Source organism: Manacus candei, unplaced genomic scaffold (genome assembly GCF_025592945.1).
Source record: "Manacus candei isolate 608988 ecotype Guabito, Panama unplaced genomic scaffold, ASM2559294v1 h1tg000047l, whole genome shotgun sequence".
Classification (NCBI taxonomy): Eukaryota; Metazoa; Chordata; class Aves; order Passeriformes; family Pipridae; genus Manacus; species Manacus candei.
Window position 1 is genome coordinate 9621184 of NW_026138095.1, and position 131709 is coordinate 9752892.

Below are 131709 nucleotides of genomic sequence, written 5' to 3' on the forward strand. Positions count from 1 at the left end.
GCAATACTGGGCCAGGTGGACATCAGTGAATAACTGATCTTTTAGTGCACTGGTTATTCTACAAAAAGCCCTACAAAAGCTCCGTGGGTTCAACTGTATTCCCAGAACTCAAACATTTCTGTTTAGAAAAGGAATGTAATGTGCTCTAAAAGCTACGTGAAGGATGGGGAATCTCCCATTTCCCTGCAGCAGGTCAGGAACGTGGGAGATGAGGTTCAGTTCCCACGACTGCCTGGTTACAATCTGAACCCTTTTCTCCCACAGAAGGACTCCAACAAGCAGACCATTATAGTGCATGCTCAGGCAAGCTCCATCCCATCATGGCACCAGTTCCACTTAGTGCAAAGTATTTACCTGGTCTCTGAGACAAGGGGCAAAAGGATGTGACTGATCCTGTGGGTCTCTAGTTCTGAACTGTCCTAGGAGGAGATTACACAGTCCAGGTGTCCCCCTGGCACACAGGACACCTGAGCTGGGGCTGCCCACATCCCTTGTGAGCAGTCCAAACCCTTGAGATGCTGGTAAACCAGCTCTCTGTTTCCCACACTCCTTTGAAGCCAGATTTGCATTTAACTTGCTTTTGTTACAGTGCCTAAAATGAGCCCTTTTTTCTTTTTTTCCAAGAGGGAGCTGAACGGAGCATTGCACAGCCACACAGTTTTGGTGGATTGGCTCAGGAGAGCAAGCTCTAAACTCAGGCTTTAGTTACCTCTGGCCAAGAGGTGCATTTCCAGTGCTGTGAGCTGCCTGTAGCCATATGGGCATGTGGAGCTCTGGGCTCCAGGACTAGAAAGAAGTGAGGTCCCCCTTGCATGTGAATGGGTCAAACATTCAGTTTTTTCCTCCAAAAGAATCACAGAATGGTTTGGATTGGAAAGGACCTTAAAGACCTTCTCATTCCAACCTCCTTGCCATGGGCAGGGACACCTCCCACTAGCCCAGGTTCCTCCAAGCCCCGTCCAACCTGGCCTTGGACACTTCCAGAGATCCAGGGGCAGCCACAGCTTCTCTGGGCAACCTGTGCCAGGGCCTCCCCACCCTCATAGGAAATAATTCCTCCCTAATAGCTTATCCAAATTCTCCTCTTTTAGTTTAAAACTGTTCCCCCTTGCCCTATCAGTAAAGCACAAGTGACATCCGATCTGCAAACACAGATGACTTTAATAAAAAGAGAGGCTCCTGCCAGTAATACCACTCTTGTTTCTGCAGCTCGTTGCAACATCTTAGGATAAAAATAAATATATTTATTTGCAGCTGAGCTTATAGAGGGCTGCTTTATGTAGGAACAGCCTCAGTCTTGCAGGCCAGTTATGGCACAGTCGGTGTGTTGTAAACGCCAGGGCAGTGGGTTAACAGCTCTGCCCATAAAACCAACTCAAAGCCTTTCCCTGTTGCTGTGCTTTTAATTTCCCCATTCAGAGGCTGGGGAGAGCAAAGGCAACCTGCATATGGAAACTTTTAATTAAACTACTAATATAGACTCGAGTCATTTCTGGTGGAGCTTTAAGTAGTCTGTGGGAGAAGTGCTGAGTTGTGGGAGAGGAAGGCAGCGTTTGTCTCCAGCCCTGGAATTTGTCCATTCATCAGTCGTCCCAGGAGTTGAAGCTGATCCAATTGCATGTCAACAACATTGGCCATGCCTCATTAGAAATCAGTTGTAAAAAGTTTTTTAAAAGAGCATTAATTCATCTTGTTTCTTTTTTTCCCCCCTCCTTTGCTGTGGATTTTCGTCACCCGTAGTGAGAATTTTAGGGGAAATTGTTTTGGAATGGCTATTTTCCAGGGCGGACAATTTCTTTTTTTCTCTGGTAGAAATTTGGGCCAGTCTTTTTAAAAATGAGTATCTAAAGTCAGGCTTCCAAACTGACAGTCTGATTTGCAAGTTGAACAACGAAAGGACATCAAAGGAGCTCAGCTGGTCGGAATATCACCCACTTCCCGAGGTGCATCGCCATGAACTCTGGAGTTCCCTGCTTTTATAGCTCCAGCTCAGCCTCAGTGATGCAATAAACCCCTGATAAATGGCTCCAGCCAGATTTCCTGAATTTTCTTTGTGACACTGACTCCACTGCAGAGACAGTGTATCAGGTTACTGCTTAGGGTCGGTGCTGGTTTACTTTATCTTCCTTACACAGGTATAAGTGGATCCACCAACCCTAAGGAAATAAAAGGGTGCATTTGCAGGGCAATCTTTCACACACCTTCTCATCTCTGTGCAAATGACCATGATGGGCTTTATGCTGGTGGCTTTTCTCCACTGAAGCTCCACTTAACTAAGCAAAAAGGGCTTCTAATTTACTCTATGGGGATCAGACCCAGCCTTAATTCACTGGCATTTTATACTCCTGTTAGTTGCTCATGTTCATCCAAGGGCACCTGAGTCCTCCTTGTACATGAGGAGGCCAGAACCAGACACTCCCCAAGTCAGGGGGCTGGGAGTTCCTGCGAGCAGCAGTTGGCTTTCCCAGCACTTTTCGATGTTCTGAATGTATATTCCTCATACTGGGATGCAATGGAAGCTTTCCTGATGCCTTGTGTGGAAGTGGGAGCCATCCTCACCCCAGCCTGGGGAGAGGAGGGAGCAGTCCCTCTCTGCCACACAGCATGGGAGTTTTCCAGGCAGCAGGCAGGACCCCTTATCTATCTCCCATAGACACAACACCACAAAAAAATCTCTTTCACAAAGACATGGAAGAAATCAAATGTCACCCAGAGCATACATCCCAGAGCTGGCTCCTGGCCGTAGGCACTCACGTGGGACGTGCCGTGCGAGACTGTGAGTGCTGCTGAGGCACTTCCCTACAGCTGGGAGAAAGTGAACCATTATTTACCATTCTTTGTTCCTGTTTACATTCAAAAACCAGAGGGAATTATTTTGTTAAATGAGTAGTTGCTGCTCCTCAAAGAAAATATTTAAGTTTCTATAGCAAGTGTGTGCTCCTTACACACCCAGCCCGTCTGGTCACACCCCCACGTGTTTGAACCCATTTTCACTCAGCTAAGAAACAACCTTCTGTTCCTTCTGGAGCAGGTATTAATATTCTCTGGCTCTGTCTTACAGCTTATCTTTGCACAGCAAAGAGGAATTCAGCAACTATCAGTTTGCTACTGGGATTTCTGAGCAGCCACGGGACACCTTGGCCTAATAGAAGGTCATCGCACTGAAAGGCAATTTGTTTAGGAAGGAACAAAATAATTCAGCAGGATGGGGAGTGGATTCAGGAGAGAAATCTAAAACTTTAGCAACCTGAAGCTTCCCTGGCATTTCAGAAATTCGCAGTGCAGAAACAAAAGGCTGGGTCTGATGTGAGAGGCAGGGCTGGCAGAGGGGAGCAGAGGTGGGCACGAGGGCTCTGCCAGCCCCTCTGTGACCTGGGCAACTCACCCAAGGAGGATTAACAAAAGCAATGCCATGAACTTGGCTCTGTGTGGGAGCTCAGCCATTAGAGGTGATTTTGAACTCCCCCACGAGACTCTTCTTGCCTTACCTCCACTGGTATAATGGGAAAAAAGATATTTCCCTTCTGGCTCATCTGAGGCTGTAAATGCTTTGGGACAGGCACTGTCTCCTGCTGTGCCTGTGCCACCCACATCAGATCTGGGCCACCACCGGGTCCATCAGGACCGAACTAAATTACAGGAAGGCTAATTAATACTAAATGACTGCAACAGTTACAATACTGTGATACAGGAGGAGAGAATTAGGTTTCAGACAGGTAGTTTGGGGAGTCTGGTGAGCACAGTGTGCTGGGAAGGACAAACTTTTCAAGGGAAGGGGTGAGTGATGGTCCAGGAGAAAGTAGGACAGATGCAGAGCTGCTGTCTGTTAGCCCAAATCCTGCAAGGGGAGGGGGATACACCTCTTTGTGCCAGTCTGTTCCCAGCCCAAATCCTGCAAGGGGAGGGGGATACACCTCTTTGTGCCAGTCTGTTCCCATCCTTAGGGATGTTTTTACATGGAAAGAGGAAAATATGACGACCAAGGAGTGGCAAAACAGGGAGACTGTGGGGAAGTCGGAAGGAGCACGAAGTTTTCCAGCAGGAAGGAGGATGCCTTGCCAAGCAGGGGAGGCTTTCAGGGAGATGGCAAGGGCAGCTGGATGAGTGACTGCTCCCGGAGGCATCGGGAAGGCTTTTAGACATCTATCATGGGGACACAAGAGGCAAGAGGGAAAGTAGCTCCATCAATAAATAAGGAGGAAGATTAAATTAATGGGGGCTCTGAAATGGCTGAGCAGCTGAACTCCCTTCTTAAAAACCAGTCGTTAACAAGAAAAATAAGGGAAAGCAGTGCTGTGTGGACTCTGACTGATGTGAGCAGCCCCTGCAAAACCTCACTGAGGTGGAGGAAACTTGTCCTCTGTGCTCAGGCTCCTATGTGTGGTGCCTGAAGTTAATTAGTGTGAACACTCCGTTCTCTGTGCCCTTGCTCCCCGTCTGTAAAGGGGCGATAACAGCACTTCCCTCTTCCCTTGGTTTTATCTGCTTGATTTTACTTATCTATGGCCTGGGCTGCATCTTACGCTGTATTTATGAAGCACTCAGTGCCATGTGATCCTGATCTTGGCTAGAGAGCTTAATTCAGGTAGTTTGTAGTGAGATGGACAAAAAAGCCCTGGCCAAAATCAGGACGTTCCCTCCCTGACATGGCCCACAGACACCAAAGCTGGATTTGTGGTGCATTTCACGAGTGCTGAACTGTATTTTAAAACACTGTCATGAAATAGGCTGAAATAAGTTCAGAGGGTTTTTTTTTTTTTTTATTTAGGAAGGGAAAGTTTATGATAAAAAGCTGAATTTATGGCGTAGTTCTGAAAGGAACATTTACGAGGATTTAAAAAACTCAGAAAGCTTCCTTAATGCCGTAGTAATGAAGGTGCCTTAAGGGATTTAAACTATGCAGTAGCCAAATTCAGGTCAGATAAAGTTGCTGTTAATGATGCAACTCCTTCAAGTTTCCCCATGTAACAAAATTAGGCTTGAACTTCACTCATTTTTGAAGAACTAAGAAAGAATTGGTTGGAAAATACCAGAGACAAACTGCTTGGACTGCACGGAAAATTACAAAGGTCTCCTGAAGGTGAACGTGTGACCAAAAAGACCTGGGCAACCACCACATATAAATAAGTCATGTTGGCCTGTTTTGAAAACAAACAGTGCCTTGACAACCCAATGCAGGACTGGCTAATGAGTGGTGATGGCCAGACCAGTTTTACTCAGTCTCCCTATTTGCTACAAATAAGTGGAAAATAGCTTTTCCTTTACAAAAATCTTTCTCTCTGTTGCTCCAGCTCTTACCTGGGTGATGTCCCTCTGTGAAGTGTGGCTGTCCCCTCCCTGTTTCTCTCTCAGAGGTCCAGATAGGGCAGCTTGGTGATTATTAGTTCTTAAAACCAGGGTAGTTATAAATGGTCTAATGGGCAGAGCACTGAGGGGTTTTCATGGTATTTTATGTGAATCTGAGCCCTCTCTGTGACAGGGCTGATGACACTGAACTGAGAGCTCTGAGACTCATGTGCTACACAGAGGTTGCTTTTCTTGTTACACAGTCACCAATCTCTCCACACCATCAGGTACCACATCATGATGTGGTCACACCCAAAATCAGTTCTGGTTTCAGCAGGTTTGTCTCATTCCAGTTTTAATGGACACTAAACATATTTGCACCCAAGCTTCATTTTGATTCAAATGACCAACAAAACTCTGATTGGTTTTTTTTTACCTCTTTTCCTTTTTATTTTTTTTCCTCTCTTACATTTAGAAGGGAGGGAGGAGACTTCTGAGGCATCTTCAGTAGCTTCCTGTGCTGCTGTGCAGTTCTCCTCAACCCAAACATTGTGTTTCACATTTCATGTAGCTCAGCACAGTGGCTGCAAACCAATACTCTGAAAACTTTGTGATCCACCAAGCTGATGAGGTCGGGTCCATCAACTCCCTCCCTCCAGAATGTGCATAATGAGTTACTCTGAGAAAGCAGCTCTCAAGGAGCAATTTTTGCAGGCTTTACTTTGTTTCAGTGACCCACAAAGCTACCAACCCCTTGTTCAGACGGGGATTTGGTGAGTCCCAGGAACTGGACATCCCTTATTGCTTGTCACAGCACAAAACACAGCTCTTTGCACCTTAAAAGAAATTTTAATTATGGATTGATAGACCAGGCAGGGAATAAATGTCAGCCTCTCTCAGTGAATCAAAGCATTCAGCTGCACTCGCTGTCTTAGGTTGCTTTCCACCAGGCTGGGCCAAGCAAAGCCACTGCTAATCAGCTGAGAGAACTGCAAATGTTTTGAAATACTGTGGATTGGGAAAAGCCCATGATTTGGGCAGACATGAAATATTGTGTGCAGATATAAATAAATATTGTTCCCAGCTCAGCCTCTGGCTCGTCTCCAACATGCCACAAATTCATCAAAACCTGAATGGGGCAGTGTGTTAACAAGTGCCTGACAGACTATGAAAACTGCCCCGGGGGGTGCACATGCTGTACTTGACCAGCTCTCCTTGTTTGCCAAAATTAACCCTTGGAATATGGCAGCCCTGAGCAGAGCCAGCCCCCGGAAAACGAGGCAGGATTTGCTGTGAGCTCGGGCTCGTCGCTTCGGCGGCGTGCGGGAGATGGAGGGTGGGGGTGAGTTACATTGAGCTTCTCTCAATATCGATGTGAGAGCTGCCAGAGCGAAATAAAGAGCCCTGGGTGGAAGAGAGCTCTCACCCTGATCAGAACAGCCCACCTTGTTATCTGCAGAGCAGCAGGGACAGATCTGCGATAGCTAAAACTTGACTTTTAAAACCCGTGTTCTGAATTACTGAGGATCTCAAAATGGCTTATCTGTAGGCTGCCTCTTTCATCTCTTGCTATTTTTAATAGCCCATTATGAATCATTTTGATATGTTCATAAATGTTATCCTTTCTCCACGTTCTTTGCTGTGGTTGTCAGCTGCCGAGTCTAATACAGGCATGGTTAGTTGGGCTGGGATGTGAGAGTTGCAAAAAATGATGGTTGGGCTGCATGATTTATAACAACCCTGACTGCCCTAAACGTACACAAATGAGGAGAAGGTGTATTCTGCTTTTCTATAATCAAGACATCTTCAGCATGCTTTCTTTTAGGACGAGGGAGGTGCTCAGGTCCTGGTTTGTCTCTCAGGTAGATGTTCCCCATGGGCTCCAGCTGGAGTCAACAGCACCCCCACACCTGTTCTGGGACAGGCAGGAACCCAAACAGGCAGCCTCTGAATAACTTGCCTGGTACATAAGCCCCCTCCCCTGTTGAGGGGTTTCTGCACAGTCTGCCAACATCTCCATGAGACATTCTTCCATGGGGGCTCAAAGCCAACAAGGAAGATTTCCAGCACCACTCTCCTCCCTGGAGCAGGGCCACTCAACCTGTACCCTGCAGCCTTCCCCCATGTGTTATTCCAACCACAGGCTCTCCCTTTCCTGAGGATCTGATGGGAACAGTCTGCAGGCAGATGAATTGTCCTGACCTTGACAGCCTTCTCCTGGTATCAGCTTGCTTAGGGCCTTGGATCTGCAGCCTGTGGGCCACAAACAGCTTGTAGAGTTTGCAGTCGATAGGGCACATATGGTATTTCTCTAAAAAAAGAGACTTGCTGTGTCTTGGATGTATTTTGTGACGTACAGATCGACTGAAAACAAAAGCAAGGCATTGATTTCCTTTGCCCATGTAGCATCCCAGGCTGCAAGGTGCTGGGGAAGGACACAGATTATTGCCAAGAGCACTAGGACTGAGGGGCCTCTCCTGCACCTCCAGTTGCTGACTCTGATGTGTTTCTCTTATGTGACATTTTTTTCCTCGGAAACTAAATTGATTCTCTCACAAATCAGAAAATAGAAAACATTCCTCCCTTCGCAGCGAGAGGAAACACTGGAGTTTCTCACTCTTCTCCCACGAGAGACTCATCTAGCTTAACACCCAGGAGCAGGAGGGAAGCCAGACACCCTCCATGTCCCATCTCCCACCTCCCATTTGGGAAGGCTGTGCTCACTGGTGAGGTAGGTGTAAAGAAATCATTGCAAGGAAGTGCTGCTTCCTAAGGCTTAACCAGGCAGCAACTAACCAGCCAGGAAGGGAAGGCATAAGGGGAATAAGATGATGAGTGGTTACAACCTCAATTATGTTCCACAGCTGAAATGCAAATCTTCCCCTCACACCATGCCCTCATACCCTGCTTGGGCACAGGCACTGATTCACAGGAGAAGTGCCAGTGTCTGAGTCACCAGGACCACTTCTTGCAGTGCTGTGGGTTTTCCCCAGGTATCAACCCAAGTAATAACATGAACAAATTTTGCTTCACTGCTGCAAACCTTGCTTAACTCTTTTCTTACCTGGTGAGAGGCTGGCAGCCCCAGGGGGTAAGGAGAAGCTTGCCCACCTGCCATGTGCTGCAGGGCAGTGTGGGGATAAAGCCTGAGCAGCCCTTGCCTGCAGCACTCCCTGTGTCACCAGTGCCACTGTCCCCTCCTTCTGTGAGCCCTTCAGTCTCACACTGCTGAGAAGCTGCAGGGCTACATTAACTGCACCAGGATCTTCCATCATTGCACTCAGGCCTTTCTGAGGTGAGGATGAGGTGGGCAGAGGAGCAGAAGAAATCCTGCATGGCCATGGGGCAGCTGGGCTTTCCCTAAGAGCAAAGCTGCTCCACAGGGTCACAAAACAAAACAGTGCCCTTTCAGCATGGAAAATGGGCATTAAAGCTCTCCCTAATCTGACTTTGGGTGTTTTGCTCAGAGCTGTAACAGAAATAATTTATGAAATCCCCACATCAATTATATAATGGCATAATTGCAAAGCTCAGGAGTGTTGTTACCCTTGCAAGTCAGTGATTTGCACCTATGTGTCTGGTGCTGCTATGACAGCAGAAGGGGTTTTTTGCTGAATTCAAGAAACCCTGGTGCTGAACAACTGTCCAAACAACCTGGTGCTAAGGGGCTTGTGATGCTTCTTACATAAAGGCTCGGAATAGTACAGAGCAGGAGGAAGTAACAGGGACCAGGAAATGTGCTGGAAAGCTGTGAAGTCTGTGAGACAAATAACTGAGGGTGCTGAGGAAGCTGAGCTGATGTTCCAGGCACGGCTGGCACAGGAGAGGACACGTCTCACACACCCCAAGTGGAGCAGGAACAGGGTTGCCAGCGGGGCTGCAGTCACAGCTGTCACTGGGGTGGCTGAACAGCTCCTCTTCCCTCACCTCAATGACAAGTGGACAGTTAATTAGGGACGTGTGAGTGTTACCAGTGGATCTGGTTCCATTTGCATTTAAGCCAACAGAAGCATTTATTGATTGTCTTCAGTAAGAGAGGGTTTGGGGTTTAGGTTTCAGGATGAAGTGTATGGATGTGCAGAAACTGGACAAGAGCAAATGGCCTCAAGTTGCACCAGGGGAGGTTTAGATTGGATATCAGGAGAAAATTCTTCACTGAAAGGGTGGTCAAGCATTATAATAGGCTGCCCAAGGAAGGGGTGAAATCACTCTCCCTGAAGTGTTCAGAAATCCAGGGTAGGGTTGTGTGGCTTTCTCACACACTTTGGGCAGTAATTCAGACACTGCAAATTGTCCTTTCCTGACTGGGGTCAAGACCTGCACTGGTGGGAAGGCTTAGAGAGCTGGCAAAGGTGCCTTAGGACAACCATGGTCTTCCACCATTGGGTAAGGAGGAGCAGGCTCCAGTGGGCAGAAGGACAGGATTCACAGCCACTGTCATGGATCATTTCTCAGAGCCATGCTCCTCTTACAGTGTCCGTCTCCATTCCCAGCCCTCCAGGCTCACAACATCCCTGAAAGCCTGGTTGGGATGGCAACAAACATGGAGAAAAACTTCACACAAGCAGCTGCAGGGGACAGAGGCTGTGCTGAGATACAGGGGACAAAATCTGTTTGCTCCCTCTTTATTTCATTTTGGAGAAAGGGTAGGAGAAAGAAGCTATGAAGATTTGTGAAGAGTCACCCATGAAAGAAAGTATAAGTGAAGGAACTCCATCAGTGGAAGTAGAAGTGAAAGAGCAGTGCCATACTTGGACACACCAAAGGAAAAGCAGGGAGATGCCTGCTGAAGATTAATGGGGGCCTGATGGATCTACTCAGTCCAAAATTTACATTCAAGGATCGGAGACAAAGTCATTCAAATGAGGGCAGCACAGAGTAAGAATTGCTTCCAGGAGCTGGAGCCCACAACAACTGAATCAGGACTGTTTGGGCATCATTTGAAGGGAGGAGGAAGCTGAAGCTGTTTCCTGGAGCTTGGCACAGGAGACTTCATCATGCTCAGTCAGTCCCTGCAGAGGGATGGGAGACAGGGACTGAGCAGGTGGGTCCTGCAGGTGCTGCTGCTGCCAAATTCTGCTCAACTGGGCAAAAACACCACCAAGGGAGAAGAAAAATGAGGCAGAAGAGCACTCCTGCCAACCTGGGTGCTGCAGGGGGGTTACACCTCACCAGAGCAGGGTGGTGGGCTGATGGGGACAGCAAGAGGTGGCCTGAGGGTGGGCGGACAAGAGTGATGGGGCAGAGGGAGGAGAGGAAGGAAGGGCCATCCTGTAGGACTCAGCACCCACACATGGCTCCCACTGAGAGCTGGGGTGGGCAAACCCAGCTGTGCTGGGGCATCCTGGGCTGTGGGGCTTGAGGAGCCTTGGTGCCTCAATCCCCTCTGTCACTGCTGGGGGACATCTCAGAGCTGTAGGCAAAGGAGTGAGCAGGGGGTTATAGCAACACACAGCTTTGCACCTGGTGTGAGAAGCTGCAGGCACTGCTGGGCTTTGTCCACTAATGGCCATGTCTGTGGAGAAGACAAGCTGGCTACCAGCCTTTCCCAGGATCAGGCTGGAGGGCACTTCCCCAAAACAGTTAATGTGTGTGCACCAAGCACTTCCTGAGCAGTTGCTGAGTACAGGAGATCAGTTATGCAAGCTGTTTCTTCAGTTTTAATCTGATTTCCTCCCTCTGCTCTTAATAAATCTTATTTTTATTAGATCTTCTGAGTCCTAAGCAGCTTGGGAATTTCACATAGATTTTTCCAGGAAAAGAAAGACCTCTGAAAGGAGGCATGAAAAAAAATACAGAAAGGGGCTCTGGAGATATTCAGGCAGCATTTCTCAGCTGAAAGAGCACAGGACACAGGTCCTTTTCTTCAGAAAGTAATTTTAAGGGCAAAGGGCTGCTGGAAATAGCTATTGTTGATTCTGGCTGAGAACTTTAAGGGATATGAAGTATCCCTGCTTGTCAGAACAGCAATGCTAGTGAGAGTTAAAGAGGGATTGCTGATGTGATGGGGAACTGCAGGTTAAGGAGTTCCTTGGTGGATCTGTGTGTCTGTTTGCTGCTACCCTAAAGCAGGTTTTGCCATTTATTAGGGGTGATTCCCCTCATGCTGCCTTCAGTAAGGTTCATCCCCAGTCACCTGGCTGTTTATTCCCCATCACCTACATGTTTGCACCAGATTTTACATCAACTCCAAATCTGATCACAGCTGAATTTACACCAGACCTCTGCAAAGCTCTACCTAAGGAAAGGCTGGAAGTTTTTAACTTGAAGTGAGAGATTACAGTTCACAGTCCATTGCAGGTGGTGAACAAGCAACACAGGGTTTGCCAAAAAATGGCATCCCCCAGGGTCAGCATGAGGGCACCTTGGACAGCTGGGAAGAGGCAGCAGTTTCTAACTTCTGCTGATTTCCTATGGTATATTTGAACTCCACTTCGGGAAAGGAATCAGTCTGGCACAGCACTTCAGAAAGGCTACTGAACCCTGATCTACCAGGAATACTATTTCATTTATTCTTGGAGGCTTTAGCTGCTCCAAAACACTGGAATCGGGATGGTGGAAAGGGTTTGGGAGTTTTGATGTGGGATTTTTTTTACCTGTTACTTTCCACTCAGTTATTTGCTGAGGACAAGTATTTAAACCATGGAATAAGCATGTTTCAGGTACCAGTAGATTTTGCTCCTGGTTGTAAAATGTTTTTTATATAAGACTAAACTTATAGATATAGAATCTCAGACTCACAGAAGGGCCTAGGTTGGAAGGGACCTTAAGGATCATCTTGTTCCACCCCCTTGCCATGGGCAGGGACACCTTCCACTAGCCCAGGTTGCTCCAAGCCCCATCCAACCTGGCCTTGGACACTTCCTATGCTTCAATCTTGCATTAATATACAGCTTGTGCCTCACAATGCTGAAAATCCCAGAAAACCCCAAATCCATGGCACTACAAGTGACTCAAAGAAGTACTTAACTGGTCATCAGGATCACTGGGAGTTTCTCAGCCACTGAAGCTGGGACAAGCCCTGACTCAAGGAGATGTAGCTGAGGTGTTGAGCAGAGATCTTTGGCTCAGTACAGAGGCCTTAAGCAGTTAATCAACTTTCTACCATCACAGTCTGGCCTGGCCTTTAATACTTTCTTAGATCTTTTTATCTGTTATTTCTCTGTTTCTGTTATGTCCCAGTGCCCTGCACATTGGACACTATTTCTTCCTTTACATCCTGGGCCCTCAAAAAGCAAACAGAGTTGGGCTCTAGCTGACCAATTGCTCCAAGCTCCAGCTTCCCCCATGGTGTACTACTAAACTACACCCCAGCCACTGTTCTGAAATGATCTGCAAAGGTTACCACAATAACAGCAGGATGCCATCTTATTTATTTTTCTCTTGGCTTTTAAAGTTCCCTATCTGAAAGTACATCAAGTCTCTGTGGAGCTCTAACATCAATGCCATATTCTATGAAGCAAGGAAAATATAATATTTTTACAGTCGGTCTTTAAATCATTTTCTGACAACAAATCAATCTTACAAGAAGCCTTGTTGGTGTTATGAGTAAGAGAAGGAGAGATTTTGAGATTAAAGTAGAATAATAGTTTGCTGTCTCCACAAATTTATCCTTTCGTGTATCAAACCATTGCATTCCGCTGCTGAGCTCTAATTAAGCCCCACCAATCAGATTTATGATAGTGCTAATAGGAAAAAGGATCGTATAACGCTGTTAATATGTGCTCTATAATTAACATTAATGGCAGTCGTGTGGTTAAATGCCCCTCGCATCACCCTGAGAGCAGACCTGTAGGGGCAGGGTTTATAACCAAGGGAAGCACCACAGATACTGAGGAACTGCCCCTCTTGGCAGTCAGCAAAAAGTTAGAGATGCTGCAGGAATTGTTCTGCCCCACAATGGTGACCTGGTGACAGGAGATGAGTGTCCTGCAACCCCACAGCCCCCCACGTGGTCCTGTGACGTTGGTACCAGGGCTTTTATGAGCTCGATGGTGGCAGCTGAGCAGGGAAGGTGCTGGGAGCTCCCTGGGAGGGCTGGGCTCCCCTTCCATCATCTGTAATCCCTGGTGCTTCCCAGAGGATCTGGTGGTGCCAGCTCCTGTGGAACCAGCGCTGTGCAGAGCCGAACCTTCAGGAATGAGATCCAAAGCTCCTGGAGCCCTTCTAGGCTGAAATACAGCTTTGACATTTGGACACTTGTGTCCACTAAAAATCCTAAGATTACTTTTTTTCTCTCTAGGAGCAGTTCTAGTGGCTAAACCCAAACGGGTACGTGACATTCCGTGCTCCTTAAATCATCATTATTGTTTCAAGAGGAGGTATTGCTCTGTCTCGAGGCCCATGGATAACATTCTCCTTGATTAGAAAAGTAGTATTATACCCCCTCTCTCCAGGGGTGCAATTTATTGCCCAAGTGAAAGGCAATGAAAATCATTAAACCTTAAATCTCAGCCCTGACACAGAACACTCGACTCCCTCAACCTTTTCCTCTCTGACCCAAACTGCCCTAAAACCAACCATCAATTCCAGCCCTCTATGCAACCATTGTGTGTGTTTGCTGTGTGATGTTTGTTTTATTTTTGCAGGTGTAAATTTGAGGGCAAATCTGGGGAAGTTACAAAAAGTAGAGACACAAACAGGAACTGTGAAGTGATATATGCTCAGTGGTGAGAACTCCGAGTAAAACAGGATATTAACTGTAAGAAATGTGAAGTCCTAATTTCTCCCCAGCTCCCCAAATAGAAGGAGAGTGGAAATAAATGCTTCAAAGTAGGATATTCTTGGTGAATTAGAGTGAGTGTTTTCATTTTATCTTCCTAATAATGATTTAAGATGACTTTTGCATGAATTTAAGCACTATAAAGAAATGAAAGCCTGGGAGGAAGATGGTTCTGAGGAAGATTTCCATGATAAAATATGGAGAATGAATTTCAAAAGCATTTAAGTGACTTATAGCCTACATCTCCTGAACTTAAACTCTTAAGAGAAAACATTTTAAAGATGCCTGGGGGTGCAATTATGCTTTACAGCTGGAGCAGACCTAACCATTCCCTTCCCTTTTTGTTCAGACTCCAGTCCAAGGCCCTTCCTCTGTGCCCTACTCCAGCTTCCAACCTGTCAGCCCCTGTGCAGGGCGAGTACAAACAGTTTAACCAGCAAAATTAGCAATTTGTCCTCTGCAGATCAGCAATTTGAGTCAGTTTAGCACAGGATCCAGAACCCCCAGAACGTGTCTGAGGGCAGGATGAGGTGACAGCTGGGTCAGTTCTTCAGCATGACCCCCCTGCAATGTGTATTTTCAACCAAGGAGTATAGAAATCAAACTTTCGTCTTCCAAAATTACTTTACTAACCAAATACAGATTTGATTTGATTTTTTTTTTACCAAGTGTTTGGCTATTTAAAGCTCGGATCCTTTTGGGAACGAGACTCCATAGAATGAATTTATTTTTTCTTAGCCCTCTCTTGGCTTTTTTACAAGCATGTCTCGATGCCCCCACGCACTTCTGGTCACCCTCTCGCTGTGTCACGGACACCACATCCATCTGTGTGGGGACACCAAGTCCTGCCTGGGGCTGTTCCCTGGGGATGAGCCCAGGGATGCAGCAGAGGGAACTGTCTCAGTGCCTGGCAGAGGCCCTGAGGATGCTCCAAGCAGGGCTCCAGGTGTTTCCTCATTGCAAAGGTGTCCGAGGTCTCCTGTCTGGACCCAGTTCCCACCCGAATGCTGTCACCTGTCCCTGTATCCCAAATCCAACCCCCAGGGTCACTGATTGGTTCACTGGGTGGGAAGCTACTCTGGGACTTGCTCTGCAGGACCAACCTCACCCACATCCCCCCCAAAGAACTGCTGTTCTTTGCCATAACAACTTGTTATAATAAAAGTCCTGAATTCAGTTTACTTTTGGAAACTTTTTGTTTTACATTGTCTACGTTTTCACTGTTTGTTCCTCCATGGAAAAACTGTGCTGACCACAAAGAGTGTAGAATGGTCATTTACATTTTCATCTCAGTGGTGATGAGACATCTCACGTTTTGGACTTGGCACAACTGGTTTTGTTGCATATCCATAATTTTCTTCTTCATTATGTGCAGTGCTGTGTCCAGTTCTGGGCAAGAGAGACAAGGGAGAGAGTCCAGAGGAGCCCATAAAGGTGATGAGGTGTCAGGAGCATTTTTGATGAGGAGAGACTGCAGGAGCTGGGCTTGGTTAATCTGGAGAAGACGGAGAGGGGATCCCATCAATCCATACAAATATCTCCAAGGGGTGTCAGAGGACGGTGTCAGACTTTCCAGTGCTGCTCAGTGACAGGAGCAATGGCCATAAATTAAAACGCAGGAAGCTCCACCTCAACACGAGGAAGAACTGCTCTCCATGGAGGTGGCAGAGCCCTGGAACAGCTGCCCGGGGAGGGTGTGGAGTCTCCTCTCTGGACACATTCCAGCCCCACCTGGACGTGTTCCTGTGTCACCTGCTCCAGGTGACCCTGCCTGGGCAGGGGGCTGGACTGGGGGATCCCCAGGGGCCCCTCCCGACCCAAACAATCCCGCGATTATTTAAAAACAAACAAACAAAACCCCCAAAGTAAAACCAGGGCATTTATTTCGCGCCGGAAAAAGAGCCGGATGAGACGAAAGGAGCATGTCTTTGGCTACTCTGCCGTGCCACTTTCACGTGGGAGTTTCAAATTTAGGTGTATAAAACTCTCTGTAGCCCAGGGGCACGGCCGCCCCTGACAGCAGGGACAGCCCCGGGACAGCCGATCCTCAGGGCAGGGACAGCCCCGGGACAGCCGATCCTCACGGTAAGGACAGCTCCGGGATAGCCGCCCCTCACGGTAAGGACAGCCCCGGGACAGCCGCCCCTCACGGTAAGGACAGCCCCGTCCCAGCCCCGTCCCAGCCCCGGTCCGGCCCCGCAATGGCCGCTCCGCCTCCTCCGCCGCTGACCCGGAAGGAGTCTGGAGGTCACGCGGCAAGATGGCGGCGCCCAGGCGCTGAGGGGGAGGCGGCGGAGCAGCCGCGGCCATGAGCGCCGCCCGCCCGCCCCGGGCGCTCGCAGGTACCGCGGGGATGGCGGTGGGGGGCCGGTGGAGCGGGCAGGCCTGGGGACACCCTGGGGCTGCTCTGGAAAGCGGTACCCGGAGCCTGCGTGTCCCTGTGTGTGCCGTGCGTGGGGCATCCATGTGTGACCTTCTGTGTGGGGATACCTGTGTGTGTTCTGTATGGAGCATCCGTGTGTGACCTTCTGTATGGGGATACCTCTGTATGTCCTGTACGGAGGATCTGTGTGTGTTCTTCTGTATGGGGATGCCTGTGTGTATCCTGTATGGAGCATCCATGTGTGCCCTTCTGTATGGGAATACCTGTGTGTATCCTGTATGGGGCATCCATGTGTGCCCTTCTGTATGAGGATACTTGTGTGTATCCTGTATGGAGATCCTGTGTGTGTCCTTCTGTATGGGAATACCTGTGTGTATCCTGTATGGGGGATGTGTGTGTGTCCTTTTGTAATAGGGGTACTTGTGTATGTTCTTCTGTATGAGGATACTTGTGTGTGTGTCCTGTATGGAGATCCCTGTGTAAGCTCTTCTGTATGGGGATAGCTGTGTGTGTCCTGTATGGGGGATCCATGTGTCCTTCTGTAGGGGGGATCCTTGTGTGTGTCTCTCTGTATATGGGATCCCTGTGTGTATCCCTTTGTATAGGGGATCCTTGTGTGCCCTTCTGTATGGAGGATCCTTGTGTATGTCCTGTATGGAGATCCCTGTGTGTGTCCTTCTGTATGGGGGATCCCTGTGCACGTTCCTCTATGGGGGATCCCTGTGTGTGTCCTGTATGGAGGTCCCTGTGGGTATCCCTGTGGGTATCCCTCTGTTTGAGGGATCCCTGTGTATGTCCTGTATGGGGGTCCCTGTTTGTATCCCTCTATATAGGAGATCCTTGTGTGTGTCCTTCAATATAGGGATCTTTGTATGTGTCCTGTATAGGGGTCCCTTGTGTGTGTATCTCTCTTTATGGGGAATCTCTGTGTGTGTCCTTATGTATGGGGGATGCTTGTGTGTGTCCTTCTTTATGGGGAGTCTTTATGTGTGTCCCTCTATGGGGGATCCCTGTGTGTGTCCCTCTTTATGGGGGATCCCTGTGTATATGGGGGAATCTCTGTATACGTCCCTACATATGGAGGATTCCTGAGTGCCACACTGGACTCTATCCTCTATGTGCTGTCCCATGGCAGCTTCTTCCTCTCAGTGCTGCTTTGCCAAGATAATTTTGTCAGTAGTATATAGAGATAGTAGTGGAATAATGCTGCTATTCTACAGTCCTACAGCCCCAAGGCTGACAGAGCTCGAGGAGTGTTGGGACAATGCTCTCAGGCACATGATGGGATTCTTGGGGATGTCCTTTGCAGGGCCAGGAGTTGGGCTCTGTTATCCTTGTGGGTGCTTTCCAATTCCATGTATTCTGTGACTGTGAAAATGCATCTCAGGGAGCTGAGAGATTTGGAAGAAAACACAAAACGACATTAGGGCATGCTTACAGTTTGGTTTGGGGCCTGTTGTGAGAAGAAGGACATTGAGGAGCTGGAGTGGGTTCAGAGAAGGGAACAGCGCTGGGGAAGGGGCTGGAGCAGCAGGAGTAGCTGAGGGAGCTGGGGGGGCTCAGCCTGGAGAAAAGGAGGCTCAGGGGGGACCTTCTGGCTCTCTCCAACTCCCTGACAGGAGGGGGGAGCCAGGTGGGGGTCAGGCTCTGCTCCCAGGTACAGGATGAGAGGAAACAGCCTCAAGCTGTTCCAGAGGAGATTTACATTGGATATTAGGGAGGATGACTTCAAGGAAGGGTGGGCAGGTACTGGCAACAGGCTGCCCAGGGCAGTGGTGGAATCACCGTCCCTGGAAGAGTTCAGAAAACGTGTGAATGTGGTGCTTAGGGACATGGGCTCGTGATGGTTGGACTTATGATCTTAGAAGTCTTTTCCCTCCCTAATGATTCCATGATTCTCCACTTTCAAGTCTTTACCCTGCAGCAGCAAAAGTTTCTCCCCTCCTGACATACTCTGAGTCCCATTTGTTGGGGTGTCCTGTGTCACAGCTGAGAGCAGACACTGAATTAGGAGCAAACTCAGTGGCAGAGGATAAATGTGAATCTAATGTTATCTTTTTTCCTTTTCTCCTTTAAATAGGACTGTTTGTGTGGCGTCTGAAGGGCGCTGGCACAGGGCACATCCCGTGCCCGTTCCTGCACCTCTGCCGGGCAGCCAGCGACAGGTTGATTACATTTCAGTACTTTAACTTTCTCAAACGAATGGTAAGTCAGGGAGGGGATTTATCCCGTGTTTCTCATTCATCCCAGGTCAAAATGGGGATTAGTTGATAAAAGCAGTATTTTTCTTACCAACCCAACTCAGGTGATTCCAAGCGTCTCATTTTCTCACTGAATGGGATTTAAGGGCTTGGTATCTAAAATCCCTGAGGCTGGACAGTTCCTTGTGCTACAGAGTCTCCTCTGCTTGACACGAATCTTCCTGTGCCTTTGCAGCAGGACACTCATCTCCTGCCGAAAAACATGAACTACAATTGTTTTTAAACTGTTATTTATAGAAATGCTAATAAGAAGGTCACATCTTGGCCAGCAGTCCTACAAGTGGTAGATGGAACTCACTTGTGGAGGAGGTGTGTTGTGAGTTAATCAGTTAATTTAAATCAAAACTCCTGAGCTTGTTAAGTTAATGGGTTTCATTTACAGTGTGCTGTTAGTTTTAGGTATTAAAAAAAGCTGTAATTATCATTCAGACCTTTGAAATTGCATCTTCTCCTTTGACCAGTTGCATCACATGTAAGTGGATGGTAGTAAAAGACTTATTTTTTTCTTCCCTGAGTTGTGTTCTCTTTGTTGCACTTTAGAGCTTCATCTATGACATGTGGGTAAGACTTAAGTCTTACAGTGACTGCTTTGCCTGTAAGGAGCTTGTACAGCTGTGAATCAATAAATGGGGATCTTTCCAGGCTTCTGGGGTTACCACCACTTCTCAAACACTTATTTGTGCTGCTGATTTGATCTGTATTCACATCACTCATTCAGAGTTTCATATCCCTCTTACTCATTATAATTAATGTGCACTCTAAACCAGGATTAGTTGAAAGCTCTGTCTTTTTATGCCTCTTGTGCTTGAAATATAGAGAATATTTTGGGGAAGAAAATGGAAAGGAGAAGCTAAATGGTATTTTTCTTATTCTGTATGTATTCTGAGACCTTTAAATGAGAGGAAACAACTGTCTCCTAACTTTATGTTCAAAGTATGTTCATTTGAACTCCTGTTGAAATTTGCTGTCTAGTTAATTAACATAAAGCTTGGCATAAGTAGTAATAGAGTAATGTGGGAGATGATTTTATACCATGGCAGGTAGATGGTATTTTCTGGCACTTTTCTGATTTCTTTTTCATCTCTTAAAGATGCAAAAATCAAGTGCCTGTATGGGAGACTGGAATTGTTATGGGCACTTGTGTATCTCCCTATTTAAAGGTGAATTTTGTTTGATCAGAGGTTGGATCTGATGATCTTGGAGGTCTTTTCCAACCTTAATGATTCTATGAATTGACCAGTTGTAAATCAAATGGTATTACCTGGTGGTTTTGAATATGAACAAAGGGTTTGCTATTGAAGCTGGGGGGGGTAAGTAAATTTAACCAGAAGCAATTATCCAAGTTTAAGTAAACATTATTGATGCAGTTGTGAGTTGTAAATCTGCTTTTGTGATATTGTGACCAACTTCAGAAGCCTTTTTGCTTACGAAGTAAGTGTTTGAAATTCAGGCTCGCATCATGGGAAATAATTCTCTTAAAAATGAGAATATTCCAGCAATAATATTGGTGGTGTTAACAGTGTGAAATGGGTGGAAATATCTTCTTACCTATTCATTTGAATATCTGCCACTGTATTTAGTATGTAACCCAGCACAACAGAGACCTCAGCCAACGAGCCAAACCCAAGTCGGACCCGGTTGTGACTCCTTTTCACGAGCTTCAGCAGCTGGATCAGGACAAAAAGGTCATCCACAAGATTAGCCCCGTTTCACCTGCTCATCAGCCTTGGCCTGAGCCATCAGGGAGACATGAGCTGAGAGAAGTGAAGTCACCTGCAGAAACTGAGGCCACAGCAGTGAGAGCAGAGCCCAGAGAGGACAGACAGTGGAAGGAGATGAAGCTGCGGCTGGATGAGCTGCCAGGAATTTTGGCACGCCTGTCCAAAATCAAGCTCACAGGTATCACTGGTCTTTTTGTATCACTTCTGTGCATCCTGTGTGATAACAGAGTTCTTAAGCACGTTACTGGTACAGTGTGGCTTATCCTGTGATAATTCCCACCTTCCTGATACAAAATTCCATCTAATGTGTGCTGGGAAAATTGTTTTGTGGAAGCATTTGGTAGTTTCCCCATTAAATTTTAAAGATAATGAGGAGGAGCTTGCATCCTGTGTCAGCTAGCTTTTGGGAGTCATAAACAAGCAGGTATTGGTACAAAAACTACAGTGAAACTAGGTCAGGAAGTGAATTTACAAATATTGTGTTCAGTGTTTAAAGTTGTCTTATTTAAGTTTACCAATATTCCATCTTATTTACATACCTTTCACTTTCGTACTGCTTGTTGTGAGATGAGTATTAAAAGTCCCAACGAAAGATAATCCAAATAGTTTCCTGTATTGCAAAGAAAAATGTTTGAGTCTGACAAATTGAATTTTATAAAATAAGATATAATTTACTTTTCAATCAGTACTAGTGTTGTCTCTTCCAACCAGCAGTTTGTTCAGCAGTTGCTTTGCTGCCTTAACTACATTTTGCCTTGTTCTGGTAGTAATATTTAACAACTATAAATTACTCCTTTGCCAATAGGTAGTGCTATATGTACTTTTATTTCTAAGGGCACTCTGATGATCTGATCATCTTGTCTACATCAATTCAAGAGCAGAAATGTAATTTCCTGAGTTCTTACCTTGCTGCCCTTTCCAGTGCGTGGAATAAATTCCTGATAACAAGACTGTTCTTTGCCATAACAATTTGTGAATTCAGTTCACTTTTTAAAACTTTTTGTCTTGCAATATATAAGTTTTCATTGTTTGTTGCTCTGTGGAAAAATTGTGCTGACCACATGGAGCGTATAATGGTCATTTACATTTTCATCTCAGCGTTGATGAGACATCTCATGGTTTGGACTTGGCACAACTGATCTCGTTTGTACATCTCAATTTTCTTCCTCATTGTTTTTAGAAAACCTCAGGGCATTTATTTTGTGCTGGTAAAGAGGTTGTTGAGATGAAAGCATGTCTCTGATAATTTAGCATGTCACTTTTATATATTAGCCTTGGTAAATTCAAATTTGGGTGTACAAAGCTCTCACTAGCACATTCAGCAGTTATCAGGCTTATTTGCAACAGCTTTGTGGCACATCCAGCCTCACTTATTGCCTCATCTTTCTTTCTACATTATACAGGGCTTGCCTTTTTCTCCCCCACACTGTTCAGTTTTAGTAATACTTTGTTTCTGTAGGGCTCACCATGGATAGCTTGTAAGAGCTGTATGAACAATTAGCTCTTCTGGCATATTTTCAGTGAGGTGATTTTATTTAAGTGGTTCTTATGTGAACTTGAAGGCTGTGCCAGCTACTGGGGTAGAACTAAATTAAAAATTCTCACTAGATCCAGAAATGAAAAGTTAAAATGCCACGATTAAGGGACCAGAGAGAAAGAAAATGAACTGTCGTTTTAAGCACTTGATGTGTTTGTTCTTATGTTTGCTGACATTCCTGACAGGAATGCTCAGTGTGACCACATCCTGATGTTGCTGGTGCTCCTCAAAACAGGAGTTTGAACAACTGCAGCAAGATGCCAGAATGTATTTACTGGGAGAAAGTAATTTCATGTGATGCTTTTTTGTGTGGCCTCAGCGTTGCTGCAGAACTCTTCAGCAGTTTCCAGTAGGCTCTATTAAATGCAAAAAGCAATTCTGACAGGCAAGCACCTCTCTGGATTTAAAATAGGCTGTAGGAGGCAAAGGTTAATGAATTTCATTCCCTTCAGGACTGTTGTTTTGAGATGTAAACTTAACTGCTCATTTCTGAACAGCTGTAGAATTTTTAATCTGACTTCCAGGGCTGCAGGGGAAGGGGCTGTGTCTTTAGCCTCTCTCTGCTGGCACTGGAAGAGTTCTTGAGCCAGGGGAAGTGTGGTGAACTTTGTACCTGTGGAGCAGGTATAGAGAGAGACAGAAAACCACCTCAACCACTTTTCTCATTTTGATCTCTGTGTATTTGGTGTGGAGATTTTTTGGATGTGGAAAGGGTAAAAGAATAAGTTGGATGAAGAGGGGTTTGTAGGAGGGGAGTTCATTTGATGGCCTTTATTGATCGTGGGGTAGCACAGGAAAGGAGCAGAAATAATACTGGGTGTAGTGTAGCAAGGAAACAGGATTAGCTTTTCTTCCAACATTTAGACAAATTATATATTCTGTAAAGAATATGGTGGAGTCATTCTTTGATTGTATTTTTTTTAAACAAGAATAAATTCTCTGAGGTCAGTTTTTAACTTACAAATGACACACAACTGAGTTCCTTTCACCCATGAAGTTCTGATAGATCTCATATCCTGTGTGGTTTTTTTGGCAGACTCTTTATTTATACTTTTTGGAGTATGAAATAACAAAAAAACAAACTCTGCATTATGCTAAAATGGGACTTCCTTATGCCCTGTTCTTTTCCCGCTGCTGAAGGAAGGGGATTGTTTGTTTGTATTCTGAACTGTACTTCACCTTTGAAAGGAAATGAGTTTAGCTATTTCCATACCCTCCTGCTTCATGTAAACTGCAGCTCTTGTGACTCTGCCATTAGAAGCTCTGCCTTAAAAACAGGAGTAGATTTTTGTTTATATTCTTTTGCCATAGAAAACAATTAGGGAACTTTTAATTACTTGTCTCATAATCTGCCTTTTTGGGTTCAGTTTCCATCCATTCCTATCTCTGTGGTGTTCTGTGTTGGCTGCTCTCTCAACAGCTGTATCCTACCATCCAAGCACTTGGAAAGCTAATGCATCTGTCTGATAGGTTTTCAGAATTATAAATGTCATTGTTTTCAACTTGATCCTAAAGTTGATGTGTTATGTAACCTAAAATAGGAGAGAGACACAAGGTATGGGAATAGGAGGAAATTCTAGTGATTTTTAATGCACACACATGAAGAATTTCAGGTTGTCTCATCTTCTTTACTTAAATCTAAACTTGAAGTTAATGTTTCCTCTAGGGATTACAGATAAAAAACTCAGATGAGCTGTATGCAAACACACAGGAAAATCCCAATTCGGTTTTTAATTTGGGGGAACTGTGATGAAGGCATGGTATGAAAAAGGATGAGTGTTCCAGGTTGCCCAGGGAAACTGTGGCTGCCCCATCCCTGGAAGTGTCCAAGGCCAGGTTGGACAGGGCTTGGAGCAACCTGGGACAGTGGAAGGTGTCCCTGCCCATGGCAGGGGGTGGAACTGGATGGGCTTGAAGGTTCCTTTCCAACCCAAACCACTCCATGTTTCTATGATGTACAGCACCTGATGTGTTCAAGGAAAGACTGGACATGGCACTCAGGGCTCTGGTCTGGTTAACAAGGTGTTGTTCAGTCAAAGGTTGGATTTGATGGTCTCAGAGATCTTTTCCAACCTGATTGAATCTGTGATTCTGTAGCACCTATCTGAGCAGTGGATCAACATGGGTGGACAAATATGATAATTTATGAGCATCTTCAGTTTTGAAAACTGAACTAGAACATTTTTTTTTTTATGTGTCCTCTTATAAGAAAATAACCCTGTCTCTTCTACTAGAAAACAGCTGGAATTAATTGGCTGTATTGCTTCTGTCTGGATTTGTGTCTGTGCAATAGTGATGCTTTAGCACAAAAGTGCTGAACTGGAAATCAGAAGCCTGGGATATTTGATACTGTTTTAAGATGTGACTGTGCACATCCTACTTCATCTCTTGGCTGTTGTGTCTTGGTGACACAGTGACAGAGATCCAGCTTTGCATAGCCTTGAGTGTTACCAAACAACAAATAAGGGGCCTGTGTTGTGTTTATAGGTTAAAACTCTGGTAACGTTTTTTTTTTTTTTTCACTCTAGTGAAAAATCCATTTGCTTTAGTGGAGTTTCCAGTATGTTCCCACTTTATTCTGGAATAATAGCATTTATTATGGCGTTTATTCTTTAAATGGTAACTTCAGTATAACCAGAAACTTTGACAAAGATGTATTGGTAGATATTGTTCCAACTATTACTAGTGCACGTTTATTCTCAGTTCTAAATATATTTCATATACTTGTCAAAGTAGTTCTCATTTTGTGATTAATATGCCAGTAACTATTATCCCATCAAAGAAACAAAAGCTGAGTAGTGGTAGCTGTCTGGCAATTTATTTTCCACGCTACCAGAAAAACTAATGAAATAAAAATAAACCCTTATTACAGTTTATTTTTAGCAGATCAATTTAAAATTGTTGGATGGATGTTTGTAATACTGCACTTGAATTTTATATGATATAATGCAAAGGTTATGTGCATCAAAGCTTTGATATGCCCTAACAAACCTGAGTTTATAAAGGACACGTTGGTCAGGTGTGTAGCACAAATATTGGTGCTACACTTGGCTTTCCAGAAACCAAAGTGTGAAAACTCTGGAAGGAAAATTCCATCATTTTGGAAAGCTACTTTCCTTCAAGGACTGTATAAACACTTGCAGTAAAGGAGTGAAATTGTTTCCTAAATTAAAGGAGAAATGCATTTGCTTTTGTCCTTCCGTGTGTGCTGATATATCACCAGTATAGGAGTAGAAGGGAATTCTAAAGCAGAATTGATTTGCTTTGGCTCTCTATGGTTTTATTTTGGCTTGGCTGCTTTTTAATAGGAGGTAGGCAAAATATGGCAAAGTGATTCACATGCTGTAAATACAAATACAGGGATTTATAAAAGCAGATCACATTGTGATGGAGTGGAAAAGGAATGTAAAGAACACACTAGGCTTTTTGACTGTATTTTTATGTTAGAAACATTATAATTCACTCTTTGTCACCAATCCATTAGCATTTTCTTTTTCATTTACATTGAAACGGGAGACAAATGTCCCCTGTTCATTTTTGTTAAAGCTGAAAATGTTTAAAGGGCTGAAAATTAGGTTTAGGCTGAGATCATAAGTTTAAGTCTTGGCTTCTTTTTGAAGAGTGAATATAATGCCAACTCTCATCAAGCCTTGAAAGGATCGATTCCATCTATTATGCAATAAGGTGAAGTTAATTTGGCCCCTAAAGCACTAAACTAACAGGGATTAAAAAACAAACAGAGTCAATGACCTCATTCCCTTGATGTGATCTCAATTAAATATACTTTTCCTCCACGAGGGAAGTTGAAGAGTAAATTATTGCTTCCACAGTTAAAGAAAATAAACTTCCCAATCCAAAGGGAGCATTTTCCTATTTACTGCTGATGTGTTGCACTGGAATATCTGGGCAATGAGGGAAGCAGGGAATGCCTGGTGTGCAAACCCTGCCCAGACAACAGAAAATACCTGCTTTAATGGGATAGGGGAGAGGATGTGCTGCAACCTTTCTAAATGAGCTCCTGATAAGTCAAACTGAAATGACTGGCTGAAATTAATCTGGAGAAATCAATGGGGACTTTAATTAGTGCTGTAGCTGTACAGTATTCGAATTTCTTTGGGGTCAGGGTAGTGCTAATGTTACACTGACTGTTTGCCAATCCGCTCCACCTTTCTTCTCCAGTAAATGAGCTGGTGTTTTCCCATAATAAATTGGTGTAAAGTGCTCTCTAAGATAAGTTTTAATTAAATTCTTGTCTGGAAATGAGTGTGTGATTTATTATGCAAAAAACCCGAATGTAATCACTCTTGGAAATGCAAACGCCACCGTTCACTGTCATTTTCAGGGCGTTTTTTAACTCCTCAGTTGTACCAATGCAGTTCATGTTCTCCTGTGCACTCTGCTAAGAAGTTTGGAAGCTAAGGTGGTGTGGTATTTATAGAATAAATGGGTCCAGTCTTTCAGAACCACCTTCATGTCTGTTTGTCTGGTGGGCCAGCAGAACCTGTGGTTATTTCAGAGCTGCTCAGAGGGTAAAGCTCTGTCACAGATCCTCTGTATTTTAGAAGTAGCCTGGGACTCCATAACAAGGCTAAAGAATTAATGCTTATAATTATATTATGTATGTTCTTATAATAATATTCAGTCACCAAGGGATTTTAATGCTTAGAGAAAAGTTTTGATGAGCAGCAAGTTTTCTTCCCTGTGTTTTTAGTATTAAATCCTAAGGTTCTTAGGCAGGCACAGCTCTTAAAATGAGCACTTTGCATCCTTGCTGGCAGGTCGCTGCCATGACATTTAGTTTTTCATCTCAAGTAACACTGCTTAATAGATAATCCAGGTATTTTCAGTCAGCAAAGGTTATTTATTTGTATTTAACTTCAGACAGATGGTAGACTTTGTAGGACTCAGGAAGATGAGAACATTTTGATACTTTGATTTGAGCTGGCTGAGTTCTGGAACATGCAGTTACATGCAGAATATAATTTAAATACTTTCTCTTTAATAGCTATTAATTTCAGATTGTAAGGCTCAAGGTCATGAGGAAGATATTCCATAAGTGTGCTGACTTTTATAGTATAAGAAATTTGCCATGTCATATTATTTCTTGCCAAAAGTGAAGTTTGTGAGACCTGTTATTTGGCAAATTACAATATTAGAATTGAGAGTTAGGTAACTTTCATTTTAGGGATGTAATTTGCAGTACTGTACTAAAGTTATAATTTTGGATGACAAAACTGAAATGGATTTTTGTGAATGCACTCAAATTTTGAGACCTTTAAGTGCCATTGGGTCTATGAGATGATGTGATTGTGCCTTCAGCCCAAAATGGGCAAGTCAAGTGGGAGCAGAGATGATGCAGTGAAATTACTGTAGCTACATGCCCTGAGTCTCCTTTTAGCTCTGCACTGCTTAAATCCCTGCTATAATTTGATATAAAACATCATTTGGGGATTTTTCTTACTATTTTTCTTCCCCATTAGGCTTTGCAGTGACGTGTGAGTTACTGGAACAAATCATGTCCTGTACATGTTGAGTGGGGCAATTTGGTCCTGGGGCAAATCCATAAAACAGGGAATGAAGAAACATAAATGAGGCTCATCTGACACTTGTCTTTTTGGTTACCCTCACCTTTCCCTGTTTCAGCTGACACTTTGCAAAGGTTAAGGACTCATCCCACAGGTGTTGCTGTTTAAGTTCTTTTCTATCTCTTTTTCCACCTTTTCTTTACCTACCAAACCTTAGATTTCAGGACATTCTTTTATTATTCAAAAGAATTGATAAGTAACTAAGGTTGAGACTGAAAATAATACATAATCTGGAGGGCAATCAACTGGCAGGAGCTCAGGTGTTGAACAAAGTGTATTTTCTGGTGGGTTCCCTGGTGGGCTTGATTGCCCAGCCAGCAAAGCTCAGCCTACTCAGATTGAAAAACTTGATTTCATCAGGATAGCACATCCTGTGGAATGTTTACTGAGAATATTCTGTGGAGCTTTTTTCTTCTCACCTCTTCTACTAATGCACTGATGTTTCTGGGTTTCTTGTTTCATCCCTGACAGTTCTTCTGATTTTCGACTTCTCTATGTGGAGTATTAATATTAATTGTACTCAGTTCCTGGAGCTACTGTGAGCCATAAAAGTGGCAAAAACTTAATCTGCACGTGGGTTCCTAAAGTTTGAAAGCCTTATTTATAGTGTTGTGCACAAAGGAGGTGGTTTCTGGTATTCTCTGACCTGTGCTCTCACTGTGTTGCAGCTCTGGTCGTCAGCACCGCGTCCGCTGGCTTTGCCATGGCCCCAGTCCCTTTTGACCTGCCCTGTTTCCTGCTGGCCTCCCTTGGAACTGGCCTGGCATCCTGTGCTGCCAACTCCATCAACCAGGTCAGTCCATCCTCATCTGTACAGCAAACTGGTGTCCTCCTGGCTCCTGAAATGCTGACTGGATGGCTGGGAGTGCTGTGCCTTCAGCTGCCGTGGGAGCTCGGGGCTGCTAAAACTGACACCACAAAAGGAGTGTGTGCCTGGGAATTCAAGGGGAGTTGCTAGGCATGGTGTGTTTACACAGAATGAAGTTGATGAGGTTTTAAGCCTCCCAATAATAATGTTTATCTTGGTAATACCGAGCCTGGATCATTGAAAATGACAGAGGAAGAACTGGGTAATTGGAGTGTAAGAATGGCCAGCGGGGCTCCAGCCTCACGGGCCTGGTTCTTGGGATGTGTTGTTGCATGACCTTGTTGGATCTGTGTAAAGAGTGGCTCAGAGCACCTCTCTAAATGTCAGTAGTGGGACTTTGGTGGGGTTTTGCCCAGGCTGGAGTCAGGGTATCTCCTGCACATCTGCAGAGGTACTGAAAATCTCTGTCCTGTGGAGGTTGTTCCATGATGATGTTCCGGGTGCCTCAACTTCCCTGCATGTGTCAACATGCCTGTGGAGCTTGATGCTGATCTCAGCTCTCCTGCACTCCAGCTGTGAAGCAAAGTTGCAGTTGGGCTCTTCCTCCATCCCAAAGGAAAGCTCAACCAGTGAAGAGGTAACAGCACTTGTGTTGAACAGAGTTACAAAGCGCAGTAGCCACAGTCACTCTCAGTTGTATAAATATGGCCTGGAAAAAGAAGCAGCAGTAGCAGTGATGGGACTTCATGTTTTCAGCAATCACTTGTGAGTCCTGAGACCCCAGTAATGGAAGTTTCCTGGTTGACTCAACTTGTTTGATTTGGGCTCTGATGTTTACACCTTGGAACACCTCAGTTGTAGGCACTCAGTGTGATTTTTGGGCTTGCACCCATCAGCATACTTCTTGTTCAGCCTGAAGTAAGTCCTGTTTGTTGTTTTTACAGGTTTTACTGTTTGTTTTCACTGAGCTTAAAACTGGGGCAGGCAGCTAACTTTGTGTCTGTTTTCTCTGCAAAATTGGAAGGATGCTGCATGGTTTTTACTTGCTTGGAAATATTTATGTAGCCTGCCTAACTTGAAAACACCTAGGTAGCCTTAAAAAATAATTTTAAGTAAGTCACACTATTTTCTGAGGAATACATTTGGTTATCATTACATATTTTTCACACAAAGGCTGGGTAGAAAAGCTGTCATAAATAAGGTGAAGCTTTCTTGGGTTTTGATACAATTTTAAAGGTGTGCTTTTTACCTCACTTTTTTGCTTTACTGCTTTTTTAATATTAAAAAACCCATTTGTGAGTTATCCTTTGAAATATTTACTGTCGCACTTACTTCACCTTTGATATGCATACTACTGGACTGAGAGAATCAATTATTGCTTATTTAGATTTTCCTGTGCAACTTGTCCTGAGATTTTGATAGATTTTCCTAGAGGTGACATTCACAAACAAATAACTGGTTTTCTTTGTTTCAGCATCCACGTGTTGCTCAGTATATTTTGTCCCAAAAGCTGCAATTTTTTAAATTCCCGCAAGCCACTTTTTAAAATATTGAATTACTTGGGAGGACCAGGAATCCTGTGGTGTAATATGCAGCTGGACACTTCTGAGCCTTGTTGGGATAGGAAGGGCAAGTCAGGAGTGCAGTAACTTTGTGCTTGGGCTCGTAATTCACTAATTATTCACTACAAGTTACTCCAGCCTCACAAAGCGTCTTTCTCAATCTCAGCTGAACACTTTGAATTTGCACATTTGCTCATGTTGAGCCACTGTGGCTGTGTAGAGAGACCTTCAAGGCAACTGCTCCAAGTAAAGAAAATAAAGGAGCAGAGTTGGTAACGAAGCAGAAGGAAGGAGCTCTGCTCTATGACCTTGTTTATCAATGGGTCCTTTCAGTCACTGAGTGTCCCTCTGCCGGTGTTGCCGTGTCTGAACCGGCTGGGAATTTAATTTTCCATAAATACTTTAAGCTGGGGTATCCGTCTCGACCTTTGGGAAGGAGCACATTTGACTTGGAACTTCCTTTATTGCTACTTTGCTCTGTCCATTGCTCCCCATACGCATCCCCTTCTCTGGCAGCTCATGACTCATGTTTCCCTCGGTGCTCCTTGCGATCCCTTAAGGACCTTTTTATATGATAACCGTCTTCCCACTTCCCACAGTGCCATAAATCTGTACATCTTTAAGGGCAGCTCATCTTTCCCACTCCTCGTTTCCCTGATAAATCTGTGTGCACGATTTACAGTCCCCAAATATGTCGTGGGAAGGTGAAGTGTCGATTGTGTAAGATTCTTGCCCGTGATTTAGGACAGGATGTGAGGAGCCTGGTCCTGTGAAAATGTAATAAGGATTCTGTAACACTCGTGGAAGTATTGATACAAACTTTTAACTGTTCACATTCTGTGATTTGGGCTTTTTTTAATCCTTTTTTCCTTTTCTCAATCACTTGAGTTTAGCAATCTGGTAGGAGCTGAGAGGGTTTTACCCCAAGTGAATTAAGCTGAATTAACTATTTAAGTTGACTTAATTAATGAGAGTGAGCCAGGCCTGTGCTAAGTAATGCACAGAGACCAAAGCATTGGGTTGGTTTTTTTTCTTTTATAAAATTCATCTGAAATAATCTTCGAATTGTCACTTTCTCCTTGATTTCAGATGGTTGTATGTCATACTTTAAACCTATTTTTTCCTGACTGCAAGAGCCAGAAAGTTACAAAAATGTGCCCAAGTCGAGGTTCTTGCCTCACTTTCACTGTCTTTAACAAGAAAGCAATAGAAAAACCTGATGTAAACTGACAACTTTGTATTTTTTAATTGTTTATGGAAGTACAATCTGGATATTTATCAGCCAAAGGTGTGTGTTTACAAACAAGTTTCACAACCCACAAATTCTAAATTTGCAAATAGAAGGAGTGTATTTTCATGGCGATTCTGTCAACTTGAATAATGATTTTTAAGAAGCTGGTGACTTACTGTTTTTGTGACTTGAGAGTGAAAAGGTTGTGTTGGAAAATACCCTGGAAGATACGGACAAGAGGTACAAAGGGGAAACGCGGTGCCCGTTGTACAGCAAGGTCCTCCTGGAAACATTTGTGTAGGAAACGTCAAGAGAAGAATCTCGGAATAATTTATGTCAGACAGTAGTTTGAGAGGAGCAGACTCTGCCAGGCTGGTGGGAGATGCTGTGAGTTCTGGGGATGTGGCTGAATACCGGCGGGTTTCCCTGCGCAGCGCGTTGGGCCCGCGGGCTGCGCGGGAGGAAACCCCCGCGGGAAGGTGCCGGGGAACAGATAGGGTTTTATTTGCCTTGTCCTCCAGCAGCAGTTCTGCCTCTGCCTCACCCCTGGCTATCACAATACTTCAGGGCTGTAGCTCACACCTCATCCAGCATCGCCGTGGCTCCCACAGCCGGGGCTCCCTGGTTCTCTTCCACATCACCCGACACCGCGTTATGTCCTCCGGCCCTTCGGAATTGTACTACAACATGTCACCACTTCTCAGTCCCACCTGCTAAAACTGCTTGCCTCTTTTTTTCTTTTTTTTTTTTCCTTTTCTTCCCTCTTTTTCTAATGGCATTCTTTCTTTTTTTTTTTTTTTATTCCATCCTTGAAGTAACTTAAAATTATTCCGGACAGGTGTTTTTTATTGGTGTTCTGCCTTTTGAAAATAACCAATATTTTACAGTGGGGTTTAATTAAAAAAAAAAACAGGCACTTAATGCATTTACCAAGGAATAGGTTGAGACACATTTTGTCTCTACCATTCCTAAGCTAGCCAAAACCTCCAGAAAATCTCATTAGAAGGGCTCAGCCTTATTAATTGCAGTTGTGGTAAGGAAATAGAAATATGTTCTGGGGTTTCATCTTATAAACACTGCACGATAATTTTTAATAGAACAAACAATTATTCCTAGTCTATCACTTTTATACTGTCTGTATTCCTAACTCTTTCAGGCTTGTGTATTGGTATGGATACCCAATAAGTGTTGTTCCTTACAAGTCACAAGACAGAATAACCAAAACTTGGTTTTCTGATTGGGGAAGACCAATTTTGTAACTTGTTTTTTCCCCTACTCCAGGCTGTCATGGAAATAGAGCGGGAGAAAATTATATTACGTTAGTTGATAATCTTTTGCTTTTTCGTAGCTCTGGTTTTTGATGATCTTTGAAAGCTGACTCAAGTTTCAAGGAGTGGAGCCTTACATTTATATTAGGGAGAAAACATGTCATTTTTGAAACTTCTAAGATAGTCAGCTCTGATTTATGGAGAAGGAGATAAAACATGAAGAGATGTTTACAACACAATACACGGCATTAAAATGTTCAAGGAATCACATGCACGTTTTATATGTCAAGTACATTCCTCTGTAACTGCAGCATGGTTAAAAAGTGGGAGAGAGCTCCAAAGATGAAAGCAGGATGTTTAAAATGGTTTGAATTTAGTAACCGAGAGATAAAATGATGTGCTTGAGTTTGACTGATGGTACCTTGAAAAGGAAACAGGCTGGGCCGAGTGTCTTAGCTGAAGTCAGAGAGCTGAAAATGAGGAGTACAGTAAATATGTGAGGCAGCATGAGGGAACAAATGTAAGTTAACATCCCTGTCCCTTCAGGGTCTGAGCTGATGGCTGCGTTTTGCTCTTAATGTCATCCTGTCTTGACAGGGGTGATCCCTTAGAAATGTGGCTGTAATGGGTGGGAGGGATGGGTTTGGTGTTAAAATAATGGAGTGAAATTCAGGGTCTCAGTTCAGTTGCCAGCCTATGGGCCCTGTGTGTGATCTTTGATATTAAGACAAACTGTGAAGGTCATTTGGATGCTGCAGTGATGGGCACCAGGCTGAATGAAGTCAAAATAGAGCAGCCTTTTCTCCAGTTTTTAATCCACTCACTGGATTATCCTCATTGAAAAAAAATTCTTCATTATATCTTGTCTAAATCTCTCGTCTTTGACTTTAAAACCATCAGCCCTTGTCCTGTCACAACAGGCACTGATAAAAAAGCCTTTTCTCATCTTCTGAGTCTTCTTTAAGTATTGAAAAGCTTCAGTAAGGTCTCCCCAGAGCCTTCTCTTCTCCAAGGTGACCACCCCCAGCTCTCCCAGCCTGTCTCCAGAGCTGAGGGGCTCCAGCCTTTGGAGCACCTCCATGGCCTCCTCTGGATCTGCTCCAGCAGCTCCATGTCCTTCTGATGTTGGTGACCCCAGGGCTGGAGGCAGCTCTGCCCGTGGGGTCTCACCTGAGCAGGACAGAGGGGGAGAATCCTCCCCTCTCCTGCTGCCCACAAAAACCCCTGTTGTAAGAACTCTGGTATAAGGATTGAAGCAATAGGAAAAAATAACCACCCCAAGGGTTAAACTAATGCAGAGACACTGGTGGTTAGTGATAGATTGAAGAAGTGGAAAAATAAAATAGCAGGAGCCTGGCAGCCCCTCAGCCCCCTTTCTCTTTATTCCCAGTAAAGAAATTCAACACAAAAGAGAACAGTTCTTTTTATATTTGCCCAAACCAAGTGTGTTCTTGGTGTTATCTCACTGTGCTTAAACTTGTCCTACCAAATAAGTGTTTTATTGAATGTCTGAAGGCATGGAGTGGGAACTTTTTATTCTGATGCTTAACATTTATTAATATGCTCTGCTCTGAGCTGGAGGAGCTGACCTCTGTCAGATCATCCAGCCCACCTCTACTCGGTGCAGGAGCTTTTTCCCAAGTAATCTCTTCAAAGTTCTGTCTCATCCACTTTTGAAAGCTCTGAAAACTTATTTTTTTGCTCCTTCCCCTCCCAGATAACTGCACTGCCGTGTTGGAACCAGAGAACTGGCTTTAAACGCCAACAAAATTCTCTCCATCCAGCCTATTTAAAAAATGAGATACTCGAATGATTAAAGTGATTTAGAAAGAGCCTAAAATGACTTTCCAAGGTCTTGGCTTTCCAGCTCCAAATATTTCATGCCTGGCTCATAGCACCTCTCCCCTCCTGCCTCCGGAGTGATCCCGCTGGCGGGCGGGGAATGGGAGCTCGTCAATCAGCCGCACTCCCGGTTGCTCATTTGGGATTCACACCTGATGCATCTCTGTCTGCCTCTGAAGTCCCTTTGTTTTGACTGAGCCCGGTGCCTGCAGCAGCCGGCCTGGCCTTTCATCTGCCCCCCCCAGCGATCAAACGACTGTCAGGAGGGGTTATTAAAACCTGGTGCCGGGCTCGGGACTGGCGGTGGCGGAGGCAGCCCGGGATGGAAATTACAGTGGATAATAAATACAAGAGAAGTCTATCCTGGGCTCCAAAGTGTGCTGATATATGTGCTTTGATATTTTAACTGCTAGGCAGCCTTCATTAGTTGTCGTTGGAGATCATAACTTAGGGCTCTGACAGATGATCCATAATTGCAGCAGTTGGATCAAGTTAGTGTGGTGAGATCCTTGATGCCGAGTGGGAATGGCTCGGCTCGGGAGGATGGATCTCATGAGCTGTGAAAATGCTGGGCACTAACAAGAACCAACTTCGGAAGGGACGATAAATTTCAAACGCAGAGATTGTCTTTGCAAAGCATAAATGGTTTGACCTACAACAGAAACTTGATAAAGGAGTTTGGGAAAACATTATAAATTAATGCAGGTCGTTGTTGGAAGAATTTCCTCTTTGCTCATGTGTGTCTTGTGTGAGTGTGGTACTTGAAGGGTCTTTGAAAGAAAGTGGATGGTTTTCCATAGCTCTGAGGGACCCCAGTCACCAAAGTGTGATGTTCAGCAAAATTAAGTATAATGACACCTTTTTTACTACTTTGCCTCCCTCTGTGGCTCTCATTAATAGCATAAAGCTTCAGATTTTAGGGGAGTTCAAATCAAAATGTTTTGATTTGATTCTTTCTCTTCTATTACATCTCATATCAAAATCCAACAAAAACATAAATAGGGGATAAAAAAATGTATTTAATTGTGCCTCTTCTTTCTGGCTCATCATGCTTCCTGATTTATAAAGGAATTTTTTCTGTGGCAGCACAAAGTCGGTCCCATTGTTAACAGGCAGTTGGTGGTGGGTGCTCATTTTTTTCTCCCTGGTTACATTTTCTGGTGAGCAGCTGATGTCCCAAATGAACACCAGAAAGGGGGTGGTAAAGGGGAGTTTTTGGTGTGGGGGCTGCAGGAAAGGAACCAGCCCTGTGTTCCTCTGTTTTCTTTCTCTCCAGCTCAAACTGTCCTTTCATCCGAGCAGGCACTGGTGATGGACATGGGCTGGGGGTGAAGACACAGGAAATTCCTGTTGTTATTCTGAAACACCAGTGTGATGGACAGGAGCTTTTGGGTGGTAACTGCAGAAACCCCTTCTGTGCACACAGAGATCCTCCAAGTGATGCATTTGGATGCAACAGTTTGGTCCCCTTAGCACCACACTCACGGGTTCCCTGGAAATACTGGGGGGCAAGCGAGGTAGGGGGAAAAGAAAGGAGTCATTTACCAAATGATGGATTGTCAGGAATACTTCAGTGGTGTGGGGTTCCCTTTAGATCCAATGCCAGATTTCCCCCGGAAGCCCTGATCACAGGCAGAACAAAGGAATTTCAAAGGACTGAAATGATGGAATGTGGGGAGAGGACTAGACAAAAGGGAAAACCTAGTGCTTAATAAGATTTATCTGGCCTTTTGATCCATAGGGGTATTGGCTTTCTAAGCTTAGAGAAGGAAAAGTGAAAATAACCACTTGATATTTTTTTGTCAGTCTTTAAATACGTGTTTTGACATTTCCAAATAGCTGAGAATTTCTCCAGCAATGCAAGTATTAAATTCTAACCTTATTAGATAAGTAGTGAAATGTCATTTGCCTTTTGTAATTTAAATGGTGCCATATTCATCCTGTTTATTGCCTTGAGTTAGACTCCTGACAGTTGCAGAAACAGCAATCCAGGACCTTGTGTACTGTGCAGTACAAAAAAAGAGCAAGAACGTGGTGAAGTACAACTCACAAGGGTGAAGGGAAATTATTTCCTGGTTCCCTGAAACCCTCTACCAATACCATTTCTTTAGGGAATAACTCATTGAAACACAAACCCGGAGCATTCCTAGATTCCCTTTCCTTTTGAATTATTTTAGGGTTCTCTTCAAATTTCCATTGTTAAAAAGTACTGCATAACTGCCACGAGTCCAGATTCTACTCTGTCTTCATTTTGGAAAGGATTTATGTGCAGTAAAATGGAGTAAAAGTCCTCTTGCTTGAATTTTGCATGACTGCTGTGCTGCTGAGACAAAGTTTTGTTCTGCTTTGACTTTGTTACACACTCTGCTCATCAACAACTGTGACTGTGAAGGCTGGGAGAGAGCTGCAGCAAAGATTGGTGGGAGCAAGTAGGACTGGAGCAAGCACTGGAATGTTCTTGTTTGTATGGGCTGCAAGGTGTTCATTTATCTTGTGTGGCTTTTGACTTGTTTTTTCCCAAACTGCAAGATTTTACAGGAAAGTCCAGTGCAAAGTGGATTCTTCTGAGCTGATGTGGCACAGCTCAGGGGTGGGGTTGAGGCAGGCAGGTGTCCCATGAGAATCATCTCTGTTGTAGCCGAGTAGGGAGAAGGAAGAGTCATGTCTGGGTTATAGGGAATGGGATGGGGAGGGTCTTTGGCACACCTTTTCCTAGGAAAGGGTGGAGGAGTGGTTGGTATGGATGTTCCCACTGGAAGTGGAAAGGACCATCCTTGTGCAGTTGCTGGGACTGCTGCCACTGTGAGGTTGGAGAGGTGAAACTCTTGTTTTCTGGGGACTTTTCATGTGAGGAAGCTCAGGAGGACCTTTTAGGTTTCTGTAGGAGCCTGGTGTATCCAGATGCATCTGTGGTGCACATTTGGTGAATGTCTCTGTAGCCCATGCAATAATTAATACTGGAAAGTCTGATGACAGTGTAGTAAGAAGTGCTTAATTCTTTCAATTCTTCTTTCCTTTGTCACATGAATCCCTTTCTATTATCTTTAAATAGAATTTCACTGTCCTGGTAGTTTGGCACAGATATCACAGTGACATAATTGTTTTGATTTTTCCTTCAAACTCCATAAATAGTTTGTTGGAAAAGCACTTCTAGGATTGTCAGGGTAGGAGGTCACGGGGAACATGACAAGGCACTCTCTGACAGAAGGGATGCACCAATGGCTGGGTTTGGTTCCAGTTTGGAAAACTCCCTGTTGTATACAATAGTTGTCTGCTCCTCTGGCATTTAAAGATGAACTTTTTGAAGTCATTGTAACAGGTCTGAAGTAGAGTCTGCAGGTCACAGCAGATACAGGTAACAGAGGGTCCTTCCCTTCATATCTGTGGTGGTAGCACAGAATTTTATAATTTAATATCTGTATTGCAAGAGTGTCTTGGGAGTCTGGTGTTTTTTCCAGCGTAAGAAGGTAATGATGTGTGTCCAGCAGAGTTTGCAGTCTGGGAAGTTACAGAGTGTGAAAGTATGTGGGTTTGCCTCTAAAAACCAAAACACTTCTCTGAGTCACTTTGCTTTTTCAGGGGAGCATAGAGAGAAGATTGAAAACCGAGCTGATTAGTGTGTGGAAATCAAAGAAGGTAGTTATTGTCGTGAGAGATGTAGTCTTGAATGGAAACAAGCTGCATTAAGCATGTAAAAACTCAAGGACCATCCATCTTCTTTCTGGACGTGACTTAACTGAACCTTGGAAGTGCTGCAGGAAGTATTAAGATTTGTCAAAGCTTGTGAGTGTTGGTTCAGCTCCTGAGCCGCGTCAGCTGAGAGCCGGCTGAAAATCAACCCGCGTCACATCCCCGAAGAAACAAGAACCTCATTGAGGCTTGATTTATGCTGATTAATATTCTTACTCATAGAATGCTTCTTAATTTTTCCCTGTATTACTGCTCACGGGTTGGGGTGGATGTTGCTCCAGGCACTGGCAAGGTATGTTGATTCTTGGAAACGTGCCTACGCTGCGCAAGGGGTTTCCAGTTCGTGATCTGCCTAATTTATGGCAGGATGAGCACACATGGCATGTACAACACCCTTGTTGCCAACTCTTGGGGCATTTGTCAGTTGTCCTAAAAAGATCTCTCTACCCACAGTTGCTGACTGCCGGATTTTTTTTGTTTGAAAATTCTTCATGCCTTAAGTACGTGGGCATCTGACACATTCCTTGGGAATGTGTAGATTATATGTACATATATTGCTCCACAGTTTCTTGGATTCTGGTGGGAAACAGCCCGTCCAAATTACACCAAAAAATTCAGCAGTATCCCCAGTGGGATTATAACAGTGGTATGAATAGAAAGCTGTAGTAAATTCTTTTAGACAATTTTTATTTGTAGTGTCGAATAGCCATTTACCACTAAGTGACTTTTTAAGAGGATTCTAAGCATAAGCTGTTTAATGAACGAGTAAACCACAGCTCTGGGCAGTAATCCATTTCTTCTGGCTTTTATGGGATCTGCATGGAAACCGAAGGAGGAGGTTAGTTTTCAATACCAAAATCATTAGGTGCATCATCCAGATTAAAAAGCTCAAGACATGCTGGAAGTATCATTAAACTAAGACAAGAAATAAAATGGGACACGTGGATGGAGATGTAAGAGTTATAGCAGCTTAATAATATAAGCTTTGACTTTAAACCAAACGTGTCTGCAAATCTCTGAGGTTTGGTATTCTCAGGTCACTAAAGGCTAACTCTGCCTGGATCTGTATAGATTATGTAAATTTTTGAAGTAAACCAGACTTCTAGAAGATGAAAATCTGTCCCTATAATTCTCCTTTTAAGACTTCTTTCTTATTACAGTCGAGATTTATGTTGATGCTCCTAACAGAGACATGACAATCCCTTGTAACTTCAGAGAGTACCATAAAGGTGCTGGCATTTGAGAGCAGGCTGGATAGTTCAGCTTCAAACTCATTTTTATGTTCTGAAATCAGATACTTTTAAAAATAATAATCTTTTACAAGCTGCATTAAGACTTAGAATGCCTTGTGTTTATTAAAGGGCATTAAAAGCAAAATATTATCTTTGAAGGGCATCCATTATAAAAGTGTTTGTCTGAAATGCCTTAGGCAGCAAGGATTGGGAGTAGAAAATAAAGCTGCAGTGAAGGGAGGGCTCTGCTGTGTTTCCCTTGCTGCTTGTGCTGGTTACATCTGGATTCCCAAAGTCTTCCTCCTGTCCTTCTCGGATACTTCCCAGCAGTGGGAGCTCCTTCTGCTCAGCTGAGTTTTCCTCACGCCAAGCAAAGTTCCCGTTGGTTTGAGGATAAGTAGCAGAGCCCTGTCTGGAAGGGGCAAATGCAAATTATCAGCTGGCAGAGCTCCAGCCCTAATGGGGAGATGCTGAACTCCAATCTGTGTGTTGAGCTCACATTCCTCATCCTTGATTAAAGTCTTGGGGGCGAGGACCACTCCTCGGAGTGGAAATCATTCGTGCCTCCCCTGTAAGATGACGGTTGACTTCAACTCCCTCCTGATCTGGATGTTTCTGAAGTTTCTTTTGAAGTGGGGCCAAGAGGTGATGCAGAGGCTCATGAGCAGTGCAGGTTTTGTAGGGAGAGTTAAAGTATTTTACTGGAATTACTGCGACAGTCAGAGAAAATGGATAACCTGTGAAGGACAAACTTCCTTCAAGTCGTTGTACAGATGTGGTCCCACAGCTCTGGTCATATCTAGGACTAGTCTTCTTGGAGTCTAAGAGCTATTTTTGTGCTGGGATTGTGTAAGAATAAATCAGTGGTATTAATACAGTGCCATAATTAGAATAGCATTAAGTAGGTGACAGGCAGAGTGTGATGAAGGTCTGTAAAAACACAACTGGCAGGGAGAAGACATTTAGGAGATGGTTATTTAATGTCTCTTGAAAACAAGAATGAGAGCTATTAGCAAAAGGCAAGTTAGAAATGAACAAAAGAGGGTGGTCAGGCACTGAACAGGCTCCCCAGGGCAGTGGTCACGGCCCAAGGCTGACAGAGGTCAAGGAGGGTTTGGACATTGCTCTCAGGAACAGGGTGGGATTGTTGGGGTGTCTGTGCAGGGCCAGGAGTTGGACTGATGATCCTTGTGGGTCTCTTCAAGCTCAGGATATTCTAAATGCTTTTTTTTTTAATCCAGAAGTCCAGCCTTTGGATTCACTTGACTCCCCAAAGCTGCTTTGCTTTGGCTGCTGCCACTGTAACCTTTTGTGCTCAGAGAGCTGTAACCTTTCTTTTCAAGTCTGGATTTTGCTGCAAGTGCTTGGGTGGTTTTCTTGTCTCTTCTGTTGCGGGTTGTGCAACCTCTGTGGGGTTTTTTGTGGTTAAAAAGAGAGGTAGGAAAGGCTGATTTTAAGTATTAGTCCCAAAGAGAGAAATAAAAGGAAGAGCCAAGTGCTTAAATGCTTTGGAATGAAACATATTTATCACAAATCGCTCTTTGCATTGCTGTAGAATGGGAAGAATTGTTGCTTGGGGATGCTCTTGAAGGATCTGCCCTTTTCAGTGGGATCTAGAGCAGAACAGTGAGTAGAAATGGTTGGTTACACCTAAAACTAGGCTTTCTCCCTGTTTTCTGTTTAATTCTCTGTTACTGCTGAGAGGATCAGATTTAAGCTGTGCTTCAGGCATTCACAATAGAAGCTTCCCCCCTTCCTGCCTTGCCACTCCTTCCAAGAAGATCTCTCCATAGGGGCCAAAACTGCAGGATATTTCCTTAAGCCACTCTCTGCACGGATCAGTGTCTGTTCTGGTGCTGCTCTGGTGACACAGATTCCGTGTGTAACTGTGACTACCCATAACTTCCAAAGAAAGCCCTCAAAGGAGTTACCCCTTGACTTTTGCTGGCTTCAGATTTGCAGCTCTGGTGCAGAAGACGTTTTCCTCTGTGTCTCCAGACGCTGGGGGTGTGTTGGATACAAACCCTTGGGTGTGTTTTTTTCCAGTGCCTGGGGGTTGTTTGTGATCGTTCCTTGTGCAGGCGACAGTCACTGGGTCTCAGAAAGTGGCAGTAATTGTGATAATGTAACATAGAGCTCCTCTTTGTGAAATTCAAGTCTTTTTAGCATCACCACCTTCAAAGACAATAAAAATTCCAGTCTGCATTTATCTATTCCCCTGTGAGGAGTTACTGCGGTGTATATTGTATCATTCCATGTGAAATTCTTCTGCTTAATAGTCTCATTTATACACAGTTGTCTGAGGTCAGTTTTCCATTTTGCAGTTGTCAAACAGCTGTCAAATTAAGAGACCAGATCCAAAAGTTCATTTACATTTTATGCCATTCTTTGGGTGCCTGTTTCATATCTTAATATAACTAATGATTTATCTACATATCTTAGTCTTCTTTCTGCACTTGTTTTTCACAGATGTTCACATCCTCCTATCCTCTTCAAGAGCAGCCCTGAAAATAAAGCTCGTGTAACTTTTTATTTGTTGAGGCTTTTCATTATACAGCCAAAGGAGGACGGTTCTGTATTTTCAGTGCAGGCAATGAAAGTGAAAACAGTTTGAATTCTGTCTCATGTTAATGATAATTTGAAATTTGAACTGGGAAACAGAATAATAAAAAAAAGTTTTAAATATGCTGCTAGAAATTACAAAAGAGATAATCTGCATTTCATTCATTTATCATTGGTTTTGGTCAATAATTAGCCCAGCTCTTGATTTCCCCCTTTAACTTTAGATTTCTTGTTCTTCAATAAACCAAAATAAAAAGAGCTTTGTTCACAAATCATCTTTGTAGTAAAATGTATTCATTTTTCATCCTGGGGAATATCAAAGGCTATCACATGAGTGAGAACACAGAGACTAAATTGGATACTATTTGTGGTTTTGTAGGATGATGATTCTTACGTCGCTGAGTTCCAAGCATAAATTTATATGTGGAAGATTTAGGGGTTGTTTTCTTATTTTTTTCCACTGGTGTAATGATCAAAGGAATATCTCCATACATGCCATTGATGTCTTACTACAAAGTACTTAAATAGCCCGAGGTAGCCATCTACTTTATAAAAATTCCTTAAAGACAGGTAGGACCCTTGGGTGTTAAACATATCCTTTTGAGCTCGGTGTGTTTTCAGGGGAGGAAGGCAAGAGAGATTCTATTACAGGCCTGAGCAGTTCTCTGTAGAGCTGAGCTTTAAAGGGCTCTTTAAAAAGTTGCCTTAAATTATGGTCACTGGGGGAAGTTTGTCTGGGATAGGCAGAGAACGTTCCTGTGCCGTTTCAGCGTCATTCCCAGACCCGAGCACTGTAACTTGGTTAACTCTTTCCAGCTTTGGGGGGAAATGTTCTGCTCCACACAGATGTATTTGTAGCCACTTTACATTCTGGAAAGAGGCAGTTTCGAGCCCGTTGATGGTCCTTTGTGCCAGTTGCTTCAAGCCCCTGTGCTTGGCTAAGGAAAGGGAAACAATATCCGTGCTATTTGCTGCATTTCATAGGCATTTCATAGGCAATTATTAGTCTTTTCAGTTGATGGGATCCGCATTGGGATTGTAATAAAACACAAGTCAATGTGAAATTGGATGCAGACTAGGAGAGCAGATAAAACCAAGTGAAAATTAATGACAGATGTAAAAGTTATTGGTAATAACGTAGTCATCTTTTTACAATCTTTTTCCAAACTATATTTTTATTTCAGCAGATGTCACTTGAAATCTTCAGAGTAAATCATCTCTTTGATTTCAATTATGATCTTCAATACAGAAAGTAGCTTAATTATGATGGGTTCTGACTTATTTATGAACAGGTTTTTCCATTTGAGGGCAGCACACAGATCCCAGGCTGCTGAGTTGTTCGGAATGGCAGGATGCAGAGTGCTCCAATAACTATCCATAAGTCTATTTTTATGGCTTCAGATGCCACTAGCATTAAATCCAGAGTCCACAGAGCATCCCTGAAGCTGGAGATCTGTCACTGTCACAGGTGGGACGTGGGGAACAGTGGAGTTGGTTTGCTTAACGTTCTCTAAGTAAAATTTGGGAAAACTCAACTGTTCAGTGCTTGTTCAGTGCTGAGCATAAACAGCACTTCTATAGGTAACTGCAAAAAGCCTTCCCCTCTTGTTTTAAATCATAAGCAGGCTTTGTTTTCTTAGTTTCTCCCATGCCAGATCAGGCCAAAGGGCTTTCTGATCAAGGATTCTCTCTCCATCAGGAATCATGGATGCCCCTCCTGTCTCAGACCTGGTGGGTCTCCTCATTAGTCTCTTCCTGGCCCTGTTGGCAGCACTGGGAGGAGGATGCTGGATGTGGGAGGTCCCAGGAGTTGAGACTTTCTTCTCTGGCTGGGCAGTACTGACCAGCTCCCTGGGTGCCTGCAGGGATGGTGGGCACTCCTGGAGAAGTCTGGTCAGTGCCTCCAGCTCTTCCCCCCTCCTGCACTCTTGAGGCTCCCTCTCCTTTTCATCATCCCTTGAGCTTTCCCCACCACACTGTTTGCAGTGGAGATGGAAAAGGCTCTTTTCCTTTAGAAGGTGAAAATCTGTAACAAAGTTATATGGTAGTAGATTCTTAACCTTCAAAACATCACAGACATGAGAGGATATGTTTTCAGAAGACTTTCCAGCAGGTTTTGTGTCAGGGGCTCCTTGAAATAATGATGATGTCTTTGTATCTGTGAAAACTTTTCCCACAGATTTGTCCAATTTCCCTTTTTAGCACTGGGAGAGGCCATGACCCCTCACCTCCCTGTTGGTTCCCTGTGTCATTTATGGCATTTTTCATATTCTTCCTCTCTTGCCCTTTTCCAGGCTGAGGAAAGCTGTTCCATCTTGGTTCTACTACATGGAACCTGTTCCATACCTGTGATTGTCTCTGTCTTTACTTGGTTTATGAGCTTCTCTTTGGGAAAGGAGGACTCAAACTACAATCCCAGAGGGTGGAGACAGGGCTACAGGAGGGAACAGAAGGGATTTGTACAGTGGCAGTGTATGTGCAGGGCAGCATCCCTCCCTCAACAGGCACGTCCCTGCATACACATGTACTCTTAGTGAGTGCAACTGAGAACAGCAAATTTCATTAATCAAGTCCTTAAGATAATTAAAATTTAATAAGACCTCTTGGGACAGCAATCAATCACAGCAATCAACTATCTGTGGTATGGTGCCTCTAGCTTTTGTTTTTATTTTCTTTTCTTGCTAAGATAATTTCTGAATAGTGACTGACTTTTCCATAGACTCATCTATTCTTACCCTCTGATGTCCTTTCTCCAGGAAAATGGAATTCATTGGCTTCTTTTCCACACTGACATTTCTCCACACATACCAGCCTCTGCCTCTCATTTGATATCCACTCACCTGGTATTTTAAGGTACTTCTGCAATTCTTCACTATCAGCTTCCACATTTAAAGCTCTGAACAGCCTGATAGGGAAGCCAAGTGTTCTGTCCATCTGAGCACATCCCTTTCTTGGGTGAGATAACACCTGGAGATCTCATTATTGGGAAGTACATGAACCATCTTTCCCAAATGGAATTACCCTGCTTTGAGGTGTTATAGAGGGAGGGTCACTACAGCCACCACTGTCTCCTGTTCATGTTAGGAAGAAGACGTAGCATCCTTTGAAGGGATGCCATGGGTGTGTTGCTCAGGAGGGGATTGCTGACAGTGCCCATCAGCCTGGTACAGGTGGTACTGGTGACCCAGTGAGACCCCTCAGCCCAGGACAGAAAGGTGACCTTGGTAAGACCCCTGTTTTCAGCCCTTCCTGTTGGTTTGCTTCCGTGAGTCTGAGCTAAACAGGTTGGCAATTCCATTTGGAGGGCCTGGAATTTCTTATGTATTGCAAAGACATTTAGGAATGTTGTTCGAATCTGTAGTTCATGCAATTAGTAACCATATATTTGAAGTTAGACATGAGTTACACACTTGGATACCCCACATTCTCAGTGTGGTGGTGTCAGATCTATACAGGCTGAGCATGTGCAGTTTGTGCTGAGCTTAAGCAGAGCCAGCTGGGAGGTGTGAGCCCAAGTCTGCTGCAGAAGACAGGATGACTTTGGGCAGCCTCACCTGACGAGAGTGCTCTGTGCTTTTGCTGCTCAAGTGGCTGCAGGGTTTGTTTTGACACCTGGCAATATCAGTATATTCTTTCTAAACCACTGTTGTGAAGTCAGGGGAGGGAGGTTCAGCAGGTTTCAGTGTGGTGATTTCAAGGTTAACCCATCACTGGAGGGATCCAACACCTGCTCCATGTGGCTGGCTCGAAGGATGGCTCGCTTCTGCTGGTGAAATCAGGCTTTCTCCCAAGTCACTGCAGTCTTTTCCTTTGTCCTCAGTGCCCATTCCAGGATGGTTTTTATTTGCTGGAGGAAATGCACATGTTTTCAGCTGCCTCCCAGAGTGTTGCTGCGCTCACCCCGTGTTTCTCACCCATGTGTTGACTTTTCCATGAGGCTCAAAGAGAAAGTGCCTCCTCCCCTGCCCAACTGTGCTGAGCAGTTGCATCTGTTTCAGATCTGAAGGATCACTGGTGTGCTCACAAACTTGTCCCTTTTTTTCTTCCCCCCAAACTATATAATTTGTTCCAATCCAATGCTTTTGATTTTTTTTTCTATCTGCTATTCTGTACTAACCTGGAAGCAAAGAGAATTTTAGAAACGTGTCCTAGCTACCTGTACTGATGTGCCCCCAATATATTGTTTACCATATTTGTGTTCACAGTACCCTTTTATCTCTTTATTTGCCCCAGACAGGCCCAAAACTGAAGCTGAATCAGTGTCAGACTAGTGTGTGAACCAACAGACCGGGTAGAAAAATTCTGTATCTATTGGTGACCAGCTGACAGAGCAAAATTAACAAAAGCATCAAAAAAGTTTAGACATGTTAGATGGACTGGCTTTATTTGTTATGGTTAATTACTGAAATTAAAGCTATTAGAAAGGCAGGAATATTTTCTCTCATGATTCATATGGTTTGGCCCTGAAAATTCAGAACACAAACTGGATGCTGATAAATTATTTTTAGCACAGGTCATAAAATTAACAGTACAATTTATATAAAAAGGTATAAATTAGAGTATTTAAATGTTATTTTTATGGCACGTTAGGTGGAATTATTTTAATGTAAATGGTTTATTTCAAGGAAACTGTGAAATTGATAAATAAATCTACTCTGTTCCAGTGCTAAACATGTGAAATGTAATCTTCTCGAGTCTTACATCCACAGATCCGTGTCCTTGTGTTTGCAGTAGGATGTAGGTGCTACTAATGTGTGGAACAGGTGCACGTAATTTAGCTGTAGAACCAGTCAAAATACCTTTAATCAGTTTATGTTAAGTCAAACCATATGGGTCCATGGCTGGTTTTCTCCTGCTCTCCCCTCGGTGCCTTTGTGGCTCAGCGTCCTGCAGGACCCAGCAGTGGGATGGAGGGAGGACTTGGTTGCTGAAATGTTAATCTTTGTGCTCCAAAGTAACAGCTGCAGGTACTGGAAGTGCACAGTGATTTGTTTCAACTTTTCTGCTCTTACATACGAGTTAGTTTGGGTTGTGAGCAGTGCCCTGAGGAGCACAGACAGAAACTGGAGTGTTCCTGGGACTGGAGAGCTGTTAGAGACACTTCAGCATCAGCCTGTGTGAGAAACATAGCCAAGGCTTGAACACAGAGAGAACTGGTCTGATCCATTGCTTTCAACACCGAGTTTGTGATATTTTAAAGCAGATGGAGTGAAAGCAAAGCATAAATATCCCAGAAGATGGGAACGCTCCCCGTACGGGCCCTTCCTGCAGTGGAGGAGTGTAGCAACTAGAGAACAGCTTCTCTGCTGTCCAGGGCATGGAAATGTTTTTATGTGGGTAAAAGGCAAGTTGCTTTCTCGTTCTGGAGTATCAGTTTTGCCAAAGGCCTCTTGAACTGGGACAGAAACAGATTTGCTGGTGGACCGGAGCAGAGTGAGCATCTGACAACACTGAGCATCTCCTGAGCAGTAAGTGCCTTTGGCTTGTCTTCTCGTAAAAGGTGGATTTCTTCTTTAAGTTGTTGGCAAGGATTTAATTTTTCAGGCGCTGTGTTTTGGCCTGTATGTCCCCTGTTAGCTGGTGGTGCTGGGGGAGAGGTTTTCCACGGGATTGTGTGTCTGGGTGGTCCTCCCAAAGCCGTACCCAACGTCCCACGGCGGATCTTGTCAGCGCGGGGCCCAGCGCCGCAGATTTATCTCGTACCACAGCACCAGGGCCAGGGAGCTGCTCAGGGACCCTGCCCACAATTAATAAAACTAACTTCTGAAGCTGTCTTTTCCTTTCCTTTTATTAAAACAATTGGGAATGTCAGGTTTTTCTCCCTTTGAAGTTTAATTTCAAGTTCATCAGCGGTGCCAGTGGCCTACATTTCTGCAGATCACAGCTTCGAGAATCAGATGATAAATTTACTCCTGAGACGTTTGTAGAATTTGTTTTCTGGAAAGCTAACCTTAATTAACATTTAGCTTCATCTTTAGAGTCTCCTCAGCAATTAATTTCAAGCAAATGCATACAAATAAAAAGTTCCTTTGGCAGATATTTAAAATAGCCATGGTAGTAAGTACACCATTAAATACAAAAATACAGTTAAAATAATTTTCAAGGCAGTTTTTATGCATTTTTTGTAGCCTTTTACTTAAAGTAAATATCTCCAAGCCATTCATTTAATGACTCATTCTTTCTTCTGCTAATAGAGTCTAAAAAACAAATGTTGGCTAGTGCTATTAAACTACTTTTAAGAAAACTTAACTTGGGAAGCTAGAGAAAATATATTAGATGGCACACTTAGGCAGAGTCAGAGAGACCAAAACCACGAGATAATTTCAATTAAAAAATTACAGGAAAATAGTTTTAGTGGCTGGTAATAGTAAAAAAAAAAAAAAAAAGGAGCCAACTGAGCAGCAAACAAGGCAGAGCTGTGCGAGAGGGAGTGTGTACGGGAGCGCTGGCATTTCTTTTGTGAAAAGATTTCATCTTTGTTCTCTGCCCTCTGAGAAGACTTCAGCTCGAATGTTCTGGCTAGCAGAAGACATCGGCTGTGCTTTCAGCTCCCGGGCCCCGTCAGCACTGCCGCCGGGCAGACAGCAGCACTAATCACGTTAAGCCCCGGGCTCCCAGCGCCGGGCCGATGCAGAATTCCCGCATTGTTTGCGGGGTGCGGGGCCGGGGCGCGGGGCAGGGTGTGCCCAGCCCGGAGCTCCCTAAATCTTGTTGGTTACACCTCGAGCAGGAGCCAAGGCGTCAGACAGCCCCCATTGAAGGGTTTGCCTCGCCGGGGCAGTAAATGCTAATTCGGTGTCAATTAGAAAAATGCCAGTGACGGGCACTGCAGTTAATCAGTGGTGCTTCTGTTGATTCGTGGCTGGGAGGGGGGTTCCTGCTCCACATATTTTGTGCATCTCTCACCACTTTGCTTTTTTAATTTTAAGCAAGTTGAGTGCGTTTTGCTGTTCCGTGTCCATTTCAGATGCTGCCCCAAGTTTACTTTGTGCAATACGTCCTTCAGTCACCCGCTGCGGTAAATCGTTGAACACCTTCTCCTTAAACTTCAGTACAACTCTTGTATTTGAGCATTTGCATGAAATTTTATGAAATTAAAATTTAATATTATGGGATTGAGTGTCAGAAATGTGTGGCAAACTCTGCTAGGTGAACGTGAGTGTACTTTACTGATAAATTTACTCCAATGAAAAGCGAATCCTGCTTTAAAACTGCATCCCCACCTTAACTTTCAAAGCGTGCAAAATGTATCTCACAGATACGTGTGGTGCAGTCTGGCTTTTTGATTTTCTTTTTCTTTTTCTTTTTTTTTTTTACATTCCTGTGAAAACATTGTTTCTCCAAGTTAGCCATGTGTTAACCTCAGAAATGTTAGTTTTATGGGTAGTGTTGCCCTCATAAAACAAAAATGAATGGATAACACTTTAAAGTAGTCTGCAGAGGAAAAGGAGTTTGAAATAACATTCTGCTCTGACTTTCTTGACTAATTTAAACTACTGTTATATTTTTGGTTAAAGGTTAATGTTCCTTTAATTGGCCTTTTAATCGGACATCTGTGTTTGGTTGGGGGGGGATCGCATCGAACAACATGCCCTTAACGTTCCCGTTTCTCCCTGGAAATCCTGAGGGATTCTCTGGCCTTTCTGCAGTGTGCTATCTGAACTAATTGCCTCCATGCCTGGAACAGCTTTCTGCCAACAAATAGGATAATATTTTAGAAACTAGGTAAATTCTAGCACTGACTTTTCGATCCTTTGAATGGCAGCGTGTCTGAGCTTTCAGGTGCTCTTTGGAGTTGGTTTGGGGAGGGAGAATATAAAAAAACCAGCTTTAATTAGCAAAATAAGATTTTAATTAAATAGTGAAGGCATGTATTTGATTGTATCATGTGGAAGGTCTGAGAAAATGATTGATTTTTTGATGTTTGAAGTCTATGCCTTGTGCAGTGCTCCGTTCTCTTGCATGGGGTGGTGTGTTCATTATATTCATATTTGTTTTAGCCAAGACCTGCTTGGAGAGAAATCAGTGGCAGATTTACTCTGCCTTTAACAGGAGTAGGATTGATCCTGCAGAGCTAAATATGAATATTGTTATATGCTACTAGAAAACAGGAGGGCAGCAGACCTCAAAAGGAGACATCTCATAGTGAAAGCATATTTAATTCATCCACCCATTGGCACTGCTGCAAACATGGGAATGGCTTTGATTTTATAATTGGAGTAATCAAAAGTGCGAGGAGACAGTCAACTTAATTTGATTTTTTCCCTTTTTTTTTTTTAAATCTCTGAATACTGATGTGCTTGGTGCATAGCCAATTTTGGTTTCCCGTTGAGAAGCGTGTACTGCATTTTCCATTTGATTGTGTAGGTCTTTCTTACATTAGTAGGGGACAGGGAAATGTTGGAAAAGAAAGGCACCATGTTAGCAGGGAGCCTCAGTAATTTTGTAATGCCTGAAATAACTTCTAACTGACTTAATGCTATTTATCTGTTACGGAATAATAATCTCTCTGTAACATAATTAAAACATGAATTAAATCATTGCTTGTCCAAGAAGATGGAAAACTTGAGAAAACGGCGTGGTAATTGCTAGAAATAGACCTTTTAGTTACAAAAAAAGCATTTTGTGGTGCCTGTATTTTTATGCCTGGTAAACACCCAGGGCTTTCTGGTTTTACAAACCTGAACGGTTCTGCTTTGTCTCACAGATTTACGATTTGCTTTGTGCATAAGCCCTGCGTTTCTTATTGGAATAACGATACATTTATTTTAGGCAATATGGGGCCCTGTAAAATAAACAGTTTTTCTTTAGTGCAGTAAATAATAACAGGGGAAAGACACAAATGCAAGACCCGCTCAAATGCTCTCACAGTTTCCCTTCGCAGTACCACAGACACACATCTGTGGGTTTGTGTGGGTTTGTGCCCACTGTGAGAAGTTCCCTTTGCGCTGTGGAACGACACAGGGCCGTGATTTCATCCTCCATGTGTTTTGTGTCCACGGCACCGTGGCCCTGACAGTGGCTGGAAATCCCACTCCACGTTAGTTTATTACCAGTCCACTACTGTGCAGTGTCTGATTTTTCTCCAGTGCCAGAACAACCTCCGGGAAGCCACATGAAAGTTCGGTTCCCCTTCCCACGAGTGTTCTTAATTTATTCCGAAGTCACATTTCTAGCAGTGGGCTGAGGCTCGGGCGCTGTGTGTGGTTTTGGGATTACAGCAGCAAACCACAAAGACAAAAAGCTGCCGGCCCAGATCCCGCAGTTCCTGGATGAAGAGCTCACTGGCTTCCCCCGTTTTCTGCTGTGGAGAACTTTAAAAGGATTCTGTCAAAATAACTTAGGATCACAGCCTAGGTCGTGGAGTGTGGTGGAGGGAGAAATGATTTCCTGAATAGTTTGGAAATCTTGGTTAAATAACTGTTGCACGTTGCTGGGGTGTGTTTTTTCCTTTTCCCTGCTCTGTAGGTCTGCAGAGGTTTGTGGAGGTGCCCACTGGAGCTGAGGGGTGCATGTTGTGCTTGCACGGGCTGGATCGGGGCTGGAGCTTGTTTCAAACTGAGAGAACAAAGTTGGATCCCAGATCCCAAATCCAGAATGGGAAAAGTCAGTGCTTCTGGCAGTGGGATCCCTGTTTGCAATAAAAGACCCAAATGCCTCCTACACACACTGCCAGAAATGCTCTGCCGAGTATCTCACATCTGGGTGTTTGCAATACATTTTAAAACTAAACATTTATTTCAAGATTATTCTTATGAAATTATCAGTTGCTGGTTCAGGGAAAGCCTAATTTTAGTGTTTTCATCCTGTGCTGTGGGAAATCCTCTGGTTGCTGGAACAGATAGTGTGACTTTATTGTTCCAGCAGTAAGTAGAACTTGCTACCTGGACAGGAGAAGTTGACACAACACATATTCAGAAAATTCATATGAAGTTTTATTTTTTTTTTAATTATTGAATTAATTTTTTTACAAATAAATAATTTTAGAAGTGCTTTTTTCATGTACACAGTGAGTGTGGCAGAGCTGTACTTAGCAGATGAACATTGTTTTTCTCTTGCCTGCTGTCCCACAAAGCCCATGCTGGGGGAAGCTGCCCCATCCAACCCTCTGAATTTGTCCTCTCCCATCCCAGGTGTCTCTTGCTGAGCTTGCAGCAGGGCAGCCAGCAGCGTTGGGATGAGTTCAGGGATCTTTTCCTCCAGCAATGTGAGATGTTGAATCCATTCCTGTGTATTTTTCTTTGGCAACCCTTGCTCCTTTTGTGGCCTCGCCGGCGGGTGTCTGAGCAAACCAACCTTTCAGGTGCTTTGATATCTCTCGTTGATTTAAACCTCCAAGACTGAAAATCATGAGCTGGCTGGGTTTGAATCCCCAAACCTGTTGCCTTGCAGGGCTGATGCCTGCATCCCACACTTCCAGCAGGGCTGAGGGCCTGGCAGCACAGGGAATGTGTGCTCGGGGAGCCCGGGGAGCGCAGGATGAGGGGGAACGTGAGCAAGGCACGGTGCTGTGGGCAATTATCTGGGCTGTTGGGTGGTGTCAGCTTTTAATTCAAGTTAACAGGGTTCCTGCATGACACTTGCAAAGTTATATTTAGACCACACTGGCGTATATTGCTTGCAGGACTTTATTTTTCTATTTTTAATTTATAGAAGTGCTCATCTTCACATATGGTAACATTTTCTCATTTTCCAGTAATATAGCAGTTTTGACTGTTATATTATACAGGATATTATGGATTACATATCAGTCTGTACTTTTCATAAGAGCCAGGATCTCTGCACTGACTCTGACTATTTTGAATGGTTAATTTGAACAATCTTAGTGTGTGTTTTTGAGGCTGCTGGGAGGGACAGATTACAGCAAACCCTTAAATCAGAGGTAGCTCCATGCAGAATGAAGTGCATGGCTTCAAATTAACAACATTAATTTTCTACTTCAGAAGAGAAAGTTCCTTCATCTGTGCTCTAACTCATTTATAAAGTTCATTTTCTATGTGAGAGATAGTATTGTAATGCATAAAAGATGCACCAGAGTATTTGTCATGGAGACTGCTGTGGTTTTGCTTCACTGGGTGCTCACTGGAACAGGACTGAATTTCAGATGAGAGCTGGGTGCTCACTCACATTTCCTTACAACAGCCATGGTGCAGGATTAAAAACAGACCACCTTGTTTATATCCTTAGATCAACTCTGTTTATTACACCCTTACGAGTTTTAATTTACTAACATTTAGGAATCCAATCATTTAATCACAGGGGAGGAATTCTGAAAGTGGTTTAAAGGGGATTTTAAGCTTGGGACGGGGTGTGTCTGTGTAAATACTCGTGTGTGTGTTGTTAGGAGTCCGTACACGTGCGGTACCAGCCCGGGTTTGGGTGAGCTCACCTTCACCTGCCCACTGAAGGACCAGAATGCTGAGGCTGTTCATCCTCTTCCCTTCATGCCAGCTCTTCCAAGGAATGAGCTGGACTGGGAAGATGAGTCCATTTGGGAAAATATTTTAGACTTCAGGGCTCTGCAGGCAGAGCCAGCCGTGTGTGAAGGGCAGTGGTGGCAGGAGTTGAGGTCCTTCACTCCCGGAGCCCGTCCCGACTTCTCCCGTGTTGTGCCAACGTGAGCTCTGCCCACCCACAGGCACAATATTAAACAGCTTGGGGGTTATTGCAAACTTTTCCAAACAACCTGGCAGTTTCGTGAGCCTGGTTCTGCACTGAAACCCAGAATGGCCAAGGATGATTCGGGAGAAAAATCTTCAGAAAACTTTGCAGTTCTAAGTAGCTTTTACTATATTTTTGCGTCTTCCCTTTCTTTTCACACCCTTTCACACCGTGGCTTGTTGCCTCTGGGCTGGGGACAGTGAAGCCTCTTTGTCTGCTTTGGTGTAATTTCCAGTGAGAAAATCAAGCTGTTTTATGGGAAAACTCTGCGGAGAGGGTGTGTAGGGAATGGTGAAGTTAATGTTTATTTAGTTTGCATTTAATAATTGCTTTAAGAATGAATTTGCTTCAGATTTTAAAGAACTTTATAAACTAAACTCACACGTTCTTGGCAAAGAGGCAATTATCTAGATTGTGTTCCTCATCATAGTGTTTTTTTTCCCTTGGTGGTTTTTTTTTCCTCATTTGGGAAGAATTATTTGTTAAGGATGAAATTCCATTTAAGCTGACAAATGTTCCTAAGAATTAACTTAAAAAATGTGTGAATGTAAGTATAGTTCTTTAAAGAGGATGGCATTATAGTGTTTTTAATGAATGTAAAAGTTGCATTCTATTACTTAGAATGCTGCATGGAGACTTCAGGCTCTGACATCTTTAAAATAAACAGAAATGACATTTAATCAACCTCAGCTCTATTTCATGTAAACATTTATCTGGAAAATGGGGTTTGTTCTTCTGTGGCCACTGGCTGGGAGATGTTGCCATCCCTGCAGTCTCTGCCAAAGGTTTATGAGAATTAAGATTTGAACATGAGGTGTCCTGCTTTGAGCAGGTCTTGTTTTTCCCCTTGATCGAGCGGCGTGTCGAGATCAGTTAAGCAGAACTGCTGCTGAGCTGAGCTTTTAGCACACTGGCTTAGTGTGGGATGCTGGTCTTCCTCCAGCCAGGAGCCTTTAACATACTCGGTCTGTGGTCCATTAAAAATTGGGGATGGAAATCCTGCTGGGCCTCAGGTAGCTTGGAGAGCATCTCCTTGGGGCTGCCCCATCATGTGTGTGCAGGGAAGCGTGAGCTGAGGGGTTCTGAGAGGGGGGGCTGTTCAAGAAGTGGTTTTGGCTCTCCAGCAGTGGAGATGAAAAGCCAATTCCTCTCCCAGACACGATTTCCAAGTGCAGTGGGGCTCTGCAGGGAGCCTGGGCTTGCTTTGTGTTCACCTCTGCAAAAGTTCACCTGTGCTGCACCCAGGAGGAGATTGGGCTTGTGGAACCTCTTAGTGCTGTACTACAGGTGGGTTTAAAAAGCCCAACAAACTTAAAGCTCTGAGAACCAGCACTGAAAATAATCACAGGAAATTTCCCAGGGGAAAGTATGTTCTTAGTGGCAATTTGGTGGCTGAAGTAACTTTGGATTCCTGGAGTGTAAAGTGTGTAGTGCTGAGGGACCTGCTCTGCTCTGCAGAGGGAGGAAGAGGGGCTTTTTTATCATTCAGGTGGAAAAGGTATGTCTAAAATGCAGAGACACACATTCACCAGCTACCAGCATCTCATCATTCACAAGTTTAACCCTATAGCTGCCACTGGGATAAAAGAGAAGAGTTTGAATTGCAGAGCTGCAGTGGCTGCCCTGGTTTGTCAGCCAAAAATGGGTTTGTCATGGCTGGAGTAACACCTGAATCTCTGTGCAATTTTAGGTGTGAGTATTTCAATCACAGCTAATCTGCTTTTGTGCTTCAATTACTCTCCTTGGAAGCTCCTGTTGGAGCAACAAGGAATTTTTATCTTCATTCCTGGAGTAATACATCGATGACATTAAATGGAGGCATTTGAGTGATTCAGCTACTCAACAATATTTTTTAATCACTGAAATCTGGATTTTTGCAATCAATCCTCTTATCCTTGCTTTCTGTTGGATTGATGTAGCTGTTACTTTGGGGACTGGAATCAGAGGAGTTATCTTTTGGGTAGACAAGTGATTGATTTCAGGCATTAGACATTCACCGAGACATTATAAACATTTGCCTTTTCCTACTTCTGCTTCGAATGACCTAAAGCCTTTCCCAAAAAGGTTAGTTGCTTCAAAAAGCTACCAAAAACATCTTTATGCTTTCTCTGACATAATATTTTCCAAAGGGGGGGTGGCTGGGCAGTTGGCTGTGTGGAGTAACCTTTCCTCCTCACCATATGTGCACAACTCTCATTATACTCGTAGGAGAGAACTACATGTGCATGGAGGAGAAAAATAGGTCCCGTGTGTCAGAGCTGTCAGGAATTTTTTCTTCCACTACATTGCTTTGCTTTCTTTCTACCTACAGGAACTTTGCAGTTTTTGCACCTTGTTATCCGCTGCCTGTCAAATGTCACATTTTCTAATTCCTTATTCTCAGAGCTGCCGTGAAGGTTTCGGGAGGGTTTCTCAGCGCTCTGTGTGTGTGTGTTGCTCTGAAAAACCTGCAGCACAACACAGAATTTCAGCTTTAGGAGGAGAGAGAGAAGTCAGGAACACAGCAAATACAATGTTGTTTTTATAAATTGTTCTTTTTTTTTTTTTATCTGGAATGACACACCTTTCTGGTGCCCGCTCAACACTGAACGTGCACAGTGCAGCTTCTCTCCCCTCTCCTCTTTGTTTAAAAATGTGACACACAAAAATCTAAGCTATAAATAAAAATCATCTCTCCAAGAGTGTTTTAAAAGCTATTTAAATCATTCGTATAAATAAAAAGCAAGCTGGTGTTTATTCAGCATCTTTGCCCTCCGAAGAACGTTGGTGTCTTTTCAGAGAATCGTGCATTTATGGAGGCAAGTAGAGATAAGTTTCAAGAAAATATTTGGTTTAGTCAGGATCTAGATTCAATAGGAAAAATGAAGCTTGACAGAAGAAGAGAAATATATTCCTGTGGGTGGAGGTCCAGTAAGAGCATTTTGTCACACACAATGTTTTAAATATTTTTTACAATAAACGTGGATTAGTTTTTTAAAATAAGTGTGAATTGTGGAAAGCAAAACTTTCCCTCTACTGTCACTTTTCTCCCTTTTGCTTAAAACTCTTATTATTCTCTCTGACAACCTTTCATATTTTTCTCTCTTGCTTTCTTTGCTTTCTCTCGCTTTTCTTTGGAGTAGATAAAATAGGATTGGTTAAGACAATACATAGTGTCTCTAACTGTTGGTGTTGCTTGAGTGAGTTCGTTAACTATGGTTGTAATGTTGTTCCTGCTCTGGTGACCTCCTTAGACAAAAATGCAGTAGTTGCTTTTAAAAGTACTTTATCTGTTTTTGCTGGTTTGACTTCAGAATTTTGGGAAACTGGTGATGGATGTGTCACCCATTGCTGCAATTGCCTGTGGAGAGCTGAAACACCATATTTTTAGTTAAATCCACTATGTGACTTACAGAAGAATTGATCTCATTTGGGATGGGAAATACAAGGAAAAAAATCAGTCCTTAGTTGTGTTATCCAAGGTTTGGACTTGACTGGGGACGAGGCATAAGCTGTTGTTTACTAAATGCCTGCTGTGTTTCGAGCTCTGCATTAGTATGACTTAATCCTGCTTTTTATGCCTGTTTTAATAATAAGCTTTTACACTGACCACCACTGAGCCTCAAAATCCTTCCCAAAACGTGGCTGTAATTTTGTTGGGGAGGGCAGTGAAGGTCCTGCCTGTGCTGGTGGGACTGTGGTGGCAGGACCTGCCCATCCGTGTGCTGCTGGCAGTGCTGGTGGCCATTTTCATCAGTAAATAGTTGCTAAATGAACGGAATAAATTAAATTCTGCCCTTTTTTAAGGAATCCATGGCAGCACAGCTTGGTGTTGTATGAACAACCAGAATTCTTGGGCAAGGTGAAGTTCCTGGGGCTGTAGGCAGGGCGAGGAGCACCCCTGGATGGTGAGATGGCTTCAGACCGTGGAGCCAACAGAAAAATCAATACCATTTCTGGCCCTTAATCATCATTTGCAAAGGTGAGAGAGGTGCCCCCATGTAATAGTGCTAATTGCTGCAGAGAGAACCTGCAGTAACGTTTTGCAAGAAAAGCTGGATTGAGAGGGAAGTCAATCTAACAGGAGGCTTTATGGAAACACAGCAATTTCATACATATAAAATTCTTTTTTTTTTTTAGCACAGTAGTGTTGTGAGACTGTGTCTTTTCAGTGCTGAGGGCTTGGTGGAGGGTAACCCTGCCTACAGAAAACAGCTCTGCCTCGTACAGGTCCAGCTCCACCTCTGTAATGTCTTTAAACCACTGCTGGATCCCGTGGAATTCTGCTGGTTTTTATCTAGAAGTTAAATCCGTGTGTTACACTCACATCTGCTCTTATATATGAGATTTCCTTTAGGTTTTACAACCCATCATTTATCCCGATGCTTTACGGACACCTCGAAAACCCAAACGTATTTTCTCACGTTTGAGGCCCAAAAAATTTTATAAGAAACTAGAGAATTAAAATAATGGCTTATGCTGCTTTTGCAGTGTGGCTAGTGTGAAATGATTTCTATTAGTTCTCACTAACATGAAGCTTAAAAACTATAGTTTCTGTATCTCAGAGCGAAAAAAACTTCAGCAGCGCCTTTCCCGTCATCTGGTTTTCTACTTCTCCCCTCTCTATCCAGGCATGGCTAAAGAAATTCCAGGAGGAAAGCATGGATGTGAAGGGGCATGAACATGTTTGCCTACATCAGGGATATCTGTAAAATTTATAATCTTGAAAAATCAATGCAATTCAACCCAGAAATATTATCAGATTACAAGGAAAATGATTTTACTGAGGGAGGGGGAGTTGCTGCTGCTGTGTCTTCTAATCAGTGATTGAAAACTGTGAACAAAGTGTAATTTTAAGATTTGGGTTCTTGCAGTGTACAAAGCCCTTGAAATTAAGAGGTTTTGTTGCCTGCAGTGGAATTGTTTGTCATGCAGCTTTAGATGAGTTAAATCAATAGCAAAAATCCTATATTGCAGCGTAATTTAATTAGAATTGTAAATAATTTGGTCGAAATTATAATTCATTATCAGTTCATTAACGTGTGTGCTTGTATGAAAAATGCCTTTAACTAAAGAATCTTTAAATAAACCAAACCCTTTCTGTCGAGAAAGAGCTCTGGGAATTCCATTAACTAACAGGAGAATTTTGTTCTGTATCTTCTCTGTCAGCAACTTGCAGCGCTTCTCAAAAATATGTGAAAATCTACTGTTCCTGTTAACATCTGCCACTTAACGTTTCACATGTTCTGCTGTGTTATAAATAATTTATTCTATGGGTACATTTTTATTTCCCCCTAACGATTGTGTGCAGGGGATCACGCAGGGAAGGTGCTGCGTGGTGCAGAGGTGGAGGGGGTTTGGGTTTCCAGGGGTTGTAATAGTGTTGTAGGGCATAAATCCCAATCCAAGCTGAACCCGTAGTGATCTTTTAATTTGCTTTTGAAGTGATATTTTAATTGACTCCTGTTAGCTTTGAATTCTCTTATGAAAGACCATATATTATTGATAACTCTTTGTTCCACGTCGTTTCATTGGCAGTCTGTAGCTGTTTCCAGTTGACTAAGAGAAAGAGCTGCCTAATGTGGAAGCTGCTGTGGTTTTCCCATATTATTTCTTGCAATGGCCAGTTTTTTCTTCGAGGTGTTCCATGTTTAACCTTATTGCTCTTCAGTTTGAAACCAAGGCTTAAAATTATTGCGGCTCCGACAAATGAAAAATTTCATTCATCCTTTTCCCTCGCCTCGTAAAACTATTTAAGGAACCACAAAGACTTGGCCGGGGACTCCGAAATGATAAAATTCATTGCAAGATTAGAGAATTTATATCCAAATCTACATGTTGATTTTTAAATACTCCTAAATTAGATCCATCTTTTTGTATATACAAAGAGAAACCCCCTTCCCCGCCGAAGCCTGGGCTGTAAATCACTTGCCGTCCGTCTGGCCAACACCTGATCGCACATGCCATCACCAGGAAGGTTTCAGCACTGTTCTTTATTATTTAATGATTGAAATACTTTTTTTTTTTTACCTGCTCCCAAGGGCCAGAAGATTTATAATCCTTTGGGGGCCCGTGGAGCTGCAATATTTCCTTTCACAGTCGCTCCTACTCCGATTGCGAGCGGTACTTGCAGGGTAACTAATATTGTTTCCTCCTCCTACACTTTCCTTTTCCTGAAGTCATCAGATAACCGTTTGTTTGCTCTTATGTGCTCTTGCAAGAGCTCTAAAATTCCAGTTTCTTGACTGACCAGATTCCCTTTCAGATTTCACATGGTTCTGGTTTGGAGGGAATGCCGGCGGGGATTTGTTTTCGAGATCGTGCTCCCTCTTTATCCTCAAATCTTTGTTTCCTGTGCCTTCCTCTTTTGCAAAGGGCGTGTAGGAAAAAGCTGGCTACAGTATCCTTAAAAAACATCATGGAATTAAAAAAATAATTGCTAGGAAATTGGCCTTATATATGAGATTTTTTTTTTACTGTCTTGCATGCAATATTAGAAATTTATGAGGCTTTCTTTCCCTGGAGTTGAAAACTGGGAATCTGATGAGCACAATAACAGTTGTATTTTATTATTGTCTTTAATGATATAACTACAGAGCTTTGCATTAAGTAATCTTCAGCATTTGAAATAAATAATAGTGCTTTTCTCTATATATAGTGTCTGCAGATAATATGCTAGAAATATTTACAGCAGCTTCTGGACACGGTCATCAAATATTTTAGCAATCCCCTGAAAATTCCTGTTGCTTAACATGATGTGCTCTTTCCGTTTTTGTAAAGTCTTTCAAAATGAGAAAGAGAAAAAAAGAAAATGGAAAAAATGTGAAGAAAAGTAATATAATGTTCAACTTGGGGATTATCTCTGGGAGTGAGGCGTCATCTCTTGGAAAATCTCATGAGATCAATGAATTCATGCAAAATTGAACACCTTGGTTGAAGCATTTTAGGAAAATAAGTGCCAAAAAATCTGAAAGAACTGATGAGACTTTTTTTAAAATGCTTTTAAATATTGTAATCAGTGTTTGAACACCAGAATAAGTTATCCTTGAGCTGAGATCACTTTGCATGCTCAGGAGTGGGTGTAGGAGTGTGTGGTACTTCATTTTGGGATATGGGAAATCGTGTGTCTGTATTAGGGGAAGAGTTCAGCATCATATTATATGTTTTCTTGAAAGAACGAGCTTACACAGCAAGTGATTGTGAATTCCATCAGTTTTCCCTTCTGCATCCTCAACAAACATTGTTATTGGAATCCTGAATCCCATAGATTTGTCTGATACTGTTTTACTCTTCAGTTACATTTTCAAACTTGTGAGCAGTGGTGCACATAAACCTCATTTATTTTTAGTATTTTATCTCTCTCAAAATCTGTTCTCCTTCCTTCCACGTCGTGACACTGATCCAACCAAAACCCTGCTCTCGCAGCCTTTTTTATTTGATTTGCATTTGGAAAACTGGAGTCCTAAATATTGTTTCGGGTAATTGGAGGACCTAAAAAGCATAACTTATTAAACAATTCCCTTCCTTATTTTGTTACACTAATATATAGAATTTAATGTGTTTTTTCCTGTGGATTTTTTTTTTTTCCGCCGCTTATAAATTCAAGCATTAGTATGTGGGACGGACTCAATTTCCTCGTAGCTTTTATGGGTTTAATTACATTTGGGGCCTTAATTTGGTTTTAAAAATCCTGGTTCCACACTTGTGGAAACTGGAGAAAATCAATTTTTCGCAGTTTCTGCTCCTTGTCCAAACTATGGTGGTGCACAAGGAGACTTCCTAAAATCCCAGTGAACCTTTACCCTCGTGCTTTCCACTACCTTCATCGTACCAAGGGATGTAAGCAGAGACACGGATGGCTGAGAGCAACTTTCCCTCTATTTCAAGTGGAAACATGTTTGTTAGGGTTGTTTTTTATTTAATTCAAGCACTGTTTGAGTCAAATATCTGGAATCCTGGATGTGAAACCCGATTTTTTCAGATCTTGGTTCACTTTAATTTGGGGATAGCAGGGAAAGGGCTGCTGCAGCTCACGTGGGGCTGTTGGCTTGGGAAGTGTAAATGCCTTGAAAAGCTGAATTCAATTTTGTTTGTGAGGGTTGTTTTTTTATTTAATTTCTTTTCCAATCCACTTTGAGAACTAGAAAAGGTTTATATTGCTCTCCTGACATTGCTCAGATCCTGAACGAGCGGTGTAGTCCATAGCTCAGGTAATGGCTGTGAAAAGTCATGGATTTTTGAAGTTGTTTTGGATATTGGATTTCAGGCAGTAAACTGTTTGCTGCTGCTGGTAATTCTGCTGGTTGTTTTAGGCAGTGTTTATGTTTTAATTCTTATACACAGACTTAAATTAAAGGTGTGTATGCCTTATTTTCAGGCAGTAAGAAGCTCAGCCTGTGGCCCCAGGACCTGATTCATGCCGGGGGCACCTGGGGCAGGTCCCACTGCAAATGGAACAACCTCTCCCTGCCCTACCTCTTCTTTTCCCATCATTCTGAAAGGTGGCAACGCACAAATGACTCTTCCAAAACACAGAAGCTGTTCTGATACCACATCACAGGATTTCACAGGGTTTGGTTTTTTTTCTTCCCTAATTTCCTCCCATTTTGAGAAGCAGGCAGCAAGCGGCACACAGGCCAACTGGGATACTGGGAAAATGCTCAGCATCCTATCCATTATGCATGGCAAGTGTCCTTCATGCTGGGGGACACATCAGCAGTTTCTGAGCTTTCAGCAGCTCCTCCTGTGGTCCCAGTCCTGCCCGTCTGTCACGCAGCCTGCCAAGGTTGCCCCATCCCTCTTTCATTTGATATGGGCTGGGAATGACAGGCAGGGCAGCGAGGGCGGGCGGTGGGACTGCAAGTACAGCTGCTGAAAGCTGTCAGGATCTTGCCAGCTCATCCCCTAAATGAAGACCTTCCATCGTGGTCTTTCTCCATGGCTGGAGACTTTCCCAAATCCACCACGTGCTTTTCCAGAAGCCCCGAACAGGAGTCGCTGTTTGTAGGGATGAAAAGCACGGCAGAGATTTTCCTTTCTGTGCCTTTGGCGTTCAAAGGCATCTCTGCTCCGTCTCCTCCCCTCACACCCTGCAATTGTTCAAAGCCACCTTCACGTGTCCCTTTACATGGTGATCTCACACTTTGCTTTTCCATTATTTACTGCATACCATCTGTTCTATGTTCTGAAAAGTTTCCCCAGTGCTGTTGGACAGCCACGTTCCTTCTCTTTTCCCCCCATCCCTCCTGATCCCCCAAAATTCCCTGTTCTCAGAGCACAATTTGAAGTGAGCTGTGAGATTTCCCCACCTCCTGCTCCCATTTTGGGTGCCCTGCTAGGGCAAAGCCCTCTCCTCCTCCCTTTTAGTAACAAGTACAGTGCTGACAGTTACAAACCCTTTCATGTTGCCAAGAGTCACGGGATGAGTTTATAAACCACTCTGTCAAAAAATAAAAGCTAAAACTTAAAAAAGGCAATTTGTGTTGATGTAGTATCAGGGCATGTATAATTTTTTACATTGTAAATGTAGTATTAGGGATATACATTATTTTTTATGCTGTAATCCAAGGCAGTAGTAGCTTGTTCCCAGTGTGCAGTTCCCTTCTAAACTTATGACATAGTTACAGGACTTTTGAGTTGGAAAAAAACAAACCAAGGAAAACCCCCCCCAAAACACCCATCCTACGTGGTGTGCTGGGTGTGGTAATGGTACAGCCCATAACAGGGTGAACCCAGACCTCTCGTACCCATAAAAAGAGATGTCTTGTCCCAAGACCTTTATTCATTAAACTCTGTTTATCCTGCCTCCCCTATTCACCCTGCGGGGAGAGCTACTACACGAGTAGTCCTATTTTTAATAGGAACATTCATAAATAAATTAGCCTCAGGGGAGGCCAGGGAAGAGGTTACATCTGTGGTTGCAGATGAAGCAGTTCCAGGAGGGCAGGATGATATTATTTACTGCCTGGTTCGGTGCTTCTGCTCGTTCCTTTGAAACGCACAGAACTCCCGCCGGCTTCAGCGCCGCTTTGCAGCTGGAAATCCCCCTTTAAAACGGGGGCAGTGCACAATCCTGCACTTTTGCTGGAAAAGGGGCACTTGGTTGAGTGCTTTCCTTCCCTGTGTGCCCCAAGGAGGTAATGCCTGTGCTGATGATAAACCCAACAGGTGCCAGGGCTGGTGGGTGCTGCAGCCAGTTGGCTTCGTGCCGGCAGAGCACAGTGGCTATATTGTGTCTCTAGGTTTTTGTGTGCTTCCATGTCCTTCTGAGGGATGGTATAACCCAGTTGAAATACATACTTAAGCTCCTGAGGGATTAAGTGTGTTTCCTTTGCTTTACAGTTCAGAATTTTACAGTTTCTTTGTTTGGGGGTTCTCAGATTGCTTAATGATTTTTTTTCCCCCCCCATTTTGCCCAGATGTGTGTAATAGCAGTATTTGAACCTTACTAGGTTTGCCAATTTTATTACTCAACATATGGTATACCCTTTTATTTTTGTCTAGTATATCATTCTTCTGCTGAGAAATCCCTTGGTACAGGCTTTTTCCTTATTATTCTTCAATGGGTTGGTTTGTAACTCGTCTGTACTCCAAAATTCAGCTTTCTGCTACTGATTCAAGGAGACAAAATGTCAGATGTTTTGCTTCTGTCTGAGAAGTATTGTTTAAGCTGTCGTTTACTGGAAGTATCACGATCAATTTGTGTTAAAAAACCCCTTTCCCCACCTCTCCCTGGGAAGCTGTTGCTCTCTGATGTAGGAGGAGCACAGGAGAAGGCTGGAGATCAGCCCAGGAGCACGGGGTGCACCCACAGCCCACAAGTGGCTCCTCCACTGGTGTTGGCCAGGCTGGAGAACCCAAAATTCCAATGCTGGTGGTATTTGGGGTCCACCTTCAGCCCAGCTTAGATTCTTGCAGAGGTTTGGGGGATCACCTCGAACTCATTCCCAAATCCAAACTTTCCTCTCGGCCACGTAGGGAGGTCAGAAATGGGACTCCCACTGTTGGTTTCCCATGATGCAAAGAGACACCCTTTGTTCCAAGCATTATATCTGCATTTTAAAGCCATTAATGAGCCCTGCATGTGTGGCTCATCCTTACATGTTTATTCTGTATTTATAGTGACCAGCCTTTGCAGAGAATGTGAGCAGGGATTGTTTTCCTGGTAGGCTCAGGAGCAGATTCTTTTGTGGTTTCCATCTCTATAACTCAATTAAATGGCATTAGGATAGACTTACATCAGCTGAGTTCTCCGCCCGCAGTCAAAGTATAATTCTTAATAATCATGGTTTTACAAGTGATTTTTCTTTGTAAAATTTTATTAGTGTTTTTTTTCAGAGTGGTTTCTTAAGCTTTTCTTCCTCTATAGTAAAATCTGCCTGTGAGAGAGTGCAAACTAAGAATATTTTGTTCGAGAGTGAGTCAGAGGCTCAGAATAATTTGTAGTCTGCTCAAAGTATCCCTGATGTCCCATTCACATGATAACTCTTGTATAAGTTTCCCAATTCAGTTGTAAAGACACAAATCACTTCAATTCTATAATTTGTTTCCCACGCAATGGGAATAACACATGGCTTTCTCTTGGCAAATATTTCGCTAATGTTTTTATCTGGGTTTGGAAATTATAAATTGCTGTCTGGTGCTAATTGCTGTTAATAACAATAATAACAACTGCTCAGGTAATCTTCCATATAATGAGGAATAAAAATAATTTCCTTAAATCATTCCTAATATTCACAGTGGAATGGTTGTCATGTTGTTATATGCCTTGAGAAAAGGGATTAAATTCTGTGCAGCAGCTACCAGGAATGTCAGTCGTGTATCAGACAGGAAGACCCAGAGTAAAAAAATCCTTTTATTTTCTATTTCTATAAAGAGTGGGCAGAACAAGTTGCCCTCTGTTTTGCTGTTAAAATATATATTGTCCAAAACACTAATAACACCCAACCCTGCTGGAATTCAACTGTTGACTTCCCAGCAAGTCCAGTTATTTGGGAGCTGATGCCCAAACCACTGAACTCATCCCCAGCACGATTAATTCCTGACCTTTCACCACAAATAGGTTGACTTATGGCAACTTCTTGGTTGCCATACTTGGGTTATCCCATTGGTGATACTTTTTGGGATGTCTGCTGGCTTTCCCTGCAGTTATTTCCACAGCAGACACCCAGGGTTGGGGTTTTATGCCAGACTTTCCTTTCCTACAGGCATTTAAATTAATAACTGTAAATGTAAGAGGCTGGTTTGCTCACAAATACAGGGGATGAGATGAGCCATAAAGACCAAGGGATGGGGAGCTGGATGGTGGGTTCTTAGCCATAATTCAGGCAGATGTGGAGGCAGAGAATTGGAATCCAAAGTGTATTTAAAATAAAACACAGGATATACGTGTACATGTATTCATATATGTGTAAAATATACAGACAGGATATATTTTTACTCCAATAATAAGATGAAAGATATTTGAAAGTGTTCTGGTTTTAATGTGTTTTTGGAAGTCCTCCTGCCAAGCTCTGTGAGCAGGCAGGATTTTCCCAGCTCAGATTCTTGGGAAGACTTATCCCCAAGTGCTGGTGCAAAATCCTGGATTTCACCACAGATTCTTCCTGGCTATTGCCACCCAGCATATATTTATAAATTATTTGGTATGAAAAAAACATAAAATTTGAATTTAGAACTTTCTTAAATCAGAAGTGATTCTACTTAATATAGTTGTACACCTTTATATTTTTAATATACTAGTGGCTGCATTTGGTGGAGACATGTTTTGGGTTGGAGATGTATTTTGGATTGGAACCTATTTTGGGTTGCAATTGTCTGGATTCTGGGGGTTTTCTGTGTGTATGTGCATAACTTACAACCTGTATAAGTGGTGGTAGTGCTGCACTCTCCCAGGAGACATTGAATTCCCATCTGGATATTGGTTGGTAGGATATAATTTGTCTCTGATAAACTATTCAAGGCCAGGCTGGATGGAACTCTGGGCAACCTGGTCTAGTGGAAGGCTTTCAACTTATATAATTTATGAAAGAAAAATCCAAGAGGATTCATCCTGTTGGATGGGACATTTCAGTTTTATGATGGGACATCATGCTGGGATCCCAGAGTAATCCTGACCAGCACTGTCCCCATCCCTACTGGTTTCACAGCAGACGTTGCAAATTGCTCCATGAATTTATGTCTCCCCAAATCCAGCTTTTCTCCTGGTTTTCAGTAAATCTCACAGCCACTGCAGCCTCCCCAAAGGTTGCTCAGTAATGGACATTTATGGGAACATTCTCAAAAATAACAAAAGACTTGCAAGTTCCTGGAGGTACCTTTGGATTTTGCCGTGATTCAATGTGCCATTAGCACTTTTATTTACTAATATCACCCCATCTTACACACTCTTGTGTGACTGTGCATTTATATATATATATATGTCTTTACAAATGATGACAAACCAGGAAAATAACTGAGAGTTAGACTGTTTCATGAAACTTCCCAGCTTGGGAGGTTTTTTCCAGCCTCAGGCAGGATCCTTTTAAGGCACTGGGCTCATTTAGATTAAGAGGTGATGCTTGGCCTCAGTGAGTTCTGGATTTAAATAGGTAAGTGTGGGAATGAAAAAATAGGAACATGAAGTGACTTCTTCAGGATCACTCTGTGGGCTATTAATACCTGACCTAGGTTAAGAGCCAGGTTTATTCCTTTCTAGTTCAGAGTTTTATCTACTCTTGGATCAAGCCTGAAGGTTTCTCAGGCAGAAAGAACAGAAAAGGAAAGAAAAAAATTTCCTTTTCTTAGAGCATGACTGTGCAGTAGTGTGAAAAAGGCAAATCTTGACTGTCTCAAGCAAGGCATTTCCATGGAGGTTGGGAATTATTAATGCCATTAGCAGATAGTCATCTGGAAAACTGCACTGGTCTGGTCTCTCCCATATGCAAGAAAAATTAATTCAGATGGGAACAGGTGCTGAAAAGGACTTGCTGGGATGTGGGAGGGAATGAGGAGCCAGACTTAGAAGAGGTGGCTGAAAGAGCTTGGCCTGTGTGGCCTGGCAGGACAAAAGCTGGTGTGGGTCTGGTTGCTCCATAAATATATCCAGGGGGAAGTACCAGGAGGGAAGGGACCTGGAGAGCAGTGTTGGCGAAAGAACTAATGGGCAGAAATTAGCTATGTTTAAATTTAAACTGGAAATGAGATTAAGGTTTCCAGCAATCATAAACTTTTGGGGAATTTATGAACCAGTGGTCCCTGGTGTATCCCACGGTTCCTGTGCTCCAGGGGCAGCTCAGCCCCATACACTTTATTTGCCACAGGGGGACTCTGTTCACCCCTCTCTTGTTCAGCCTCCTCAGGAAGGTTGAGTCACTTGCTCAAGGTTTACACCCAGCTGTTTGAAGCAAAAGATTCCCACAAAAACCTGTCCTGTTGTCTCGTCTCATACCAAAAACGTATGAATGTTGTTTAATAGGCCCATTATTTGCCTGCTTATTTCTCTAATAAAGACTCGTGCCATTTGGAAATGTTGTTTTGGGGGGATTTTTTTCCTATGGGTGGCCCTGACTGAATTTAAAATGGGTTATATTTGCATTATGCAGAGCAAGATTCCAAACAACAGAATCTGTCGTGGTTCTTCAGCCCAAAGACCTGATGGACCTGCCCGGACCGAGAGTGTTAATGGTCTAAAAAACCCGAGAGCTTGGAGGAGCTGCCCTTGAGCCCCTTGGTTGTGCCCAGGGTGGCATTTTGGGGTTTGTCCAGATGAACACCGGTGTGTTTGAGGATCCCTGGCCCCTGGCAGAGCTCGGAGCTCTCGTCCCTCCTCGAGGGTCTCCCCGGTGCCTCCTCCGCAGGCGCCGCGGCTGCTGCTCGCGGAGACCCCGGTGATTGATGGTGCCACCTAATTTTAAATTGCAATTGAAGCCTATTAGTCTGTGATGGCTAATCAGAGTGAAAGTTGTTTTTTGTTGGCTTTTATTACTCATTCCACTTTGTCCATATTAGTTACAGGCATAATGTGATTGCTGTTCTGCCTCGCCGATACACGGCGTTCCCGAGGGATCCCCTTCACTGAACTCTGGATTCCTCTGTACAGCTTGACAGGTTGCTGTTACAGCCATAGAATGCTTTTAATACTTTACAGTTCTCCATGCAAAGAAACTTTTTCTTATTTTCGTAGGTGAGGGTGACATAAATGTTAAAGTGCCTCCTGTTACTTGATATTTAATTATGAAAGCATCCGCTGGAAAAATAGTATGAGCCTGGTGTAATCAGCACTGGGGCAGACCTGCTAATCTTTTCATTTGGTCTAGACATCAAGGATGCTTTGTACTAGTCTGGCTGTAGCCTGATAATCTAAGACCTTCTGGACTAAAAGTTTCGGGGCTCTTTATGAAGGGGAAAACTCCTCCATAAAACCCCTTAGGTTTGCTTATTCCTCTCTCAGCTGATAAATGCCTGTTTGATTAGTTCATGGAAAAGGTATTTGGATGAACCTGACCGTGGAGGCAGCTTGGCTGTGTGTTAGTGCCTTGATGTCTGGGAGAGTGGCAGCCTCTGGGTGTCAGGATGAGGGTGCTGCTCCTGCCTCCTGTGGCTCTTTGAACTCAGATAATTCTGATTAAACAGCGTTTTCACGTTGCTTTAGAAAAGATTTTTTTAATTAGTTGCGTTCCTGAAGAGATCCCCGATCCCTGGAATTCGTTCAGAAGTGAAAAATGTGTTTCCTTGTGCTTTTCTCCTCTCTTTATTGTTAAATAGCAACAATCTTCCTTGCTATCTATTTTAAAACAATTTAAAAACTCTAAATAAGCACCAAAATAATTGCCAACAGTCTGTTTTCTCAAATGTATCCACATACCTATTGTTCATGCATCACAGCCCAGTTTTCTTCTGTAACATGGTTTGTGTCAGACCTTGGCATCTTTAATTAAGGACTGGGTGGGAGGGCAGCAACCAGAGAGGGAGGGAATCACCTGTAAAATGCTTTGGGAAAGTCACTCGGGGTCAAAACAAAGAAATTCCGTCTCAACAGTGGCCAAAACTGAGTGCCTGAGGAGGAGTATAAGAATATAAACGAGGTCTTATATTTTTGATGATCATTTTAGTTCTTTGCATGGAAAAATGTAGATTTTATCTTGCCTGGAAGGGTTCCAGTGCTGTCTAAAGAAAAATCACTGTCTGAATAAAACCACTGTCTGGTCTGGCACAGCTCTGGGAAGTGCTGGTGCAGCTCATCCTGGGGGAAGTCAGGATGACAGGACTGCTGGGATGAGCCTGGACTCGCCCCTGCTGGGGCCAGAGCAGGACGGGAACAGCTCCCGGTGTGCCCCTGTGGTTGCACTGACCTGAGATAAAACCCAGGTGCCCTGTAATCTGGTGCTACCTCAGAAATAAACGACCATGACATTAAGAAAATCTAAGCTGGGAATGCACAGTGGGAATACTTTTTGTGCCCTGGGTATGAAGGCAAACCCGGGCTGTGCCTGGTGTGGAAATGCAGGCGAGGGGGGAGATGGAACCCTGAGGGGCTGAGATGGAGCTGCATTGCCAGCCTTGCTGGTTCTTCCTTGGTTTGATTTTGTGCTGATTTCCTGTAGTACCATGGCTTGGTGACAGCAGAAATACCAGTGTTCCGTGTTTGGAGAGTTTCAGGAAAGGTGTGGATACAAATCTCCTGCACTCCCAGCCCCACTTGCCTTTTTTCCTCCCCCAAAAGAATAAAATGCAGGAGATTATACTCTCCTTATTTGTGGAGAGAAAATACAAGAGGATACAGCAAAATTAAATAACAGTTTTCTTTTGTCTTTGCCAAATATTAAAAAATGAGGCAGGGGAAACGACCCTTTGAAATACATCTCTATTAAATATATAGAGGTGGGGAGGCCCTGGCACAGGTTGCCCAGAGAAGCTGTGGCTGCCCCATCCCTGGAAGTGTCCAAGGCCAGGTTGGACGGGGCTTGGAGCAACCTGGGCTGGTGGAAGGTGTCCCTGCCCATGGCAGGGGGTGGAATGAGATGAGCTTTAAGGTCCCTTCCAACCCAGACCATCCTGTGATTTCATGATTCTGTATCTGCAATACAGTTTTTTTTGAACACTGGAACTTCTTGGAGCACCATTTTATATCCTTTCTCTAATCAAAGGCTGTGTTTGCTAAGAACTGAGAGGTGCTGGGCAATGGGATAGGTGACTGAGGTGAGGTTTGACTGAAGGACTCTGCAATGGGATGAGGAACACCTTAAGGAAAGGCTCAGGTCTTGACTGGGTCTCCCTGTGACATCTCAGTGCTCGCAGCCCACCGTGCCTTTCTCTTCTCTTTAAACTTATCAGATCTCGGTGCCAGATTATCTCCCTGCCAGCTCTTAGAAGCTCAGCTTAGTTGTCAGCAGCTTGTCTGCTAATAGGCACAACTGTTCTCCATCAAGGCTGTCTGAGCAAAGCATCTGGAAATGTGGAAATTCAGAGGAAATTTCGCTGGTGAAACCCAACGGAGCAAACCCCAGGCAGGTTGGGAGAGGGAGCTGCCAAGCTATAAATATTTATGTACTAAATGCATATGCTGGTGCGTAAATGAAGTGGTTGTAAAGCCTGTGAGCAGTCTTCCAAACCTGCTTTGGGTATGGTTTAGTGTAGAAAATATATTTTAAGCCTTCATTTGTACGAGTGTGTGTTTAGAGGGACAGTTGCCAAGGAGTGGAGCAGGGGCGGATTCGCAGCGGCGGCTGCTGGGACCAGGCACTTGGTGCAAAGTTCCCTTTGCCTGATTGCAGTTATTACATTATTTACCTATTTTTAGTTCTCGTTCCTGGGTCCACAGTTAGAGCTATTTGTGTAATTTCTGATTGTTTTTCGGAACTGGAATTTTTTCATATAGTGAAACTGAGTTATACTTCAGATTTTCACCACTCTGTAAAAAAAGTGTAGAGTTTAGCAGACAACTGTATTTATGAAATCACACAATTCTGTCAATTATTTTCATGATGTGTTCAGTGTTTAAATGACCTGTAAAATATAACTAGATTTATTTCTAATTTTAATACTTCTACTACATGGATTAAATAAGTAGGTGGGCTGAGCATTACCTTCTACAGCAGCAGTTTTGGTAAATACCTGTGCCCAGCTATTCATAATTTTCAATGGCTATTTTCATGTATTTTTTTTTCCCAGTGCAATATGCAGATATGGCAACCATGTGCTTTTATCATTTTATTTCAGCCTTCCTCTATAAATCTTATTTCATAAGGAGCATTACTGAGTGTTGCAATTCATTTCACCACTTCATATTTAATGATTATCATGTAAAAGCATCTTGGGACTTGTCTACACAGGAACTGCAACGTAATTAAATGGAGGGATACATTTAAGGACTTGCCTACCTAGGGAAATTCATTTGAATTTTAGTAGGATGTGAATTTTAAAGCAGATTGTTTCTTTTTCTTGGGATGTCTTTTATGGGTATTTTTGTTTGGGAATAAAAGCTTCTTCTTGCAAGCTTGTTTTTGGAATTGTAAATTGAGTGTTTCTCGGGTATCTGCACACACTTTTCTCACGAAGAATTTGAGATCTGACCCAAAAGTAGATGTTTCACCAGATTTTTTTTTTTTGGTCATAGAAATATGGCAATGCTCATTTTAGTTCCAGTTTGTAATGATTTTTTTTTTAATATTTCAAGAGTTTCCACGAGAGTAATAGATTTGATTTTGCAATCCTGTCTTCAGAGGACCTAATAGCTTTTTATTTTTTATTTTTGTGTGTGTTACTGTGGATTTGTAGTGGGGCTCAGTGGCATCACATACAGATCTGGGCTCTGGGATGAGCAAATTAAATTCTTTGTTTGATCCTCTATATGCCTGCTTTGATCAGTGGTACCTTGACATTGGACTTTCAATCCTTTATTTTCTTCTTATCACAGAATCCTGGAATGGTTTGGGCTGGAAGGAACCTTAAAACCCATCCAGTGCCACCCCCTGCCATGGGCAGGGACACCTTGCACCAGCCCAGGTTGCTCCAAACCCCGTCCAACCTGGCCTTGGACACTCCCAGGGATGGGGCAGCCACAGCTTCTCTGGGCAACCTGTGCCAGGGCCTCCCCACCCTCACAGAGAAGGATTTCTTCCCAATATCCCATCTGACCCTGCCCTCTGGCCTTGGGAAAACATTCCCCCTTGTCCTGTCACCCCAGTAAGAAATCTGTGCCTGGCTTTCTTTCTTTACATATATATTCTTACTTTCCTAAATAAAGTTTTTGATCCGTGATTAGATATTATAATGCACTTCCATTATCACAGAGAGATTTTCCATGATTCTGGGTTTATTTCCATGGAAAGGGAACACAATGTGAAAAACTCCCCCAACACAGAGTATGGCTTGCACAGTGTGCCTCAGCCAACTCTCCTGTTGAATCCAGATGATTTTGTTCCTTTTTTCCATGTGGTTGAGTAAAGCACTATTCCCAACTCTCCAGCTTTAGCAAGACCTGTGTAGTCAAAGCTTCCAGATCCCCGTGGTGGCACTGCCTGGAAGGAGCTGGAAACAGTCCCCCCAGAAGCTCTCAGGTGAATATTGGCACCCAGGGGAAATCAGGCCACTGAGGTGCAGGGCTGGTTATTTTTTTTTTCCCAATAGATACTCAGAAAAATTCATATTGGGCTTGCACTCAGCAAACAAAGGTGACATTTGAGGCACCTGGAAGACAAGAGTGGCATTTCCGTGTCAATATTGAACGCTGCTGGGAGTTCACTGCTCTGGTAATATCCATGCCAGGAGCTGCAGGAGCTGGAGCCCTTTGGCTGGGCAGGGAGTTCCTGCTTTAATAACCTTTCTGGAGCAGGAATGTGCAGTTTTCCACACCTGCTTTGATGTGGAGGAGTGCTGCTGTAGCTTCACTCGTGAGCAAGAAGCCACAGAGGGTTGCAGGGGGCAAAGGCTGCCCCAGGTTTGAGTGGAAAGCACCAATTTATTGATGCTCATGCACTGCTTAGGACAGGTTTTACTTCTGGGTCATCCTGTTTCTTATTATTCTTTTATTTTAAGAATGGCCTCCTGGGATAGAGAGAATCATCCTGTCTCGTCCATATCTTTGACTGCCTTTTGGCAAAAATCTTCCTGTTGCCAGGAGCCAGGATTAAAATGAATGTTGTTTAAGCTCCTAAAGCTTTTGAAAGGATCACTGTCACAAAATAAATAAATTTACGCAAGTGAATAGGTCATTATACCTTAAAAAGGAGGGAGGTAGTGCTGATTTGGTGTCTTAATTGGTTTCCAAGCTAAAATTAATAGTGTGTGGAATCCCTCTTAGTAACATGACTCAGAACTATTTATTTTTCAACTCCTCTTTTAACTCTAGCTGAGATTGATGGGTGGGTTATCTTAGCATTTGGGAGATGCAAGCAGTATTGGAATGACAAACATTTCTTGACAGCTTTAAGAAGATGGATGGTGTGATGCCCCTGCAACAGGTTTGGGTGTTTGTGCTTTCTAGTGGGTCATCATGAGCCTCTTGCTTCACTTGCCTTCTTAACGAAGGGGAAGGAAAGGTGAGACCTAATTAAGGGCTTGGAGGTGTGTTTGTAACGTGACTTCTCGGTGTGCAGGTTTGTCATCCAGCCCTCAGCAGAAGAACATAATGATGGTCATCCCCAGTTTGTGGGTTGTGCATTTGACTTTTAAAAAAGGAGATGGTCACTGGATTTTGCTGCAGAGCTGGTGCTCAGTGATTAACTGCACCTTGGGTGTCTGTTGTTATGTTGTACCTCGTTACTCCATGGGGCAGATCTGCACATTCTGCATGAAATGATGGTTTAAGGAAGAAAAATCCCTTAACAAAACTAACCTACTCTGGGCAACATCATTAGGCTTGAGCAGAATCCTCATGCACAGAGACTTGTGAGCATCTCTTTGATCAGCAAAACTGTGATAGCCTTAGGAGGAGAGAATGTCTTGAAAGTGTCACACACGTGGCATCACAGATTTGTGATACTAACAGGAAAAAAAATACTTTATTAGTATATTGGGAGTTTTCTCTTAAGTTCTTTACAGATGGGAGAGAGGAGAGTGACTTTTCTTAATTTACTTGATTGCCAAGATTTAAGCTGAATAAAAATATTGTTGTACAAATGAAGTTACAACATTGCACTCATTGTGGTGCTTGCTTCTCTCCTAACATTCAAAACTCTTCAGAATATTAAAAAATGGGGTCTTTTGGCCCTGAGAGCCCATGGTGGAGGGGAGAGATGAGGCTGTTCTCTTGCCAGCACAGTATAAATCCTGAAATCCCCCATAGAGATCCCTTGCTCTCTTTTCAGACATTGGAACAACAGGGAAAAGTTGGGGTTTTAAATTTTATTGGGAAGGGGAAACTTGTAAACTCTCTCCTGTAGACCTGATAGATTCCCTAAGTGTGCTGTATATAAAGATGTGACTTGAAACCCTCCCTGATAACAGCTCCTGATACTTTAAAGGAATAATTCCTGAGGGGTGATTTTATTAAGAGGTTTGAGCTGTGGGTTCCGTGGCACTTGGACAATGTTATCGTGCTCAGACACGTCAGTAAAGGCTGATGCCACTTCACACCCTTGTTCACAGTTAGGCTTTTTTACTGGCTGTGTTACAGCATTCCCACATTTCATCCATTGTGGGTTTTGGGGGTTTGAGTTGTTTAATATCCTGGCCAGAAGGAGCTGTAGATTTTCCTTTTGCCAAGTACAGCTGGACCACAGCAAATTCTCTTTCGCCAGTGCCAGTAACTTCAAGTATAAAAGTTAATTTATTTCCAAAACTAAAAGGTATTTTGAATAAGTAATTTAGATGTTTGCACCTACATAAATAACCTTTCCCTAGCCAAGAGCAGGCAAGCCTTGCTGCTTTGTGTATGGTGCTACTTTTGTCTGTGTTGTAAGAAGAAAAGCCTCACTAACAGGACGTATCAGCCATGAGCAGTTAAAGCCAACACGTCTCCGTGTGATATAAGAGAACAGTTTATGGATTAATATTCGGGTGCCTGGCAGGAAGCACATTGCAGTGGATTAGTATTCTTATCATTTGAGTGACAATTTATAAAAAGCTGATTAAAATGACCTGGATCCGGGACACATGGGTTGGAGCCAGGAGACGTGTGGAAGCGATTTAAATCTCACCTTCCCACTTGCCTGCTCTAATCTCCTGGGCAAGAGCAGAGCACAGTGAGGCTGCTTGATTTTATAGCTCTCTAGTCACAGGGGACTGAGAAGCAGCTGATACTGGTGGTCTGGGGGGCTGTGGAGTTACCTGCTCCTTCCACAACTGCCCTGGCCAAAACCAGGAGCTCAGGATCCCGCTGTGGTTACTACAAGAAATAAAAGCTTCCCAGCTCCTGCCTCTGCTCTCACTCCTCTGGAGGAGATTCCTGTCTCCTGGTTGACTCTGGATCTCCTGCTTGACTTAAGCACTTGCATTGTGGGCAGCAGAAATACTTCCCCAGGAGTTCCCCGAGTAACAACTTTATTCCACCACAGGAATTTGTCTAAGCCATCTTCAGTATCGGATTTTATCTGCAGTATTGCTCAAAGCAGCTGCACTGTGTCCAGAGGACCTGGCCTGGTGTATTTTAGGACATATAGTAACTTAAACCAGATAGTGACCTTGTGCAATTCCTATCTTCAGCAAAGAGGTTGTTATTTGAAGTTTTGTTTGTTTTTTTAAATTATACGTTGCGCTCCTGGCACGCTGGCGTCTTGACAAATATGATTTAATGCAAAGGAATCTCGTGGAGAAAATGGCCTTGTGAAGTGATTCAGGGGGTATTTTGGTAGGGCATAAAGGTAGTATTTTTCTTCAACTCTAATACTGGTTCCTAAAATATACAGAAATAAAATAGTTCCTGGAGAAAGCATATTACAGATGTCAGATGCCTCTGACATCCACTTATAATTCATCATTAGAATCTTGCAGAAGTAGGGACAGATTTGGGGTGATCAGAGCCCAGTTGTTGAAGTGTGTGGGGAAGTGAAGTTTTCCTTTCTTAGACCAGGTCAGCACAACCCAGATAAATGTGACTTCATTGCCTTATCTCTGTGACCCTGGAGAGAGAGGACACTTTAACCCCCTCATCGTTGTGGTGCTGCTTCTCTCCTGGGGGACGTGATGTACCAGCACAGTGGGGGAGCTGAGTCACAGCTTCACCCTTTCCCTCCCCCGTTTCCATGTCCAGGATGCACAGATCCAGTGGCACAGATCAAAAAAATGAAAATATGAGAGGGAAATTAGCTGTGCTTCGGGCCAGATGAGGTCGTTCTGTGGGTGCAGTTGGTTGGGTGAGAACGGGGGAAGGGCACGAGGTGTGAAACAAATTTTTTAACCATTTTCATTTTAAGGTGAAAAGTAAGAGCCCAATGGTGACAAAATTCATAAGAAAAAGTTGGGAAGGCTTTGGAAATTGCCTCCTTTGGTCCATGAGTCCAAATGCAGTGATGGGCAAGTGCCCTCCTGAAAATGGGGCAGAGTGAGGACCTGGACCAAGGAGCTTTATTTGTGGATGCATTAATTGTGAGCTGAACAAAAAGGACTTGGTGGTGGTAAATATTTCATATTATTAGGAGTCCCTGGCAGCTGGCCAGGAAGCAGTATTTCTTCCCATGGAAGTTATTTCTCCAAGGTGGATCACATGAGGTAAAGCCTGTCTGTGGTATCCAGCCTGCATTCCCCCTGAAGCCGTGGCTGACCTCCATGAGGCCTCAGGAATACGCTGTTGAGGTGGCTCACAAAGTCAGCAGTTTTCAAAATTGAACAGCTTATAAGGGCCTGGCTTTATTTTTATTTCATTTTTGTTACAGTATCTTCTCAGCAAAATATGATTTTCAGGAGAAGAGCCAGGCTCGTGGGTGGCCACCCAACCTGTTTCTCATTTACTAAACCAGGACATTCACATCTTTTCTCCCATTTCAAGTCTTGGACATCAGGTGCATTGAAAAAAATGAGATGAAATGAGCTGGTGCATTGGTACTAAAAAATTTGATTCTAAGATAAAGACAAGAAAAATTTGTTTATGGGGTGAAATAGATAAAGTAATTTGATGCAAATGCTCTGTTATTTAGTTCAAAGTTATTCACACAGCTGAAGACCACATGAAGTCCTTAATTATTATTAATTCTTTGCTCAGACACATGTGATTCCAGGGGCTTTCCTTGCACCCTCACTGCTTTTCCCCTGGTGCCACAAGCACATCCACACCTGCAGAGCCAGTGGTTCATCCCAGTGGCCTGTTTCAGGATGTGTCCATCCTCCTCTCCTCTTTCCTGACCCCTCACTGTCGGGACGAGCCCCATGGATGGAGCAGCAGCTTTTAGCTTTCCGAGCTCCTTGTAATGGCACTTGTGATATCACCAAAGGATATCACTTGTTTGGCTGAAGTGCTGATGAAGAGCTGCAGGAGCTCAGTGACCACTTGTTCTGTTGGTCAGTCACCAAAAGGGTTTGGATGAGCTGAAAGCCAGCACGGAGCGCTGTGCCAGGAGCGCCAGCAGCTCCAGCCCTGCTGCCACTTAAGGGCACTGAAATAAGTGCAATGTAAAACCTAAAAAATGCACATTTTGGGGTGTCTCTGGAAAGTCACACACTTGTGAGAGGGCAAGGGAATAACAGCACGTCACCTCTTGAGCTCTGAAAAGCAGAGCCAGCAGGGCAGGTCAGTCCGAGGTGACACATGGCTGCTAATTGAAGTCTGTGAGTCTTTGCTTTCTCCATCCTAAAAATATATCTCTGAAGTGACAAGTATTAACATTTTCTTTGCCATTTCCTCCTGTTCTATTCCCTCTACAGAGCAATGAGGTTCTAAATGCTGGCTAATAAGAGGAATGTGTTTTTTAGGGGGGGAAATAATAAATTAAACTGTGGCAGATGCTTAATGTAGCAGAGCTTTGTGGGTTCGTGGGACAGTCTGGGGTTTCACTGCCCTCCTCTATCTGTAGAGGAACATTGTAACATTGTTCAGGCTTGCATCAATCTCATTTTTAATTAGAATCTTCTTTGAAATGGAAAATATTAAAGCAGATCTATAGCAAGACTGGGAACTGCAAAGCCAGAGGGCTTTCAGATACTGCCTTAAAAAAAAAAAAAAAAGAAAAAGCGAAAAAACTATTTCTAATCCTTAAAATATTTGCCTTGCTTTATTTTCATATCTTGAAGACAAACAGGTGCTGTGTGCCCTTTATGATTCTCAAATATACAATCTCCAAGCCAGCAATCTCTAAAGCCTCCCCTTGTTTGTACAATTAGGGTGGGATTTTCAGAATCACTCAGTGTTGGTCTGTCTCTGCTCTCATTGAAGTCAAACTGCCACTGACTTCAGTGAGAATCGTGTTAGATCAGTGCATGGGTGCTTTTGAAAATCCTTCCCTCTGCATTTTTTTCAGTCACATCTGTGTACAATTGAGTAAAAAGACCTTTGTAATATGCTTTAATTATTCTTTGTTGTTTTCATATAAAAGTGATTGAAAGGAAACCAGAAGGAAACCTATAATAATAATGTTGACTTTGATCTTATTTACCATAAATTATATGTTATGTTTTTCTTCTCCGCTTATGTAATTATATATTCCTTTATGACAATGTAAGATAAATCACCAAAAACATGAAGAATAGAAATAATTAGTTAATATGGAGGGGAAGAGCAGTCGCAGAGGAAGGAACTCATGGTCTGATGGGTTTCCAGTGCTCCTTACAGCAGCTTTCCTTTGGCTGCCTGGGAAAGTCAGGAGACTTCATGTGAAAGGCTAGTGCTGAAACCTGAGGAATTTGGAGTAATGGCTTTCTGGGTGTCACCTTCCCAGGAAACCTCAGGTTATTGTCCAGCTATCCAGGCTCTGCTCTGCCCCTTTGAGCTCTCTGCCCAGTTTTGGTCCACTCACATCTCCTGAATTTGTGCACCTTTTTGGTTTCCAGCCTGTTTCAGTGGTGTTTCTGGTTAACTGCTTGCTCTTGGGCAATGCCAAAGGAAACCAAAGAGAATCAGAGCTTACTGTAGTGCAGAGGAGTTGGGAGAACCCCAGAAGCACCTAATTCAACCAGACCAATATTTGCAAGACCTGCCCTGAACAGCCCAACTTCCCCCCTGGCTGGAGGTGTTCAGTGCAGTGCTCAAGTGGGGAGCTGTACTGGGTTTTATTTGTGTGGTGTTAAAAATGTTTGCTTGGGTCTGTGGCAAGAGATTTTAGCTGAGGAGGAGCTTTGTCCACCACCTGTAGCTCATCTCCACCTTCCCATGTGGTGCAAGGCACAGGGGATTTTGGAGCCCAGCAGCACTTCAGTGCAGGAGGAGGTGACCTTTGGCAACAGCTTCATCTCTTTGTTCACTCATCAGTGCTGTAGGTTCACCTCAACTGCCCTTCAGAGAGAAATACAGAGATCCAGGAAGCAATTCTGCTGGCAAAGAGCACATGGAAGCCTTCTCAGTTGCAGGGGTGGTTTTGCAATGGCAGGACCTCTGAGTTGCCTCGAATTAAATTGTCTTTTAATAGCAGGGTTCCATTCTGTCTTTAGACTCACGGGCTTATCGGTCCTGCTGTAAATATGTGTTTAGCATTAGAGTAAAATGTTATGTCAATACATGGCACACTGGGTGCCTGTTCCAGCCGCCGCTGTTCCCACCACGTGTCACCGATTAGAGCTGGGCCTGGCCGGGGGCCAGGCTGGTGCTTGATACACTTCTAAATCCAGAGTGGTCTAAGAGAGATGTTTATTAGCTGGAGTGTGGCTGATCTGTTTGATAAACTCTGTGGCATATTGTTCCTCTTAGTGCACTCTGTTGGTGTTTTTGTGTGAACAGGAGTGAAGGTGTTGGACTGCCATGGTTCAGGAGTTACAGTCCCTCCCGCAGGAATGACCAGGGATGGCAAATGCAGTGTGTGCTCAGGGCTTTGTGTCTGCTCCACTGGCCTAATTAACTGCTAATGGTCAGGTCACTGTCTTGGAAAAGTTAATAGGTGGTGTTGGTGTTCTTCCCACAGAGGTTGGTTGGGCACTGCCCAGGCTCCCCAGGGAATGGTCACAACCCCAAGGCTGCCAGAGCTCCAGGAGGGTTTGTACAACGCTCTGAGGGACAGGATGGGATTGTTGGGGTGTCTGTGCAGGGCCAGGAGTTGGACTTGATGATCCTTATGGGTCCCTCCCAACTGAGGATATTCTGTGGTTCTGTGAGCTGATGGAAGGAGCAAGAGGTCTCCCTGTGAAGGCACAGGACACCCTCTCACCTTTCCCTGACGTTGGTCCTGGAAATGCTGACATGTCATAATACTGTTTGCATGTGTGAGGTGATGCTATGGAAATCTTGCCTTAGAATAAAATTATTAATCTGGGAGATCTGAGTGCTCATCTACCTCCTGCTTGAAATTAAACGTTCTTTAACGTTTCACTTGAAAACAAAGTGGAAACCAATGTGCAGAAGCTGAAGGACAGAAACCCCAGGGGTGTAAACAGCTCGGAGCAGTAATGTGACAGCTACTCTAGGAACTGGGAGATGTTTAAGATATAATTACTGTATATTAACAAGATGAGATCTGCACAAAGAGCCTGATGAGCCTGCCAGAGAAATAAACCACAAAGTACTGGCTGGCCTGATTTATTTTTTTTTCCACCGTCATGTTTTAAATGTTCATGCATGCTGATTAAAATTTAGGTTGGGGTCTGCAGAGCTCTTGCCAAGTTTTGTCACTCAGGGCTTTTTAGATGCTGTAGATTTAACCCTCTGTCTGCCCTTTTGGTGGCCAACTTCCCAGATACCAAGGGCAGATAATATTCTGCCGTGTCCAGCTGAACCGATGCATTCAGACTTCCTGAGGAAAAAGCCTCTTGAGTGCTTTTAAAATATTTATTTATCCAGGAGTCATCTTACTGAATTTACTCTTTGCTAAAACAGGCAGAGCTGTGTTGGCCTGGCATGAGATAATATGTTTGACTTCACTCTTTCATTCCTATGGAATGATATTTGAGATGCACTTTTTTTTTTCATTTTTTCTAGAATATCAGGGGAAAATAATTTCGAGTGGAGAGAGAATTTTGCTGAACATCTGGGAGCAAAATGGGAAAAGTTTGATAAATGGCATCTTGCTGACATGTAATAGCAACTAGCTCAGTGAAGGAATCTAGGGCATTGCAAATAAAAGGATTTTCCCTAACTGTAGTTCAGTTGGAAATGTAGCTCCGTGCGTACACTTGACAGTAACAGATTATTCCGATTGTCAGATTTAAAAAAGCGAGAAAATTCAGACTGAAGTCATGCAGTAATCTTAATTTCAGGAGCAGCCGTGTCTGTGTGTAGAGACAGACATTTTTTGATGACTTAAGTCAGCAGAGGAGATTCTTGTTCAAAATTTATATTCTATTCAGAGGTTGACTGCTATATTAAATATATATGGAAATATTTCATAAGCTGAGCATGGCATTGTCGGGTTATCCTGTTAACTGCATAAGTTTAAATTCTTTCAGGTGTTGACTGTCCAGCTGTTCTTCATTGTAGTCATTTTGTGTTTGAGACACATGACGTTTAAAACTTGCACATTAGTTTGATTTTATCCATCACACAGGGATACCTTTATCCATGAGCTTAAGCGCTCTCAAATGAGCCAGAATCTCCTCAGACACACAAGTTTAAACTGGAAGCAACTCAGAGCAGTCCGACTTTGCAAACAGAAATCAAAACTGTGACTTATAAGAAAACCCCAAGCATACCCAAGATATTTTCCAGAGAACAGACTTGAGCTCTATAGAATTTTTCCCTTGTATTGCTCTACCAGTCTGATGTCAAATGACATTTTTTTCTTCATTTACTGTAATTGTCCCTGAAATGTAACAGTGAAACAAAGCATTAGCAAAACGCTGAGCTGTCAGGAGCAATCACTGCCGGCGGATCCGAGCGGGCGCTCTCCCCGCTCCGAGGGTGCTCCTTGCTGTTTCCTAGGGAGGTTCTTTGTGAAACATCCAACACTTCCAGGGCACTGTTGTAGTTGTGAAGGTCCAACCGCTGCAGATCAGCCACAGCAAACAGTGGACAAGAGATTCTCTGTCATCTGTCTGCATAAAAATGACTGAAGAGCTGCCCAGTGCTGTGTCACAGTGCTCAGGCAAAGCCAAAGATGTGTGAACCTTCTCTCTTTCTCTCTTTCTTTCTCTTTCTTTCTTTCTTTCTTTCTTTCTTTCTTTCTTTCTTTCTTTCTTTCTTTCTTTCTTTCTTTCTTTCTTTCTTTCTTTCTTTCTTTCTTTCTTTCTTTCTTTCTTTCTTTCTTTCTTTCTTTCTTTCTCTCCTTCTTTCTTTCTTTCTTTCTCTCCTTCTTTCTTTCTTTCTCTCCTTCTTTCTTTCTTTCTTTCTCTCCTTCTTTCTCTCTTTCTCTCTCTCCTCCTTCTTTCTTTCTTCCTTTCTTCCTTTCCTCTCTTTCTTTCTTTCTCTCTCTCTTTCTCTCTTTCTTTTTCTCCCTTTCTTTCATTCTCCTCTTTCCTATGAGAAAGTCTTGGCTGAGTAGACTGAGTTTGCTTCAGGAATATCAATAATATAATTGGAAGGCTTTGAGAACTGGTAGGGATTGTAGTTGAGTTGGGTGCTCCCTTCCAGACAGAGGTTTACTGGGAGCAAAACAGTGACAGGACAAGAGGAATTGACCTCAAGTTGTGCCAGGGGATGTTCAGGCTGGACATCAGGAAAAATTTCTTCATGGAAAGGGTGGTCAGGCACTGGAAGAGGCTGCCCAGGGAGGTGGTGGAGTCCCCATCCCTGGGGGTGTGGACATGGCACTCAGTGCTCTGGGCTGGGGGACAAGGTGGGGATCGGTCACAGGTTGGACTTGATGGTCTTGGAGATCTTTCCCAGCCTAAATGATTCTGTGATTCAAACCACCAGCCAGCTCTGCCACACAGATCGAGGCAAAAAATTATAGTGAATTGAATATAAACTAGTAATTAAGTTCTACATTGGTGTTTTAAATTTCCATGCCTTTATATGGCACCACAGATTGAGAACGTTGTGGGCTGTGTTAGACAGGGTGATCCATGGGTATCCATGGGTATCCAGTCCCTACTGCTCTTGCAACATGTAGGAGCAACAGCAGAGATTCCCAATTGTTATATAGTCATTACTTGAAGGCAGTAGGTGGGAAAAGTGTTCCATGTGCCTGAAAATGGAGCATCTTTCCCTTGATATCCACCCATAGGGCTCTGAATGGTCCCTGTCCATTGATGTTCCCCTGGGAATGCAGCCCCAGTAAGCAGCAAGACCAGTAATGTGACACTGTCACAATGAAGATGTTTGTTAATTGTCTCTTTTGTAGCATAAAATGTTAAATCAGCTTGCTGGAACAACACAGATTTTATCATGTATTCATTTATCATATATAATCACCTAAAATCTGTCTGCAGTTTGGCTACACTGAGCTATACTGTCAGTCTGACTCCTTGGAATTATGATTTGTTATGGTGCTTTTCCTACATATTCACCATAATTGGGATCCTACCCCAAAACCTCAGACGTAACGTCAGTAGAAAATATTCTCTGTATAAACACATCCTACACTTTCTGTAAGTAAATCCCTGCTTGGTATTTGTGTTGTTATTTTGCACACGTAAAACTGAACGGCTCTGGAGTTGCCTGGGTGGCAAAGTGGGTTCAGCTTTTCCAGTAATATTCTTATTAAAAAAAAAATAAAATCCTCCAGGAGCCTGCAGGAATTCCAAGCAGATAGTGACTCCTGAATTTTCCCATAGGCCACGTTTAAAGTCAAATTAGGTGGTGACATTAAATAACACCATATGGTGTGTTCACTCCCTGCTGCTCCAACTGGAGACTCGGTGCAGTTTCAGTGGCGTTTTACAAGGGGTGATTGATTTGGGGGTGGGTTATGGGTTCTTGGAAGTCAGATGATCTTGGAAAAAACCTTGGTGTTTGTCTTTTAAAGACCAGAAGAGGAAAATTTGCAAGGGCTGTTGGTGTTAATGTAAAACTGGGGGGCTCAGCCTGGAGAAAAGGAGGCTCGGGGGGACCTTCTTGCTTTCTACAGCTCCCTAAAGAGGTTGGAGCCAGGTGGGGATTGGTTTTTTCTCCCAGATAAGAAGTGACAGGACCAGGGGAAATGGCCTCAAGTTGTGCCAGGGGAGGTTTTGATTGGATCTTAGGAGATTTTCTTCACTGAGAGCGTGGTCAGGCATTGGAAGTGGCTGCCCAGGAATGTGGTGGGGTCACCATCCCTGGAAACGTTCAAAAAATGTGGGGATGTGGCACTTGTGGGTGTGGTTTGATGGTGGTGGTGCTGGGTTTGTGGTTGGGCTGGATGATCTTTTCCAAGTGTAACAATTCCATGATTCCATTGTGTGTGTGCACATGTAATTGTGTACATCTAAAAGCTGTGTCACACCTGTCAGGAGCGGGATTTGGAATCAAACTCTGCTTCGAGTGATGAACTCCTGGGGTCTTGTGCAAACTCCTTTTGTCCTCCAGGTGATTTTCTTTCTCAGGGGCTGCCAAAAGCATCGGTGCAAACTTATCAAAGCTCCAAATTCACGCTGTATTCCTGAACCTTCAAAAACAGAGATTAAAGCCCCTGCAGATGCAGACAGGACATTCCACACATGGCATGTTTTCCGGGATCCTTTCATTTTGATTGTTCCTTTCTTTTTTTTTTTTTTTAATTACAGTTCTTTGAGGTCCCGTTTGACTCAAACATGAACAGGACAAAGAACAGGCCGCTGGTGCGAGGACAGATCAGGTAAGGCACTGCACACCTGCTCTGGCTGAGAGGAAGGAGCTTCACGCTGCTTTTATCTGTTTCCAAGTTTCCCTCCCTCTTCAGATGACGAAAAATAGCACTTTTAAGGCAAAAGACGTAAGGAAGAGACGCGTCTCTCTCTGCTCTTTGCTATTTCTTCGTGTTTATAACTTTCATCTGAGGAGTTTGGGCAATCAGCTGTCCTGGAAAACACGGAATTTCTCAAGGCAGCTGAATTTCCCCTCGTGTTACATATTTCTTTATGTGCCACGAGATGGCTACGTGCGTGGTGTGGTAGCACACAGTTATGTTCCACTGAACTTCTCTTTTGTAGCAATAAATCTTCAGAATTTCCCATCTTAGAACAAACACAAAGATGTATGTTGTTTTTAATAGTCACATTTATCTCTTGGATCGCAGATATTCGTTTGAGACTCCCAGCAGAGGTACCTACAAATCATTTTCTTTAGTGGTTTGTAAAGGCCCTTGTGTTGTCTTTGCCTATTTAGCCGGGTGAAAACTCAAAATTGTGGCATCTCATGGAATTAATGTGAAAATTTGTCATCATTGAATTTATCATAGTCCATAAGTAAATTCCTCCCACCCCAAAAGGCAAAGAGATTTCCTTCAAAAAAATAAACCCGCTTCATTCCCTCTGTTTTTTGGATTATGTATCAGTTCAGTCTCTCAAAGGCTGTTTGCCAGCTAAAAAAGCAAAGTGAAAAAGAACATCAAGAAAAAAAACCTCTGACTTATTTGCAAACTGAAACTGAAGGCCCAATTCATAAATGATTCAACAAACAATTTTAGTATTGCGTTTCCATGATTTGTGCCAAGGATTATTTATAACAAAATTATGTTTTCCCTTAGGCTTCAGCGAACAGTTGGTCCTATTTCTTTCTGTGTTTTATCCATCACCTTTGGAGGACTGAAAAAAAAACCCGTGATAGATGAAATTACAAGAAAATTGAGACAAAATAGTAAAGTGAACCTTGGGGGTAAATTCGCTCTCATGGTAAATAGTTAGAGCACTTCAATAAACTTGTTCTGATTTGTTCTCGGAGATGGTGCTAATTACAGATTCCTGAGCTGAGTTAATTTTATTTAAAAACATATTTTAGGGACCACTGCAGTGAGGGCATCTGTTGTACATACAGTAAGTCAGGCTTAATTGTGCAGTTCAGGAGAGCTGCACTTCTGCTCCCTTCCATGTGGTCCTTTAGCCCTGGGAGAAGGAACACTTGTTAGGAAGAAAGATGATGGGGGATGGTTATTTTTATTATTTTTTTGTGTGTGTTTATCATAGTCTACTTGCATGGCTTGCAGTGCTTCTGGAGTCAAAAATATAACTAGGAAACTTTCTGTCAAGTTTTGATTCAGAGAAAGCCATTTATTTTATGTTTCCAGTGTCCTTACGTGAACTTCGCTGTCGTCTGAATGCACCACAGATTGGCAAACCCATATTTCATGGATTTTCTTGCTTCTCCCTCCCCTTCATATTTGCTTTCACCACAAAATGGTAATGCTGGGGACTTTGTGTAATCACTCCTCAATCTATCTACCTGACTGTCAACAGCTAATTTAAAGTTCTTTAAAGTGTCACTTCCCTTGAATAATGCTGCCCTCGCTCCCTGCAGACCCTGGAACACGCAGGCCTTGACTGGGGTTATTTCTTCTGCCAGAGGAGAATAATCCAGTGCAAGTGATCTAACCTTGTTACGTTTTGCCACATATTCCCTGGTGTTCCTTGAACTCTTTCCTTCCTGGCTGATTAAATAAAGCCCGTAAATGGTTGTGCTAAAACCAGGCAATACCAGACGAGACAGGGGTGGATAAACAGTACGTAAGAGACTGGTGTCTTGGCTCTGGGAAGGGACCCAGAGAGCTTGGGGTATGCATGGAGTTCTTGCCCAAAATTTGTCTGACATTTGAGTTTTGGCATTTTCTTCTCTTTAGCTGCTTCATTTCATGAAATGCTTGATGGTTTTTTAATTCTGCTGCATTACAACATCTGTGCTGTCCAGTGCAAACGAGGCATCATCTTCTGACCCGTCTTCATTTGCACTGTTTGTAAATTATTTTTTTTTTGTCTTTTCTTGTTTTCTGTTTATTTGGCATAGTCCTTGTTGCAGAACTGGTCAGTGTGGGTAGCAGTTTTTGTCCTGAGCTTGACATCCCTTTTGAAGAGAGGGAAGGCTGTTAACTCTCCATCCATCACGTTGGCTCTGCAGCTCCTTGGAAAGGCTTTTGGGGGTGGCTTTGATGTGAATCTTACCCACTGAGAAACTGCACTGAGGCCAAGGAGAGTTTTTATAGGGGTTGTGCCATCACATAGAGGATTCTTAGATGCTTTGAGCTCAGGCCAGAATCAAACTGGTAACCCCCAGTGAGAGGTCCTTGGAGTTACTGAATCATCCAGTCCTGGGATGAGCTGGAGTCTCCATTTTAGATAAGCTAATTCGTGGAACTGGCTTGTTAGGAAGTGTTTTGCATTTGCAGAGAATTTATTTCCATATGTTTCACTTTGTGGCCTCCATTTGCAGCCTCAGCCCCAAGTCTGTTTAGGTTTAAGACCAGCTGTCAGTTCTAACTGACCTTATTTCCAACCTTTCTCCCCTTCCTTTCTTCCTGAAGTCTTCAATGGGAGAAAGCACCACAAGCCCCTGTCTGGGGGGGTTCATTTCCCTGCATACACATTCATGTGGTTCCCAGATCCCCACATCAGCCTTTTCTGTGAGTTACTGAGGACTTGCAGCTTCTTTTGGGATCAGTGGGGAACCTCAGTAGCTTTTAAAGAAAAGCTCTGTGGCCAGGGCTGCACTGTGGGGTGTGGATGTCACCACGGCCTCAGAGGTCTGGCTGGGGACAGTGTCGTGGTCTTACTGGTGGCACTCAAGAAGTGTCTCAGTTGGGCAGCTTTGGCCTGTCCATTGCTCCCTGTGAGCCAGTTCAGCAAACATCTCTGGAAGAGCAATTGTCCTCCATCCTTAGTGAAGCATCAACTTGATGGCTGAAACAGTTATTTAGAGGCTCAGTGTGCCCCTGCTCTATATTTTATATCCTTTAGCCTGGACAATCCATGCAGGCACTGACACAACGACTCTGCAGAGCTGAGACTGCTCAATGTAGGCACTGGAGTACATTTACCTTATTTGCCAGCCCCAAACCCACCTCTGGTGCCCCCCAGGGAATCTTCTGACACTCCTGGTAGATTTGTGACAAACAGCACCTGATAGGTCATTGACTGCTTGCTTTACAATGTCCTATTTAATTTGTAAGGCTCTGAAAAAATGTTCCCTTTGAGCAATGAGACGTAACCATCCTTATTCTCTATTCAGAGGGTAATCAGAGACATCCTGTTGCAAAAATAACAAGAGTAGACCCAAGCACAGCACGCCACTGAGCACCATCCATCATTCCTGCCTGCCCACATCTCCTCCTCCCTCCTCTGACCCCTCAAGTCTTGTTTGGAAATACAAACAGCTTGAGATGTTCTTCATACTTGGGCTGCAGTGTTAAACTCATTGAGTGCATTTGTGTTCTGCATTATAACAACAGCTGATCTTGGTTTTCCTGCTATTGAATTGGTTTTGTGTCATTGACAGCGAAACATTTCATGTGCTCACACAACCTCAGATTCAACTGAAATGGCAGCAGCTTTTCCTGGTTTCCTGTTGGGTGTGATTTATTCCCTTGCTTTTTAAGGTAATGGATTTAATTTTCCTGCAGATTAATTTAAATAAATCTCCAGTATGAGCTGCAGTAGCTGAGGGAGCTTAACCTGGAGGATGACAAGTGTCCTGCTTCATTATGTTGTACAAAGTGACAGTTCTGATTGCCCAGAACTGCACTGTGAAACTCCTGTGAAAAAGTGGCTGTTTTATGAACTTAGGGTGCTGCTGGATCTGCTGTGTTAATCACTCATAAAAATCTTCAGAGCTGTACAGGAACAGTTTTTCATTTTAAAAATCCTGGGCCCTCGAACACGTTCTAAATAACCAATTCATGGCCATGTGGACACTGCTCAGTTCTGCTCCTGTGGTATTTTGCCCCTTTCAGCTGTTTTCTGTGCCAAGTCCTTTGGCTTTGGCCTCAGCAGTGGCTGCAGTGGCTGCCTGGGAATGGGGCTGGGCCTTCTCCCTCACTTCACCTCCAGGTTTCTTGTCACCTGGACCATGCAGGGAGCCTCAGAGGATGGTCCAGGCTGGAAGGGATCTCAGGAGAGCTGTGGACTGATCTGCTCAGAGCCAGGGTTGGCTCCGGGTCTTGTCTCAAAACCCTTCAATATAATGGCTTTCAACTAGAAAAGAGTAGGTTTAGATGAGATATTAGGAAGAAATCCTTCCCTGTGAGGGTGGGGAGGCCCTGGTACAGGTGTCTCAGAGAAGCTGTGGCTGCCCCATCCCTGGAAGTGTCCAAGGCCAGGTTGGACGGGGCTTGGAGCAACCTGGGCTGGTGCAAGGTGTCCCTGCCCGTGGCAGGGGCTTGGAACAAGATAAACTTTACAGTCCCTTTCAACCCAAACCATTCCTTAATTCTATGATAAAAATAACATGCTATGAAATTTAATTGTAGTCTCATTATGCTGAATATTTACACTCAAGCTTGCTTTTCCACATGCATTTAGGTCTATTAACATGGCAGAAGAAGGCACAACACAGATAATGCCTTGGATGACTAACAGAAGTAAATCTCTGTATTGTCTGGTGAATATTTTTTCCTAGCATCCCATTAACCTCCTCCCTTGGCAGTGCCCAAGGAGCTGTGTTCTGTCTATGGATTTCCCACTCATGACCACAGCTGATGGTTATTGCAGTTAATGGAGGCACTAATGCTTCTCCTACTTGTTGACATTTCTGAATGGAGCTTTGATTTGGCTCAGTTTAACCTGTAATAAGCCAAACTCTTGAAGAATCAGACCAAAAAGAGCTCCTGTGCTAGCAATGTTTCTCACCGATGACTTATATTTATGAACTGTAGTTATAACTGCAGATATGTAAGTTGGACATTCATGGGCACATAGGAAACTGCAACATGTCAAACTTTAGTTATTCAAAAACACTTCCTGACTCAAAACTAGCTCTGTGTAAAGCTGAGTTTTCCCACTCAGTTGCCTTTAGCAGACCTACAGTTACAAGTGTAACAAAACCAGTCCGGGCTGAAAAAATGTGTGTGCATTTGAAAACAAAATTCCTGCTGTAATCACTGTGGATAACTCAGGGTAATTAGCTTGATTCTTTGCTTGCTAACACTAATGCAAATCAGGAGCGTTCCTACTGATGTTAGTGGAGCTGCACTGATGTAAGTGAGGGGAAATCCATGTCCTGGGCTTAGGCTGAGACCTGCATTAAGCATTTCCCCAGCCCTGGTTTAAGCCAGAGGTTTAAAACCTCCCCAGGGGTCTTGGTACAACTTGGGGTCCCATTTAGAGCTCAGCCCCTGCTTAGCTGTTGGCTCTGCTCCCTTGGGTGGTCATTTCAGACAGGTTTCATTCTACTTAAGTTAAAACAAATAAAACAAAAACTCCATAAATCTGCAGTTCTTGGAGAATAATCATTTCGAAGAGATCAGATGCTCATTCCCTGCAGGGGAACATTCTGATATTTTGTTTAGAAAATACCTCATTTTAAAGGGACTGCCCTGAGATCTTTTTGAATGATAAAAATGTTTCTTTTTTCAGTGGGAGGCTTTCCTCTTGTTTAAACAGGGCACAATTCAAAGCAGACACCACCATGGCAGCCTTTTCAAGCATTTTTTATCCTGCTTGTATTCAGGCTTTATTATTTGAAAACAAGTAAATGCATTCCTTCCCCACCACCACCCTCCTGCCTTCCTTTTTTTTTTTTTTTTTTTTCCACCCTGTGTTTTCCAGAAGCTGTCATTGCCTGTGTTTGGTAAACAAGAAATTAAAAAGGCAGCTTTATATTTTTGACATGTACAATTGCTTGTAAAAATGTACTTCTTGCCTTTTGAACAGCGGGGTATTTTTTTATTTTTTTCCTGGCACGGCCATGTCACGGAGAGGTGTGGGGGGGAGAAACCTTGAGGCTAAAACATAGTTTAATGAGAATAAAACCCACATCAAAGGATGGTCTAATGGAATGATATAATGCTTACTGTGTCACTTTCCCAAAGGGGATATGGATGACAGTACTTATATTTCAATTATCTATTCACTGCCTGCGTGGGATGTTGATTAAATGGTTCTAAGGTATTAGAGGCCTTTTGTAGAATGCACAGAAAAATGGTGATACTGCACATTATCCTCAGATCAAAATGTGTATTAGCAGGAAATTATATAGCTCTAACTACATATATATTTTGTTTCTTAGGGCGATAAAGAGGGTTGTTTTATTAACTCTGCATTTAAATTCGTTTCAGTCGAAACGAAGCAATTGCTGGTTCTCCTGCCGGGGCCTCATTCTGCCACAGCTCCACACAGACATTCCTTTGCAGGCAGCTCTGTTTGGTAAATATAAATCCTGCAGAAACACTTGACCCCTCATGCCTTGCTGCTTTTCAGCTCGGCCGAGGGGCCTTTACCCCCAAATTATTTCTCTGAATCTTTAATTGCGCGCGGGACGGTTGATAAATCGGGGGACGTTGTGCCTCGCCCCCCAGTAGGAAACATCCCAGATGCTCATGTATAAACCAGGAGTCACGGTGCATTTGGCTAAATAGCTGCTCCATCTGCTTGTGGGGAAGGCTGGGGAGAAGTGATACGGGCTCCTAATGGAGTTGTCTTATCCTCTCATGTCAGCTCCTCGCCGGGGGGCAGAGCCCCCGGAGCCGGAGGGGACCGAGCCATTGTGCACTAATCCTGCCACCTTTATGTCCAGTATGAACAGGCCTCCTGGACACTGATTGGAACCAGTGCCTCCTTCCTTTTTTAGCTGGCTGGTGATGAGTCATTTTCTCCAAAGGTGACGTTAAAGTGAGTTTTTACGAAGGAGCAAAATCAAAGCTCGAAGCCCGAGATCCTTCCCCCAGCTTTGGGGCAGGTGCTCTCCTGATGGCTCTTCTTCCCATGTTTGTCAAACATTTCAGGTTCGTGTTTGTAAATTTGGGCTTAATGCAGTCAAAACCCCAACACTTTGTTCCCTGTATTAGTACTGAACCTTATCTGGTTTAACCACAGCAGCATCATCACTCACCCCGTGCCAAGTGGTGTAGGAAATGTCACCGCTCAACAAGTCCATTATGGAGCTGCCTCTGATTAGAAGCTGCTATACCCTGAGATCTGTTTACAGTAAGTCATGTTAGAAGTGCATTTCTCTTTGTGAAGGACAGAGTTTATCATGTCTCATACAAGTTATAACTTACACGTTATCAGCTTCACAAGTCAGATATAAAAGAGGTTTTTCTTACACTTTAATTAGCTGTGTGAACACAGATGCTTGCTCGCTGGTCTTTGTGACTAGAAAAGCTGCATTCCCGCAGTTGAGATATGTGGAGAACCTCTTTGATATGTTTTATTTTTTATTCTTTTTTTTTTTTGCTAGGGACGTAGAATCACAAGGAATATTAAATTATAAATCATGCTGGAAAGGAGTGTGAGCCACAGTGACTCCTATTGCTGCCTCTGTGACAGTAATTACGTTCTGTTCATGCACTCTGATGGTATAGGAAGGGATTTTTGGTTTGGTTCAGTTTGGTTTTCCACTGAACATTTGTAAAATAAAACTCCTGATGATAATTGTGGATAAATGACCAAAATAATAATGCAGAAATCCCAAAATCATAGAGTCAATTGCCTGGATTAGAAGAGACCTTAAGGATCACCTTGTTCCAAGCCCTCTGCCATGGGCAGGGACACCTTCCACTAGCCCAGGTTGCTCCAAGCCCTGTCCAACCTGGCCTTGGACACTTCCAGGGATGGGGCAGCCACAGCTTCTCTGGGCAACCTGTGCCAGGGCCTCCCCACCCTCACAGGGAAGGATTTCTTTCTAATGTCTAATCTAAACCTACTGTCAGTGTGAAGCCATTTGCTCTCGTCCTGTCACTCCAGACCCTTGTAAATAATCTCTCTCCACCTTTCTTGTCATCCTCTGCAGGTACTGAGAGGCTGCAAATAGGTCTCTTCTCTTTTCCAGGCTGAACAATCCCAACTCTCCCAGCCTTTCCTCCCAGCAGAGCTGCTCCATCCCTCTGATCATCCTGGTGCCTCCTCTGGACTCTCTCCAGCAGCTCCATGTCCTCCCTGTGCTGTTCCCCAGGGCTGGAGCAGCTCTGCAGGGGGGTCTCACCTGAGGGGCAAAGGGCACAATCCCCCCCTGCCCTCTGCCCACGCTGGGGGATCAGCCCAGGGCACGGGGGGTTCTGGGCTGGGCCATGTCCAGCCTGTCCCCCACCAGCACCCCCAGGTCCTTCTCCCAGGGCTGCTCCATCTGCTCATCCCCAGCCTGTAAAACAGAACCATCCCCATCCTCTCCACCTCTCAGGTGGACATGGCAGTGCTGCAGAGCTTGCTCTGGGGGTGCCAAAGGCATGTTTGCAGTGGTGCTGAGGAATCTGCAGATGGGCAGGAAGGGTCTGGCTGAACTTGCAGTTCCTCAGGCTCATCTGCTCCATTCTCTTCCACTCACTGGATTCTACAGCCTGATCCTGCTTCCACTGCAGACCTTTGCTTATTGTCCTGCCCTTCTGTAGGGAATAACTTAATTGCTTCATTTTCCTTGCTCCTGGGAATGTATTTAGTCAGTGTTCATGTGCTGAGATGACTGGACTATCTTTCTTCTCTTTTATTTTTTGAAGAACAGGTTGACAAACACTCCAGAACTTCTGTTTTTTCCATCTGAATAGGATTGTGATCTGACCTGAGACTTCTTTACCCACTGCTTTCCAAACCTTGGCTGAGGGCTCAGCAGAAGCACGTGTTAGATTTAATCACTCTAAATCACAGAAAAATGTTTCTGGAGAGACCATATTATCCATCCTGTTTGTCAGCTGGTGTCTGGCTCTTAAACAAAGGGAGAACTGAGATTTTGAAGTAAAATGAATGGATCACTTAACTGCCATGTTGCAAGGTTAGGTTTGTTAGGTTAAAGAGGAGGATTTAGTTTAAATATTATGGGGGACATTTTTCAAATTTACTGTAGGTTTGTCTTGTAAGCACTTTAAAAAAATATTTACATTTTCATGACTGCAGGGAAGCTGTGAATATTATTATTCACCCTTTCACTCCTACCTAACAAAGCCATATACCAAGGAGTGCGTTGACGCTCTGCAGGGTTGCTCAGGGTTGTTATGATTAACATTCTGGTGTGGATAACAAGTGTAATAAGAGCATAAACATTTTGTAAGTGCAGGTCCTTTTCATCTGTAATTTTTTACTTCCAAGTGAAGTGACAAGGCCCAATTGGAGCTTCTGCTTAATAACAAAGGGCAGCATAAACAGTTTTCTTTCTGTCTGAACGTGGTGTTTGTAGACTGCAAATCTCCCTGGGGTGTGCTGGGCTATCTCATCCCAAACCTGGGGTGCTTTAGGATCAGGCTTGGGCAGGCTCTTGAACCCATGAACCATGAAAAACCACATCCTGGTGTCATTTGCATGGAGTTAAACTGGTCAAAATGGGAGCAGGAGATGCTCCATGCTGAGGGCAGGGCTCCTGATTCCTCTTTCTTTGGCTGAGTTGAAATTCCTCTTCCCTTGTCTTGGCATCCAAGTGGAAACTTTCAGCAAAATCGATCAAGCCAATTTTGATTTACTCAAGCATAAAAAAGAGAGATGTGTCCCTCTCAGGAAGAAATGATTCTTTTAAATCAGCCCTGTTTGTTTATGAGAGTTTTAAAGCCCCTCTCTCTGACAGGGGAGACAGAACATCTGCAGCTCGGGTTCTTGAGGAGTGAGGGGAACTAATTGCCCCAATTTGGTTAAAATATGGTGTTGATTATGCTTTTTATACAGTTGTGATGCACAACCGTGGCAGGGCAGCCTGGGCTCCACGCTTGGGCTGTTTTTTCTTTGGGAGAGAAATGAATTGACCCAGGCAGGTGATATTTTATCCTGATCTAGATTTATTTACACTAAATACACATTTGAGCAAGTGTATCTGATAGCAAACCCTGAGCTGGTTGGAAATGTAGAGCCAAAACTAAAAAAGGCAACTCCACCATGAGACTCAGCCCGGGATAGGTGTTTATCCATCACTGAGCTCCCTTTATGCCAAGTTCTCACTGTACAACATTCCTTGGGAGATTTAGACATCACTCACTGAATCCTTCCCTCTCTCCCTGTGGATGCTCCAGCTGTCATCCCAAACCACCTCCAGGTTGGTGCTGATGGGCCTGGCTGAGCCCTGTGGACAAAGGAAAGGTATTAAGGGCAATTCCTTTCACAGAGATTTGCATTTTAAAGGGGTTTATTTGAGGTTCAGGTCTGTAAACTCTTCCTCTGCAGACACAATGTGCTGCACTCTTGATTTAAGTGTGTTTAAATGCTACCCATTAACCCAGCATGAGGCTTTTTGGGAGCACCTACAAGTCTCCTGTCCCCTCTTAACATCGAGTTCCTCCTCAGCTCAGATTTTGTGTTACAAGTTGGGTTTAGAACTTTCCCACTATTTTCCTCATTTTTTTTCTTTTTTTTTTTTTTGTTTTTCACATTTGGGGAATACTTACCAGAAAGCAAATCACAAAAAGCCACTTACAAAAACATGAGCAGGCAGAACTGCAACGATTTTGTTCTGGCAGTCTTAAAAACTGTGTGTTACACCCAGTTAAATGGGATTTGATAGAAAATTCAGTACTTGTAGTACATGTAGAGCCTGATCTGCCACAGCAACATGTTTTTGGGGATGAGGTACCAGACATTGACAGAATGTAGATACTACTCCTTAACCTGTGAAGACTAAGTTAAATAATTCATTAAGGAAAAAAAAAAAGACTTGACAAAGCTCCCCATTTGTTTGCACCTCTTAAAGGACATCTTGTCTGTCTGCAGTGGTAAATGATAGACAAGCTGTATTCTCATACTTGCAGTTGATGAGGAAAAATTGAATTCCCAATTAAAAGTGTAATTTAGTTTCACATTTTAGTTTTAAACTACCTCATCCTTCATCCCTTGTCATGACTCATGAACTTTTTTGCGTGACTGCAAGAGAATAAATGAATGTCTATTAAGATCTTTCTCGATGTTTTTCCCTTAAAACAGTTCCATTTTAGCTCATTGATAGGTATTATTCAATTTAATATAAACTTTGCAAGTTTAAGCCTCAATCAGCAGGTTCTTGGGCTTTTCATAATGTTCAGCCACAATATACCTGTGAAAGAGAATATCAAAGGTGAGAGTGTGAACTGCTTGTGTTCAGTAAAGCTCCTGACCGATGCTGAATTAGAAATATATGAAAGAAATAGAGGTCTGGCAGTATGTCCATTCTGCCAATGTTAAAGCTATTTTTTTTCCTTTGAATTGGAAAGAAATGTCTCCTTGAGACTAATCCCATCTGTAATTCAGAGTTGTAGTGGAATGTAAAAATATTTTGCTTTGAGTCCTTAAAATCTGCTGCCTCAAAACTATACTAATTAGGGGTCATGTGTATTATAGAATTCCAGAATGGTTTGGTCTGGGAGGGACCTTAAAGATCATCTAGTTCCAACCTCCCTGCCATGGGTGGGGATGTCACCCACCAGACCAGGTCATCATGTAACCACTTTGATTTAAAATTTCACATCAGAATGTGGATTTTTTTTTTTTCTTTTACCAGGTACATCCCCAGTCTGTCTGTAGAGTTTTATGTAATGTTTTGCAAAAGAAAATTAGGATCATTTTAGTAAAGTCATCAGCGATGAAGCTACTGATCCAGGCAGTGTTGTTCCAGTTTCAGCTCCCATTAGCAGTGTTGTTATTATGATAGAACTTTTACAGCTGACAATGGTCATGAGTATGGTTTTTATTACTAAATATATAAATATGCAGCCTGAAAGGATTTGTGTGGAAAGTTAAAATTTAATTTCAGAGTTGGGAGATTGCCATCGTTCAGCGTTCTGCCACGATTACTGATTGCTTTTGAATGCTCTGGGCTTAGAAGCTGCAGGAGGGGATTTTTTTAACCTTCCATCAGAAATAACTTCAGGGACGCTACCGGTGCTATTTGGGGCAAAATGTGCCTTTTCCAGCTTTCTGGCTCCTTTTTGGCAGTCAGCTGATGTGGCGGCACTCGCGCCAGCAGACGACCCCGCTGCTGGTTCCAGGCACATGTCCATGGGGAAGCAGGGCTGGAAATCCCACAAAAATGGTCCAGATATGTGCTGGAAGATGGCCCTGCATCCCCATTACCTGAGTCACGGGGGCAGGAAGGTTTCTGTGGAACCTTTGTAACATCCTCGGCTACTTGTGCCTCTTCCAGGTGGGATGGGATTGTGGTTCATGACCTTCCATAAGTTTCTTGGTGGATCTCTAAAAGCTGCTGAGGAGGGTCCAGCAGTCCTTGGGTGCTGATCTTAAAAAAGGTAAATATAAGTTTTAAAAACCCCTTGGCTGATGCTCCCCTGGCTGAGGGAGGTGCCCAAGCCATAGCTCAGTATGACAGTCGTGGTGACCACAGGCTCAGCTCCCGCCCTGGGACTTGTTTTTGGCAACTCCCAGTGTTGCCTGGCTGTAGGAATTGAGGAGGTGCCAGGAGACGAGCAAAGCTGTGGAGAAAGATGGTTTTCTGCATGGGGTTAGGTGGGAATCCCCATGGACATCCTCTCCTCTTTCCTGACCGTGGGCTCCTGCGGCCACAGAAACCTTCCAAGGGGTGGGACTTGCTTTGTGTAACCTCTCGTTGCTCTTGGAAAAATGTGAAACCTTCAGGGTGATGCTTTTGTCTGAGTTTGTAAGTGGCTTCAGAAGCCTTAAGAACTTCCAGCTGACCTGGAAAAAATTAGGAAGAAGAGGAGGGGGCTTCCTCCAGCAGCCGTGTACTGACGAGTAGTCTGGGGACATTTTTAGTACCTACAGATTCCAGAAATAATAAGCAATTTATGATGCTTCCTCCTGAAATCTGATTTTAATTATGGCTTTGGAACAGCGTTCATGCACTGGACTCGTATCTCAGGCTGTGATGGGGAAATGCAGTTGCAGATGAGAATCACACTCGTGTTCTTTGTCTGCCAAATCCCTTCTCCCGAGCTCCCGCTATTTCCAGCCCGTCTGTGCGCGAGCCTGGTCCAGGCTGTTCCTCTTCTTATTGCAACAAATTGTTTTGACACTGTATGCAGATGGAATTTGAGCCCAGAGTAGCAATATTGAGGTTAATCTGAGCTGTCAGTCTCACCTCTGTTGTCTCACACTGTTTACCTGTGGAAGATGCTGAAGTCAGGGATAATTTAGGACTGTTTCTGTGTGTGAGTGAGGGGAGGAAGCGCGGTGGTCCTGCTGAACCTGGGTCTTGGATGGCATGGAAAACTCACCAAAAACCAAACCCAGCTTTAATCTCATCAAAAAATAAGTAAATTGCAGTTTGATTAAAGGGCAGAGTCTGTGCAGAGCATTTGCTGTTACTGAAACCCCATGCAGAGGAATGTGAGGATACATATTTGGCTTCATTTGGATGTGGAAATGACTCTAAATAAAGTTGCTTCTCTTCCCACCCTCCTTCTCCCCCAAGCCCATGCCTGGATTCATCCTTCACCATCCCTGTCCTGCTTATTTTAGATCACCACCCTGCATTTGGCAGAAGGGATCCCTGGCCCTGTGGCCCGAGGGACAGTTGTCAATAATAATGAGATCTAATACAGCATAATCAACTGGGAATTTAAATGTTCCAATCCATTAAGGTATTCCAGGCATGCTGCAGCTAAACAAAAGAGCGTTGTTGTTTGGTTTTTTTTTAGTTTGCCCTTTTAGAAGTGGGTGACGTGTCTATAAAAGGTTTTTGACAGACAGGGAGAAGACAGGATTTGTTTTATTACCTTTTGTATTAGGCTTTGAATCTGATTTTCAAATATAAGCACTTATGCTTCACCTGAAAAACACACAGCCAGTCTTAAATGGTCACTTACATTCAGGCTTGTGCTTTTATGTAAATATGTTTGGCGTGCCCAGTTTCCCATTAACACAAGGTCACAAATTAAGTTTCTTATGTATTTACATAACATCTGAACATGAATTGCACACAACTGCTGATTGCATGAATGTGCCTATTCAGGATTCATATGGGCTTTGTGTCTGCATTTGTATGTGAGTGTCAATGTATTCACAGGGATAGGTCGAAGCATTAGATGCTGATACAGGAATTTTCCATATTTCTAAATATTGAAGGGTTTTAAGAGGGAATTGTGTCTTGCTCTTTGGTTGTTTTTCCAAAAAAAAAAAAGTTTTTTTTAAACTTATTCCTGCTTTTTAACACTGCTTTTTAAATTGTAGTTCAAACTCTGCTTTGCCAGTCATCTTCACAAAGTGTTTTGCCAAAGACAGCACAGAAAAGCCTGTGTAGTAGTGCCACTATTGATCCTTAGAGACATTAAGCTTGCTAATGCTGCTGTGAAATAGGTAAAATAGTACATTAATTTTATAGATGGGCAAATGCTTTAATTTGTTTTCCCCCTCTCAATTTTTCCAAGTAAGGCTGTGAGTCAATAAGTACCATTATCCATGGCTCTGGAGCCTATTAAATAAATATATTTCCTGCACATGTGTGTAGGATCGTTATTTACGTATAGCCAGAACATCTGTAAGTGGCAACTAGTTTGGAGATTATTTTATTGCACATGAATTAAAATAGGCTGCTGCGTTTCCCAAAGTCTCCTCACGCCTCTGGATGAGGGTCCACGTGGATGCCCTGTGGTCATGTGTGCAGGGGATACCTGAATAACCCCCACATGGAATTCCTCCTGCCTGCTCCCCTTCCCTCCAACAGCTCTGGGGTGTCCCTGACCAACAGCATCTCTCCAGACCCCTCTGTGTCTGGAGAAGTTTTGAGTTGAATGAGGAGAAACCTGAATCTCTTCCTCCTGCTCCTCCTCTTGGATGCTCTCAGTGGAGTGTGACTGGGGAAGGTCTGTCTTGGGTGAACTCTTTGGGAGAGAAATGACAACGTGTTTTCTTTGGATCAAGAAAGGTTTGTTTATTGACGGGTCAAGCTGAAGTTCTCAAAAGCTTTTCGTTGAAGGTGGATGTCTTTCAGCACTCTTATTAGGCAGATTTTTGCGTTTTCATTCCCAGCAGAGAAGAAGAATGAGGCAGAAGCACCAGGTTTGGGTTTTCCTTTAGGAGGTGCCCTGTGTGGTGACATACTGGGTATTTTAGAGCTGAAATTCGAAGAGAACTCGTTTGGCACTTGCAGTATTTTTCCAAAGTCTGATTTTAATCAGCCAAATAACTGAAACCAACTCCTCCCAAGAATCCATCATAAAACCTAGTTTCTTACTCAAGCTGTTTGCTTTCTGAGCTAGCTCCTTGGCCAACTTTCCAATGGAAGATTGCCTTTTTTTCCCATGGGAGCGATTCCCTCGGCATAAGTGAACGCCCAAGTGAAATGAGGCGTGTGGACCAGCATCTGCCACCAGCCTGCACTCACTGCCTGGGATGGTTTGGGCATGAGGGAAACCAGCAGAGACCCCTCAGCCACTTGTGACCACCACGTGAGAATTCCCTGGCACTGGTTGCCCAAGGCTCCTGTGGTGCACCCTGGGCTGTGTGGTGGCACGAGGAGCTGTGTGGACATCAGGTGATGGGGCAAACCCAGTGACAGCTCAGCATCACAGGCCCTTCTCCTGCTCCAGAATGAGATCCTGGGCTCCTGTGCTCCCTCAGTGGGATGTGGGCAGCCCAGCAATGGGCATTCATCAAATCAGTGAGTCTCACCCCACATACCTAATGACAGGCCTAATGTGAGCATGGAGATGCATAATGGTCCCTAGGAGACATCAGCCAGAAGTAAGAATACCCTTTGAACTGCTGGGATTTAAACCTAGCCTAATTCTTGTCTTCTTAAAATCCTGGGAGTTACTGAAGGAGAAAGAGCAACACCAGGGACTGAAATCTCACTATATTTTCCTTGAATGTTCTCTCTTTCCCAGTGAGGAATTGCTTATACTTCTCCTAGGCCTTATAAATATGATATATTTACATGAGAGTGATTTGAATTCTCCTCTGCCTCATGTTTCGCCATAAAAGCAAACTCCTAATTTCTGGTTGCAGGGTCTTTGCACTGCCAAATACTATTTTAAGGGGCAGAACTAACCAAGCTGAATCATCAGGTCACAGTTTGACTTTCTAATCTCAGCTGGAGTTTTAGGGACAGAGCCCTTGTAAGTCAGACAGTTACTCTTCCTTGTTAAGATAACAGTGGAGAGAAGTAGAAAATATGATGCTTTTAGGAGGTCTAAAAGTAAAATAGTTCAACTGCTTATGAGGAACAACTCCAATGACTTGATGTCCTCCTGTGGGAGTATTAGGACTGTTACAGACAATAACTGCCTCAGGTTGCCCAGAGGAGCTGTGGCTTCCCCTGGATCCCTGGAAGTGTCCAAGGCCAGGTTGAACGGGGCTTGGAGCAACCTGGGCTAGTGGAAGGTGTCCCTGCCTGTGGGAGGGAGGTGGACTGAGATGAGCTTTAAGGTCCCTTCCAACCCAAACCATTCTGTGATTCTGTGACTACGTGCTGTGCCTCCAGGAACTTCCCCTAAAGAGGCAAAAAGGAAGAAAATGAGAAGCAAAAATGTGTTTTCGTCTGCCGGGAACAAAGCAACTTTTTTGAAGGTCTCGGCCACGTAACTTCACCCTTCCCTTTTGAGAAAGCCTTGTTTTTTAAAGGTTTTTTTCTGATCCATTGGTTGGACATGGATGTAGCAGACATCTGGGATCAGGGCTGCACCACAGGGCGGTTGGTGCTGCAGGGAAGTGACGTGGGAGAGAAGCAAAGCTCTGGCTTTGCTCTCCCAGCCTTCACCTTCCCGTCCCGTAGGAGAAATGAAGGGCTGGTGCCTGCTCGTGGTGTGCAGTGTTCCTCTGAACTGGAGACATGTAGATAAGTCCTCACTGTTGATTAGTGAGAGAAGTGCTCATTGCATTAGATCAAACTGTGCCCCCGTTTGTGCCCCCGCGGGGCCGACGTGGGCAGCCCGGCCCTGGAGGGTCACGCTGGTCTTTTGTTGCCTGGAGAGTGTATTGTGTGAATCTGGTGTTTACTGTCTGACTGTATTTTATTCAGGAATCAGTCAAGATGGATTTGTTTAACCAAGCCCACTCAGGCTTTCACTACAGAGGGCCAACATCTACAGAGCACTGCAGTGTTTGTAGCCAGCGTTGGGGCCATTTGTGGCACAGATTGTGCTTTGCTGCCTTTCTGCAGAAGAGCTCCACGAGCTGCAGAACCAGAGGACACAGCTCCCTGTGGCTCCTTCCCTGAAAAAAGCCTCAAATTTTACACATCTCCCTGTCAATGGATGGCAATGACACACCCTCCTTCTACCCTGATGTTTTAGTAACTCCGAGTGGGAAAGCCCAGTGCGTGCTTTGTTACCTAAAATCTAGTGATGGTTTTGAAAAGCTGCATAAAATGTCAATTTAATTCAAACTAAAGGCAGATCTTCAGCGTGATGTTTGCTCATTTTAGTTCTTCCAGGTATTTAGGATCTCTGTACCACACTGGTCCAACAAAGGTCTTAAATATCAAAATTTGAATGGTAGGATTTTTTGCTGATAAAACTCCCATAAAATTCATCCCCACCAGCAAATTTTTTGTTATGAGGGCTGGAGCAGCGCTTGCAACATGTATTTTAGGGTTAAGGATTTGGCCAGAGGGCAGAGGGATTGTAGAACACAAAGGCTGCATGGTTTTCAATTAGACAAGAGGTGTAAAGCTGAACTTCATGCAGAGACCTTTGTTGCAAACACACATATTTTCTGCTCCTACGTGGATTACAAGTGTGTATTTATCCACATGGGTTATTAAATGCAACTCATTTAATGGCATTTTCCTGCCTTCCAGAGGTCCCCCACACCACATTATTTCTTAGAGGCTTTTAGTTCTCTCTTCCCATCATACCAACCACCTCGAGCAAGCACATGTGAGGAGATCCCCACCAGCAGATCTGGCACAAGGGTCACAACTAAAGCTTCCTTAGGGTTGTGTCATGGTGTTCTCTGTGTAGTGTGGGTTTGGTAGCCAAACAAAAAATCCTTGTTCTTCCTATTTGGATGTTTATTGTGGAATTTATTAGCAGAAGTTTACATAGCTCCAGCCTCTTTCTGTCAGATTTTAACAGGAGTTTCCAGCCTTCCCAGAGCTCTCAGCTGATGTGCAGTACAAATCCACAGAAATAATTTGCATCTCTGTGGTTTGCTGCTTTTGGCCAAACCTAAAATATCTTCAGTTAATTCCAGTCCTTCTTAGAAGATAATCAGTTTTGATTCTGTTGCCAGCATTGCTTTGGGGTGCTCCCCCTGCTCAGCTCAGTGCATCAGCTAAATGGGAGTGTGGAACATTCAGCCTCTTTTTGCAGTAAAACCAAAAAATACTTTATTCCTGTTGATGTAATTTTGCAATGATTGAATGTACTCTTTTTCTCATAAATGCTTCCTAATTTTGTGTCTAACCCTGTTGCATTTTGAAGGATCCCTTGGATAGCTGCAATCAGTTAAAAATCTGACAAGCTCCAACCCTTTTCATTCACTCCGAACCCTGAGTGCTTTTTCCAGAGCTTAAAATTTACTAAAATTAAAGTGAAGGAGGAAGATATGCTGGAAGCAGCAGTTCTCCATAAGGGCTAAATACCTGCAGAGCTTGGATTTTATTTGGTGAACACGGTGATCACCAGATGAAGAATCGTTTCCATTGCAGAGCTGTGGGACGACTGGCTTAGCTTTTTAGAAAGGCTTTTCTTCTTGGGGGTTCAAATGGGAAAATTTGGCCTGGGTGAGGAAAAAATTAACAAAAAAATCTTAATTTTAGGGAGGAGGCAAAAGGACTGGGACAGCAGTCATTCTCTAAGAGCAGCTCTTGCTCAGCCTGTGTCTCCATCCCTCTCCCCACAGCCCCCTGCTCGCCGTCTGCTTCGCCGCCTCCTGCGGAGTGCCAGGCATTGCCCTGCTGACTCTGGGAGTGAACCCTCTCACTGGGGCCCTGGGAGCCTTCAACATCTTCCTCTACACGTGCTGTTACACCCCCATGAAGAGGATGAGCATTGCCAACACGTGGGTGGGAGCTGTGGTCGGGGCCATTCCCCCCGTCATGGGCTGGACCGCGGCTACCGGGAGCCTGGATGCTGGTGAGTAGGAATCCCTTCCATCAGGGGGAGGGGTTGTAAGGGTGACTAAAAAAAACCTACTCAAAAGGCAGTAAACTTTGTTCTTTATGCTTGTTCACCTGACCAGGCCAGGTTGGACAGGGCTTGGAGCAGCCTGGGCTAGTGGAAGGTGTCCCTGCCCATGGCAGGGGGTGGAATGTGATGAGCTTTGAGGTCCCTTCAACCCAAACCATTCCATGACCCTGTGATAGTGCTCCAGAAGCAGATAAATTCTGGTAACATTCTCCTTATGAGGGCAAACCTGAGCTGATAAAGCAGCATGTCCTGTTGGATGTGTGTTTAGACCATCTTAAAAATATCTAGAAGGAAAATACCATCTTATGTGTTCACATGGAAGAAAATGTTACATAATTTCAAGATTAAAACCGTATCCAGTAAGATCCAACTTACAAGGAACTTTCAGCTGGAAAATTCCCAGATGTGTTTATTAAATACTGTCTTTCTACAAGCCAGAAAATGTCCTGGGAAGATTAATTTATTGGTGTATTTCTTAATTGCCCATTGCTAAACTCTAAGTTATAAATGTTCCTTCCCTCCTCCTTGAAAAGCAAACGAAGATTTCTATTTTAGTAACTGTGAACCATTTTTACATCCCTTGTAAAACACTGATCTCTTCAGCAGCTCAACTCTGACACAATCAGGGCTTGTTTTTCCTGCCAGCTAGAAACTTAAGAATCAAAGTGGCTCCACAAACTTATAGTCTGAAGAAACTAATGAAGTACAATTAATAGGTCTGTTAAGAATTGCTTTAGCACACACTTGTCCCACACTGGGGCATATTTAAGGCTTGAATAATACTTCCAACAGCAAGGCTTTTAACCAGAAATTATCAGAGTTTGTGCAAAATCTGTTCTTTAGGCACTTCCTAATAAAAGTCAGTCTGAGTTGGCTTTGTGTCCACGTGTTCCCATACAGATCTAACCCAGATCTAGGGTGAAAGATGGTGTGGGGCTTTTTTCCAACACGTGTGCTACTTCTACTTCGGTTGGACTTGGTGATCCCAAAGATCTTTTCCAACTGTAACTATTCTGTCTTTCTGTAGAATTAATTGAAAACACAAAACATATAATTTTAAGACCTTTATCATTCTGGCTGCAGATGTTTAGACCTTGGATCTAACGCTGTTTCGGGATTTCTGTGTTGGTTTTGGCACCACCCTGCAGAGTTGATGTCCAAGGATGACTTTCACGTGCCTGTGCAAAGTCCAGGCTGGAGGAGCTGGAGTGCAGAGCTGCATCTCACCAAAAGCTCTTGCTGTAGAGGCTGCAGTGAAAGCCCAGCACATTAAACTGGCCCTGAGTGTCATTATCTTTAGTTTGTCACGTTCCAACTCACTCTTTGAGACCTGTTTCACAGAGAGCTAAGCTGTCCCTGTAGGGCAGCAGGGAGCACCACTGGTGTCCCAAGTGAGCTCTGCCTCTCTAATTTACAACTAAATGTGGTTATGTGTCCCTGTGCCAGCTCTGCTGGGGAGGGGATGATCTCTGGCAGTGATTCCATCAGTGGAAGATGATCACTTTAAACCACCCAAGCAGACTTTTCCAGAACATGTTAATCTGTGCTGGTGTGTAGCCAGTGTGTTCTGGGTACCTAAAACTTCCTGCAGTCACCTCCCAGTCTGTGTCAGGGAGGCCAGGCAGGTTGTTTGATAGAGAAAGAAATGTTATTGAGGTGATACTGTTCGTTGTAATGAAGCACATCTGGGCAGAGTCCAGAAAACAGGGACTGAAATGTAATATTTTAGTGCATTTCAGTATTAGAAGAAATGGAAAAAATACCCCAACCCCAAACAAAGAAACAAAGAACCCCAAACAAAAAAAACCCACAAACACCTCTAAGGAGAAAAGAGGTAAATGTAAGAAAAGGATGGCAATGTAGACCATGATTTTCAGTGTTAAACATTCTATTCCTGTGCCTGGCAGCATCAAATCCATGCAGGGTACAGGAGTGCATCCATGTGCATCCATACACAACGTGCAGACCTGAGTCCCTTCCCCAACCAGCCTGCCCACAGTTGCTGAACTCATTAATAATGTGTAATTAGTGTGGAGACTTAACCTAGTTTTAGGTGGAGGTGTGAAAATGCATTTGCACCTCGTTTAAAAAAGAAAAAAAAAAAAAAGATCATTTCACTGGATAACAAAGAGGAATGTGAAGGAAGGGAGGCAGGAAACTAATGAGAAGGAAGGTTCTCACCACTTAACTGGTGGTTTTTTGAGTTTACATTTTCCTGTGGATTTTCTCTCCTTGTAATCTTCTCACAGCAGCCACATTGTTGTACATGCTGCTGGTTGTAGTGAAAACAATATTTAAGTGTAGCCCTTTCATTACCCTCAGAGGGGGGAGCCAAGTGTGGCACCGTTGTGTGGTGCCCTTGGACAGCTGTGCCTGCTCCCTCCGGGAGCTCCACAACGTGGTGCTGCTGCGAGATCCTCGTGTCCTTTGGGAGAGCTAACAGAGGGAACAAGGAAGTATCTCAGACTGGAACAGCCTTGTTTTAATTTGTCCTCATTTTATTTATGATTTTCTCGTTTCAAAGATTAATACCTTGGCAGTTTCTTGCACGAGAAACAAATGTCACGGATAAAAACGTGCAGTGGTACAAATGCTGTAATTTAGAGAATCATCATACAATCATAGAATGGTTTGAGTTGGAAGGGACCTTAAAGATCATCCAGTTACAACCCCCTGCCATGGGCAGGGACACCTTCCACACTCTCAGGTTGCTCCAAGCCCTGTCCAGCCTGGCCTTGGACACTTCCAGGGATGGAGCAGCCACAGCTTCTCTGGGCAACCTGTGCCAGGGCCTCCCCACCCTCTGAGTCATTTCTTACACTATAATCTTTGGCAGATCTCGTGATGATTCCCAAGAATTCTTGTTTCTACTTCTGCCCCTGATAGGGAACTTTAATTATATGCTCTTAAACCTGATGGAACATCTCACCCCCAACCCTGGATTTTGCGCCAAAGTGACTTAGGGAAAACCTCCCATTTCAAACGCGAAAGATAAGGTTATCTCTGGGAAGATGTGGAATTCTTTGTTGTGGGTTTGGGGGGGGTGTGTTTTTTTTTAATGGCAGCTGTTTGAGACTGATGAAAGATCAGGAATGTTAACATTTCCTCGCTGGGGGAGCGAGTGCAGGTGAGACGGTCAGAGGTGCGTGATAAATGTAATTTATCACATGGATATCACTGCCACGGATCTGGGGTATTTATGCACAGCTTAACTGCCAGCCTGTGATTTGCAGTAACACGTTTGCTTCCTTGAAAGCAGATTTCACTGCTCCTTCGTGGCCCTATTTGTTTCTGAAGAGATTTGTTTTTCTAGCAAATCGAGAAACCCTCAAATTATTTTACAAGGGAAGGACTAGCAGGAAAATAATGAAATTCACTTAAAGCTTGAAGTGATAGCATAGAGAGAGGAAGAGAGGTAAAACTTGGCAGTGTGTCCTGTGCTGGATCCTTCTCCTGATGGGATCCATGCTCAGGAGAGCTCCTGGCTGTGCCACGATGCTGCTGAGCCTGTGCACATGGATCACAGGAAGGAACAGAGCTGTTTATTTTGCTGTGCAAGAGGCACAATGTATACATGCTTTAAATTACTTCTTGTGTTGCTGGTCTTCCTCCCCAGACTAATGCTGCAGCTTCCTTGTTAGAGGTGTTTGTTGTCCATTTAAACTTGTTATTTCTAGTAATCGGGAAAAGTGAATTTGGGGTGAATGTCTCCAAGTGCCACCACCCATATTTTGCCTTATACATTTTCACAGAATCATAAAACAGTTTGGGTTGGAAGGGACCTAAAAGATTATCTCATTCCATCCCCTGCCATGGACAGGGACACCTTCCACTAGCCCTGGTTGCTGCAAGTCTCATCCAACCTGGCCTTGGACACTCCCAGGGATGGGGCAGCCACAGCTTCTCTGGGCAACCTGTGCCAGGGCCTCCCCACCCTCACAGGGAAAAACTTCTTTTGTATATCTAATCTAAATTCCCCTCTCTCAGTTTGAACCCATTACTCCTTGTCCTATCATTCCAGTTCCTGATGATCAGTCCCTCTCCAGCTTTTCTGTAGCCCCTGCAGATTCTGGAAGGTGCTGTGAGGTCTCCACAGAACTTTGTCTTCTCTAGGCTGAACATCCCCATCTCTCCCAGCCTGTCTCCATAGGGGAGGTGATCCAGCCCCCTTAACAACTTTGTGGCCTCCTCTGGACTTCCTCCAACAGTCCCATTTTATGTTGGGAGCACCAGAATTTTGCAGTTCTTCCACCAGCTGAAGGTGGATCCCGGCCAGATCGCGGCTGGCGAGCGGGGTCGGTGTGGGGAGCGGAGTAATGCGGTGCCACGGAGTTCATCCAAACCACCCAGCGAGATGGGAGTGACAAGCAGGGCTCCTCAGCCTAATGTGCTTATCAGTTAAGGGGATTTATTCGGAGTAGGTGGCGGTGGCAGAGCAGATAAGGGCCCTGGGAGCTCGGCAGACACTGCAGAGCCGTGGTGGCCCAGGAGCCATAGGTATTACTGCACCAAAGAATGTTTATCTCAAGAGACTGTTTAGTTTATCTCAGATGCTCCACTTCTGGTCTCGCTTTCCTGAAAGACATCTTGTACTGATTTTCTTTCGTTTTCAGAAATTTAAATAATTCCTCAGGCTATGGAATTTATAGACTCAGTATCAATTGTAATCATGTGGAGGCTGATTTTTAAATTGCCTTTACTTTGTAATTCAAATTGTGTTGTATGGTAGACATTAATTATGTCAGCCAACATCTATTTACAGAAGGGGATTTAAAAACGGGCAGTTCTTATCAGCTAGTGACATTTGGCAGATGGATGGTTTCAGTAACAAAAAAAAGAGAATAGGGGAGAGGGGGGGGCTGTACCCAACCTGTCAATGGCTGGAGTCTCTCATACCTTCCCTGGTGGAGCACTTGTCTGCCAGGAGGAGGGAGAGCAAAACAACAGCTTAATTGCATGCAAAATAAGCTTTGAAATCTTTGTGTCCCTTCTAGTTAAACACTTGGAGCTTTCAAAGCCCCTTGATGTGGGAGCAGGTCTGGGAGCGGGGCAGCTCCAGCATCCTGCCGCCAGAGCAGAGGAGGCTCCGGCTATAAACTCCCTCTAGTAAACTCAGCTTTTCAGGGTTTCACTTCTCAGATGAAAGACAGCAGAATTTGTGGTCTGTTCCAGAGGAAACAGAGATATTCATGTCACTGACATATGAGAATTGGAGCTGGGGGCCCAGGAGTGTGCTTTGTGGGGGTAAAAACTGTAAAAAATGAGGCAGAGGGACAATACTAGTGAGCAGCTGGTCTGAATTTAGGACAAAAGCCAGTGGGCTATTTTTTTCCCCCTTTCCATCTTCACCAGAGACAAAAGAAGTGGCAGTTCCACTGCTGGGGCACCTGGGGACCGACCCCACGAGTTCACAGGCAACGCGCCCTTACCCCGTTCCCTACCTCGTGCGTGGCTGATGGGGCACGGGGAGGAGCTGGGCTGTGTGACAGCCCTGAGCCCTGGGGTGTGTGACACAGCACCCACAGGGAAATCAGGACAGGGGGCCTGCAGGAGGGAGTCCCACCCTCAGGCTCGTGGGAGCCCTGGTGGAGCCTGGAGGAGGTGGCTGACGAGGAGCCCCCCTGTGTGGCTCTGCAGGTTTGGAGTCCTCAGCTGAGTCTGGTCCTTTGGCAAATACTTCCTAAACATATTTTTGCACAAGACTGTATTTTCATCTTACCCACCAGGCTCTTTTTTTATGGCATCTGTTGCTGGGGTGAGCTGAGGTACGGTGCTGTTGTTTTTCTCAGCCTTGCCTGTGTAATGAAAGGTGTTTCCCTGCGAGGCTTTTGGCTGCAATAAGCTGCTGTGTGTCACACAAGGAGTGTGAATGCCCATGTGTATCCATGGGCACACACTGTACCTGAGGACATCTGGCTCCCTCCTGTTAAAGGCAGTGGCCAGGAACACTCCCTCGAGGTGTAAAACCCCACAGCCAACTTCATTTCCTATTCCTGGTGGACACTGAGGATCATCCCTTTGTTTTGCAGACAAGCCAAACACACGGCCAACATCCCCTTCCCTTTCTGTGCTGCCACAGAGGAGTCTATCACAGCCTGAGACGCTCCTGTTCCACAGGCCTTTTGTGCCATCCTTCAAAAGGAACAGCTATTGAAACCCATGACCATGAAGCTTTTGAGTTTTCCAGTGTTTTCCCCCTCGCCCTCCGTTTCCATGACCGTGTAACCTTGAAGGGGCACAATGTGGGCCGGGCTGCTCATCCCGTGCTGACATTGGGACCATTGTCCCAGCCCAGGGACCTTGTGTGGGGCTTTAGAAGTGATACTTTGCCTTTTTCCCTCTCAAGGCTGCTTCACCACTCCCACGGCATCCAACACAAGCCAGAGCATCTGCTTTTGTTTTCCTGTGGAAGCAGAAGTGCCGGTTGTTGTCGGTTGTTGTCCTACTGTAGTGCTAATGAGGGCAAAGCAGAGGGGAATTGCATCAGTTTGGTTAAGGTTAGTGACTGGATAATTCCCAAAGGTCTTTGTGTTTGAGAAGGCTTCATAATCACAAATTAGGATGTAAATTTTGAGGAGCTAATCCCTTTCCTACTTCTAAAGACAGTGGGCAGAATTAAATAGCTGGTAACATTTTTCCTCAGGAGTGATTATATCTTGACCACTTGTAACTGCAGGCCAGTTGATTTAACCCAGCAGTCATTTTCCATCACCAGAGCAAGCTGAAGCACAGGCAGCAATGATTGCATCTTCCAGCTTTCCTTCACAAACAGAAAATGCCACCAAGAGCTGAACAAACCAGTCCTGTTCCAGTGGATCAGGACACTACAGTGTGTTCTGGCCATGACTCTCCAAACCACTCAATCTTTGTACCAGCTCCCCCAAACAAGCCTTTACCGTTACACTGAACCTGCAGTGGGTGACAAGGCTTTGACAAGACTCCAAAATCTTTCTTTGCCTCCATAGCTGCTGCATAGTTAGAAATCTCCAGAGAGGAGACTTGTGAACAAGCACAGAAGAAAGGATAGCAAATAAAAGTTTTGGGGACGTATCTAGTACATCTCCTGTGAGTGTAACATCCTGTAAAGCTCATGCAGGACTGCAGTGAGAGGTTTTGGACTGGTTGTGTTAAATTTCCCGCAGCAAAGGTGAAAAATGCAGCCTGAGACAGCGCGGGTGCTCGAGAGCAGGTGGATACAGCTGGGCCAAGTCAAGTCTCTGAGCTCTAATCTACCTTGTCTGGATTAAAGAGGAGTAATTTGTTCAACATCTTCTGAGGGAGGAGAGCCAGTTGTGCGCTATCAAGTAAAACGGTGTGTGGTTGTTTCCTGCCTACGATCCATTAAGAGGCTGAGCTTACACTGCCAAAGCCTTCCCCTCCTGACAGCAGCCAAACTCGGACCCGTTTCCTAGAGACAAAGGGCCGGTGCTTCCCTCTCATAAGTCAGAGCTACCGAGGTCTGGAAATAATTTTAGAATTCCTTCACATTATTCGAGGCTGAAGAATTGCTAAAATTGTGCTTTAAGCAAAACAGCATTCTTAGGTTGCCAAGGCAGTAAACACCAGCTTTGGGAAATGCAGTAAGATTTCAACATCTGTTTTGGAGCTGATATTTAACTATTCCATGTTTATTTTAATGCCTGGTTGGCCACTTCCCAGCCATACATATGCAGCACCAAAGCAAGAAGACAGAAGGAGCGAGTCTGTTCTTGAACTGGTGCTACAGGTTAGCTCCTCCTTCCTCATTTTTTTTTGTTTTATTGATTAACTGGGTAGGTGTTTGTCCTGTCTGGAGCTTGGACGTGATATGAGAGGTTTACAGAACACTGTGCAGAAGGAAGGCACCATGTGTTGTCTACAGAACAATGAGAAGGATGAGAGCACGAGTTGTTCCTCTGTTTTCAGGAGCACAGTGTTGATAGAGCAGTCCCTGTAGATAACCTTGGACATGTTTGCCTTGACTTGTGTGGACAGGCCCACGTTCACCTGCCCACCCAGGCTGGTCAGACTCCAGCTGGCCCCACTCCAGGGGCTGGAGCTCCCACCAACACACGCTGTGCTCCAGCCTGTGCCCACCTGTAGCTCAAGTCCTTCTCTACCCTTCAGGAGCTTGTCTTCACACATTCTTTGAAAAGCTTCAACTGGACCATCCTCATTTAAGGCCTCATTTAAGGCAGACAGCTGAAACAGTTCCTCTGTGAGTGGAGCCATCACTGCCCCGTGTGCCAACTGAGCAAGGTACAAAGCTCTTTGATGATGAAAGGTGTTGCCAGCATGAAAGAGGCACGTTTCAAATCATTGCTAAAGAGAGTGGCATCCTCAGCACGAGACAGTCAAGCAGGATCCAAACATTGTTCCTGCCCTTTAGTGGATGAGAAAGTAGGTTTTCAGGTCTTAGGTTACTCTGTTTGCTCAGGACAAGTTCTGTTGGCACTGATGGCTCAGCAGCTGCCCATGCCCACTCTTTCCTGAGTAGATGTATGGACTTGAACAAACTCTCTATCCTTTACAGGGGAAATCTGGGGGACTGGCAGTAGGGTCTGGATCTTTTCATCCCAGTGTCACTGATGCTGGTGTGAGCCCAGGATGGGCAGGACAAGGAGCTGTTGGTACCTGATTGCTCTGCTCTCCTCTCCAGGTGTTGACCAGTGGTCAGAGTTCATGGCCTGCAAGGGTTGACACCCTAAAACCCATCAATCTCCTGCTCTTAAGTGCTCTTCCTACCCAAGGACTTAGTCTGGCCTAGGCTAAGGACTGGGCTCAGGCACTGACAATGCCCCTTCACCTGAGATTTGGACCATCCAGCAAATGAGATCATCATGAATTTCTCTAAAAGGAATAAACCATGAAATTTTAATCAAAATTTAGGGGTACCACATGTCCTTCTTGACACTGTGAAGAGCAGAATCTCAGAGGGGATGCTTCTTGCTCTTGTAATTCTGAAAATTAGACTGTCAGCTGCTGTGCTTTGCAAACCCAGAGTCATAACAGTTGCTTTTGGAATTCTCATCTCACAATTATTTCCAAGCCTTTCCCAAATTTATTGAGCCTTAAAACATCTTGCCAAGCAGTTTCCAAATGACTTTGGAATTTAATGTCTTGTTTGTTTTAGGGAAAGTGCAATTTATAAAGTTTCAGTATTTCACTAGATAAAAATATATTTACAGAAAGAAAGGACCATTTTCTACCTCCTTCTACACCAGTTGACATTTTGGCTTTATCTTAGATATTAAAATAAAATAAAAATCTCAGCTTGTTCTTGTTTATTAAAAAGAAGGTCTATTACTATTTAAATACTTCAAAAAAGAATTTAAGAAAGGAAATAATAGCTTAACCTTAAAATTCATGAGGAACAGTAAAACCTGTTATTTATCTTTAACTCTGGGGGTGCTTTAGGACCTACCTGGGTCTCTTCAATCTTGGAACTTTTGAGATGATTTAAGCCAGGACAAAGTGATTAAAGAATAGGAACTCAACAAGAAAACATTTTAGACCTATTTTGCATGCAAGAGTGAAAAAATTCTGGAGACCTAGGTCCTGTTTGCCTTAACAGATTTCATTTATTTCCAAAATCAAACAGGACTCATCTGCTGAGTTACCAGGATTTGTAAGTGTCTGCTGCATCTGTCCCAGGTTCTCACACTTGGAAAGGTGAAGAATTGGTCACAAATGGGCTCAATTGCACCAATTAAGAATTTGGCCTAAAAGGCCAAGGTTTGTGATGTCCACAAGCCAAGTACTTGTGATCCTGCAGTTCATGAACTCCTGCAAAGTTCATCAACAAAGCTGAGAGATCCGAGTTCCTGTCAGTCCCTGTGCTCAGGGTTTCCTGGGGAGGAACCTGAGCTGATGGCTGTCCCCTGCCTGTCCCCTGGGTGCCCATGCTGCCCCAGGGTGTCCCTGGGTGCCAGTTATCTCCCACTGCCCAGGCAATGTCTCTGCTCCGACATCCAGCTTTGCTTTTGCGAACCCTGCACCAGCTCCACGTGTTCCTGTTGGGAACGACCTCGTCTGGTGTTCCCTTAATTATAAACTCCGTGGGGAAAAGGGAGATTTGCAATTATTAAGCTGAGTTCCCAAACTATTGGGAACTACACAGAGGCCGCAGAGTAGGCTCAGCTCTGTTTTGAACCAGGTTAGTCTCCAGAGCTCGTCTCGCTGTAATATTGCTTAAAAACACAGCTGACTTAATTATGACATAGTTAACATTCATCTAGTAATTAATGAGCATTACAGTGTCTGCTCTGGGCTTGACAGGGTTCCTACTGTGAGCTCATTTGATGGTGGATTGTACTGTACCGTGTGCTGTGCTTTGCCAGTCATCAGTCTTACGTGACACTTAAAAATCTCTGACAACCCGACAATCTCCGCCTGGGCCGAGGAAATTACAGGATGTCCCAGCACATGGGAACCGAACAAAAAGATCGGTCACTTCAAATCCTCATAATGGCCTATTAAATTGTTTTACTGTTCAGCTTCTCTGTAAAATATCAATTATCTCAATGGTTGTAATGTAATCAAAGTAATTAAATTCCAAAGGCTTGCATGTAAAAACCAGAGCTTTGTAAATGGGAATCCAGCCTCAAGTAGTTTGGTTGGTCTGTTTGTGTTTAAAAGTTTCTCCAGATGACTTTTTTTTTTTTCTTTCTTCTTCTTTTAATGGTGTGTTACAGTTAGGGAACTGTTAAAGGGGTTTGTGTGTTTGAGATTTAGGGTGTGTTTTGAGCTTGGCTGCACACAACATTTGAACAATTGAATAAGCAAAGCCCATGTTAGAGCCCAAACGCAGGGACGCGGCACATGCCGGATGAAAAGCCGGCTGGTCCCGAGCCGTGGGAAGCAGGGACAGCCTCAGCTCCGAGTCCTGGGCCTGGCTCCATCTGCTTAAGCGTCCTCAGCTGATGGATAATTGCAGCTTACCTCTCCCTAAGTTCTGAACGTCGTCTCTGGAGCACTTCAGATGTGAAACTTGAAAAATACTCCCCTCGTAGGTTTATCACGTTCAGGATCTCGCCTCCGGTAACGTGTTTTACAAGAGGTAGGAAAGAGCTAAGGAATGACTTATGACAGGAACATTTTCCCTGTTGTTCCTCCTGGTGTAGGGAGAGCTGCTCCTCCAGTAAGTTTTATTTTGGTTTGTTTCAGTGGATCTTCTCCCTTCGATTTCATCAGAACTGAATCAAATCCTATTTTGTCAGGGCCAAAATTACTTTGCTTGCCACGACTTTCTGAAATGATTGGTAATTTTGGGGTACACCATTTTCAACTGTCCTAACAATTGGTGGGTTCCAATTTATAGAAGGTGCTAAACATGCACACCTGGAAAGTTGACTTTAGTAGGATTGAATAGCTGGATTTGCAGCCTTTTGGGCCATAGTCCAGGAAATGAAGTGACCTAATAGCCACCTTCCAGTTCCTAAGGGGGCCTAAAAAAAGATGGGGAATGACTATTTGAAAGAACCTGGAGTGACAGGAAAGGGAGGAATGGCTTCAAACTGCCAGAGGGCAGGGTTAGATGGGATATTAAGAAGAAATCCTTCCCTGTGAGGGCTGTGAGGCCCTGGCACAGGTTGTCAGAGAAGCTGTGGCTGCCTCTGGATCCCTGGAAGTGTCCAAGGCCAGGTTGGACGGGGCTTGGAGCAATCTGGGCTAGTGGAAGGTGTCCCTGCCCATGGCAGGGGGTGGAATGAGATGATCTTTGGGTCTTCCAACCCAAACCATTCTGGGATTCTGTGACATCCCCTGTATTTCATGGCAGACAATGTTGTACTGAAAGCAGCACCCCCAAGGTATGTGTATCTGTCTCTGTGCTTCATATAATCAACTTCCAGAGGCACAGACTCACTTCAAAGAGCATTTGTAACTCATTTTAAAAAGCAGTGAGATGGGTCTTTTATACCACTATTGGATTTATAAGCCACTGGAAACCACCTACATGAAATCTAATGGAGCATTCCCTCACTGGTGATAAGATAGAGGGGGAAAAAAGGCATTTTGCAAACTGAGATTATTAATATTTGCAAGGCAGCACCAGTGTAAGTTGGGCTGTTTGAGACAAGAACTAGGCATGCACAGCCCCAAGGAGCAGATGGAGAGGAGATGTGAACCATGAAGCTGTTCAGAGGACACAGTGACTTGTTCTTTGTTGGAGCCCAAGCAGCCACTGGAGAAGAAATGAGTGTCTGGGGAAGAATTGAAATATATTAACCTGTGTGCAGAGAAGTGTTGCTGTTTCTGTTTCTCTCAAATCACTAAGAAAATGCTGCACTCGTGGCTCCAGTTGAGAAGTAGTTTCCATAGAGAAAGAGCTCATGGAAGCAGGGAGATGCAAAGAAAGTGTTAATGCCAGAGCAGAGGGTTTGGGAGCTGGGGAAACAAAAGGAAAATCCAGGAATGCTCATAATGTGCAACAGCCTTGGGGGATTTTTTGTGTCTTCAGACAAAATTAGTGAAGGGAGTTTAGTCTGAGGGCCTCCTGGAAGCTCTCTGAAATCAACACATAAGCTGCTCCTGCCTCAGTAAGCCCTGTGCTGTGTCCCAGGGAGAGCTGTGGAAATGTGGTGCTTCCACAGCTCCTTTTTAATTGGAAGAGTAGTTAATTGGTGTGAACAGAGTTACTTGATCAAACTGCTTAAAAGTTTCTGCAGTTGGTTTGAAGGAGTAAGAAGTTCTCCGTCTCCTGCCACCTCATTAGCAGCTTCTGACAGTTCTGCCGCCCGCCCAGGTCCATGATGGAGTTTCTCCCATGCCAGGAGCAGTTCCCTCCCTCCCACAGTGGGCAGGCAGAGAGCTTAGCCATGCTCCAGGCTCCCAGGGTGCTGGTGTGTGCCCAGGTCTCAGGAGGAGCAGCTTATCCTCCTCTTGTGGTGTCACTGAGTGGGGCTCTCTGTGTCTGTTCGAGTGGCTCTACCCAGTGGCTCTTTTCTTCTCTGGATGCACCAACTCTGGAACCCAGGAGTAGAATCAAGAGGCTTCCAAGAAAACAGCCTCTTGCCCAACTGTGCTTCATTCCCACCAATTCCCTCAGGTAGAGACTGAGTTGGTGCAGAAACAAATTAGAGGTGGTTCGTTATGAGGAAGTGACTTGCTGAAATGCTTTGCAAATTAAGTGCTCCAAACCCAGACAATCCACCATGCACAACCCTGTGTGAATGCCATTAAAACCAGAGGTTCCTTATCTCATGGAGCTGCCCTGAGCAGTGTCACAGCTGCCACGGGTGCCACGTGTGTGTAGTGCTGGCAGCAGACAGCCCATGGCAGCCGAGTTCTGCGTGTGGCACTTCTCGCAGGGACCTTCTAACTCTTATGTCCTTCTCTCTGCCCCATCCCAGGTGCTTTGCTGTTAGGAGGGATCCTTTACTCCTGGCAGTTCCCTCACTTCAACGCCCTGAGCTGGGGCCTGCGGGAGGATTACTCCAGAGGAGGATACTGTATGATGTCTGTCACCCACCCGGGGCTGTGCAGGAGGGTGGCTCTGCGACACTGCTTGGCCTTAATCGGACTCTCGGCGGTGGCTCCTGTCCTCGACATCACCACGTGGACTTTCCCCATCATTTCACTCCCCATCAACCTCTACATCTCCTACCTCGGCTTTCGGTTCTACAGGGATGCAGATCGCAGCAGCTCCAGGAAGCTCTTCTTCTGCAGCCTCTGGCACCTGCCCATGCTGCTGCTGGTCATGTTCACCTGCAAGAAATCGGCCCTGGAGAAGGAAGACAAAGGCGACCTGCTGGGAAAGGGGGAAAGTCATGGGAGGGCTATGGAAATTAGATTGCCTTAAATGTCGATTGTATGTTGTCCTCGTGACACATCAGGTAGTTTATTTTAGTAATCACAGTGGGGAATCCTGTGGGAATCTGTTTGAGGAAGAATCGTTCGTGCCTAGCGACCACTTCATGCGATGATTTTCTGTTTTCTTTTGCGAGGGAGTAGCCAGGAGAGCTCAAAGCACTCAGGGGCCTCAGGCCCCTTCCCTCATCCCGGACTAGGATTTCACTTTGGGGTGGCCTTCTGAAGTCCCTGTGAGTCGTGGTCTCTGTCCTCGTGGGTGGTGGGGTTAGTTAACGAGTCACATGCGCACACGTTTCCCTGCCAGCACTGGCAGCTTTGGCGAAGCCAAGGAATGATTTCTCACCCTGCTCCCCAAGCACTCCCTCCTTTAATTTAAGCTTTGAGGCACACAGTGGGTTGGGGTTCTGTCTCAATCCCCACCATCCCTGCGCTGGTGTCACACCAAAACCCTCACTCTCGGGGGTGTTTTTCAGTCAGTTGCTTTTCCCGAGGTTCCCCTTCACCCCAGTAGATTTTTGGCTTGCATACAACTGGCACAGTGCTAAAGGAGAGAAGAAAACTGCCTTTCAGCACAGCACACACCAGCATTTAAACACCCTCCAGGTGAAAGCTCTCCTGTAGCACATCCCTCGGACACACTGAGCCATTCTGCTGTACTTCCATCACAGGGAACTTCTGGGTCCCATGTGGTTTTACATCATCAGAGTTTGAGCCCTGGGTGTCAGATCTATAGCTGGTAAAAGTCACCATTAGTGTTTATGGCAGTGAGGCTGTGAAAGGTGGAGGAGGTGGGAAGCAGATCCCAGAGTCAGGTGGCTGTAAGGATTTTCCATGCTCATGTGTCTTGTGCCAGCGCATTCGGTCTCGGCGTCCTCTCAGCAGCCCTGGACTGGCATCAAGAGTTTGAGCTCTATTTAGTGTCACACTGTGGTGGCTCAGAGAAAGGCTTCACTTTGAGGGTAATTAATAGGTAAGGAAACACATTTACAGAAAAAAGGTTGTGGATTTAGCCTAATACTGTAATGTTCACTTGCTGCTGCAGCCTGTGTCCCTCCAAAGCAATTACTGTGGATGGTCTCCTGAGGAAAGTGCATTATCTCTGTTATCTGATACACTGAAGAACATTTCTGGCCACGGTGCTTGTGATCCTACTGCAGGGCTGTGGCTCACCCTCAGCCTGCCTGGGGCTGGCTGTGACCTGCTGGGATGCTCCCAGACACAGCAGCACCAGGGCAGACAGAGACGGGATAGTTTATTGCAGTAGTCAGTGCCTGTTACGACTTGATGTGTTCCCATGCCAAGATTTCTTTCCCATGTGGAAAGGGGCTGGGCAGCAGGTTGAGCATCAATCCAAAGATACAGCAACACCTGAAATGGGAGACACTGTCTCGAACCTGATCCCGAGTAAAATCCTTGAGGAAAGATCACAAATCTGCCACCACGGGTGTCTCACACTGACACAGAACCTTCCCTGGCTGCTCTCGGGATCCAAGCCTGACTCCTGGTCTGGGTTATGCTGGTGTAAATCAGGAGTGACATGGTTTAACCTCTGCTGTGCTGGCAGAGGTGCTCTCAGGAGCAGGGCCACCTGTTTTATGTGGCTCTTAAATAATTGGCTGCGGGGTTTGGTGACTCTGGAGTGATTGCAGGTGACAGGCTGGAGTCCCCTCTCACTGTCTGACAGGTCTGTTGTGCTCAGGTTACTGTGGGCAGCACTTCGTGGAACTGTCTGGAAACTGTTCAACTCCTGAATTTGTTTTAAAAATGCATCCAGTCTTCTCTGCAATAAAGTACAGACTGTACAAAAAGAGATGAACACTCCAAATCTGGTTTATAGTGTCCACTTATGATTGGAACTCTGGTCCAGTTCAGTTAATTGCAAAGGTATTTGGTGGTTCTGTGGCACTTCTCACAGCAGCGTGTTCTTGATCACTGCAAGAGCTTGTGAAATACTGATTTATTGTGCAAGCAGCGACTGAAACTAAGTTGCATGTGAGTGGAAAGGGTTTGTGCGAAACGAAAGAACTTGGTCAACCTTAAGCTGACAGAGGAACCTGAAAAGAGCAAATGGCCTACAAAAAAAGTCACAGATTTTGCTCCCAGAGGCAGAAAGTGGTGCTGAAGCAGGAAGGTTGTGGTTTTCTCCTAAGTCATTCCAGAGCCAGGCTTCAGATGGCCTGCGAGTCCCGGGTGCTGTCCTGAGGAATTCCATTCTGATTAAAGGTCCCAAGGACATGCCTGTGGTTGAGCTTGTAAGAACAGTCATCTTCATTTCTAGGGCCAAAATGTGTAACATTCACGGGGTTTAGGGCTAGACAGGAGCTTTGTAATCATCCCTGAGTGTCTGCAGAATGCAGGTCACTGAGCTGCACCAACATCTCCACACCCAGTGAGTCTGGCCTGGAGAAAAAGCATGGCTTTAGAATCAGTGGATCTGGGGTTTAAAGGTAAGAAATACTTAATAAAATAAGCTTTTTTTTGCCTAGGAGGTGTTCCCTGCTCTGCTACAAACTAGCCATAAACAGATGAAGCCATCTACTGCCATTTTACTGCCTTTTGGGAGTGTTGCTGTTGTATGTGCTTTGAAATAAACACCTGGCCAAAGTGAAGCCTTTTTTGCAAATGGATAGTGCAGCAGGTGCTCTCAGGTCTCCTTTTCAATATTGCTGTTGCCACTGTGGAAATTAAAAATCCTGAGCTGTCTGCCCTCATCCAAGGGTGTTTGTGGTCCCTGTGAGGATTAATGGCAGTCTTACCCCCTCCAGCACTGCTAATATTGCTGCCCAAATCCTGCAGGGAAAGAAGCAGGTGAGGTGCATGAGATGCCTTTCCATGATGGCTTTGCACAGGAGATCAACTTGGATGGCCCTGCATCTCTCTGCTGGGCCCTGCAAGCATCAGTCTTTGCATGGTTCCTTGAACCTGAAACAGCAGTTCCTGCTTGAAATTGCAGTTTTCTTTTCCTTGTCCCATTTGGAGAACTTGAATATGGGTTGGTTGTCATCCCCTTATCCTGGTTACTCAGGATCTCCCCCTGAGTTGGTCCTATAGAATCACTGAGTGGTTTGGGTTGGAAGGGACCTTAAAGACCATCTCGTTCCAACCCCCTGCCGTGAAATACCTGGTCTCCATGTGGCAGTGAAAAAAACAGCAGTGATGTGCCCTGTCCCTCCCAGCCCTGGGTCTGCTGAGGGGTCCCATCTCGGTGCTGCTGTCACAACAGGCAGCTCTGCACCACTGGGAGCTGGAGTAGAGCTCATGTAGGAGTCTGGGCCAGAGACTCAAGAGGATGAAGCTGGTTTTAGTCTGTTTGGACTGTAAACCTTTTGTGTGGTTTTGTGGATAAAACAGTAGCCCTGGGGCTCAGGGGATCTTCATTCTTTCCAGACCTCTGCAGAAGAAATGCACTCCAGCTGTGAAACAGGGATGGAGGTGCTTCACCTTGCTGGAGGAGGGAACAGCTCATGTCTTTGTCAGCCCTGACCTGTTGTTCTCTCCATCAGTGCAGGGTGAGTGCTGGGTCAGGCTTTGAGGAGCATTGCAGAGAGCTGGCACTGGCTTCCCCCACATCCCTGCTTTGCCCTGACCTTCAGCAGATCTCTGAGTGCAGCACTGACCCCGCAGGGCGCGGTGAGGAGCCGAGTGACACAGCCGGGAGTTGTCCCGAGCTCTCGGGTTTGCAGGGAGCCCCCAGGTCCCATGTGAGCTCCCACACAGTACCCTGACACTGCTGGCATCCCAGTGCCCCTGACTGCTGGCATCCCAGTGCCCCTGACTGCTGGCATCCCAGCACAGCAGCAGTTGGTGTGGCTCTGCTCTTTGTTCCAGCATGAATGAGGAAACCCAATCCCGGCGCTCACAGCGCTTTCCCGCTCGTTTCCCCCACTGAGGGTTTTTTTTTCTCGCTTCCTGTATCAGTCTCCGATATAATCTGCCCCAGCAGAGTCACACATTCACACTCTCCTGGCTCCAGCAGCGTTTCCCACTCAGCCAGGCCACGGCACTTCAAGGCTTACACAAAACACACACGTCCTTTTCAGTTCCGAACGATCCCAGGAGAGCAGGAATGGAAACAAGAGTGATACTATTAGAAATCATTATCATTACAGATAGAAAGCATGTTGTCCTGGTTGCTCTCCAGAGGTGATTAGATATTCCCTCTTCCTTGGAAATGCAGGCTGTCTGCAGAACACTTGGCTATTAAAACAGAGATATCAGCATGTTTTCCTCCCGAGCAGCTCTGCTGGAGGTGGTAATACTAGACAGGCTGTCCCCAATGGCATTTCTAGTCATGGAATTTCTTAACCAGGCAAAAAGCCAGCCCAGTCAAGGGCTCATGGGAGGCAGGATGCCACTTGTGCTGCCCGTGGGACCTTGAGTTGGTTGTTTTGCCTCTTGGAGCTGCTATTTCTTCTTGCAGTCCTGGCAAGGTCAGTGCTGCAGGGCAGGGCTTGGCCCCTGTGGGTGCATGTGCAGCACTTGGCCATGCCCAAGACAAGTCAGACTCTGGTTCTAATGTTCATCATCTCCCTAACAGCGTGGTGTTAGTTTGGAGTCAGAGGTGACAACTGAGTGGTGAGGTCAGAAGTGTCACTGGTGAGGACACTCCTCTGTGAGATCCCTCAGACTGGGTGGTTCCCTCGATGTGTTTTAGTCCCCTCTGAAATAAATGTGCTACAGGTTTCTAGGGCTTTGACATGAGGTCTAGCAAGCCTTGGAGCTGCTTTCCAGACCTTTCTGTTCACAGAAGCACCGAATAGTCAGGGCTGGAAGGGACCTCTGGGGATCCCCCAGTCCAACCCCCTGCCCAGGCAGGGTCACCTGGAGCAGGTGACACAGGAACACGTCCAGGTGGGGTTGGAATGTCTCCGGAGAGGGAGACTCCAGGCCCTGTCTGGGCAGCTGTTCCAGGCTCTGCCACCATCTGTGGGAAGAAGTTCTTCCTCACGTTGAGGTGAAGCTTTCTGTGTCTTAGTTTATGGCCATTGCTCCTTGTCCTGTCACTGGACACCACTGACAAGAGTCTGGCACCATCCCCTGACACCCACCTTGGAGATGTTTGTGTGGATTGATGAGATCCCTTCTCAGTCTTCTCTTCTCCAGGCTAACCAGGCCCAGCTCCTGCAGTCTCTCCTCATCAGAGAGATGCTGCAGTCCCTTAATCATCTTTGTGGCTTCCACTGATCACGTTCTCCCTGACTCAAAGGAAAGGAGTCCTGTTGAGCAGGGCATGTGCAGGGTGTCCCAAAGCCATTTAAAGCACTGGCAGAGTAACCTGTGTTTCAGAGAGCTGGCAGGAGCACCTCTCCTCAGCTCCACCTCACACACTGCCTGTCACCTCTGCTTTTCTGCTTCCAGACTTTAACTGTTTGCACTGAAGATTTTCCAGCCTGGGTCGGTGCCTCAGGCTGGGATTTAGTTTCCAGTGTTTCAAAAAGGCACAGTTCAACTGTTTCACAGAGCAGGGTTGGCAGAACGAGCTGTTTTCCCACAATGTGGAGATATTTTTCCTCCTGTTCCCAACCAGTTCTGGCACCCCCAGGCCTTGGAGCGAGAACTGAGGGTTTGGCAGTGGGCTCAGGTTGGTGCATTCATCCGTTCTGGGAAGGTACTGGGTGTTACCCCAGTCCCTGAAAGGTCACAGCTCCCAAATTCCTGACACCTCCAAAGAGATGCTCTGAATGTGGTGGTCCTGGACCATCCCAAGGAGCTGGTCAGGAGCTGCTGTCACAGTTCCCATGCTTTGGGGGAGCACAAGGACTGAAAAGAGGTGCTAGAAAGGAGGGTGCTTGGCCTTCACCACTAGTGCTGGAACCATTGCCCTACATCCATACCTGTTTTCCCATTTTTCCAGGAGCCCTTCTTCAATCCTGCCCATCGAGTGAGGCAGAGTGTGGTACCCCAAGGTTTCTATGTGTCTCCAAAGTGCCCCAGGGACTGGGGCAGTTCAGTGGTTATGGCTTTTCCCTTGGTTTCACTGTCCCAGAAACATCCCAATGTCCTTTCTGCCCCCTGCTCCCCTTTTTAACACTTTCTATTTTAACTACAGCTTCCCTTTGATACATTTTTTCATGGAATATGTGCTATAACGTGCATTGCCTGTGCCCCTTGGTACTGCAGCTGTGACTGGACTGTCTGTTCTTCAAGAGAAATACAAACCATGGGGAATTTCCCCAGCTGATGGGGAACAGCAGGGATCTGATCTCCCACACTGACCAACCTGTCCCTAACTGGGACCCCTGGGCACATCTTGCCCATCTTGCTCATCCAAAAAGCAAGAAGTGGGAAGAAGAGAGGAGGCATCCCTGCAGGTGGGGTGGGGAGAGACCAGACTGGTGCCAGGGGAGCACAGAGCTCCCAGCCAGGCAGGATGGGCTCCACCACTGACCCTTCTCAAAGTGCAGGATGCAGACACACACGGCACTCAAAGCTCATTTGCAAGGAAGTGTCTGGCACAGGAATCTGCCTTTTGTTTTCTGAGCAAGGGGGGAAATCAAGATTTGTGCGTCTGGGAGATGTTTGGGATTTTTTTATTACTTTTTTTTTTTTTTTTCCGGGGAGAGGAGGCACTGTATCAAATTAAACTTGAAACGGAGATGCAAACGAGGTGATTAAGGTGTTTCCGCCGTGCTTCCAGGGGAGCTGCTGGACGGCATCCAGAGCGGGGAAGGGAACAGCCCGAGTTTATCAGCCGAGCTCCGAGGTTCGCAGGGACACTCGCAGTGCGGAGCCGCCAGGGGCTGGGTGAGCGACACTCTTGGCCATCCCTGCACTGAATCACTCCCAGCAACACCGCAGGGACACCGAGGGATGCCGGGGGCAAACGGGATGCCCAGGACCACGTAGTCACCGGAGTCAGCAGCAGAGAGAGGAATATTGCTTAGATGTCTTCTCCCCACTCTGATGCTCCTGACCTGCTCCTTACACACATTGCATTGGCTTTCACGGGGAGCAGGGACTGGCAGGAGCTGGGAATACATCGGGAGTGAGGCTGATTAACCCTTCTCGCCTCCAAAATGAGCCGTGGGAAGAGTGCAGGGGAAGCATCTGCAGACAGATGTTCCCGTGGTGTCTCTGTCCTCTGCTTCTCCTCCACAGCTCTGTCCCCAGGCCGAGCAGTGTCTCCAGGGCTGCCAAGAGATGACAAACACTTCTGGTTTGGGGTCTGTCCTCTGTGCTGTCCCTGATGCCCGGGGGGTGTGACCCACAGGAGTCACCCAACATCTGCATCCCACGCTCCCACCAGGAGCAGCAGCGCTGGGTTTCCCGCAGGGATTGCTCCGTGAGGGTGTTCCTGAGGTGCCCGTGGGTGCGATGAGGAGCCCCCCCGCTGGCAGAAGCGCAGCTGTGCCAGGTACCCGCGGGGCTCAGCCTTGCCGGGTCCGTCCTTGGAGCCGTGCCCGTGCCAGCGGCACCGTCTGAGCCCGCAGCTCGGAGCCGTCGAGCCCGTCCAGCGCCGCCAGCCCTTTCCATCCTTGTTTGTGGTGGGGACTGCGGGAAGGCCGTGCTGGACGGACGGACGGACGGACAGAGGGACACGGAGCGCTCCGGGCGGCTGGCGGGCTGTGCGGGCTGTGCCTCGCTTGGCCGCAGTGGCCGGGAACTCCCTCTGTTGACTCCTCCTGAAGTTGCACCCCTTCATCCAGCGCTGTCCCTGGCTCTGGTAATAAATAGCACCTTCCGTAATGTCTGTAGCCCTCACTAAACCACAGACCGGACTGATTATTGCTGCTTTTGTAGCCTTTACAGAGCTGTTTTTATTTATAATTGCACCCCGCTGGTGTGTTCATAATGATTTTCCCGGCTGCGTCCCATGCGGTCCGGGGCTACAAAGCCACATTTTCATAGTAGCTGTTGTTGGTTTTAATCACTTGTTATTCGGATGATGTATTAATAGCAGTATCTCTGTGAAGCTTTAGAGTGTTTTCTTTTTCAAAACATTTACAATGAAAGCTAAGTGTTAGCCCTAATAAAACACGTGTTTCCTTTGGCTCCCTCCTCCAGCGATGAATCCAATTAACCGAGCGCTCCGAGCAGAGCCCGTCTCGCCCCGTCCCGTCCCGTCCCTCCCCAGAGCCCCTCCTGAACCTCTGATTTAAAGGTGTTTGGGACCCCAGCGGGAACAGGGGTGCTTGAAAGGCCCCTCGTGGTCGGAGGGGTGTGAGTTCGTAATTGCCCATGTGCAGACTGGGGGAGCCTGCAATAATCCAAACCGTGCTTTGCAGATGTTTGTTCGCGCCTCGTGATTCTCCTAAAACCCAAATAACCCCTCACACCTTCTTTCCCAGAGAGGGAGGGCGATGAGGATGGGTGGGTTGATGATGCTCTTGGGATGAGAAACCACTGGTGAAACCAGAAATAAACCCAGGGTTGTTGCCTCCTGAGCATCCTGAGCCCGTGGGTGGGGAGGAGTGGGGCAGTGCTCTTTGTTTTAGCCATTTATGGGGGGAAAACTCCCCCACAACAAAACATATCTTTGCTGGAAGTGGTTTAAATGGAACACTTAACTCACTGGGGCCACTGCCTTTAATTTCATTCAGAAGGGGACTGTGAATGGACTCCTCACCCACTTCAAAAGGCCGTGGCAGCGTGTCCGCTGCGCTGCGGGTCATTCATGGACACTACAGGAGATGTGAAAACATCTGCTGGGTCCAGGCCTGCTCCTTTCAGTACAGTTACTCCCCTTGCTAATAATTGTCTGTGTTCTGTCATCTAGAAAGGGACTTTGTGTGCCTCCCAGGTATTCTAATGCTAATTTGTTTAGTTAAAAAGGAGAAGAGGCTAAACAGATGTGAACCATTTGGTTAGGTTGTAGTTCATTTGTTAGGAAGTGCAAAGGATTCTTGGCAGGATATTAAATATTACCTTGGCTGCTCACAAACACTTCATATTTCAAGAGAGGAAGGGAGGTAGGGACTGCACTCCATAAATCAGCCTTTTCAAAGAGACAGAAAAAGGCAAACATTTGATAAATCTGTGTCATTATACTTAGAGATCAAAGGGGGTTTTACATATGTATTTATGCAACTGGCAACCTAGGAGACAATAATAACAAACATAGATCTCTGACAGCTTTACAAAAATAAAAATTAGCCGGTTCTAATCTGTAATTATCTGGGAACTGTGCAAGGTAGGAGGTTGCTCACAGCGAGCTTGAAGTTGCTAATGCTGAGACGGTGAGCGAATGTCAAGTCATTCGAAAATACATTAGGAAGTTCCATGGGCAGGAGGTTGCCCAAGCCACTGGGTGGTAGCAGGGCATGGCCACTGCATCTGCAGCCCTGGTGTCATCCACAGAGCCCAAACAGGGCAGGCAGGAGTCACCAGAGCCAGGAGTCACCAGGGAAAGCAACGTTTCCCCATATGCCTTGATGAAAATCATTCCTTCATGATGGTAATATATAATGATGAAAATCATTCCTTTGTGATTTTCCAGCAGGTGATTTAGCAGGAATCTACCTGAAGGATCCCTGAAAGGAGGGAGATTTCCATCCCTGGGCTCTCTCCAGGGTTGCAGCTCTGTGTCTGGTACCTTCCACAGCCCCACATGGCATTGTTGGCCTGGGGAGCCCTGACACTATTCCCAGGGGTTGGTCCATTCTGTACAGCTCAATAAATAGAGAACTGGATCCAGAGGCTCAGGTAAGTCAGGGAAGAAGCCTGACAAGATCCCAGAAGAGGTTTGCAAGCAGCAGGAATAAGAGCAGGGCCAACAGGGGCTGCAGTGGGTATTGCTTTAATCCAGGACAGAATTTAGCAGAGGAGTTGAAACCTCTCCAGAAGCAGCAAGAGCCTTCACATCACCCAGAACACAAGGAGGAATCCAGTTGCGTTAAAATAATTCCACGGACAAAGCAATGCAGCCACAGAAATTAGAGAAGGAGAAGTAGCATTATGTCATCTCTCCTTTCCTTCTGGCCAGTCACTGGCCTGATTTCCTATTCTCTTGTGCTGGTTTAAAATGACTTCAGCAACTTGGTTTCTGCTTGTTCCCATGGGAAACTTCCACAGTCTATAGATTTCACTGGTAGGAAACTCTTCTTGACAGTCAGACTATATTTTCCTTTACTCAATTCCATCACATCACTCCTACTTACGCCTCCTCGGAGCACCCTAAACGCTCTTCTCCATTGAAGTCGGGGCAGTTATGTGAGCAGTAAATTTGGCCCGTGGCACTTGGAGAAATAGATATTAAAACCCCAGGGACGAATTAGGGAGCGAGGGGAGGGAGGGCAGTGGGGGAAAGGAAATGGTTTCAGGTTGAGAGAAACAAGATCTCCTCTTACATCTGTACAGTGGTGCTGCCCAGGGCCCCGGAGGGAGCACGCCTGGGACGCAGCACCAGGACACTGCAGGAGGCAATGACGTCCCTGGGATGTGCCTGGGGTGACCCTGGGCTGTCCCTGGGTGCTGCTGGGGTTACAGAACCTCTTGAGGGCTCTAGGGCAGTATGTGGCACTTGGGCTTGGGTGCAAAGGGGTTGCATAAAGCCCTGGGGACTTGTCTTGCCTGTGGCTGAGCTGTTTTGAGTTCCAGGGCCTGTCACCCCCAGGGTGGCCCAGCCCCACTATTTGGGATGGTCACTGGCTGCTGGTCCAGCAGCCCTGACCCACAGAACACTCCCTGCAAGCTGTGCCTCCGTGGGCTAACATACATGTGTTCTTCAGGACAAAATTCCAAATGCCCTGGGCCCTTTCCCCCCAGCTCTCACCTCACTGTCGTGGCATCAGTATGAGTCCAGCAGATGTGGGCAGGGATGGAGAGGAGGCTGCTGACAGACACACCAGATTTGTCCATCAGCAATCCTCAGCTCCCCTCTGCTCTGGAATAGCACAGGGTGCACTGCAAAGGGCATTCATGGCAGAGAGGACGGGAGGGGTCAGCACCATGGACTTCTTAGGGGAGAAGAAGTGGAATAAAGAAGTGCAGGACCATGGGACCCTGCAAGGGGGCAAGGGCTGGGACATGGACTCATGACTGAGGAACATCTCAGGGTGCTGCAATAAGGACAAAACCCCATTATAGACACATGTGGATGGAAGAGGACATGTGAAAACATCCAGAAGCCCCACGCCAAAGCCCTACATCTCAGTGTGCTGGGTGCTGTATGTTCCCCAAAAGGGGGTGGTGTTGGCTGGTCACCTGCTATCTGACCAGGTCACTGCAGGGTTACACACTCCAGATTGCCCCCTTTTCCCATGATCAACCACTTGATTAACACCATGAAATGGCAAATTAGTTTTCTTCAAACACAGCTATGACCATGGTAAGAAAACTGTATCCTGTCTGGATTGGGACCAACAGTACCCTGGCTTGATTTTTGGGTACCTGCTCCGGTTTGTCACCCCAGCAGGACAAGTTCCTGCAGATCTTTAAAGAGCTGTGTGTGAAGTCTTTGTCCTTCAAACATGTGGATTTTCTAGCTGGGAAGAGAAAAAGCAACAAGGGAGAACTCAGCATCAGGCCAGTAGGACAGGATCAGCACTGGGAATTCCTGCCTCATGTCCGACTCCAAAAAACGCTGGAAAGCACATGGCTGCAGGGGTGGGTGTTGGTGAGGTGAGGTGAGCCCACAGAGCTACCCCTTCCTCTGTCTTGCTGAGGATTTGATCACAGAATCACTGAATGGTTTGGGTTGGAAGGGACCTCAAAGCTCATCTCATCCCAGCCTCTCCCAAGTTGCTGCAAGTCTCATCCAACCCAGTCTTGGATACTTGCAGGGTTGGAGCAGCCACAGCTTCTCTGGCAACCATCATCTCTGACTGAAGGTGTTCTGGGTTCTCTGCTTTCTGCCCTGATTGAACAAATGTGTTTTGCAGAGCTGGGCACCCTCCAGGCCCATCTCAGCAGTGCTCCACTAAGTGCCACCATGACCCCTTGTCAGGAGCTGCACTTTCCCAGTGCTGTCTGTGTAATCAATCAATCAATCAGTCATCAAGAAATAGGATCTGGAGACTGTACCCATGCAGCTCAATTAGTTATTGATTAACCAGCCAACCAGCAGGACAACCACTCTTATGATTGCAGGGCACAGAGCAAACCCAGCTGTGCATTTCTGTTCCCCTCCCCTTCTAACCCTGTTTCTTCAGGAGGTTTATGCACACGTTCTCCTGCCACAGCTGCTGCATGTGGGATGTTAAATGAATTTTGGGAGCCAAGAGTAGGTGCTGGGCCTGGCTGGAGCCCTCTCTCAGTGTGGCAGTAGATACAGAGGAGACCTGTGCCCTGCCCAGCAGCCTGTGGGTCATTCACCCACAGTTGGACACAGTGGGTCAGTCTGGAGGATGGAACCACAACTGGTTCCCAACCTGCTTGCCAAAACCTCCCTCACCCACCCCCCCTGCTCCAGGGTGAGCTCAGCCCTCCTCCTGATCTACCTTTCTTTGGATGCTGTTTCTGATCACTGACTTGCCATTCCTGGGGAAAAAACTCCTGACGTCCAACTGTTGAAGATACAATTACAGTAAAACCTATCTTGGGGCTATTTTTCTTAAAAAGCCAATCCAACTTTTACAAGCTACAGCTGACATATATTAAAGGCTTAAACCAAACTTTCCGTGACATTTTGTTGATGTTACCCTGGCTGGTGCTGGTGGATGTAAGGAACAAGGAGAATTATTCCATCTGAAGGGTTTCCCTCTTAGCTCATGGGTGTAGGAATGTGCAGTGGAGCAACCTGTGCGTGGAAGCTGCAGGTTTTGTGTTTGGAATTGCACAAAACATTGAGTGCAGAGGTGAAGAAACCTGGGGGCAGGAGAGGCAGCCTGTGTCACCCGTGGAAGGGTTGCTGCCCACAGCTGTGATTCATGCATTGCCTGGAACTGTCCTCTTTAATTCCCTTCACAATTACCCGTCTGGGCCAGCTGGCACAGCTCTGCCAGCACACACAGGGAAACTGGGAAGCAACTCCTCCTGCCACTGCACTTCGGCTCTGCTTGGTTGGGATCACCCTTCACACCACAGAGAGCCCAGCAGTGCTGTCTATTTTCTCTCACAGCAGAGGGATTCTTTGGAATTGTTTGCTGTTGACTCTGCAGCTGAAGTACAAAAGTTCTCCTTGCGTCATCCCAAAATCTGCTTTGCAAATACCTGGTCCTGGGAAGGATGGGGGCCAGTGACACCAGAACTGGTGGCCCAAGCTCTGTGTTAACCCACTGAGCTGCTTTTAGAGAAGTCATACACTTCTCAGGGTCTTATTTATCTTATTTTCCTTTATTTCCCCTCAATCTTTATTTCTCCTCCTTGAAAAAGCAACTCATCAAAAGAGTGGGTAAAACACTGAATCACAGAATGGTTCGGGTTGGGAGGGACCTCAAATGCCATCCATGGAAATCCCTTGCCGTGGGCAGGGACACCTTCAACTAAACCAGGTTACTCCGTGCCCTTTCCAGCCTGGCTCTGAAAGCTTCCAGGGCATCCACAGCTTCTCTGGACAATGTTCGAGCACCTCATTGTAAAAAATCTCTTCCTGATACCTATTCTGCCCTCCATCAGTTTAAAAATATTATTCCTTGTCTCTGCCAAGAAGTTTTCCCCCACTTTCCTTAGGTGCTGAAAGGCGGCAACAGGGTCTCCCCGGCGACCTTATTATCCCAGTATATTGGGAATAAGGAGGAGGAAAAAGTGACTGAGTT

At 44.7% G+C, this 131709-nt stretch overlaps 1 protein-coding gene across 1 annotated transcript; it reads left to right on the plus strand.

The window, feature by feature from the left end:
• Positions 1-16220: 16220 nt before the first annotated feature.
• LOC127475573 (protoheme IX farnesyltransferase, mitochondrial) lies at positions 16221-119900 on the plus strand. The gene is made up of 7 exons (XM_051797533.1): positions 16221-16350; positions 18472-18596; positions 20233-20551; positions 28164-28288; positions 84963-85033; positions 103998-104230; positions 117616-119900. Exons 1-7 carry the CDS (start codon positions 16317-16319, stop codon positions 118062-118064), a joined length of 1356 nt encoding a protein of 451 aa, XP_051653493.1. The 5' UTR covers positions 16221-16316; the 3' UTR covers positions 118065-119900.
• The last annotated feature ends 11809 nt before the right edge of the window (positions 119901-131709 follow it).

Excerpts from the sequence above, each read along its gene's own strand:
- LOC127475573 (XM_051797533.1), top strand. The coding sequence starts at position 16,317 with ATGAGCGCCGCCCGCCCGCCCCGGGCGCTCGCAG. Across the intron at positions 28,289-84,962 it reads CTGCCAACTCCATCAACCAG|TTCTTTGAGGTCCCGTTTGA; the intron begins GTCAGTCCATCC and ends TTTTAATTACAG. Across the intron at positions 104,231-117,615 it reads TACCGGGAGCCTGGATGCTG|GTGCTTTGCTGTTAGGAGGG; the intron begins GTGAGTAGGAAT and ends GCCCCATCCCAG.